Source organism: Anolis sagrei, chromosome 10 (assembly GCF_037176765.1).
Source record: "Anolis sagrei isolate rAnoSag1 chromosome 10, rAnoSag1.mat, whole genome shotgun sequence".
Lineage (NCBI taxonomy): Eukaryota > Metazoa > Chordata > Lepidosauria > Squamata > Dactyloidae > Anolis > Anolis sagrei.
The window spans coordinates 22,626,088-22,770,266 of NC_090030.1; the positions used below are offsets into that span (position 1 = coordinate 22,626,088).

General features: G+C 43.7%; 1 protein-coding gene and 1 pseudogene across 1 annotated transcript; one reads left to right on the forward strand and one right to left on the reverse strand.

Moving 5' to 3' along the window:
- Nucleotides 1–16,888: 16,888 nt before the first annotated feature.
- SLC6A14 (solute carrier family 6 member 14) lies at nt 16,889–69,462 on the forward strand. Its single transcript, XM_060756089.2, has 14 exons — nt 16,889–17,051; nt 24,342–24,504; nt 26,024–26,155; nt 28,975–29,139; nt 35,914–36,052; nt 45,751–45,883; nt 53,959–54,099; nt 55,645–55,873; nt 57,447–57,572; nt 59,495–59,613; nt 61,640–61,739; nt 62,207–62,316; nt 65,295–65,462; nt 68,306–69,462. The coding sequence occupies exons 1-14, from the start codon at nt 17,004–17,006 to the stop codon at nt 68,453–68,455; spliced, it is 1,923 nt and encodes a 640-aa protein (XP_060612072.2). The 5' UTR covers nt 16,889–17,003; the 3' UTR covers nt 68,456–69,462.
- Nucleotides 69,463–97,897: 28,435 nt separating this feature from the next.
- LOC132763200 (selenoprotein W pseudogene) lies at nt 97,898–98,299 on the reverse strand (annotated as a pseudogene).
- Between the last annotated feature and the right edge of the window lie 45,880 nt (nt 98,300–144,179).

Below are 144,179 nucleotides of genomic sequence, written 5' to 3' on the forward strand. Positions count from 1 at the left end.
AAAGAGGAGGAGGAGGAGGGAGGGAACCAGAAGAAAAGAAAGAGAAGGAGGAAAATGAGAAGAGAAGGAGAGGAAGGAGGAGAAGTAAGAGGGTGAGGAAGAGGAGGAGGGGAAGGAGAAAGAGATGTATGAGAAGGAGGACAAGGAAGGCAAGGAGAAGACAACAATGAATACTGATTGCTACAGACCATTTCTACCTTTTCATTATTGAACTCTTCCTCACAACAACCCTGCGAGGTGGGACAGGATGAGAGCAAGAGAGCCTGGGTCTAATGAAGTAGAGGTATCCACAAATATTTATGCTAGGTATTTCTTCCTCCTAGAATCATAGAATCATAGAGTTGGATGAGATCTCATGGGCCATCCAGTCCAACCCCCTGCCAAGAAGCGGGAAAATTGCATTCAAAGCACCCCTGACAGATGGCCATCCAGCCTCTGTTTAAAAGCTTCCAAAGAAGGAATCTCCACCACACTCCGGGGCAGAGAGCTCCACTGCTGAACAGCTCTCACAGTCAGGAAGTTCTTCCTCATGTTCAGATGGAATATCCTTTCTTGTAGTTTGAAGCCATTGTTCCATTGCATCCTAGTCTCCAGGGAAGCAGAAAACAAGCTTGCTCCCTCCTCCCTGTGGCTTCCTCTCACATATTTATACATGGCTATCATATCTCCTCTCAGACTTCTCTTCTTCAGGCTATACATGCCCAGCTCCTTAAGCTGCTCCTCATACGGCTTGTTCTCCAGACCCTCCTGATTAGTCTCAAAGGCTCTACTGAATGCGTTGATGGTTTTCCAAAAGGCTAAAACAGACCGAAATGGCTCTTTTTGAGTATTGCATTTCCCAGGTTCTCTAATCCAGTTCCTTAAGCACTACATCATGAGGCTAGTTTTCACTTGGGCACCCAATCCCACTTTGGTTTTCTGGTGTGACTTGCCCAAAGTTGCCATTCGTCCTTTTGCACAAAAACGATTCACTCAACTGCATCTAAATAGATTTGCATGGAATGTAATTGCTGAGATAAGCATCGGTATCCTTTTGATATGGCAGAGATCTTGTGTTAGCCAATGAGGAGGGACCGTTTGCACGCAAGGTAACAAACGGCAGCCGCAATATGTTGCTACAAGGACGCTCCATAATACAAGTGCAAGCCATCCATTGACAAGTAAGCACATGACTGATGGCATCACCAATTTGAAATGAGCTTCCCATGATGAGTCAACACTTGGATTGTTTCATCTCCACGTTGAGCAGGTTTAAGCTCTCAGCCTGAAGAGAAAGCCAGCTAAGGCTTCCAGAGAGTTGGAAACCAGGAGACATCTCCACTCCATATAAAGTAATGTTTCTCAATCTGGGGGTCGGGACCTCTGGGGGGTCGTGAGGAGTGTCAGAGGGGTTGCCAAAGACCACCAGGAAACACAGTATTTTCTGTTGGTCATGGAGGTTCTGTGTGGGAAGTTTGGCCCAATTCCATCATTGGTGGAGTTCAGAATGCTCTTTGATTGTAGGTGAACTATAAAACCCAGCAACTACAACTCCCACCAAACCCTTCCAGTGTGTTCTGTTGGTCATGGAAGTCCTGTATGCCATGTTTGGTTCAATTCCATCATTGGTGGAGTTCAGAATGCTCTTTGATTGTAGGTGAACTATAAATCCCAGCAACTACAACTCCCAAATGTCAAATCTATTTTCCCCAAACTCCGCCAGTGTCTACATTTGGGCAATAATAATAATAATAATAATAATAATAATAATAATAATAATAATAAATAAACTTTATTTATACTGTATTGTCGAAGTCTTTCATGGCTGGAATCACTAGGTTCTTGTGGGTTTTTTCGGGCTATAGGGCCATGTTCTAGAGACATTTCTCCTGACGTTTCACCTGCATCTATGGCAAGCATCCTCAGAGGTAGTGAGGTCTGTTGGAATTAGGACAATGGGTTTATATACCTGTGGAATGGCTGGGGTGGGGCAAAGAGCTCTTCTCTGCTGGAGCTAGGTGTGAATGTTTCAACTGACCACCTTCATTAGCATTTGAAGGCCTGGCTGAGCCTGGGAAAATCTTTTGTTGAGAGGTGTTAAGATGTGCCTGGTTGTTTCCTCTCTGCTGTTTTGCTGTAGTAATTTTAGAGTTTTTAATACTGGTAGCCAGATTTTGTTCATTTTCATGGTCTCTTCCTTTCTGTTGAAATTGTCCACATGCTTGTGGATTTCAATGGCTTCTCTGTGTAGTCTGACATGGTGGTTGTTGGTGTGGTCCAGCATTTCTGTCTTCTCAAATAATATGCTGTGTCCAGGTTGGTTCATCAGGTGCTCTGCTATGGCTGACTTCTCTGATTGAAGTAGTCTGCCATGCCTTTCATGTTCCTTGATTCGTGTTTGGGCAATGCTGCTGCGTTTGGTGGTCCCTACGTAGACTTGTCCACAGCTGCATGGTTCACGGTAGACTCCTGCAGAGGTGAGAGGATCCCTCTTGTCCTTTGCTGGACGTAGCATTTGTTGGATTTTCTTATTTATACTCCACCACCATCTCCCCAAGGGGACTCGAGGTGGCTTACATGAGGCCATGCCCATCAATACAATATACACAATATAACATAAAAACACAACAGAAAATCAAAAAATAAAATAGCCTAAAATGCAAAACCAATGTATATAAGCTACACAACAATATAAAATCAAAGCATTACGACATTAAAAATGATCACCATAGGCAGGGCCAAATTCAAGGATTAAAATTTTAAAACACTGGGAAATAGGGCAATGTAAAATATCAGAAAGGGGCTCCGGGGGATGAGGCAGGATTTAATTGCACAACAAGAAAATAAAGTGATTCTGAGGGCATTTTATGCAGAGTTTGGTCTGAGATTTTCATTGAAGGCACATTGGAACAGCCAAGTTTTCAGGCTCCTCCCGAAGAATGCCAGAGTGGGGGCTTGCCTAATATCTCTGGGGAGCGAATTCCAGAGCTGAGGGGCCACCACAGAGAAGGCCCTCTCCCTCGTTCCCACCAGTCGTGTTTGCGATGGAGGCGGGAGTGAGAGGAGGGCCTCTTTGGAAGACCGAAGAGATTGTGTGGGTTCATAGAAGGAAATGCGGTCACGCAGGTAGGCAGGTTCCAAACCATTCAGGGCTTTGTAGGTAAGAACCTGCACCTTGAATTGGGACCGGAAAATAAATGGCAGCCAATAAGCTCCTTAAACAGGAGGGTTGACCGCTCTCTGTAATTTGCACCAGTTAGTAATCTGGCTGCCGATCATTGGACCAGTTGGAATTTCTGGGCCGTCTTCAAGGGCAGCCCTACATAGAGAGCATTGCATTAGTCCAATCTAGAGGTAACTAAGGCGTGGACCACCATGACCAAATCTGACTTCATGAGGTACAGTCGCAGCATATTGAGTATTTGTACCAAGTTTGGTCCAGATCAATAATTGTTTGAGTCCACAGTGCTCTCTGGATGTAGGTGAACTACAACTCCAAAACTCAAGGTCAGTGCCCACCGACGCCTCCCAGTATTTTCTGTTGGTCATGGGAGTTCTGTGTGCCAAGTTCGGTTCAGTTCTATCGCTGGTGGAGCTCAAAATGCTGTTTGATTGAAGGTGAACTATAAATCCCAGCAACGACAACTCCCAAATGACAACAACAACAATTTTTATTGATTAGCCAGTTTGCCTTATCAAAAACAGTGCAGACATAACATACAACATACATCTAGTCCTCTTAAAATAAAATACAAATATACAACTATCCTCGAACTCCCAAATGACAAAATCAACCGCTCCCAACCCTACCAGTATTCAAATTTGGGCGTATCGGGTATTTGTGCCAAATTTAGTCCAGTGAATGAAAATACAGTACATCCTGCATATCAGATATTTACATTACGATTCATAACAGTAGCTAAATTACAGTTATGAACAAAAATAATGTTATGGTTGGGAGTTACCATAACAAGAGGAACTGTATTAAGTGGTTGCGGCATTAGGAAGGTTGAGAACCACTGCTTGCTTACCTTTCAAACGCCTAAAGTAGGCCATGCCCACAAAGTCTACATCTGAGTCCAATTATTTCTCCAGAGTCAAACTCCCACCCATAACAGTCTGAAGGCCAAGTCTTGACAGGTTTCAAGCTTTGTTTATCTTCCTAAAATCCTCATTTCCACCAACAAAACTTTGTTCAACTACACTACGTAACACGATTTTTGTTCCTGGGTTAATAAATGTCCTTTCCTAATTGGTTCTATCACAAAAACTGGGAAAAGGTTCGTGAAACTGCAAAAAACTTTGTTTTTGTGGACATCCTGCAATACACTGATTATCTCATAGAGTCTCGCAACCAATCATTTGTGGCAGCCACAAAACAAAGTTTCTGGAGTATAACAACTTATTTTAAAGTAAGGACCACACAATTAAACAAGAAAGAACACTTTCAAACCAAAACAGAAAAACGTCATCAAATTTTGTTACATAGTGTTATTGGGAAACCCTTAGGAAAAGCTACCGAAAGATCTACTACTGGGTCCAAAAGGGCTGGTCTTACAATTTGAGGTTGATGAAACAACGCACACTTAACCTCAACGTGGCTCTCAGTCATGAGGGAGAAAGACAAGATGTATTTAAATCTTGCACTGGATAAGTTGGGCAGCAGAGGAAATTGCTGGAACTCATGGCTCCCCATACTACTGGGGGTCATTTAATGTCTAGATTCCAATGGATTTACTACTCCACACAAATGAGAGCCATTAGATGCTACTAGAATATATGTAGTTGGCTATGGCTACACCTCCAGTGACCCCCTGGCTCCTTCTCTGAGGACCTTCTGGCTTCATATCTGGTGATCCACTGCTTTTGGCTCCATCTCTGGTAACCCTTTGGCTTCATCTCTGGTGACCCATTGGCTCCGTCTCCAGTGATCCTTTGAGTCCATCTCTATTGACACTTTGGTCTTTTATCTAATAACCCTTTGGCTCCATTTCTGATGGCCCTTTCGCTTCTTCTCTGGTGACCCTTTGGTGACACTTTGGTCTTTTCTCTAATAACCCTTTGGCTCCATTTCTGGTGAACCTTTGGCTCCTTCTCTGGTGACCCTTTGGCTTCATATCTGGTGATCCACTGCTCCGTCTCCAGTGACCCTTTGGCTCCATCTCTGATGACCTTTGCCTTCTTCTCTGGTAACCCTTTGGCTTCATCTCTGGTGACCCGTTGGCTCCGTGTCCAGTGATCCTTTGGGTCCATCTCTATTGACGCTTTGGCCTTTTCTGTAATAACCCTTTGGCTCCATTTCTGATGGCCCTTTTGCTTCTTCTCTGGTGACCCTTTGGCTCAATTTCTGGTGAACCTTTGGCTCCTTCTCTTGTGACCCTTTGGCTTCATACGTGGTGATCCACTGCTCCGTCTCCAGTGACACTTTGGCTCCATCTCTGATGGCCTTTGGCTCCTTCTCTGGTAACCCTTTGGCTTCATCTCTGGTGATCCGTTGGCTCCGTCTCCAGTGATCCTTTGGCTCCATCTCTATTGACGCTTTGGCCTTTTCTGTAATAACCCTTTGGCTCCATTTCTGATGGCCCTTTCGCTTCTTCTCTGGTGACCTTTTGGCTCCATTTCTGGTGAACCTTTGGCTCCTTCTCTGATGACCCTTGGCCACTCTGGTGACCCTTTGACTCCATCTCTATTGACATTTTGGCCTTATCTGTAATAACCCTTTGGCTCCATTTCTGATGGCCCTTTCGCTTCTTCTCTAGTGACCTTTTGGCTCCATTTCTGGTGAACCTTCGGCTCCTTCTCTGGTGACCCTTGGCCATTCCGGTGACCCTTTGGGTCCATCTCTATTGGTGCTTTGGCTTTTCTCTAATAACCCTTTGGCTCCATTTCTAGTGAACCTTTGGCTCCTTCTCTGATGATGCTTTGGCCTTTTTTGTAATAACCCCTTGGCTCCATTTCAGATGGCCCTTTTGCTTCTTCTCTGGTGACCTTTTGGCTCCATTTCTGGTGAACTTTTGGCTCCTTCCAGGCCCGTAGTCAGGATTTTGATTTGGAGGGGGGGGGGGGCTGAGTTTGATTCTGAGTGAAAGAAGGTCTACCCTAGCCAACCTTTTGTATCATTACATCAATACCCCCATGCATATGGGATATATTGAGCATGGTGATCAGATCATGATATGAATAAACATAATAGTTTAAATAATGTACCAGTAAGGCCTTCTCGCGGACCACCATGAGAATTTCGGGGGGGGGGGGGGGCTGAAGCCCCTCAACCCCCCCCCCTTCCCGGCTACATACCTGGGTCCTTCTCTGATGACCCTTTGGCTTCATCTCTGTTGACACTTTGGCTTTTTCTGTAATGATCCTTTGACTCCATTTCCAGTGATCATTTGGCTGCTTGATCTTTTTGTTCCTATTCTAGTGACTCTTTCTCTCCACCTGTGATAACCATTTGACTCCATCTGTGGTGATCCATTGGCTTTGCCTCTAGTGATCCTTTAGCTCTTCCTCTAGTAACCCTTTGATTCTATCTCACTGACCCTTTGGTTCCATCTCTGGTGACCCATCTGTGCTGACCTCTTAGCTGCAGGTATGGTGACCCCTTAGATCTTCCTCCGGTGACCCTTGGCTCTCCACTCACCTATCACTGGATCCCAATATACTTTCTACCCACACTCAATGAAAGTATCCAAAACTGAATAACAGAGGCGTTGTTTATACCCAATGCCAAATGTGTGATTTAAATATCCCCTAGTCTTCCCGCAAACAGAGCAGCCGAAAATTGACTTGCCTTTGTTGTGTTTTCAGATTAGTTCTTCCGTCACCATGACTTTGCACCTTAGAATCAAAGGGGGAAAAACAGCGTCACCTCATCATAGCGCAGTACATAATTTAATCCTAATAAACAGTGAGAAATGTCACCGCAAAAGCGTGTATGTTTGGCATCAAGTTGCATGGTATAGTAAATATATATTATCTAGGAGGAGACGTCAACGTCATCCAGCCCAAATGCAGAGGATTACATTTCCTCTTAGCTAGACTGGCACATTTCTTGTTTGTAACACAATCCCAAGGGATGTTTCTTCAGTCAAAGAAGCCTGTAAGACATTGATACACAAAGCTGTACTTAAGATCTGTTTGATTTCTGTTCAATGCAAAGCAAAGCAGACATGGCTGTTGACTCCCATTCTGGTGGGATGGCAAATTCAATCCGGGCTTTTATCCAAAATTTAAAGGCATTATCCAATGTTCTGAACTTCTTCATTATACTGTGGATGAACCTTTAAAAGTTCAGATTAAACAACAACATGGATTCACATCCATAAGAATCCATTGGGGTGCACAATGGGATCATTGTGAGCGCTGAGGATTGGGATCCCTTCATTTGAGAGGAGAAAACTATAAATCCCATGTCGTCTAAGGGCCAGGAAGGCCTGTCCATGGCCCAGGGGTCCCAAGGAGTGACGGCAGCAGGTTCCCCAGGTTGACAGGCTTCTGGACGCCAACAAAACAGCGACAGGAACACCGTTGCAGCATGGAGCCATGGATCACTATCAGTTGGTCTCCACATGAAGTTTTGGAGTGAAAAGGGTTATTCCCAGAGCACAGGGGTCCAGAAAGCAGAAAGCAAGATAGCAATTAGTCTTAGAATTAGTCTAGGAAGAAAATGGCACCGGTTTGGAAGCGATCCATTGACCCGCGGATACGGGGACCCAATGGGTTTCCGTATCCGCAGTTCAGAGGAACGCGTTTCAGCCTCCCCTGGATGCTGAAAAAGCATCCCGGGTGAGCCGGCAGCGAGGGAAAGTTCATGCTAGAGAGTGTTAGAGGCAGTAAATGGACACAATGTATCACTATAGAAAGGAAAAAGTAACAATTAGAAGATACTTTATTGGGGTATTTGTTACAATGTTAGGGTAGGGTAAGGGGAAGAAAGAAAGGCAAAAAAGTGGTTTTTAGTTGAGGCGGCTGCCGTGGTCACATTCCCACTGATGCTGGCACAACTGGATATCCAGGAACTGCGGAACTTCCTGCTGCAGTTCAGATCAGCTTGAAAACAGGAGACCGTGCATTGCCAGGTATCACAACTAATGCAATTTGACACTCCTTGAACTGCCATAACTCACTTGAACTGCTGTGGCATCCTGGGAGTTGTAGTTTTATAAGATTTTTAGCCTTCTCTGGCAAAGAGAAAAGTGACCTCTATCCCCTTTCCTCCGGGGCTTGCATAATTGTGGAAATACTTATAGTGTTTCCTGTGGGATAATTGGAGATTGGCCATAGGAATACATTGGTTCCTTCTGAATGCCCATAGGAATGTGAGGCCTGGGGTTTTCTCAAGGGTCCTTCCAAACACATTGAGGCTTATACTGAGGGACTGTCCACAAAGGACTAAATCAGAAAATGATGCAAGAATTAGGAATAGGGACCCCCAAAGGCCATCCAGTCCAATCCCCTTCCGCCAGGCAGGAAAAGCACAATCAAAGCACCCACGACAGATGGTCATGCAGCCTCTGTTTCAAAGCCTCCAAAGAAGAAGAATAGTATAAGGAATTATTTAAAAGACCTCTGTGCAGTCCTTTATGTAATATATAACAGGGGTTCTATGACTTTTTTAATTCTTTCTCCAGGCAATAAATTACTTCGTACGAGCCATCCTTGCCTCAATGGGTCATATTGATTGGGGATGCTGGGAAACGTCACCCATAAAATAATAACCATTCCTTGGGTTATTGGAAAGGAATAAAAGGCATGGTATTTGCAAAACCCCTTTCCCTGGCCATTTGGGTTTCCCTTTCTTGCCCTTTTCCAAGCTCCAAATGTTCTCTTAATGAGCAAAGACATTGTTTGTAATGTTTGGTGCCAGTTGGACTACAAATCCCAGCATTCCATAGCATGGAGCCTTGGTAGTTAAAGTTGAATCAAACTGTATTAATGCTGCGGTGTAGATGCACCCTGAAATAAAATAGAATCATAGAGCTGGAAGAGACCAACCCCATTCTGCCAAGAAGCAGGAAAATTGCATTCAAAGCACCCCTGACAGATGGCCATCCAGCTTCTATTTAAAAGCTTCCAAAGAAGAAGCCTCCTCCACCCTCTGGGGCAGAGAGTTCCACTGCTGAACAGGTCTCACAGGAAGTTCTTCCTCATGTTCAGATGGAATCTCCTCTCTTGTAGTTTGAAGCCATTGCTCCGTGTCTTAGTCCCCAGGGCAACAGAAAACAAGCTTGCTCCCTCCTCTCTATGACTTCGTCTCACGTAGTTATACATGGCTGTCATGTCTCCTCTCAGCCTTCTCTTCTTCAGGCTAAGCATGCCCAGCTCTTTAAGCCGCTCCTCATAGGGCGTGTTCTCCAGACCCTTGATCATTATATTATATGTATTTTTATTGTGAGTTTTAATATTTACAACAAGTGTCAAAAGTCAGAAAGTCTATCTTTCTATCTATCTTTCTTTTTATTTCATGTTCGCTTTGCCTTCTGACTTTTGACTTTTAATCTCAGACTTTTGACTTCTGACCCTTGATCATGTTAGTCGCCCTCCTCTGGGCACATTCCAGCTTGTCAATATCTCTCTTGAATTGTGGTGCCCAGAATTGGACACAGTATTCCAGGTGTGGTCTAACCAAAGCGGAATAGAGGGGTAGCAGGACTTCCCTAGATCTAGACACTAAACTCCTATTGATGCAGGCCAAAATCCTGTTGGCTTTTTTTGCCGCCGCATCACATTGTTGGCTCATGTTTAACTTATTGTCCAAAAAGACCCCAAGATCTTTTTCACACGTACTACTATTGAGCCATGCGTTCCCCATTCTGTATCTTTGCATTTCGTTTTTTCTGCCTAAGTGGAGTATCTTGCATTTGTCACCATTGAACTTCATTTTGTTAGCTTTGGCCCATCTCTCTAATCTGTCAAGATCGTTTTGAATCTTGCTCCTGTCCTCTGGTGTATTGGCTCCCCCTCTCAATTTGGTGTCGTCTGCAAACTTGATGATCATGCCTTCTAACCCTTCACCTAAGTCTCATTTCCAGAGTGTTGCAGCTGAATGTCCATGCAACCACTCCCTTTCCAAGGAAGACACATCCTAGCCTTTCAGAAACAGTTCTGTTGCTCATAGTGAACAATTTTCTGGATTTTCTGGATTGCAAAGCAGGCTGATGGGGCAACTCCATCTTGCCCGCCCGAGATCTTCCTCTTTCCAGCCTCCAGTCAATCAATCAGCTGATTTTGAAGCAAAGCCCTGCAATCCAAGTTCTAAAACATGACATAACTACCTTTCCTGTCTCCACACTTCCCTCCCACTGCAGGGTTCTGGGTTCAAATTAGCCAAGAATTGTCAGACACCTGCAGGAATCCTATTATGACAAAGAGGGCTCAGTTTGTGCTGCTTTGGTTCTGCAATGCTACTTTCTAATATAATAATAATAATAATAATAATAATAATAATAATAATAATATATTTATTTTATCATGTCAGGAGCAACCAGACAGTTGTATTACATTTTAACAAAACAAACAGACAAACAGACAAAACACAAAGTTTGCAAGCTTGGTAGTTGATTAAATGTCCTTTGACCAGTATCTGGCCACTTGGAGTGTCTCTGGTGTTGCCGCAAGGAGGTCCTCCATTGTGCGTATGGGAGGGTGTTCCAGAGTCGGGGGGCCACCACAGAAAAGGCCCTGTCTTGTGTCCCCACCAAACGCGCTTGCGACACAGGCGAGATCACGAGCAGGGCCTCTCCAGATGACCGAAGTGAACGCGTGGGTTCGTAGACGGAGATGCAGTCACGCAGGTAGGATGGTCCCAAAGGTTGCATTGCAGTAGGAGGTCTGTGGTTTGCTCTTCTCCACACTCGCATGTCGTGGATTCCACTTTGTAGCCCCATTTCTTGAGGTTGGCTCTGCATCTCGTGGTGCCAGAGCGCAGTCTGTTCAGTGCCTTCCAAGTCGCCTAGTTTTCTGTGAGTCTCTCATTTGGTATCAGCCATTGATTGAGGTTCTGGGTTTGAGCCTGCCACTTTTGGACTCTGGCTTGCTGGGGTGTTCCAGTGAGAAGCCTCCTTACAGGATTGCAAGACATCAGGGCGTCCCCTGGGCAACGTCTTCGTAGACGGCTGATTCTCTCACTCCAGAAGAGACCAGAAGCGACTTGCAGCATGCAAGCAAGCAAGCAAAACAACCAACGGACCTTTCCAGGACCAACCATGACAATAATAATAATAATAATAATAATAATAATAATAATAATACCATTGCTCAGATAATTCATTGGAACTTGTGCCACAAATACCATCTTCCTATGACAAAGAACTGGTGGGATCACAAGCCTGAAAAAGTTACAGAAAATGGAACATACCAAACTATCCCGGGACTTCCGAATTCAGACTAACAGAGTTTTGGAGCACAACACTCCTGACCTCACAATCGTGTTAAAAAACCAAGTATGGATCGTTGATGTTGCAATCCCAGGCGACAGTAGGATTGAAGAGAAACAACTGGAAAACCTGACATGATACGAGGATTTAAAGATCGAACTGCAAGGACTTTGGCACAAGCCAGTAATGGTGGTCCTAGTGGTGATGGGAACACTGGGTGCAGTGCCTAAAGGTCTTGGCCTGCACTTAAACACAATCAGCGTTGACAAGATTACCATCTGTCAGCTGCAAAAGGCCACCCTACTGGGATCTGCACGCATTATTCGCCACTACATCACACAGTCTTAGACACGTGTGATCCAATACAACAGCTAGCAGAGTGATCTTGTTTGCTGTGGACTCATCTTGTTGTGTATCTAATAATAATAAAGATGATGATGGTGATGATGATGATGATGGTGATGATGATGGTGATGATGACGGTGATGATGACGATGATTTCAAATCCAGACTGACAAAGTTTTGGAACACAATACACCAGACATCACAATTGTGGAAAAGAAAAAATCTGGGTTATTGATGTTGCCATACCAGGTGACAGTCAAATTGACAAAAAACAACAGGAAAAACTCAAAATCGAACTGCAAAGGTTCTTGTGGGTTTTTTCGGGCTATAGAGCCATGTTCTAGAGGCATTTCTCCTGACATTTCGCCTGCATCTATGGCAAGCATCCTCAGAGGTATTGAGGTCCTCACTACCTCTGAGGATGCTTGCCATAGATGCAGGCAAAACGTCAGGAGAAATGCCTCTAGAACATGGCTCTATAGCCCGAAAAAACCCACAAGAACCTAGTGATTCCAGCCATGAAAGTCTTCGACAATACATCGAACTGCAAAGGCTTTGGCATAAACCAGCACAAGTGGTCCCAGTGGTATTTGGCACACTGAGTGCCAGGCCAAAAGATCTCAGCCAGCATTTGGAAACAATAAACATTGACAAAATCATGATCTGTCAACTGCAAAAGGCCACCTTACTTGGACCTGCTAACATCATTTGAAACATATCACATAGTCCTAAACGCTTGGGAAGTGTTTGACTTGTGATTATGTGATATGCCGCCAAGCATATACATCGCGTTTGCTAAGTCAAACTGTGTTTTTGTGCAGTCATGCCAGCCACATGACCTTGGGGGCGTCTACGGACAATGCCGGCTCTTTGGCTTAGAAATGGAGATGAGCACCAACCCTCAGAATCGGACACGACTGGACTTAATGTCAGGGGACAACCTTTACCTTTACCTTATAATAATAATAATAATAATAATAATAATAATAATAATAATAATAATGTAATTGTATTCAGGGCAGATTCCAGCATACACAAACACAAAGGCAAACATTCAATGCCTAGAGACAACGAAACCCAGATAAAGGTAAAGACTTCCTCCAGCTCTGGTGGATGGCTCTCATCTCCATTTCTAGGCTGAAGAGACTCGGTTGTCCATAGGTTGCCAGCATGACTGCATGGAGCTCCATTTACCTTCCCACCAAGGTGGTACCTATTGATCTACTCGGATTCCACACTTTCGAACTGCTAGGTTGACAGAAGCTAGGACTGACAGTTGAGATCTCACCCCGACTCGTGGCTTCGAACTGTTGACTCTCCGGTCAGCAGCAGTTCCTGCAGCTAGAGCAGTGTTTCTCAACCTGAGGGTCAGCACCCCTGAGGGGGGTCATGAGGGGGTTTGAGTGGGGTTGCCAAAAACCATCAGAAAACATACATTTCTGATGGTCTTAGGAACCCCTTTGGCATAGTCTTTTGCGTTCACAGTGCTCTCCAGATGTATGTTAACTACATCTCCCCTAAATCACTGTCAATTCATCCCAAATCCAGTATTTTCTGTTGGTCATGGGGGTCTCTGTGTGGGAAGTTTGGCACAATTCTATTGTTGGTCAGGTTCAGAATGCTCTTTGTAGGTGAACTATAAATCCCAGTAATTATAACTCCAAAATGTCAAGGTCTATTTCCCTCAAACTCCACCAGTGTTCACATTTGGGCATATTGAGTATTCATGCCAGGTTTGGTCCAGACCTATCGTTGTCCGAGTCCACAGTGCTCTCTGGATGTAGGTGAACTACAACTCCAAAACTCAAGGTCAATGACCACTACACCCACCCAGTATTTTCTGTTGGTCATGGAAGTTCTGTGTGCCAAATTTGGTTCAATTCCATCATTTGTGGTGTTCAGAATGCTCTTTGATTGTTCAGAACACTCTTTGATAGTTCACCCATATGTGAAGAGCACTGTGCACCCCACTAAGCTTGACATACAAACCCATCATGACTAATTTTAACTGCTTGTGGGCTTTGGGAGGGATTGAGCCCCTTTCCAGAGAGCCTTGTGACTCCCACCAACCTCTGATGTTGGGAGTTATAGTTCACCCCTTTCCAGAGAGCCCTGTGACTCCCACCAACCTTGGATGTTGGGAGTTATAGTTCACTCCTTTCCAGAGAGCCCTGTGACTCCCACCAACCTAGATGTTGGGAGTTATAGTTCACCCCTTTCCAGAGAGCCCTGTGACTCCCTCCAACCTCAGATGTTGGGAGTTATAGTTCACCCCTTTCCAGAAAGCCCTGTGACTCCCACCACCTTGGATGTTGGGAGTTATAGTTCACTCCTTTCCAGAGAGCCCTGTGACTCCCACCAACCTTGGGTGTTGGGAGTTATAGTTCACCCCTTTCCAGAGAGCCCTGTGACTCCCACCAACCTTGAATGTTGGGAGTTATAGTTCAACCCTTTCCAGAGAGCCCTGTGACTCCCACCAACCTTGAATGTTGGGAGTTATAGTTCATCCCCTTTCAGAGAGCCCTATGACTCCCATTGACGATGGATCTGGACCAAACTTGACACCAGATATGGCCAACTTCTAATACTGGTGCAGCTTGTGGGGGATCAGCCCACGATGTTGGGAGTTGTAGTTCACCCACCTCCTAATCGGAGCATTCATTTTGAAAAAAAAGAGTAAACAATGACCATTTCTTACACTGTTATTGTTCCTGGGTTAATTGGTTCCATCACATAAACATGGAAGGGGGGAAGGGAGAAGTGCATTAAATTGCAAAACCTTTTTTTGTGTGTGTGTGTGCCATTCTGCTATAGCACACAGTGAACATCTCATGGAGTCTCAACCCATTCAACATAGTTGTTACTACACAAATGAAGTTCCTGGAGTAGAACAACTCTTTCCAAAGTAAGGGCCACACAATTGAAACAGGAAATTGCACTTTCAAACCAGGAACAGAACATTTTTCAAATGTTGTTACTAGGGGTGTGAAATTCAGATGCCTCCCAAGGTCAGTTTAATTTTCAGTATAAGCACTAAGCAACTTTGGTAAAGCCAAAAGAATAAAAAAAAAGTGTTTTAAAAACCAATCCTTTTTCTTTGGCCCAATTGTCACCATAATCCAAGGCACTGGGAGCGGGACTAAAATGTTGTTTATAAAAACTTTGAAAATTTCCCAAAAATCTGTGGATAAGTGAAACGTTCTGAAATTTGGTGGGCTAACAGTGAACAAGGTGTTCTACCATTGTGGTAAGTTTCGTCCCAATAGTTCTAAAAATGAGGGAGATGGGAGCTCCTGAAGATTCCCCAATTATAGTGAAAATTACTGTAACGGAATAGTAACAGAATTTTGTTACTCTCGGTATAGTAACGAATTTTTCCACTATACTTTAGAAACACTTTAGAAACTAAAGGCAGGGGCCCCAGTTTTGTAATGACTTTTAAACCATTTTTAAATAGATAGCACATCCCTAGTTGTTACATAATGCTGCAGAAGATCTGACCCAACGTTTCTCAATCTGGGAGTCAGGACCCCTGGGAGGTGTTAGAGGGGTCCCCAAAGATTATCAGAAAACACAGTATTTTCTGTTGGTCATTGGGAAGTCTGGCCCAATTCTATCATTGGTGGGGTTCCGAATGCTCTTTGATTATAGGTGAACTATAAATCCTAGCAACTACAACTCTCAAATATCAAGGTCTATTTTGCCCAAACTCCACCAGTGTTCACAATTGGACATATTGAGTATTTTTGCCAAGTTTGGTCCAGATCTATCATTGTTTGAGTCCACAGTGCTCTCTGGATGTAGGTGAACTACAACTCCATAACTCAAGGTCAATGCCCACCAAACCCTTCCAGTATTTTCTGTTGGTCATGGGAGTTCTGTGTGCCAAGTTTGGTCCAATTCCATAATTGGTGTTCAGAATGCTCTTTGATTGAAGGTGAACTATAAATCCCAGCAACTACAACTCCCAAATGACAAAATCCCCCCCCCCCAATCCCACCAGTATTCAAATTTGGGCTTATTGGGTATTTGTGCCAAATTTGGTCCAGTGAACGAGGGTTGAATGAAAAGTAATGCCTCCACCTTCGTAACTCCTCAACAGATGGCAGTACTGGTATGCGGCAAGTACTGGCTTTTTCAGTAGACTCTCCTCTACAGTTCCATTTTGGTGGGAAGTTTTAGCATTAAACGGTTGTGTTGTGAAAGTGTGAAGTATGGAATCTTGTGCAGGTGATCAGTCAATGCGACTTAAGCAACACGCAGTCATTGAATTCTTGACTGACCAGGGGGACCTTTGTCTTGCCTGGATTAAGTCTCATTTTGGTGGCCCTCATCCTGAGCATCAAGTGTCAGTGATGAGTCCAGGAGGATCCCCAGACTGCGGACCTGTGTCCTCAGGGGGAGTGTAACTTTCTCTTTGAACTAAGAAGCCTTCAAAGTAGTCTTCAGGGGCACTTAAATGCCATCCGGAGATTCAAAATATGGGCCAAGCTAAGCTCAGTTAGAAGGGGCAGGCTAACACTTTTGAAAAGCTACTACATATTTTCTTTCTTTTTGGTCCCAACTGACAGGAAAGCGTGTCTAAGAATACCTCCAATCACAGCTGCCAGGCACCAGTCCAGGATCTGGAGAACTTGCTTAAGTCGCGTTGACCAATCGTATGCACAGGTTTCCATACTTCACACTTTAACAACACAACCGTTCAATGCTAAGGCTTCCTGCCAAAATGGAACTGTAGAGGAGAGTCTACTGAAGGAGCCAGTATTTGTCGCATATTAGTACTGCCATCTGTTGAGGAGTTACGAAGGTGGAGGCATTACTTTTCATTCAACCCTCGTACATCCTGCATTTTTGATATTTACATTAAGTTTCACAACAGTAGCAGAATCACAATGATAAAATAGCAATGAAAATATTGTTATGGTTGGGGGGTGAACATTAGGAAGGTTGGGAACAACTCATCTCACCTTTCTGCATCAGCAGCAGGTACCTAAGCAAGTGTTAAAGAAAGGGAAAAGACACCTGAGAGAGTTGCAGCTGCCAGTGGGGCCAGGTGAGTGACTGGCAGAAAGAAAGAGAGAGAGAGAGAGAAAGCCAAGGAGAAGCAGGCAGAGGGCTCCTCCTCCTCCTTCTTTTCCACCTCTTCTATTTCTTCTCCTTCCTCCTCCTCCTCTTCTTCTTCCTCCTCCTCTTCTTCTTCCTCCTCCCATAAAGGCTTCTCTTTGGGGAGGAGGGCTGTCAGTCCACAGAGCAACCAAGGGCACCTCTTCACCTGCCTCTCTGCTTCCTTACCTGCCAGGAGCCATGGGTTGGCTCCGACTCCCAGCTTGGATGCGCTGCGGGAAGAAGGAGGTGAGTAGTTGGAGAAACTTTCCTATCATAGGTGTCTCTTTTTCCCTTCCATCGCTGGGCATGGACTCAGTGCCTCTCTCTGCCCTAAGGAGCTTGCCTTACAACAAGCTTGAAAGGGCTTCCAGAGCTCAAATCAAGAGACAAGAGTAGGATATTATTATTATTATTATTATTATTACTATTATTACTATTATTACTACTAGTAGTACTATGATTGATTGGACAACGGCTCCAGAATCCTCCAACCAGACTAGTAGGATATTATTATTATTGTTGTTGTTGTTGTTATTATTGTTATTATTAATTGGACAACCGCTCCAGAATCCTCCAACCAGAGTATTCTAGGGGTTATTGTCCCCAAAAGGAACTTTTCTTTCCCCTCCATCACTGGTCATTATTATTATTATTATTATTATTATTATTATTATTACTGATTGGACAATGCCTCCAAAATCCTCATCCAGAGTATGCCAACCCGGAAATTCTGGGAGTTATTGTCCCCAAAAGGAATTTTTCTTTCCCCTTCATCACTGGGCATGGTTGTTGTTGTTATTATTATTATTATTATTATTACTATTACTATTATTAATTGGGCAATGGCTCCAAAATCCTCCAACCAGAGTATGCCAACTTGGAGATTCTGGGAGTTATTGTCCCCAAAAGGAACTTTTCTTTCCCTTCCATCGCTGGGCATGGTTATTATTATTATTATTATTATTATTACTATTATTATTATTACTACTACTACTATTGATTGGACAACATCTCCAGAATCCTCCAACCAGAGTATGCCAACTAGTAGGATATTATTATTATTATTATTATTATTATTATTATTATTAATTGGACAATGGCTCCAGAATCCTCCAACCAGAGTATGCCAACTCTGAGATTCTGGGAGTTATTGTCCCCAAAAGGAACTTTTCTTTCCCCTCCATCACTGGTCATTATTATTATTATTATTATTGATTGGTCAATGGTTCCAGAATCCTCCATCCAGGGTATACCAAACTGGAAATTCTGGGATTTATTGTCCTCAAAAGAACTTTTCTTTCCCCTCCATCGCTGGGCATGGTTATTATTATTATTATTATTATTATTATTTACATGTACATAACATCACAGCATCACTCAGTGCCTCTCTCTGCCCTAAGGAGCTTGCATTACAACAAGATTGAAAGGGCTTCCAAAACTCAAAATAAAAAGACAAAAGTAGGATATTATTATTATTATTATTATTATTTGGGCAATAACTCCAGAATACTCCAACCAGAGTATGCCAACTAGCGGATTCTGGGAGTTTTTGTTCCCCAAAAGAACTTTTCCCTCCATCGCTGGGCAGGGTCATTATTATTATTATTATTATTATTATTATTATTATTATTGATTGGACAATGGCTCCAGAATACTTCAACCAGAGTATGCCAACTAGTGGACAACAGCTCCAAAATTCTCCAAGCCGAGTATGCCAACTCAGAGATTCTGGGAATTATTATCCCCAAAAGGAACTTTTCTTTCCCCTCCATAGCTGGGCATGGTTATTATTATTATTATTATTATTACTATTATTAATTGTACAATGGCTCCGGAATCCTCATCTAGAGTATGCCAACTCTGAGATTCTGGGAGTTATTGTCCCCAAAGGGAACTTTTCTTTCCTCTCCATCACTGAGCATGGAAATTACCATTATTATTATTATGATTATGATTATTACTATTACTAATTGGGCAATAGCTCCAGAATACTCCAACCAGAGTATGCCAACTTGGAGATTCTGGGAGTTATTGTCCCCAAAAGGAACTTTTCTTTCCCTTCCATCGCTGGGCATGGTTATTATTATTATTATTACTATTATTATTATTACTACTACTACTATTGATTGGACAACATCTCCAGAATCCTCCAACCAGAGTATGCCAACTAGTAGGTTGTTCATTCGTTCAGTCGTCTCCGACTCTTCGTGACCTCATGGACCAGCCCACGCCAGAACTCCCTGTCGGCCGTTACCACCCCCAGCTCCCTCTAGTAGGATATTATTATTATTATTATTATTATTATTATTATTATTATTAATTGGACAATGGCTCCAGAATCCTCCAACCAGAGTATGCCAACTCTGAGATTCTGGGAGTTATTGTCCCCAAAAGGAACTTTTCTTTCCACTCCATCACTGGTCATTATTATTATTATTATTATTGATTGGGCAATGGTTCCAGAATCCTCCATCCAGGGTATACCAAACTGGAAATTCTGGGAGTTATTGTCCCCCAAAAGAACTTTTCTTTCCCATCCATCGCTGGGCATGGTTATTATTATTATTATTATTATTATTTACATGTACATATCAGAGCATCGCTCAGTGACTCTCTCTGCCCCAAGGAGCTTGCATTACAAGATCAAAAGGGCTTCCAAAACTCAAAATAAAAAGACAAAAGTAGAATATTATTATTATTATTATTATTATTATTATTACTATTACTATTATTATTATTATTAATTGGACAACGGCTCCAGAATACTTCAACCAGAGTATGCCAACTAATGGATTCTGGGAGTTATTGTTCCCCAAAATAACTTTTCTTTCCCCTCCATCACTGGACATGGTCATTATTATTATTATTATTATTATTATTAATTGTACAATGGCTCCAGAATTCTCCATCCAGAGTATGCCAATGCGGAAATTCTGGGAGTTTTTGTCCCCAAAAGGAACTTCTCTTTCCACTCCATCGGTGGGCATGGTTATTATTATTATTATTATTATTATTATTATTATTATTGGACAACAACTCCAGAATCCTCCAACCAGAGTATGCAAACTAATAGGATATTATTATTATTATTATTATTATTAATAATAATAATAATAATTGGACAACAGCTCCAGAATCCTCCAACCAGAGTATGCCAACTAGTAGGATATTATTATTATTATTATTATTATTATTATTATTATTAATTGGACAATGGCTCCAGAATCCTCCATCCAGAGTATGCCAACGCGGAAATTCTGGGAGTTATTGTTCCCAAAAGGAACTTTTCTTTCCACTCCATCGCTGGGCATGGTTATTATTATTATTATTATTATTATTATTATTGATTGGACAACAGCTCCAGAATCCTCCTACCAGAGTATGCCAGCTAGGGAATTCTGGGGGTTATTGTCCCCAAAGGGAACTTTTTTTCCCCCTCCATCGCTGGGCATGGTCATTATTATTATCATTATTATTATTATTACTATTATTAATTGTACAATGGCTCTGGAATCCTAACCTAGAGTATGCCAGCTCAGAGATTTTGGGAGTTATTGTCCTCAAAAAGGAACTTTTCTTTCCCCTCCATCGCTAGGAATTATTTTGCATTAGGAAGCAAAGCTGTATGAAAAGATAACAGAAATCGTACTTAGCATTGTACATGCCCCCTCCATCGATGGCATATGGGCAACATTCAACACATTGGGAAGAGGCTTTGAAGCCCCAAAAACCCTCATCCACAGCATACAAATTGGGGATTCTGTGACTTATTGTCTCCCCCATTATTCTATGGGAGTCTTAAAGGACTGGAAGGTGACCGAAACTTTCAGTGGGGAAAAAATAACTTTTATTGCCAGTGTTTGTCACTGCGCGGTGAAGCGTTTGGAGCAATTAAGCACCATAGTTATTGTTTGAGTGCATCATGCGGTGGAAACCAAGCATTGCAAAGGAGTCTCGAGACTACACACCCCAGCATCCCTTGCCAGCAAGGAGGAAGCATGCTTGGAGTTGTAGTCCACCCACAACCATGATCTGATCGCCTGTTGTAGTTTAGAGGGGCACCACCCTCTTTGGCAGAGAAGTCTTGAGACTCTTGCAAAACTACAACTCCCAGAAGTTTGTAGCACTGAGCCAGGGCAGATCAAGTGATGCCAAACTGTGTCAGTTCTACAGTGTAGATGCAGCAGACTTCCCCATTCCGATTAATGATTCAACCAAAGTATGGGGAAACTGGAACTATTTCATTGTCTTGTGCACAGTTTATGTTAATTCTCTGTGGTTGTTCTGTTTGTTTTTGTTTCTGCAAAAACCTGCCTTCACACTGCCTTCCTTGATTTAATGAAAAGGCCATCTTTGTCCATTTCTAAAAGGCCTGAAATGTGTTGTTGGCGAAAGGCGATCAGGGTTGCATCTACACCAGGCATGGGCACACTTTCTAGCTTGGGGGGATGCTAGTGATGGAAGGAAGGGAAGAGAGGAGGAAGGAAGGGAAGGATGGATGGAAGGAGAAAGAGGGAGGTAAGGGAGGGAGGGAGGGAAGAGAGAAGGAAAGAAATACAAAAGGGAAGGAGGAAAGGGTGGAAGAGAAGTGGGAAGGAAAAAGAGAAGAGAGGGATGAAAGGAAGGAAGGAGGAAAGAGAAGGATGGAAGGACACAAGGATGGAAAGGAATGTAGGGAGGGAGAAAGAGGGAGCGAGGGAAGAAAGAGAGGAGGAAGGAAAGACAAAGGGGAGGGAGGGGAGGAAGGAAGGAGAAAGAGGGAGAGAGGGAAGGAGGGGAAAGAGGGAAAGACAAAAGGAAGGAAGGGGAGAGAGGGAAGGAGGGAGGAAAGAGGGAGGGAGGGAGGGAAGGAAGGAAGGAAGGAAGGTAGGTGAGAGGGGGAAGGTGAAAGAGGAAAGGAAGAAAGAGAGAATGAAGATAAAACAAAGAAGAAGGGAGGGAAGGGAGAGAGGTAAGAAGGGAGGAAAGAGGGAAAGAAGGAAGGAATGAAAGACAAAAGGGAAGGAAGGGGAGAGAGGGAAGGTGAAAGAGGGAATGAAGAAAGAGAGAAGGAAGGAAAGACAGGGAGGAAGGGAAGGGAGAGAGGTAACGAGGGAGGAAAGAGGGAAGGAAGGAAAGACAAAAAGGAAAGAAGGAAGGAAGGAAGGGGGGTGAGAGGGAAGGAAGAAGGAACAAGGGAAGGAAGAAGGAAGGAAGGAAGGAAGGAAGGAAGGAAGGAAGGAAGGAAGGAGGAAAGGGTGGAAGGGAAGGAAGGGAGGGAAGGAGGAAGGAAAGAGAGAAGGAAGGAAGGATAGGATGATGAGCGAGAGCAGAGCATGAGAAAAGAGCCCAAGCGGCGACATGTGCCCCCCAGGCCTGGGTTTCCCAATACCTGATCTACATTGTAACATGAATGCAGTTTGACATCACTTTAATTGCCATGGTTCCGTGCGATGGGATCCTGAGAGTTATCATTTGGTGAGGCCGTCTTGGGCAGAGAAGGATAAAAACCTTGCAAAACTACAACTCCCATTATTCTACTGCAAAGAGCCATGGCAGTTCAAGTGGAGCCAAACCACATTAACTCTACGGTGCAGATGCAACCTTGAATATTGGGAAGTGCCAAACGAGGCAGCATTCAGAGTCTCCAAATATTGCAGAGGCGGATGAGCACTGGATCGAGAGGCAGGAAGTTTCTGTCACCTGAACAATGGACAGGTTTCATTTGGCAGAAGCCTTCCCTGGATCCCTTTGCTGACTCACCGCTTCATAATTGATTCAGTGGCTTTCCTGTGGGTGAGACTATTACCCTATTTACTCAAGTCTAATGCTCAGTAATTTACTTTGCCAAAATGAGAGCGCACATTAGATTTGAGTCATACGGTCATCTTAGTGTTGGGCCAAAGCAAAAGGGAAAGCTGCTTCAGGAGGTCCTCTTTGAGGGACATCTTCTCTAACTTAATGGCTACGGCTAAATGCTATGGTTTCTTGGGATTTGTAGTTTGGAGAGGTATCCACGTTCTTTGGCAGAGAAAACTCAAGGCCTTCTGAAACTTCAGCATTGAACCGAGGCAATAAAAGTTGATTCATTCCACAGTATATAACAGGAATAGGCAAACTTGGTCCCTCCAGGTGTTTTGGACTCCAACACCCACAATTCCTAACAGCCTCAGGCCCCTTCCTTTTCCCCCTCAGCCGCTTAAGGAAGGGGCCTGAGTCTGTTAGGAATTGTGGGTGTTGGAGTCCAAAACACCTGGAGGGACCAAGTTTGCCCATGCCTGGTATAGATATACACTGCCATGCAATGGAACCCTGGGAATCATAGTTTGGCGCATCTTTCACAGCAAAGGCTGAGGACCTTGCGAAACTGCAACTCCCAGGACTCCATAGCATTCAAGCTGGGCAGTTCAAGCAATTCCAGGCTGCATTCATTACACTAAGCAGAAGCACCATAAAATGGCATGGACCAACTTAAAGATATATTTTGACCCTTCAGAATCTTGTCTTTGTCATGACTATGAATGCAAAATAGTCATAAGTGTGCAATTCTAACCATTCCAAACATAATTCTGGCCTTTAAAAGTAAAAGTAAAGGTTTTTCCCTGACATTAAGTCTAGTCGTGTTCACTTCTGGGCATTGGTGCTCATCTCCATTTCTAAATCGAAGAGCCAGCATTGTCCGTAGACACCTCTAAGGTCATGTGGCCAGCATGGAGCGCCATTACCTTCCTGCCGAAGCGGTACCTGTTGATCTACTCACAGGAGATTCCATCTGAACATGAGGAAGAACTTCCTGACTGTCAGAGCCGTTCAGCAGTGGAACTCTCAGCCCCGGAGTCTGGTGGAGGCTCCTTCTTTGGAAGCTTTTAAACAGAGGCTGGATGGCCATCTGTCAGGGGTGCTTTGAATGCAATTTTCCTGCTTTTTGGCAGGGGGTTGGACTGGATGGCCCATGAGATCTCATCCAACTCTATGATTCTATGATTTTCGAACTGCTAGGTTGGCAGAAGCTGGGCCTAACAGCAGGAGCTCACCCTGCTCCTTGGGTTTGAACCGTCAACCTCTCAGTCAGCAAGTTCAGCAGATCAGCGATTTATCCTGCTGCACACTGGGGGCTCCGGCCTTTAATACTAATGCAGTCATGCCGGCCACATGACCTTGGAGGTGTCTATGGGCAACGCTGGCTCTTTGGCTTAGAAATGGAGATGAGCACCACACCCCAGAGTCAGACATGACTGGACTTAATGTCAGGGGACTACCTTTTACCTACTAATACATTAACATTACTATTTATATTAATAATATTAATATATTAGGCCTTTAATTTTGCACTGTTGCTTTTGCAATTGCTATACCAAGCTTTTCCTCTTCTATGATGATGATGATGATAATGATGTTTATATGTATTTTTTTCTCTCCCCAAAGGAGGCTTTCAATAAAAACATGTTAATATTAAAAAACATTTCAATATAATGCCTGGACATATTTGTTTGTTGGGTGCCATGGTTTTGTCCTCATGTCGGTCTCTGTTTGTTGTTTCCCTTTTCTCTCCAAAAGGAATTCAGTTTGTCCACCGAGAAGATCGCCGAAAAGGATGATGAGAACTCGGAGCGGGGCAACTGGTCCAGCAAAACGGACTACCTGCTCTCCATGGTGGGCTATGCCGTTGGATTGGGCAACGTGTGGCGCTTTCCGTACCTCACTTACCAGAACGGTGGAGGTGAGATCGGGACCCTTTGCTTCATATTTTGCAATAAGGAGGAATTGCAGGATTGCGAGATTGTTGAATTGCAGAATCAGCGCGTGGGACTGCGAATTCACACCGGGTTTCAGTTGGAACTTTAAAGGTCCAGGTTCTCTAATTAGATTCATGTATCAATTGTCTAGACCAGTGGTTCTCCACCTTTTTTTGCCCCACTTTCAATACAGTTTATGGCTGTGGACCCCCAAGATTTATGATATTAGACTGTATCAAAGGGGAGATAAGTTAACCTATTAATGTACACATTAATACTGGAATTATTCAGGTTCGGTACTGGGGGATACTGGGATTATTCAGGTTTGGTGCTGGGGATACCGGGATTATTTGAGTGTGGTACTGGGGAATACTGTAATTATTTAGTTTTGGTACTGGGATTACTGGGATTATTTGGGTTTGGTACTAGGAAATACTGGGATTATTCAGGTTTGGTACTGGAGATACTTGGATTATTTGGTTTTGGTACTGGGGCATACTGGTATGGTTTAGGTTTGGTGCTGGGGGTACTGGGATTATTCAGGTTTGATACTGGGGATACTAGGATTATTTGGTTTTGGTACTGGGGTATACTGGGATTATTCAGGTTTGGTGCTGGGGATACTAGGATTATTTGGGTTGATACTGGGGAATACTGGAATTATTCAGGTTTGGTGCTGGAGATACTGGCATTGTTTAGGTTTAGTGCTGGAGGTACTGGGATTATTTAGGTTTGGTACTGGGAATACTAGGATTATTTGGTTTCAGTATTGGGGGATACTGGGATTATTCAAGTTTGGTGCTGGGGATACTAGGATTATTTGGTTTCAGTACTGGGGAATACTGGTATTATTCAGGTTTGGTACTGGAGATACTGGGATTATTTCGGTTAGGTGCTGGGGTATACTGGAATTGTTTAGGTTTGGTACTGGGGGATACTAGAATTATTTGGTTTTGTTACTGGGGATACTGGAATTATTCAGGTTTGGTGCTGGAGATATTGGGATTATTCAGGTTTAGTGCTGAGGATACTGGGATTATTCAGGTTTGATGCTTGGGATACTGGGATTATTTAGGTTTGGTGCTGGGAGATACTGGGATTATCCAGGTTCAGTATTGGCGGATACTGGGATTATTCAGGTTTGGTGCTAGGAGATAGCTGAATTACTTGGGTTTGGCACTGGGGGATAGCTGAATTACTTGGGTTCGGCACTGGGGGATACTGGGATTATTGAGGTTCAGCACTGAGGGATTGTGGGGTTGTTTGGATGCCTGGCTTCTGGGATCTCACTCCAAGCTAGCTCTTGTTTAGACTTAATGTTGTGTCGACAAAAGCCAAAGCGATGCCAGTTCCCTGGTGCCCAACGCTCAGCATATCCCATTGTTTTCTTGGGGACAGTCCATTGTCTCCTCGAGCCTTGTGTTTTGTTGCCATTGCATATTGGGAGAACAAAGGGGTTGGCGGCATGGGACCCATTTGTCCTCTCCTTCTCTCTCTCCGCAGGGGCCTTCTTGATACCGTACACCATCATGCTGGCGCTGGCCGGACTGCCGCTGTTCTTTCTGGAGTGCTCCCTGGGCCAGTTTGCCAGCTTGGGACCGGTCTCCATCTGGAGGATCTTGCCCCTCTTACAAGGTGGGCTTTGTTCGCATTGTTCTGTCCTGAATGAATGGGTTTCTGGGACGGAAAGAAAGGAGGAATGAAAAGTGAACTGTGTGAGAAGACTTCTCCCTTCCTGGCTGAGTTTCAAAGGCACGATTGTGTGTGTGTGTGTGTGCATTGTGTGTGAGAACACACCTGCGAACAAGGGAAGTGATGTAGTGGAATGAGTACGGGATGGGAGGTGCTCTGGTTTAAAGAGAACTTGGGGAAAATTCCCTTTTGAGGATGACAACTCCTCGAATCCCTAGAACGGTGTTTCTCAACCTGGGGGTCGGGACCCCTAGGGGGGTCATGAGAGGGTATCAGAGGGGTTGCCAAAGACCATCAGAAAACACAGTATTTTCTGTTGGTCATGGGGGTTCTATGTGGGAAGCTTGGCCCAATTTGGTCATTGGTGTGGTTCAGGATGCTCTTTGATTGTAGGTGAACTATAAATCCCAGCAAGTACAACTCCAAAATGTCAAGGTCTATTTCCCCCAAACTCTACTAGTGTTCACATTTGGGCATATTGAGTATTTGTGCCAAGTTTGGTCCAGATACATCATTGTTTGAGTCCACAGGGCTCTCAGGATGTAGGTGAACTACAACTCCAAAACTCAATGTCAGTGCCCACCAAACCCTTCCAGTATTTTTTCTTGGTCACGAGAGTTCTGTGTGCCATGTTTGGTTCTATTCCATCATTGGTGGACTTCAGAATGCTCCTTAATTTAGGGTGAACTATAGAACCCAGCAACTACAACTCCCAAATGTCAAAATCAATCCCCACCCCACCCCACCAATATTCAAATTTGGGCATATTGGGTATTTGTGCCAAATTTGGTCCACTGAATGACAATACATCCTGCATATCAGATATTAATATGACAATACATAACAGTAGCAAAATTACAGTTATGAAGTAGCAATGGAAATAATGTTATGGTTGGGGGTCAACACAACATGAGGAACTGTATTAAGGGGTTGCGGCATTAGGAAGGTTGAGAACCACTGACTTAGATGAAGGGCTAGAAGGCATGATCATCAAGTTTGCAGACGACACCAAATTGGGAGGGAGAGCCAATACTCCAGAGGACAGGAGCAGGATTCAAAACAATCCTGACAGATTAGAGAGATGGGCCAAAACTAACAAAATGAAGTTCAACAGGGACAAATGCAAGATACTCCACTTTCGCAGGAAAAATGAAATGCAAAGATATAAAATGGGGGACGCCTGGCTCGAGAGCAGTACGTGTGAAAAAGATCTTGGAGTCCTTGTGGACTCAAGTTAAACATGAGCCAACAATGTGATGTGGCGGCAAAAAAGCCAATGGGATTTTGGCCTGCATCAAGAGGAGCAGAGTGTCTAGATCTAGGGAAGTCATGCTACCCCTCTATTCCGCTTTGGTTAGACCACATCTGGAATATTGTGTCCAATTCTGGGCATCACAGTTTAAGAGAGATATTGACAAGCTGGAATGTGTCCAGAGGAGGGTGACTCAAATGATCAAGGGTCTGGAGAACAAGCCCTATGAGGAGTGGCTTAAGGAGCTGGGCATGTTTAGCCTGAAGAAGAGAAGGCTGAGAGGAGACATGATAGCCATGTATAAATATGTGAGAGGAAGCCACGGGGAGGAGGGAGCAAGCTTGTTTTCTGCTTCCCTGGAGACTAGGACGTGGAACAATGGCTTCAAACTACAAGAGAGGAGATTCCATCTGAATACGAACTTCCTGACTGTGAGAGCCGTTCAGCAGTGGAACTCTCTGCCCCAGTGTGGTGGAGGCTCCTTCTTTGGAAGCTTTTAAATAGGAGCTGGATGGCCATCTGTCAGGAGTGATTTGAATGCAATATTCCTGCTTCTTGTCAGGGGGTTGGACTGGATGGCCCATGAGGTCTCTTCCAACTCTTTGATTCTATGATTCAATGATTCTATGACATGAGAGAAGCCTCCCACAAGGATTGTAAAAACATCAAATCATCCAGGTGTCCCCTGTGCAATGTCCTTGCAGACGGCCAATTCTCTCACATCAGAAGCGACTTGCAGTTTCTCAAGTCGCTCCTGACACGACAAAAAAAAATCCTTAAGGAACAGGTCATTCAATAAAGGACATTTCCCCCAATTCTTCCTTTATGGAAGAAATCATTTCCCCAGAACAGCATTTCTCAACCTTTGGGTTGGGACCCTGGGGGGGGGGGGGTCATGAGGGGGTTTCAGAGGCATCACCAAAGACTATCAGGAAACATATATTTCTGATAGTTTTAGGAACCTCTTTGGCAGAGAAGGCTGAAGATCACTCCACCTATCCTTCTCTTCCTTTTTGGAAACAGACGGGGAGTCCTCCCACCAAAACCCCTCCTTCGCTATGATTGGTTGTCCTCTCAGCCAGCCTCTCCGCCAAGGAAGGAGCCTCCACCACACTCCGCGGCAGAGAGTTCCACTGCTGAACAGCTCTCACAGTCAGGAAGTTCTTCCTAATGTTCAGATGGAATCTCCTTCCTTGTAGTTTGAAGCCATTGTTCCATTGCGTCCTAGTCTCCAGGGCAGCAGAAAACCTTTACCTTACCATTTTCCCTTTGTACGGTTTGAGCACTAGGTTTCACCCATGAAACCCAGTGGGTGAGTCACACTCTCTCAACCACAGAAGAAGACAACCCTTTGGCACAAATGTTGCTAGGAAAACCTTGCGATAGGCTTGCCGTGGGGTCGACAAGGTGCACGGCCACAATGTAAAATGCATTTCAAGCAAAGCTACGTCGGTTGGGGAAACTGGTCTTACCTGTGGTTAAAAACCACCTGCCTTCTCTTCCTTTCCAGGCGTCGGGGTGACAATGGTGATCATCTCCACCTTTGTGACCATCTATTACAACGTCATCATCGGCTACAGCCTCTACTACTTGTTTGCCTCCTTCCAAAGCGTTCTCCCTTGGGCCGACTGTAACCCCGAATGGGCCGACGACACCTGCAGCAAGTACCCACTAAGTGAGTCATCCATCGGTAGTCCTTTGGAATAATTCGCTGTGCACCTTGTTGTTGTTGTTCTGCATCTACGTTTGCAGAAGGAATGCAGCTTGAGGCCACTTTAACTCCATGCCCAGTGCTATGGAACCCTGCAACTTTACAATAGTTTTGTCGAAGGCTTTCATGGCTGGAATCACTCTGTTGCTGTGAGTTTTCATAGCCATGTTTCAGAAGCATTCTTTCCTGACGTTTCACCTGCATCTATGGCAGGTATCCTCGGAGGTTATCAGGTTTTTTGGAAACTAGGCAAGTGGGGTTTCTATATCTATGGAATATTCAGGTTGGGAGAAGGAAATCTTGCCTGTTTGTTGCAATTGGCTATCTTTATCAGCACTGAATAGTTTTGCAGCTTCAAAGCCTGGCTTCTTCCTGCCTGGGGGAATCCTTTATTGGGAGGTGTTAGCTGCACCTGATTGTTTCTTGTCTGGAATTCCTCTGTTTTTTGAGTGTTGCTCTTTATTTACTCTATTTACACTCTAATAGTCTTGCAGCTTCAAAGCGTGGCTGCTTCCTGCCTGGGGGAATCCTTTATTGGGAGGTGTTAGCTGCACCTGATTGTTTCCTGTCTGGAATTCCCCTGTTTTTTTAGTGTTGCTCTTTATTTACTCTGTTTACACTCTAACAACCACCATGTCAGACTACACAGAGAAGCCATTGAAATCCACAATTAATCACCTTTATTAGCATTGAATAGCCTTGCAGCTTCAAAGCGTGGCTTCTTCCTGTCTGGGGGAATCCTTTGTTGGAAGGTGTTAGCTGCACCTGATTGTTTCCTGTCTGGAATTCCCCTGTTTTTGAGAGCTGCTCTTTACCCCATTTACACTCTAACAACCATCAGACTATACAGAGAAGAAATTGAAATTCACAATTAATCACCTTGATTAACATTGAATAGCCTTGCAGCTTCAAATCGTGGCTGCTTCCGGCCTGGGGGAATCCTTTGTTGGGAGGTGTTAGCTGCACCTGATTGTTTCCTGTCTGGAATTCCCCTGTTTTTGAATGTTGCTCTTTATTTACTCCATTTACACTCTAACAACCACCATATCAGACTATACAGAGAAGCCATTGAAATCCACAAGCATGTGGACAATTTCAACAGAAAGGAAGAAACCAGGAAAATGAACAAAAGCTGGCTACCAGTATTAAAAAACTCTAAAATTACAACAGCAAAACAACAGAGAGTAAACAATCAGGCACATCAGATCACCTCTCAACAAAAGATTCCCCCAGGAACTTCCAAGCCATTAAATGCTAATCAAGGTGGTCAGTTGAAACATTCACACCTAGCTCCAGCAGACAAGAGTCCTTTGTCCCACCCTGGTCTTTCCACAGATATATAAACCCATTTTCCTACTTCCAACAGACCTCACTTCCTCTGAGGGTGCTTGCCATAGATGCAGGCAAAACGTCAGGAGAAAATGCCTCTAGACCATGGCCATATAGCCCGAAAAAATCTACAACAATCTACAACAACCCGGCCATGAAAGCCTTCGACAATACATTGAGCATTGAATAGCTTTGCAGCTTCAAAGCATGGCTGTTTCCTGCCTGGGGGAATCCTTTATTGGGAGGTGTTAGCTGCACCTGATTGTTTCCTGTCTGGAATTCCTGTTTTTTTAGTGTTGCTCATTATTTACTCTATTTACAAACAACCACCATGTCAGACTATACAGAGAAGAAATTGAAATTCACAATTGATCACCTTGATTAACATTGAATAGCCTTGCAGCTTCAAAGCGTGGCTGCTTCCGGCCTGGGGGAATCCTTTGTTGGGAGATGTTAGCTGCACCTGATTGTTTCCTGTCTGGAATTCCCCTGTTTTTTTGAGTGTTGCTCTTTATTTACTCCATTTACACTCTAACAACCACCATGTCAGACTATACAGAGAAGCCATTGAAATTCACAATTGATCACCTTGATTAACATTGAATAGCCTTGCAGCTTCAAAGCATGGCTGCTTCCTGCCTGGGGGAATACCTTGTTGAACATAATCTGGCTTCCAGTATAAAAAACTCTATAATCAGGACAGTAAATAAAGGGCAACACTCAAAAACAGGGTAATACCAGATAAGAAACAATCAGGGCCAGTTGATGACCTCCCAAAAAAGGATTCCCCCAGACAGGATGCAGCCAAGCTTTGAATCTGCAAGGCTATTCATCTGGGGAGGCCCTGCTCTCGCTCCCGTCAACAGCACAAATGCATCTGGTGGGGATGAGAGACAGGGCCTTCTCGGCTGTGGCCTTGAATTTTGCAATTATTTACGCTTTGAGTCCCTCAAGGGTGAGAAAGGCGGTATATAAATACTGTAAATAAATAATAAATAAATGCTAATTAAGGTGATCATTTCCAACATTTACACTTGCCTCAAATAGATAAGAGTTATTTCTCCCACCTTGGACTTTCCACAAATATATAAACCACCTCTTGCCTAGTTTCCAACAAACCTCACAACCTCTAAGGATGCTCAAAGGGGTTGGTGCTCATCTCCATTTCTAAGCGGAAGCGCCAGCATTGTTCATAGACACCTCTAAGGTCACGTGGCTGGCATGACTGCATGGAACACCGTTACCTTCTCGCTGGAGCAGTACCTATTGCTCTACTCACATTTGCATGTTTTTGAACTGCTCGGTTGGCAGAAGTTGGGGCTAACAGCAGGAGCTCACCTCATTCCCTGGATTCGAATCACTGACCTTTTGGTCAGCAAGTTCAGCAGCTCAGCGGTTTAACCTGCTGTGCCACTGGGGGCTCCTTTGGTTAAGGGTAATTGTTGCTTATTATTTCAGGGCCCTGCTCTGCACGCAGAATATGGGTTTTCACAATATAGACACACAAATACACACCCTTCCTGTCATTAAACCAGAGATTTAGATGTTCATAACATGAAACCACAGCCGTGGAAAACAGAAATTAAAGATATAAATCATCCCCTTTGTTTATGCAGGGCAAATATTTGCAAAAGCTGTCTCTCAAGCGAGCAAAAGTGGCAGAGAGTTCTGTATGTTTGGATGATTTTTTAGTCTTTGGAAACAAACAAAAAAAACCCTGGGTTTTATGCCAAAAAGACACAGAAATGCAGGAAACAGATGGTTTTTATGCACACAAAAAGTATTTTTGCAGGAAAAAAGTTTTTTTATGCAAAGCCCAGATTTCGGTGGAAAGGAGACAAAATATAATAATAATAATAATAATAATAATAATAATACTTTATTTATACCCCGCTACCAACGCTCCAAGGTAAAGGTTTTTCCCTGACATTGTCTAGTAGTTTCCGACTCTGGGGGTTGGTGCTCATCTCCATTTCTAAGCCGAAGAGCCGGCGTTGTCCATAGACACCTCCATGGTCATGTGGCCAGCATGACTGCATGGAATGCCGTTACCTTCCTGTGGGATTTACTCACATTTGCATGTTTTTGAACTGCTAGGTTGGCAGAAGCTGGGCCTAATAATGGGAGCTCACCCCGCTCTTTGGATTTGAACCGCCGACCTCTCAGTCAGCAAGTTCAGCAGATCAGTGGTTTAACCCGCTGCACCACAGAGGGCTCTGGCCTTTAATGCTAATATAATAATAATAATAATAATAATAATAATAATAATAATAACTTTATTTATACCCCGCCATCATCTCCCCAAGAGACTCAGAGCGGCTTACATGAGGCCAAGTCCACAATACATCAATACACAAAAGCAATAACAAAACAATCAATACAATACAATTAATATACATCAAATAACAAACCAAAAAAAGCCCATAATTTAGGGGGGGGGAAGCAATAGACCATGAAAATATTATTTTCTAGGCAGAAAAAAGCTTTCTCCAGTGCCAAAAAAATATTGCAATTGAAGACTTATTCTTTGCAGCATTTTTGTGTGCAAGAAGCAGCTTTTTCTGCACATAAATATTATTTCTGGGTTGCTGTGAGTTTTCCAAGCTGTCTGGCCATGTTCCAGGAGCATTCTCTCCTGATGTTTTGCCCACATATATGGCAGGCATCCTCAGAGGTTGTGAGGCCTGTTGGAAACTAGGCAAGTGGGGCTTATATATCGGTGGAATATCCAGGGTGGGAGAAAGAGCTCTTGTCTGTTTGAGGTAAGTGTGCATGTTGCAATTGGCCACCTTGATTACCCCTAAATATCCTCGCGGCTTCAAAGCCTGGCTACTTCCTGCCTGGTGGAATCCTTTGTTGAGAGATGTTGGCTGGCCCTGATTGTTTCTTGTCTGTTTTCTGTGTGTTCCTCTATATTTACTGTCCTGATTTTAGAGTTTTTTTTAACACTGGCTGCTGGATTTTGTTCATTTTCATGGTTTTCTCCTTTGTGTTGAAATTGTCCACATGTTTGTGGATTTCAGTGGCTTCTCTGTGTTGTCTGACATGGGTGTAAATTTTTATTTATTTATTTACAGTATTTATATTCCACCCTTCTTACCCGGCAGGAGCTCAGGGCGGATGACAATGTACATATACATGACAAACATTTAATGCCATACACACAGAACATATATAGAGAGACACACAGAGGCTATTTAACTTTCCAGCTTTCATGAGGGTATTCTGGCCACCAGGGGAGCTGTCACTTCACCATCCATTTGTGACACTGATGGAGTACTTCCTCATTCTTTGCTTGCTTGCTTGAGATTTTATGGTATCATAAAAACCGCCTTGAGTCGCCTTTTTGGCTGAGAAAGGCGGTATAGAAGTAAAGCAAATAAATAAATAAATAAATAAATAAATTAGTTAATAAGCGGTACCTAAATTTCCTACTTGACAGATGCAACTGTCTTTCGGGCTGCAAAGGTCGATAGCAAGCTACACAATGGTTGGAAGCTCACTCTGATCCGGGCTGGCTTCGAACTCATAACCTTTCAGTCAGTAGTGATCTTAATGCAGCTGGGATACAAAAAAGTAAATACTAGAATACAAAAAAGCAAACAAACTATTCTGCCAATAATTGGTAATTCAGTTCATTGGTGATTGTGATTGTGGTCATTGTCATCATTGTCATCATAAATGGAGTAAATAAAGAGCAACACTAAAAAGCCAGGGGAATTCCAGACAGGAAACAATCAAGGCCAGCTAACACCTCCCAACAAATGATTCCCCCAGGCAGGAAACAGCCAGGCTTTGAAGCTGCAAGGCCATTTAATGTTAATCAAATTGGCCCATTGCAACATTTACACTTGCCTCCAACAGACAAGAGTTCTTTCTCCCACCTTGTACATTATACCACAGGTGTATAAACCCCTCTTGCCTAGCTTCCAACAGACCTCACAATCTCTGGGGATACCTGCCACAGATGTGGGCAAAACATCAGGAGAGAATATTTCTGGAACATGGCCATACAGCCCAGAAAACTCACAGCAACCCAGTGATTCTAGCCATGAAAGCCTTTGACAACACAATGGTGTTTTGCACAGAAGTGTTATTTTCTGCAGAAATAATCCTGGTCTCTGTGCAAATCAACCACATGCAACTTTTGAATGGAATTATCCCTGAATTGCGAATGAGCATTCAACAACAGTGTCATTTCCATTGTACGAGGGAAATAGCTAAAATGATTCACTGCTGTTTTGAAAATAAAATGAGTACTTACTTACTTAGGCGATCCCTCGTTGGCCGAGTAGGATAGTCTTCCAGTATTCCTGTTTCTTGGCAGGGGGTTGGACTGGATGGCCCATGAGGTCTCTTCCAACTCTATGATTCTATGATCAGTGTGCTGGTGGGTCCGTGGGTGACTGTGGAGCCCTATTCTTGATCTGCATCTTCTTCTCAGTGAGGGCATTGGTTTCCAGGTGGAAGGCAGTCTCAGTCGGGGTTGGCTTAACGCGCCTTCCTCTTGGCACATTTCTCTCTTTCACCCTCCATTCGTGCCTCTTCAAATTCTGCAGCACTGCTGGTCACAGCTGACCTCCACCTGGAGCACTCAAGAGCCAGGGCTTCCCAGTTCTCAGTGTCTATGCCAGAGGTTTTAAGGTTGGCTTTGAGCCCATCTTTAAATCTCTTTTCCTGTCCATCATTCCATTTTCCGTTCTTGAGTTCGGAGTAGAGCAACTGCTTTGGGAGACGGTGGTCAGGCATCCGGACAATGTGGCCGTCCAGCGGAGTTGATGGCGGAGGACCATCGCTTCAATGCTGGTGGCCTTTGCTTCTTCCAGCACGCTGACGTTTGTCCGCCTGTTTTCCCAAGAGATTTGCAGGATTTTCCGAAGGCAGCGCTGATGGAATCGTTCCAGGAGTTGCATGTGACATCTGTAGACAGTCCACGTTTCGCAGGCATACAGCAGGGTTGGAGGGACAATAGCTTTATAAGCAAGCACCTTGGTATCCCTACGGATGTCCCAATCCTCAAACACTCTCTGCTTCATTCGGTAAAAATGCTGCACTCGCAGAGCTCAGGCGGTGTTGTATTTCGGTGTCAATGTTGACTTTGGTGGAGAGGTGGCTGCCAAGGTAGCGGAAATGCGTAATTCTTATAAGGATGCACCCACATTGTAAAATGAATCCACTTTACTTGATGTGGCTCAATGCTATGGGATCCTGGGAGTTGTAGTTTGGCGCTGCTTGGCAGAGAAGGCTTTGCAAAACTGCAACTCTCAGGATTCTATAGCGTTAAGCCGTTGGAGTTACGATGGTATCAAACGGTGTCTGTTCTACAATGTAGATGCCTTCTCGGAATGGTTAGTCGCTGTCTTCTCTTCTTTCTGTCGTGTCTCACAATGGCACCTTCTTCCTTTCCAGTCTCTGACTGCAATGCCACGTTGGGAGACGGAACCGTGATCCATGCCAATTACTCCTGGATTATGGACCATAACTTGACTTGCCTCAATGACACCAAGATCTTCGCCAAAACCCAGGTGCCCAGTGAGCAATACTGGAAGTGAGTACCAGGCCAGTTATTTTCCATGCTTTCATGCGTTGCTTCTTAATGTGTCCTGCAGGGTTTTTGGGACGAGGAAAAGGGCTGGAGCTTCAAGATGTCCACAATATAGAAGGTCTCAGGGTGCATCTATATTAGGAATGGTCAACTTGGGCCTCCAGGTGTTTTGGACTCCAACTCCCACCATTCCTAACAGCCTCAGGCCCTTTCCTTTTCCCCCTCAGCCGCTTAAGCGGCTGAGGGGGAAAAGGAAGGGGCCTGAGGCTGTTAGGAATGGTGGGAGTTGGAGTCCAAAACACCTGGAGGGCCCAAGTTGGCCCATGCCTTATCCACACCATTGAATTAATGCAGCTCGACACCACTCTATCCACTATGACTCCATGCAATGAAGTCTTGGGAGCTTGGGTTTCTCACTGCCTTGAGGTTTCCCTGCTCAAAGAGTACTGGTGCCTCACCAAACTACAACTCCCACAAACCCATAGCAGCTTTAGAGGTCTCCAACTGAATTAATTATGCAGCCAGGGGCAGGAAAGTCAAGCTGAAGCAGGAGCATTAAGACGCTGTCCAAGGTGCTGAGGGCCCAATTCATTCATCACCATGGATAGCTCCTTGAAGGCTATCCAAATGCCTGTCTCTGGTAATCCCAAGCTTGGAACAACGCTTCCGGTTCTGCTGAGCATCAAAGTAGGCATCACTAAAACAGCCTGAGGCTGAATCTCCTTGGATTATAATCCATGCTTTAAAAGGGTTTCAGAAAAAGATATCCAGGACCTCAGATAGCTCATAGGAAGGTGGAACTAAAACCAGGAGTGGATTCTCTGCCCCATTGACTTGAAACCATCAGCTACTATCCAGTCCAGCTATCCAGCCAACCCCCTGCCAAGATGCAGGAATATTTCATTCAAAGCACCCCCAACAGATGGCCATCCAGCCATTCAGCAGTGGAACTCTCTGCCCTAGAGTGTTGTGGAGGCTCCTTCTTTGGAAACTTTTAAACAGAGGCTGGATGGCCATCTGTCAGGGGTGCTTTAAATGCAATATTCCTGCTTCTTGGCAGAATGCAGTTGCACTGGATGGCCCACGAGGTCTCTTCCAATTCTATGATTCTGTGATTCTAAGGAACCTCCACCACACTCCGGGGCAGAGAGTTCCACTGCTGAACAGCTCTCACAGTCAGGAAGTTCTTTCTAATGTTCAGATGGAATCTCCTTTTTTGTAGTTTGAAGCCATTATTCCGCATCCTAGTCTCCAGGGCAGCAGAAAACAAGCTTCCTCCCTCCTCCCTATGACTCCTCTCACATATTTATACATGGCTATCAAGTCTCCTCTCAGCCTTTTCTTCTTCAGGCTAAATATGCCCAGCTCTTTAAGCCGCTCCTCATAGGGCTTGTTCTCCAGACCCTTGATCATTGTAGTCGGCCTCCTCTGAACACATTCCAGCTTGTCAATATCTCTCTTCAATTGTGGTGCCCAGAACTGGACGCAATATTCCAGGTGTGGTCTAATCAAGGCAGAATAGAACATGGGTAGCATGACTTCCCTGGATCTAGACACTATGCTCCTATTGATGCAGGCCAAAATCCCATTGGCTTTTTGCCACTCCATCAAATTGTTGGTTCATGTTTAACTTGCTGTCCTCGAGGACCCCAAGATCTTTTTTACACGTACTGCTCTCGTGCCAGGCATCCCCCATTCTGTATCTTTGCATTTCATTTTTTCTGCCTAAGTGGAGTATCTTGCATTTGTCACTGTTGAACTACTGATGGGATGTAGAGGCAGTTAAGCATGTATATCAGCATTTCTCAGTCTGGGGGTTGGGACTTCTGAGGGGGTTGTTAGGGGGTTTCACAGAGGTCACCAAAGACCATGAGAAAACATATTTCTGATGGTCTTGGAAACCCCTTTGACAGAGAAGGCTGAAGATCTCTCCTCCTGTCCTTCTCTTCCTTTTTGGAAACAGACAGCGAATCCTCCTACCAAGACCCCTCTTCCACTATAATTGATCAACCTGTCAGCCAAGGGAAGGGCTGTTTCTGAAACTCTAATAAGGGATGGAAGAGCAGTTGTGCTTACCACATGATAGCATGTTGTGCATGTGCGGAAGAGGGAGAGCATGCAAGGTTGGAGAGAGGTCAACAAGTCCCTTCAAAGCATGGGGATTCTGTGTGAGAAGTTTTGCCCAATTCTCTCATTGGTGGGGTTTAGAATGCTCTTTGATTGTAGGTGAACTATAAATCCCAGCAACTACAGACCTATTTCCCCCAAATTCTACCAGTATTCACATTTGGGCGTATTGAGTATCCGTGCCAAATTTGGTCTAGATCCATCATTGTTGGAGACATTAGGAAAGCGCTTACCCTAGAAACCTTTAAAAAGAACCTTAAAATCTGGCTCTTCCGCTGCACCTTTGGTGAGTAGGTATACAATCTCATACTATTGCTCAGCCTCAACGTTCTTGTCATTGGAGTATACGTCCATCCCCCCTTTGTGGGAAAGCTCAATCTCACAATCCCCGTTTTAATGAGCCCCCCTCCGCAAATAACCTGCTTCTCCTTTTATCTCACCCAAGTTTTTTAGTTTTTAATCATTATCTCGCACATGTAGCTGCCATTGTCACTGTGACTGTGTTTATTGTAATCTTATATTGTTAATGCATTCATATGTTTTATGTAATGATGATGTTGTTGTTTGTTGCATGTGTTTTTGGTTTTATTTTGCTGTAATTTGTTGATTGGGCTTGGCCTCATGTAAGAGGCCCCGAGTTCCCATTGGGGAGATGGTGGCGGGGTATAAATAAAGATTGTTGTTGTTGTTGTTGTTGTTGTTGTTGTTTGAATCCACAGTGCTCTCTGGATGTAGGTGAACTACAACTCCAAAACACAAGGTCAATGTCCACCAAACCCTTCTAGTGTTTTCTGTTGGTCAGGGGAGTTCTGTGTGCCAAGTTTGATTCAATTTCATTGTTGGTGGAGTTCAGAATGCTCTTTGATTGTAGGTGAACTATAAATTCCAGCAACTACAACTCTCAAATGACAAAATCAAGCCCCCTCTCAACCCCACTAGTATTCAAGTTTGGGTGTATCGGGTATTTGTGCCAAATTTGGTGCAGTTAATGAAAATATATCCTGCATATCAGATATTTACATTGTGATTCATAACAGTTGCAAAATTACAGTTATGAAGTAGCAACAAAAATAATGTTATGGTTGGGGGTCACCACAACATGAGGAACTGTATTAAGGGATTGTGGCATTAGGAAGGTTGAGAAACACTGATGTAGATGGTTGCAATCATCATCATCTTGTCTACGATCACAAAATAGACCCATCGCAAAAGGAGTGATTGTTCCAAGGGATCTTCCAGATCTAAATGAACCTCCTTTTTATCAATGACTAGCGGTCCCCTGCCACGCGTTGCTGTGGCCCAGTCTGGTGATCTGGAAAATAAAGTAACGAGAAAGTGTTGGTTTTTAATATATGTAATTCCTTTCTGCTTGTGAGTAAACAGTATTTTTTGTTGTTTCTTTGTCCGTGTTGATGTGGAAATTGTCTGGTTTGCCTACACTGGAGTATGCAACATACCATAGTCCTTCTTCAAGGGTCTCTTTCAAATCTGTGATACTATATCTGTGTGTGTGAGAGAGAATCATATCTATCTATATTTATGACTGGATGGCTTTTTGTCAGGAGGGCTCTGATTACATTTTCTTGCCCTGGTGAAGAGAGTGGGACTGGATGGCCTTAAGTATTTTCTGTTGGTCATGGGGGTTCTGTGTGGGAAGTTTGCCCCATTTCTGTCGTTTGTGGGTTTCAAAATGCTCTTTAATTTTAGTGAACTATAAATCCCAGTAACTACAAATCCCAAATGTCAAGGTCTATTTCCTCTAAACTCCATCTGTGTTCATATTTGGGCATATGGAATATTCATGCCAAGTTTGGTCCAGATCCATCATTGTTTGAGTCCACAGAGCTCTCTGTATGTAGGTGAACTATAAGTCCCAAACTCAAGGTCAATGCCCACCAAACCTTTCCAGTGTGTTCTGTTGGTCATGGAAGTCCTGTATGCCATGTTTGGTTCAATTCCATCATTGGTGGAATTCAGAAGGCTCTTTGATTGTAGGTGAACTATAAATCCCAGCAACTACAACTCCCAAATGTCAAGGTCTATTTCCCTTAAACTCCATCTGTGTTCATATTTGGGCATATGGAATATTTGTGCCAAGTTTGGTCCAGATCCATCATTGGTCATGGGAGCCCTGTGTGCTAAGTTTGGCCCAATTCCATCATTGGTGGAATTCAGGATGCTCTTTGATTGTAGGTAAACTATAGATCCCAGCAACGACAATTCCCAAATGTCAAGGTCTATTTCCCTTAAACTCAATCTGTGTTCATATTTGGGCATATGGAATATTTGTGCCAAGTGTGGTCCAGATCCATCATTGGTCATGGGAGCCCTGTATGCTAAGTTTGGCCCAATTCCATAATTGGTGGAGTTCAGAATGCTCTTTGATTGTAGGTAAACTAAAAAACCCAGCAACGACAATTCCCAAATGTCAAGGTCTATTTCCCTTAAACTCAATCTGTGTTCATATTTGGGCATATGGAATATTTGTGCCAAGTGTGGTCCAGATCCATCATTGGTCATGGGAGCCCTGTATGCTAAGTTTGGCCCAATTCCATAATTGGTGGAGTTCAGAATGCTCTTTGATTGTAGGTAAACTAAAAAACCCAGCAACGACAATTCCCAAATGTCAAGGTCTATTTCCCTTAAACTCCATTTGTGTTCATATTTGGGCATATGGAATATTTGTGCCAAGTTTGGTCCAGATCCATCATTGGTCATGGGAGCCCTGTGTGCTAAGTTTGGCCCAATTCCATCATTGGTGGAGTTCAGAATGCTCTTTGATTGTAGGTAAACTAAAAAACCCAGCAATGACAATTCCCAAATGACAAAATCAATTTTTTTGAATGGAGGACATAAATTGGACTGTTAGGTGTCTTGTGTCCAAATTTGGTGTCAATTCCCCCAGTGGTTTTTGAGTTCTGATGGTAGCACAAACGAACATTACATTTTTATTTATATAGATGTTGGAGATTTCTCATGTGAGCTGGAATCCAGCAGTAATTCTATTTGCATCTGTTATGAATGATAAGAAAGCCTACTGATGGATATTTAATACCACATGGGATTGATCTTCCGAATGTTTGGGGTATTATCTCTTCTCCAAGATTGCATGCGTCTTCTCTGGAGACTCACTTGCTTGGAATTTGAATACAAACGTCTATTGTATATAATGCTTACCGATGCATATTTTGCAGTTGTGTAGGTCAAACCATTACTCCTGTTGCATGTGGGTCACAGTGCCTTAGTTTGGTAATTAATGAAAACAAGCCGAGGTGAAGCAATGAGACGCACCCCATCCTTGTGTGGGTGCCTCTGAGAATGTGCAGAGGCACACTGGGGCTTGTTTATGGGCGGAAACATGCTACACCTTGCAGGACTAAAGGCTAAATGCTGCAAAACCAACAGGAAAAGATCAGTGTTTGAGGACAGGAAGGCAACCCTGGCAAGCGGGTTTGTGGTTGGACGCCGGCATGCAAAGAATGGCACATCTGTTGGGAATGGTTACCTTTTGGAGTGCAGATCCTCCAAGCCATTCCTATATCTGCCACCTACACAGTGGCGACATTCAAAAGATGTTTATTGTGTATTTTATTCATTTACATCTTGGGACTAAAGGCAGATAGCAACCTATTTGACAGCAATATAGATTGAAACTATATTGTTGTGGTGTGCCTTCAGGTTGGTTCTGATCTTTGACAACCCTATCACAGCTTTCCTTGGAAAGATTTGGCCAGAAGAAGTTACCAGCATGGAAGGATAGATGTTTCTCAACCTTCCTAATTCCGCGACCCCTTAATACAGTTCCTCATGTTGTGGTGACCCCCAACCATAATATTATTTTCGTTGCTACTTCATAACTTGGGAGTGACCCTGGACTCATCGCTGAGCCTGGAACCCCAGGTTTCGGCGGTGGTCAGGGGAGCTTTTGCACAATTAAAACTTGTGCGCCAGCTGCGCCCGTACCTTGGGAAGTCTGACTTGACCATGGTGGTCCACGCTCTGGTTACACCCCGTTTAGACTACTGCAACGCTCTCTATGTGGGGTTGCCCTTGAAGACTGCTCGGAAGCTTCAAATGGTCTAGCGCTCGGCAGCCAGGTTACTAACAGGAGCGGCTCTCAGGGAGCATACTACTCCTCTGTTGTGCCAGCTCCACTGGCTGCCAATTTGCTACCGGGCACAATTCAAAGTGCTGGCATTAGCCTATAAAGCCCTAAACGGTTCCGGCCCTACTTACCTCTCCGAACGCATCTCCACCTATGAACCGACCAGGACGTTAAGATCGTCTGGGGAGGCCCTGCTCTCAGTCCCGCCTGCATCGCAGGCGCGCCTGGCGGGGACGAGAGACAGGGCCTTCTCGGTGGTGGCCCCTCGGCTGTGGAATGCCCTACCTGCAGACATCAGACAGGCCCCCTCGCTGTTGGCGTTCCAGAGGAAGGTGAAGACCTGGCTCTTCGAACAAGCATTTGGGTAATCAGTGCAATGGAATATAGGAACACGGTGCAATCGAACATAGGAATATGGAACAAGGATTACGAGAAAGGATTCTGATTTGTTGTTGAGGCAATATGATTATGATAATGATCATCTCTTGATATTGATTGTTATGTAGAATGTATAATGTGTTTTAACCTGCTTTGGATACTGTCTTGTGATTTTATATTATGTAAACCGCTTTGAGTCGCCTAAGGGCTGAGAAAAGCGGTATAGAAGTAAAGTAAAGTAAAGTAAATAAATAAATAAACTGTAATTTTGCTACTTTTATGAATCGTCATTAAATTTAGCTGAGCTGCTAAACTTGCTGACTGAAAGGTTAGCGGTTCGAATCTGGGGAGCGGGGTGAGCTCCCACTGTTAGGACCAGCTTCTGCCAACCTAGCAGCTCGAAAAAATGCAGATGTGAGTAGATCAATAGGTATTGCTTCTGCGGGAAGGTAACGACACTCCATGCAAGTTTAGCCTGAAGAAGAGAAGGCTGAGAGGGGATATGATAGCCATGTATAAATATGTGAGAGGAAGTCACAGGGAGGAGGGAGCAAGCTTGTTTTCTGCTTCCCTGGAGACTAGGATGCGGAACAATGGCTTCAAACTACAAGAGAGGAGATTCCATCTGAACATGAGGAAGAACTTCCTGACTGTGAGACCCGTTCAGCAGTGGAACTCTCTGCCCTGGAGTGTGGTGGAGGCTCCTTCTTTGGAAGCTTTTAAACAGAGGCTGGATGGCCATCTGTCAGGGGTGATTTGAATGCAATATTCCTGCTTCTTGGTAGGGGTTTGGACTGGATGGCCTATGAGGTCTCTTCCAACTCTTTGATTCTATGATTCTATGATTCTATGATTCTATGATCTAATATGCAGGATGTATTTTCATTCACTGGACCAAATTTGGCACAAATACCCAATACACCCAAATGTGAATACTGGTGGGGTTGGGAGGGGGGAATTGATTTTGTCATTTGGGAGTTGTAGTTGCTGGGATTTATAGTTCACCTACAATCAAAGAGCATTCTCAACTCCTCCAATGATGGAATTGAACCAAACTTGGCACACAGAACTCTGACAGAAGGCCATCTAGCCTCTGTTTAAAAGCTTCCAAAGAAGGAGCCTCCACCACACTCCGGGGCAGAGAGTTCCACTGCTGAATGACTCTCACAGTCAGGAAGTTTTTTTAATTGATTTTTTAATGAAGGACTGGGTTAAGGGTACAATTTACGTATTGGTATATCATAAGATTAAGAATGCAATTAAAAGGTGTGAATATGTGAAGAACAGGAAGAGAAAAAAAGGGAAAAAATGGAGAAGGAATAGCGTAAGAAGAAGGAAAAAAAGGGGGGAAAGAGGAAAAAATAGAAAAAGAAAAAAGGGAAGTACGAGAAGGGATTCGTATCTGATTTATTTACTACTTCCCCGCATAGTTGTGTTAGTATTGTTGTATTCCTTCGAAGCTTTCTTCTCACCAGCCTATGTTTGTTTGATGTTGACGTAATTCTTGAATGGGGACCAGTCTGTCTTTTCCACTGTAAGATTCTGTTTGGCTCTAAGTAATTGAGTTACATTGTCCATATTCAAAATATCAAGTATCTTGATTATCCATTCATCTGATGTTGGAGTCTCTTTAGAGCAGTGTTTCTCAACCTTCCTAATGTTGCGACCCCTTAATACAGATCCTCATATTGTGTTGACCCCCAGCCATAACATTATTTTTGTTGTTGCTTCGTAACTGCAGTTTTGCTACTGTTATGAATTGTAATGCAAATATCCAATATGCAGGATGTATTTTCATTCACTGGACCAAATTTGGCACAAATACCCAATAAACCCAAATTTGAATACTAGCGGGGTTGGGCGGGGGGTTGGTTTTATCATTTGGGAGTTGTAGTTGCTGGGATTTATAGTTCACCTACAATCAAAGAGCATTCTGAACTCCACCAATGATGAAATTCAACCAAAATTGGCACACAGAACTCCCATGACCAACAGAAAATACTGGAAGGGTTTGGTGGGCATTGACCTTGAGTTTTGGAGTTGTAGTTCACCTACATCCAGAGAGCACTGTGGACTCAAACAATGATGGATCTGGACCAAACTTAGCATGAATACTCAATATGCCCAGATGTGAACACTGGTGGAGATTGGGGGAAATAGACCTTGACATTTGGGAGTTGTAGTTGCTGGGATTTATCGTTCACCTACCATCAAAGAGCATTCTGAACCCCACCAACGATAAAATTGGCCCAAACCTTTCACACAGAACCTCCATGACCAGCAGAAAATACTGTGGGTTGTTGTAGGTTTTTTCGAGCTATATGGCCATGGTCTAGAGGCATTCTCTCCTGATGTTTCGCCTGACATTTTGCCTGTTATGCCCAAATGTGAACGCTGGTGGCGTTTGGGGGAAATAGACCTTGACAGTTGGGAGTTGTAGTTGCTGGGATTTATAGTTCACCTACAATCAAAGACCATTCTGTCAATCAATGATAGAATTGGGCCAAACTCCCCACAGAGAACCCCCATAACCAACAGAAAATACTGTGTTTTCTTTTTTTTAAGTGTTTTTATTGAGAATAAAAGTGAGCTCCCTAAAGAAAGGAGCAACCATTGAAATGAAGAGGTAGTAATAAAATACTGTGTTTCCTGATGGTCTTTGACGACCCGCCTGATACCCTCTCATGACCCCCCGCCCCCAGGGGTCCCGACCCCCAGGTTGAGAACCACTGCTTTAGAGAGTTCCACTGCTGAACAGCTCTCACAGTCAGGAAGTTCTTCCTAATGTTCAGATGGAATCTCTTTTCTTGTGGTTTGAAGCCATTGTTCCATTGCATCCTAGTCTCCAGGGCAGCAGAAAACAAGCTTGCTCCCTCCTCCCTATGACATATTTATACATATTCTGTGTGATGGGGGTAAGCCTTTAAAGACAGAATGCCACACAAAGAAGATGATTGTCCCGTATTTCCCCCAGCTCCCTCTGATGAAGTCCTAAGTAATATCTCAGCACCTTCTTTCCCATTTCAGTTGCTCCATCTGCCGTGTCCAAAGGTGTCTCCTTACTGACACTTTCACTATCTTGTCCTTCCAGCAAAAAGGTCCTCCAGCGGTCATCAGGATTAGACGAGACCGGAGAGGTTGTCTGGTATCTCGCCCTCTGCCTTCTCCTTTCCTGGCTCATAGTAGGCGTGGCCTTATTCAAGGGGATCAAGTCTTCTGGGAAGGTAAGCGAGTTTGTTGATGAGCCATTCCTTACAGTCCTTTGCCAGATCCATGACATTTCAGGGCACAAACCTAAAGCTGGGAAGGGGGCACTTGAGGTGTCAAGAGGGCCAAAAAGGACAAAATGTTGGGATATTGGAGATTTATCTTTTGGCTTTCTGAAGTTTAACGCCTGTTTAAGGTATTTGATGCCTGTTTAAAGGTGTTCCGCAACGGTTTACGGAGCCCCCTGCGCCGGCAGGACTGAAGACCAACAGGTCGTAGGTTCGAATATGGGGAGAGAGCAGATGAGCTCCCGCTATTAGCTCCAACTCCTCATCTGGGGATATGAGAGAAGCCTCCCATAAGGATTTTTTTTTGTCGTGTCAGGAGCGGCTTGAGAAACTGCAAGTAGCTTCTGGTGTGTGATAATTGGCCATCTGCAAGGATGTTGCCCAGGGGACGCCCGGATGATTTGATGTTTTTATCATTCTTGTGGGAGGCTTCTCTCTTGTCCCCGCATTCAAACCTGCGACCTGTCGGTCTCCAATCCTGCCGGCACAGGGGTTTAACCCACTGCGCCACTGTGCGCTCTTCCACTAGGATGATAAAACATCAAAACATCCGGGTGTCCCTGGGCAACATCCTTGCAGACAGCCAATTCTCTCACACCAGAAGCGACTTGCAGTTTCTCAAGTCACTTCTTGACGCTCCCAGTGGCGCAGTGGGTTAAACCCCTGTGCCGGCAGGACTGAAGACTGACAGGTCACAGGTTCGAATCCGGGGAGAGGTGGATGAGCTCCCTCTATCGACTCCAGCTCCTCATGCGGGGACATGAGAGAAGCCTCCCACAAGGATGATAAAAACATCAAATCATCCGGGCGTCCCCTGGGCAACATCCTTGCACACAGCCAATTTTCTCACACCAGAAGCGACTTGCAGTTTCTCAAGCCGCTCCTGACACGACAAAAAAAAAAGTCATTTCTGACATGACAAAAAAAACCAACTGTTTAGGAGTGCCTGGACTTTATTTAGAGTCTGTAATGTCTGTTCAGGTGCATTTGTTACCTGTTTAGATTTTTTAGTGCCTGTTTAGTGCCTGTTTAGGGGTGTTTGGCATCTGTTTAGGGTTGTTAGTGCCTGTTTACATTTGTTTAGCACCTGTTTAGGGATGTTTGACTCCTGTTTAGGGGTGTTTGGCACCTATTTAAGGGTGTTTTTGCTACCTACTTAAGGTTATTAGTGCCTGTCTAAAATTGTTTAGCACCTGTTTAGGGGTGTTTGGCACTTACTTAAGGGTGTTAGTGCCTGTCTATATTTGTTTAGCACCTGTTTAGGGGTCTCCAGTGCCTGTTTAGGGTGTTTAATGCCTGTTTAGGGGTGTTCAGCACCTGTTTAAGGTTGTTATGACCTGTTTAGAGAAATTTGGCTATGGTTATAGTGAGTTAAAAAAAGAGTTTAAAAAGCCCAAGACCTCTTGCCAGTTTCACAGACATCTTGGCATGTGATGGTGGTGGGTGCAAATGGGATGATCTTGCTTGCAACCGGAGAACCAGCTGAACTGGCTGGGTGAAACCCTGAGAGAGCAGAAATGATTATCCTAAGTGGGGAAGGGCCAAATCCCTTCCTTGGTTGCACTCCTGGGTGGGACCAGTCTTTACCTTGGCCAGCTCAGGGCCAATTTAGCATGAGGACCTTAGGGCCCTCCTACGAGAAGCTGCCGAAGGAATTCTATGGGTATCTTGGGACAGATAAAAGTTTCATCGGAATGGGCCAGCTTGACTGACACACCTCTCTTGGGGGTGATCCTGGGATGCCGACGGAGACGTCAAATTCCTGTGGCACGCTGCCAATGGGAGTGTATACATATATACACACGCACATGGCAGACAATGTTCTCTGATAAGTCACGGTTTCAACAGGAGGCAAATCATGCTACCAGTTTGGGGTTACAGAAAAGAAGAAAGCCCAGTAGCATCTCAGACAGACTACTGTAAGGGGCTTCTTTTGGAAATGGTCCAAAGGCTTCTCAAGTATAGAGGCTGAGAGGAGAGAATGCATTACTGTGCAAAGCCCTAAATAGCTTTAGATGCTGTTGTTGTTTTTGTAGACTGAGCATCCCTTATCCAAAATATCTGGGACCAGAAATTTATTATTATTTATTTAAAAGTTTTGTATACCGGCCTTCTCACCTCTCTTGACCGGTTTCCAACCATAATATCACATACAATCAATGAAACATCATAATACATATTACAATAAAACATTAAAACAGCAATTACAATCAATAACTATAATGGTCAGTTGTCCCACTAAAATCGGTGTTCATCATCCTTCATCCATATCTCAGGGTGTTGGCTCACTCGTCTCCATAACCAAGTCTTCACCTGTTTCCTAAATGTCAGGATAGAGGGGGCAGTTCTGATCTCCTGTGGGAGAGAGTTCCAGAGTTGAGGGGCCACCACCGAGAAGACCCTGTCCCTCGTCCCCACCAGACGCGCTTGCGAGGCCGGTGGAACCGAGAGCAGGGTCTCTCCAGACGATCTTAATCATCTTGATGGTTCATAGGGGAGAATACGTTCGGAGAGGTAAAAATGTTCCATTTTTTTGGGATTTTTGGAGAAGGGACCTAAGTATAAACCTGAAATTCATGTATGTTTAATAGATAAATTATAGTTTAGGTGCATTTAAGAACCAGAATCCAAACATTTCACTCTCTCGGTCTCCCTGGAGACAATTTCAGCGCGTCTCGGACTTCAGAATTACAGATGACAGATACACAACCTGTATCAATGTTGTTGTTATTCTCGTCTTGTATCCCACCTTTCTCTCAATAGTGAGACTCAAGGCATCTGGCAGCATATTTGCAGCATGACAAGGGAGACAAAACTAGTAATGGAGAAATCCCTGTATCTGCTTCCTCCTCCAACCGCAGCATTAAAATGTTTGCTTCTGTCTTATCTTCTGTCAGGGTGGGAGAGAAACAGGAATGATGGATTGCAGTACATCAATTACAGTCATTACTTGTAAATAATGTTTTGGTGTGTGGGAACATTCTTCATGCCAAAATACTGTAACCAGTTATGCATTTGGAAGCAAAGCTATTGGCTGGTTTCCAGTATGGAATCTGGTCACTTTAAGGAGCTAGGTACAAATGTCTATGTTACCAACAGGATTCTAGTTTTGGAAGAATTCTTCTTCCAAATTCATTTATCCTTCAGTGAAAAAACACACACACATCTTTGAAGTACAGAGTACAGATGTCTACGTCACCATGTTCTAGCTTTCAGTAAATTCTTGTGTGTCCAGACCATCCAGTTGTAGTGAAGAATGACAATTTATTTATCCTTTGATGGAGGGCCTTCTGTCCCTCCAATAGACAAACACACACACACACACACACACACACAGCTTTGAAATACAGATGTCTAATTGTCTATGTCACCAACAGGATTCCAGCTCTGGGTGAATTATTGTGAGAAATTGCCCAGACCATTCAGTTATAGTAAGGAATGATGAATTTCTTCCAAATTCATTTATCCTTCAGTGGAGGACTTTGTGGGCCCTCCAATAGACAACATACACACACAACTTTGAAGTACAGATATCACCGACAGGATTTCAGCTTTGGATGAATTCTTGTGTGAAGTCACCCAAGTTGAGTCCATGTTGTAGTGAGACAGGGCCGGCCCTAGGTAATTTTCAATGGTAAGCAAACATTATTTTGGCGCCCCCCCCCCCCCAAATAAAAACCAATCACTGAAAAAAAAGGTAGAGGTGAATAAAGAGTTACCTTAAAACCAGAAGGTTACTTACATTATGTTCATATAGTTACATTACATAGAATTAACACAAATTAATGTTTTTTAAATGCAAATATTTTTGTTGTTATTTTTGATCTACAAGTACGACACAAAGGTTTCACAGAAAATACAAGATCTTTGCATTATGACAATTCCGCTGAGACAATTGAAGACAGAACAGCCCTTAATACATACACATACATATACATACACATACACACATACATGCACACAGACACACACACATATATATTATTTTATTTGGAATTGCAAATTGCAATACATTCCATCACACACACATTTAAATAAATATTGTGTGTTTACGGAACGAACGGCTTCCTTTCTGCAAGGACTTCTTCTAGAATGCATAGCAATTCCAAAGAAAATAAAATATTTTGGACTACAACAAGTAAGTCCACTGAGATGACTAAAGATAGAATAACCTTATCTATATAAATAAAAATATAATGTTCGTTTGTGGGATTAACATAACTCAAAACCCGCTGGACAAATTGGCACCAAATTTGGCAGCAAAACACATACTAATCTAATCTATGTCTGTCAAACAAAAAAAATCTCTGGCTGCTTCTCATTACTTTATTTTGCATACCACCACACTACCCCAGGGTGCTGCTGCTATTATTATTATTATTATTATTATTATTATTATTGAGAGTCTAAATGGCCATCTATCAGGAGTGTTTTAATTGTGGTTTTCGCTTATGCCAGAAGGAAGTTGGATTGGATGGACCTTGGAGGTCTCCCTACTTTATGATTCTATTACTATTATTAATAATAGTATTATTATTAAGCAGAGTCTCTATGGCCATCTGTTAGGAGTGCTTGGATTGTGTTTTTCGCTTATGGCAGAAGGAGGTTGGACTGGATGGCCCTTGGAGGTCTCATGTAACACTAGGAGCCTATTACTGTGAATTCCTCCCAAACCCTCCAGTGTTTTCTGCTGGTCATGGAGGTTCTGTGTGCCAACTTGCCAAGTTTGGTTCAGATCTGTCATTAATGGGAGTTTTAATGGCCTGTGGAAGTCTGAGCTGAATCAGTTGAAGGTACTCCAAATCCCATCAGCTTGATTAGCATTCAATGGCCTTGCAGACAAGAGTCAATCAAGGCCAGCTAATACGTCTCAACAATGGATTCCCCCGGGCAGGAAGCAGCCAGGCTTTGAAGCTGCAAGGTCATTTGCTGCATCAGAAGCAAACCAAGGGTAAATTTGCAATGTATATAGAAAACACAGTTTAAAAACTTGGCATCCAGCTGCAAGGTCATTCAGTGCTAATCAAGGTGGCCAGTGTCAACACTCACACTTGCCTCAAGCAGGCAAGAGTTCTTCCCACTCTGGACATCATTCCACAGGGATATATATAAACCCCACTTGCCTAGTTTCCAACAGAGTTCCCAACCTCTCAAGATGTCTGTCATTTATAACACATAACAATCTAATAAATATAAATAATTCATGATAAAAATAATAACGTAATAATTGTAAATAGAATAATAAATATAATAATAGTAATAATTCCAAAGCTGAGAAGGAAATGGGGGAGAGTCAGTTTCCAACAGACCTCCCAATCTCTGATGTGGGTGAAACGTCAGGAGAGAATGCTGCTGGCACATTTTGAGCCTTCTAGGCGAAGCAGAGGCTTCAAAGGGCAGAGAGAAGAGCACGGAGTGGGGCAACAGCAGCAGCGAGGTCTTCCCCCCTTCTCCTCCAGGGTCTTCCTCCTCCTCCTCTCCATTTGGAGGTGTCTAAACGGAGAGGGGAGCCCCCGGTGGCGCAGTGGGTTAAAGCACTGAGCTGCTGAGCTTGTTGATCGAAAGGTCGCAGGTTCGATTCCGGGGAGCGGCGTGAGCTTCCGCTGTCAGCCCTAGCTTCTGCCAACCTAGCAGTTCGAAAACATGCAAATGTGAGTAGATCAATAGGTACCGCTCCGGCGGGAAGGTAACGGCACTCCATGCAGTCATGCCGGCCACATGACCTTGGAGGTGTCTACGGACAACGCTGGCTCTTCGGCTTAGAAATGGAGATGAGCACCACACCCCAGAGTCAGACATGACTGGACTTAATGTCAGGGGACTACCTTTACCTTTTTTTAAACGGAGAGGAGGAGGAAGAAGAGCCCAGAGGAGAAGGAGATGGCCAAGCCTCACTGCTGCTGCAGCCCGACACTCCTCTTCTCACCCCCTTTGAGGCGAGGCCTCGAAGGGGGCGAGAAGAGAGTGGCACAGAGCAGCAGCAGCAGCAGCGAGGATGCCCCCCTTCTCCTCCAGGGTCTTCCTCCTCCTCCTCTCCATTTGGAGGTGTCTAAACGGAGAGGAGGAGGAAGAAGAGCCCAGAGGAGAAGGAGATGGCCAAGCCTCGCTGCTGCCCCAGACTCCTCTCGCCGCTCTACAAGGTGCACGGGGCATGAGGGGAGGGAAAGGCGTGCACCTTTCTCTTCTCCCTCGCACGCCTTTCCTGCCTCTGCCGCTAGGAAAGGCACATGCAGGGCGAGAGGGGAAGGACAGAGGCGCGCGCCTTTCCCTTCCCCCTTGCCGCATGTGCGGCTTTTCTGCTTCCTCCCGCTGCTGCCCCCACCACCGGCGCTGCTCATGGGACGAGGCCCAATTGGAGGGAGGGGCATTTAAGGAGGCGCGTGAGCGCCCCTGGGACAAACAAAGTATTCCGCGGTCGCTTACTTCGCGTAATGGAAAAGCCGCCCCTGAGTGAGGATGATAAGATCCTTCATATTCAATTATCCTTGGATGGAAGGCCTTGTGGCTCCTCCAGTAGACAACATACACACACAAGAACAGATGTCTTTGTCACCAACGGGATTCCAATTTTGGATGAATTCTTATGTGAGGTCTCTCAGGTCAAGCCTGTAGTGAAACATGTCAAGTTTCTTCCAAATGCATTTATCCTTTGATGGAGGACCTTCTGGTCCCTCCAATAGACAACATACACAAACAACTTTGAAGTAAAGATGTCTATGTCACCAACATGATTCAAGCATTGGATGAACCCATGTGTGGAGTCACTCAGGCTGTCTGTAGTGCGGTAGACCTGTAGGATTTGATAAAATATAAAGCCATATCCAGGTGATAAATTGCTGAGTCAGTAGGACAAAGCAAGTGTTTGATGCAACCAGAAATGTGTGCTTGCATAAGGTAGTGAATGATGAAACCATGACTGTGGCATTGCACCATGTGGATGCCTATAAAAGAAGGATAGACATCATGTATTGAACGTTGGTCATCCTAGATGGTGTTTGACAATGTGTGCTAGAGAGATGAGATCTAAATAAAGAAACATGCTGTGTCTGCATTGCTGAATTTCAATTTAAAGAGCTTTCCTGATTTTGAATGAACCTTGGTTGTCTGTTGTGTTTGCTGTTCCTTCTGGTATCTCCTGAGCACTTGGAGAATTTAGAGACTTCCTTGCACTCTGCAGAGGTCATACAGAGTCCGACATAGACAACAAACATATAGAACTCTGAAGTACAGATGTCTATGTCACCAACAGGATTCCAGCATTGGATGGATATTTGTGTGAAGTCACCCGGGTTGAGTCTGTAGTGCAATAGGCAACACACATATGCAATTCCGAAGTACAGATGTCAATGTCACCAACAGGATTCCAGCATTGGGTGGATTTTTGTGTGAAGTCCCCCGGTTGAGTCTGTAGTACAATAGGCAACACACATATGCAATTCCGAAGTACAGATGTCAGTGTCACCAACAGGATTCCAGCATTGGATGGATTTTTGTGTGAAGTCACCCGGGTTGAGTCTGTAGTGCAATAGGCAACACACATATGCAATTCCGAAATACAGATGTCAATGTCACCAACAGGATTCCAACATTGATTGAATTTTTGAGTGAAGTCACCCAGGTTGAGTCTGTAGTGCAATAGGAAACACACATATGCAATTCCGAAGTACAGATGTCAATGTCACCAACAGGATTCCAGCATTGGATGGATTTTTGTGTGAAGTCACCCGGGTTGAGTCTGTAGTGCAATAGGCAACACACATATGCAATTCCGAAATACAGATGTCAATGTCACCAACAGGATTCCAACATTGATTGAATTCTTGTGTGAAGTCTCCCAGGTTGAGTTATAATGAAAGATGACAGGAATCTTGCAAATAATTTATCCTTAGGTGGAGGACCTTGACCATCTTTGGCTGACACAGACATGCCCCTTCCTTTAAGTATCCACCCCCTCCTTCTCCATGACCCTCCTCTCAGGCTAGTGTCCATCTCAACCTTGGTTTCCGTTCCTCTCCCCATCACAGGTCGTCTACTTCACGGCCATCTTCCCTTACATCGTCCTCATCATATTGTTGGTACGAGGTGTCACTTTGGAAGGGGCCCGGGAAGGCATTGAGTATTACATCGGGAACCAGTCCAACTTCACCAAACTCATGGAGGCAGAGGTGAGTAGAGTACCACATCCGACTACATCAAACATTACTCTGGAAATTGGATATATTCTACATCTTTTTCATTAGGACCACCAGATTTCAGGATCTGGCCTCAGTCCTCAAAGGCAGGAATCTCAGGGAAAGAGCTGTGCCTTGAAAAAAGGGGGTGTGTTTGACGTGTTGGCTTACTTTATTTTTATCTCACCTTTTTTCAATATAGGGACTCAAAGTGGCAAATAATTTGACTCATTTGTTGACTTGCTTTTATTGTAAATGGCATTTTTGTGTTACGTCCAATTTATTTATTTATTTATCGTGTCATCAGCAACCATACCATTGTATTACAATTCTAACAGAACAAAACAAACACACAGATTAAAAAGAAAAAAAACACACACACAGATTTTGCAAACTTGGTAGTTGGTTAAATGTCCTTTGACCAGTATCTGGCCACTTGGAGTGCCTCTGGTGTTGCCGCAAAAAGGTCCTCCATTGTGCATGTAGCAGGGCTCAGGTTGCATTGCAGCAAGTGGTCAGTCGTTTGCTCTTCTCTGCACTCACATGTCATGAATTCCACCCTGTAGCCCCATTTCTTAAGATTGGCTCTGCATCTCGTGGTGCCAGAGCGCAGTCTGTTCAGCGCCTTCCAAGTCGCCCAGTGTTCTGTGTGCCCAGGAGGGAGTCTCTCATCTGGTATCACCCATGGATTGAGGTGCTGGGTTTGGGCCTGCCACTTTTGGACTCTCGCTTGCTGGGGTGTTCCAGCGAGTGTCTCTGTAGATCTAAGAAAACTATTTCTTGATTTAAGTCATTGACATGCTGGCTGATACCCAAAGAGGGGATGAGCTGGAGATGTCTCTGCCTTGGTCCTTTCACTATTGGCTGCAAATTCCCGGCAGATGTCAGGTGGTGCAATACCGACTAAGCAGTGTAATTTCTCCAGTGGTGTAGGGCGCAGACACCCTGTGATAATGCGCCATGTCTCATTAAGAGCCACATCTACTGTTTTAGTGTGGTGAGATGTGTTCCACAATGGGCATGCATACTCAGCAGCAGAATAGCATAGTGCAAGGGCAGATGTCTTCACTGTGTCTGGTTGTGATCCCCAGGTTGTGCCAGTCAGCTTTCGTATGATGTTGTTTCTAGCGCCCACTTTTTGCTTGATGTTCAGGCAATTGATCATGGCATAGTATGCTTATTAGATTCCTTTTGATATCATCCTCTGACATCAGCAAGTCCTCTTACTTTTGGTGCTATTATAAGAACAACTCTTCCTGAGGTCTCAGATTGTAGCCTGGAAACCTAAGATCTTTAGATAGTTTTGGATTGGGAAGCTTGATTTTCAGGAACTAGGGACTATTCCCCACCATATTGTATCAGTTCTTTTTTGGCAGAAAGGGTTTTGGGACCACTCAAGTGACAGCCAGCTACCAGGAAGCATGCATTTTCCAAATTTACCTGACATTTTTGTGCAACTTTTGTTACCAAAACGCTCTCGCACACACATACAAATATATAAATTGCAACAACTCACTTTGCTTCTCTCTTCTTCACAAGGTCTGGAAAGATGCAGCGACACAGATTTTCTTTTCATTGTCGGTGGCCTGGGGTGGGCTGGTGGCCCTCTCTTCATACAACAAGTTCCACAACAACTGCTATTCAGATGCCATCTTTGTCTGCGTGATCAACTGCCTCACGAGTGTCTTTGCCGGCTTTGCCATCTTCTCCATCTTGGGACACATGGCCTTCATGGCAGACAAGAAAGTCTCGGAGGTTGTCGATTCAGGTGAGGCCAGAGTTCGAATGTCTGCTTGGCCATGGAAACCCACTGAGAAAGTCACATTCTCCCTTGCAGCATCCATTCTATTGTGATTTGTGTCTGGATATCATTAACAACATACTTCAGAAATAGGCAGATTTCCAGGCCTGCATTCTCAGATATATTTTTTTTTAGAATTTTTTTGAGAAACTACAAGTCACTTCTGGTGTGAGAGAATTGGCCGTCTGCAAGGACGTTGCCCAGGGGACAGCCAGATGTTTGATGTTTCTACCATCCTTGTGGGAGGCTTCTCTCATGCCCCTGCATGGGGAGCTGGAGCTGACAGAGGGAGCTCAACCCACTCTCCCCAGATTCAAACCACTGACCTATTGGTCAGCAATCCTGCTGGCACAAGAATTTAACCCATAGTGCCACCAGGGACTCCATTATGTACAAAGAGAGACAATTTTATTTTTAGGAATGTGTTTGCAAACAGCTAATATTTAATATATTGGGCTCTTTGCTTTAAATAATATGAGGCTGAGGCAGTGTGGGACAGTGAGAGAGTTAGAATATTAACTGGTTGCCATTCATTTTCCGGACCCAATTCAAGGTGCAGGTTCTTACCTACAAAGCCCTGAACGGTTTGGGACCCGCCTACCTGCATGACCGCATCTCTGTTTACGAACCCACACGATCTCTTCGATTTGGAGAGGCCCTGCTCGCGATCCCACCTGCATCGCAGCCGCGATTGGTGGGGACGAGAGAGAGGGCCTTTTAGGTGGTGGCCCCTCAACTCTGGAACTCACTTCCTAAGGACATCAGGCAGGCCCCAACTCTGGCAGTCTTTAGGAGGAGCTTGAAAACGTAGTTGTTCCAATGTGCCTTCCCAGAATAATGCCTCCATAGCACTTTGTCCTACAAAGCACTTTATATTTTTAGGTCTGCTTGTTTGTTTTCCACAATGCCCCATCACTTTTTCGCCCATGTTCCAGCATTACTTTTAATTTTACATTTGGCCTTCCCATAGTTTTAATCGTGTGGTCTTATTGTTAATGCTGTATGTTTTATTTTAATTGCTTGTATTGTTGTTTATTGCATGTATTGTTGTATTTGGGCTCGGCCTCATGTAAGCCATACTAAGTCCCTTGGAGAGATGGTAGCGGGGTACAAATAAAGTGTTATTATTATTATTATTATTATTATTATTATTATTTGTCCTTTTGTCTAGAATTATTTCTTATTGGGTTGTTGTAGGTTTTTTCGGGCTATATGGCCATGTTATAGAGGCATTTTCTCCTGACATTTCACCTGCATCTATGGCAAGCATCCTCAGAGTATGCTTGCCATAGATGCAGGCGAAACGTCAGGAGAGAATGCCTCTAGAACATGGCCTTATAGCCTGAAAAAAACCTAGAACAACGTGATTCCACCGATGAAAGCCTTCAACAATTATTTCTTATTGTATCTTGTTTCCTGAAAAATAATGCTGGTCTTTGACCGTAATATATCTTCAGTTTCCATGGTTTGAGTTGTGGTCTGTGTTGACCATGTCCAAAAGATGCCTTCTAACATTGCAACTATTTCTGCTCCTCTTCAGGCTTTGACCTGGCATTTGTTGCCTATCCAGAAGCTCTCTCCAAGTTACCAGTTGCTCCTCTCTGGTCCTTTCTGTTCTTCTTCATGCTGCTGCTGTTGGGCCTGGATTCCCAGTTTGCAACCATTGGTGAGTACTGGTTAAAGACATTTAATGGGTCTCACAGTCTTTCTACAGTTTTCTGTGGTGGCTTCATGAACCATATCCAAAGACAAAAGCTTAATGCATCCCAAAGAAGTGGTTGCCTATTCCATAGACTTCACTTGTACTTTTCAGAAACTGAATTTAGGCATCAGAATGAATGTTGATTTTCCCTTTCCTTGCTGTAACTGTTGCCCGTTGGGTCCTTTCCACCTACAGTGCTCATCAGCCCTGGCCTGCATAGATAATGGTGATGGAGAATGGGAATTGCAGTCCAAACACAGCTGGAGGGCCACTGCTGTCCAGCACATGTGGTTCTGGTGACTTTAGTCATAGATACTTGAAAATGGCTCCAGCCTAGCGTACCTGTCTGGACGTATCTCCTTCTACATCTCACCTAGGAATTTAAGATCTTCTGGAGAGGCCCTGCTCTTGGCCCCGCCCTTGTCACAAATGAGACGAGGGACAGGGCCTTCTCGGTGGTGGCCCCCCGCATGTGGAATTCACTCCCCAGGGAAATTAGATCATTGTCATCTCGGGACAGGGCCTTCTCGGTGGTGGTCCCCCGCCTATGGAATTCACTCCCCGGGGAATTTAGATCATCGTCATCCCTCCTCTCTTTTAGAAGGAAATTAAAAACATGAATATGGGACCAGGCCTTTGGGTAATCTGGTAGACTGACAAGGACAATGACAATTAGAGCTTTGGAACGGATTATGATAAGCTGAATGAACTCACTAATTACAGATCTCGGCGAAACAATGGCCACCAGACTGGCTTTTTTTCTATTAGATTTTATTGTATTAACTTAATGTTTTAATTATTTATAATTACTGTTGTTGTATATTTTACTATTTTGAATTGTAAGCATCGAACATGTGCCGGTTGGAAGCCACCCTGAGTCCCCTCTAAGGGTTGAGAAGGGCAGGGTAAAAATACCCTAAATAAATAAATAAAACTGATTGAAATGTATTGCTAGAATGCACAAACTTCAGTCCTCCAAGGGTGATTGGGCTAAATGATTCCATATTGTACGTTATTTTATTTGTGTGTCAGGAGCGACTTGAGAAACAGCAAGTCACTTCTGGTGTGAGAGAATTGGCTGTCTGCAAGGATGTTGCCCAGGGGACACCCTGATGTTTTACCATCTTGCGGGAGGCTTCTCTCATGTCCCTGCATGAGAAGCTGGAGCTGACAGAAGGGAGCTCACCCCACTCCCTGGATTCGAATCACTGACACTAGGGTTTAATCCAGTGGTTCTCAACCTGTGGGTCCCAAGATGTTTTGGCCTTCAACTCCCAGAAATCCTAACATCTGGTAAACTGGCTGGGATTTCTGGCAGTTGTAGGCCAAAACACCTGGGGACCCACAGGTTTAGAACCACTGGTTTAATTCATTGCACCACTAGGGGCTCCTTATTGGATGTTATACTATCCTATTGGATGTTATAACAGCTATGGACCTTGACTCTGGAGACCAGGGTGGAAATCCTGAGTCATGAAACCCATTGGGTGATCTGGGGAATGCTACATTCTCTCACGCTTCTTCTGAACCAATCTTGTGGGGGAAAATACCCTTGACTTTGGGTCACCATCGATTGGAAGCAACTTGAAAGCACACCACAATTCCAGCTCAGTAGGAGCTCTCCATGGTTTCAAAACTTGCTCCCAGAATGAGTTCAGGACATTGGACAGCTCCTATAGAAGGAGGAGGAGCTCCTGCATAATCCAGTATGGAGTCACTACACAATCGTTGGGGCTTCCAGCTGCCTCCATCTACTACTTTCAAAAGTGAAGTTGTGTTTGGCTGGACATCTTTTGGGAGGCTGTGAGAACTACACAGGGCTTGCATTTATTGAAAAACTGGGTTCTGAGGAGGGATATTCACCATCCTCTCACTTCCTCCTGCAGAGACGATCACCACCACCATCCAAGACAGCTTCCCTAAAGTGATGAAGAAAATGCGGGTGCCGGTGACCCTTGGGTTGTGCATGCTGCTCTTTTTCCTGGGGCTCGTTTGTGTCACCCAGGTAGGATTTTAACCAGGGACAAATGAACTGAGGCCCATAAACCATGTTAGGTTTCCAAGGTCCAATCAGGGGTGGTTGATCGCCTCCATGTCATTGAAGAAACTGACATCTGCTTTGGACTTCAATCTCATCTTCCAAAGACTTAGTCAAGGTGTTAGAAACCGATCCACTAAATCCCTTACTTGGGTAGCTCTTTTAAGGTTCAGACTAAGACCCAAGTTGCTCCTGACATGACAAAAAAAAAGTGGCACAATTTGCCCCCCAAGGCAATGAGCAAGACCATGTTATAATATATGTATTTCATATTTTGGTCGTGTCAGGAGCGACCGCTCCTGTGGTGAGAGAATTGGCCATCTGCAAGGACATTGCCCAGGGGACGCCCAGATGATTTGATGTTTTATCATCCTTGTGGGAGGCTTCTGTCATGTCCCCGCATGAGGAGCTGGAGCTGATAGAGGAGCTCATCCGCCTTTCCCCGGATTCGAACCTGCGACCTGTCGGTCTTCAGTCCTGTCGGCACAGGGGTTTAACCCACTGCGCCACCGGGGGCTCCATGTATTTCATATAAATAAATGTTAATATATATATTTTACATAATGTTTTATTAAGTGTTTTAACTGTGTTGTGCCCCACTTCGAGCCACAAAGAGAGGCAGTTAAGAAATAAAATTATTATTATTATTATTATTATTATTATTATTATTATTATTGGGGTTCCACTTTTTCTTCATTGAGATAGAATCATAAAATCATAGAGTTGGAAGACACCGCATGGTCCATTTAGTCCAGCATTTCTCAACCTTGGAGTCAGGACTCCTGAGGGGCTGTGAGGGGGTGTCAGAGGGGTCACCAAAGATCATCAGAAAACACAGTATTTCCTATTGGTCATGGGGGTTCTTTGTGGGAAGTTTGGCCCAGTTCTATCGTTAGTGGGGTTCAGAATGCTCTTTAATTGTAGGTGAACTATAAATCCTAGCAACTACAACTCCCAAATGCCAAGGTCTATTTTCCCTAAACACCAGTATTGTTCACATTTGGGCATATTGAGTATTCGTGCCAAGTTTGATCCAGATCTATCATTGTTTGAGTTCACAGTGCTGTTTGGATGTAGGTGAACTATAACTCCAAAACTCAAGGTCAATGCCCACCACATCCACCCAGTAGTTTCTATTGGTCATGGGAGTCCTGTGTGCCAAATTTGGTTCCATTCCATCATTGGTGGAGTTCAGAATGGTCTTTGATTATAGGTCAACTATAAATCCCAGAAACTACAACTCCTAAATGACAAAATTGCCAAATTTGGTCCAGTGAATAAAAATACATCTTGCATCTCAGATATTTACATTACAATTTATAACAGTAGCAAAATTACAGGTATGAAGTAGCAATGAAAATAATTTGATGGTTGGGGGTCACCACGACACGAGGAACTGTGGTAAAGGCGTTGCAGCATTAGGAAGGTGTCATGCAGGAAATTCTGCATTGAGGCTGAGTAAGAAAAATCTCTATATGCAGAATTACACATTAATTGTCCTGTGCAAACCCTAATACAGAATATCAACCTTGTGAAACTGAACCAAGACACCAAAACTAAATCCACAACCAAATGGACCTCACTACCTCTGAGGATGCTTGCCATAGATGCAGGCGAAACGTCAGGAGAGAATGCCTCTAGACCATGGCCATATAGCCCGAAAAAACCTACAACAACCCAGTGATTCCGGCCATGAAAGCCTTCGACAATACCACAACCAAATGTTCATGCGCATGAATGTACAATGCATGAGCACATCCACAAGGATGTGTGGTTTTCCTTCTGCAATGCAGGAGGTGATTAATCCATTTCACACCAGGACAACAAAACGGTTATCAATGGCTTCCATTGGGACATTACTGCATGCATATGGTGCTAACGAGATCCTAGCCTATTTCTTATGGAAGCCCCTGAGACTGAAGCAATCCCTCATTTGAAGGATAATCTGGCGAACATTTTGTGCATGAGATGAACTTGTTTCCTGTATTTGTAGGCAGGAATCTACTGGGTCAACTTGGTGGACCATTTCTGTGCCGGATGGGGAATCCTTTTTGCAGCCGTCCTTGAGTTGGCAGGAATTTGCTGGATTTATGGTAAGTGTATCCCTGTCTTCCCCACTGCCCCAACAATAAGCACAATTGAATTTTAGGAATGTTTGATAAGTTTAGCCCCTAGGATTTAACAGAATGGCACATTTCTCAAATATGTGCTGAGTATGAATGCTCTACCAAATAACATTTCTAAGTTCAAGCCCTAGCAGCCCACCTTACGAATCAACTGCTTCTAGGGTCAACACAATAAGCACATCCAGTTGGGATTAACAATAGGATTCCAGACATTGTGCTGTAAGCAAAAAAATAAAAAAAATAAATTATATAATTGGGGGGGGGGATAGGGACATGGTTCAGAAGTTCTTTATCCAATGAAAAGAAGAAAAACTTTGAACTTTTCTATTCCTCTGAGCAAAAGTTTCAATTCCCTAGTTTTGGAGGATATGCAATTGCAGGATTTAGGCATCCGGCTTTATTCACAAGCAGCGACCTCTCTTTCTCCTGTACAGGAGGAAACCGATTTATTGAAGACATCGAAATGATGATTGGCAAGAAAAGCTTCCTCTTCTGGCTCTGGTGGAGAGTCTGCTGGTTTGTCGTCACCCCTTGCCTTCTGCTTGTAAGTCTTCCGGAGCACTAAAAGAGATCAGTTGGTGGTGGAAACATGGATGGAAATGCAAATCTGGGTTGTCAATGGTGCAGATTGGCGCACATGTTCTGGGGCTTTCAATGGAAGAGGCCTAGGTTGGCCATGTGCCCCATATTACAAGATATCTCCTCAGTTTGGGAATCAGAAACCTTGCCCTTCATAGGTCTACTAGGTGCCCTTTAGGATAAAGGACATCCCCAATTTAAGGGTCAGAAAGCTTTTCCTTTTATGTATGCTTAACAAGATGCCCCTCGAGATCCCATAATTTTGGGTGTGGGTCCTTCATTACGACCAAAATCCCATAGTTTTGAGTGTGGAAGCTTCATAAAGATCAAAATCAATAGATTGGAGAGTGGATCCTTCATAAAGACCATCCTTTGGGGTATGGGTCTTTCATAAAGACCAAAATCTCATAGTTTTGGGTGAAGACCCTTCATAAACATCAAAACCCATAGTTTTGAATATATGTCCTCCATAAAGACCATATTTTTGGGTTGGGTTCTTCATAAAGATCAAAATCTCATAGTTTTGGATGCAGAACCTTTATGAAGACCCAAATGCATAGTTTTAATGTGGGTCCTTCATAAAGACCAAAATCCCATAGGTTTGGTTGTGTGTCCTCCTTAAATAACACAATCCCATAGTTTTGGTCATGGGTCCTTCATAAATACCAAAATCCCATAGTTTTGGGTGTGGGTTCTCTATTAATAACAAAATCCCATACTTTTTGAGTGGGTCTTTCATAAAAACCATAGTTTTGAATGTGGGTTCTCCATAAAGACTGAAATCCCTTAATTTGGGTGCAGACACTTCATAAATACCAAAATCCCATAGCTTTTTTATGTGGGTCCTCCGTAAAGATCAATATTCCATAGTTTTGGGCATGAGCCCTTCATCAAGCCCCAAATCCCATAGTTTTGGGCGTGGGCCCTTCATAAAGATCTTCACAAAGACCCAAATGGAATATCTCCATGCATAACCTCAGGCTATATGTACACTTGTGACCAACTGGATTCAAAACAAGATCTCTCAAGGGGGTTTATGACCATTTGCAACATTGTCCTGTCATGCAAAGTCACCCAGATTGTCAAACATCATTGAAAGCAACAAAATGCATTCAAATCTATTAGCTATGCTTAGTAATTTGAAACCCAATGCATAAAGGAGGTGGTTGACACAGGACAAATAGCAGAGATGGGATGTCTTAAGGACTAAAACATTCATCCAATAGTCCACTTTCACCTCCAACTCACCTGATGTCAAATTCGTCTCTTTTAACTGGACCCCATTTGATGTCCAAGTAGTTCTTATCTGCCTTAGAGGAAACAATGGACATCAATATTTGAGTTGGACTGGAATGTACCAATGAGGGTGGTGCAACATTATCTCTTTGGTTCACTGCAAAAGTTGGCAAAGGACACTGTGTTTCAGAGATTTCTCTGCAAAACCGAGCCCAGTCCTTTGACTTTCTGGGCACCTTTTAGTTTACTTCCTGAAAAGCAGAATCCAAGCCTATGTTGATTTCAACAGACGCACACTGTGGCTCTCCTGTCTTGTAAATGCATGTTTTAGGGTAGACTGAAGGAGTTACCCAAGTTCTGGAACAGATTTGAGGACACGGAGGTGAGCAATTTCAATAGGATCTGTTCCATCTTCCAGGAGCATAGTTTGCATTACCTTTTAGTTGCATGGGATAGCATTCTTTTGCATTTACCCAGTTGCTACAATCTTAGCTGCACTCTGAAAGTTAACATTTTCAGAGGCTGGAAAGCCAGTCTGCTGGCCTCCTTTGCAGCTATTGGTTCAGAAAGGTATCTCTTTGGGTCTGGGGACCGCCCTTTTTCCTGGTTTGAGATCTCCATTTTAGAATCTCCCCTGCCTCTTTCAGTTGAGAAAGAAAGCTTCAGATGTGCTGTTGGTCAGCAGGTAATTCAGAAGAAACCATTATTAGAACCATTGAGCTATATAGAAGCATATTGAGATTTAGATAAAGAAGCTATTGAGTACTATAGAGGTAGATAGATAGATAGATGGATGGATGGATGGATGGATGGATGGATAGGATAGGATAGGATAGGTATTAAGTTATATATTGAGCATTACTTCATCTCCAAAGCTAACCTTGAGCTATAGATAGGGAAAATACTGCTTTTTTCTAACCATAGCAGCTCAGGGTTAGGGTGAAAAGGTCCCAGGAACTTCTTCTGCCATTTTCGGGAAAGGTTGCCCGCAGTAACTCAAGGAAAGGAAAGGAAGATCATTTCTATTGCTTCATCAATTGACTGTTTTGTTTGTAACTTTAACAAGCTGTGCCAAGTCTGCAAGGACTTTGAGAAATAAATATTCTGTTTTGATGTTCAAAGCCTGTAGTAGCCTCAGTTGCTGGGAATCTCAAGCTTCTAAAGAAAGACCCCCGTGGTCCGCCCAGACAAAGAGAGAAGCATACCTTAATGTATTGTCGAAGGCTTTCATGGCTGGAATCACTAGGTTCTTGTGGGTTTTTTCGGGCTATAGAGCCATGTTCTAGAGGCATTTCTCCTGACGTTTCGCCTGCATCTATGGCATCTGAGGAAGCTTGCCATAGATGCAGGCGAAACGTCAGGAGAAATGCCTCTAGAACATGGCTCTATAGCCCGAAAAAACTCACAAGAACCTAAGCATATCTTAGTTTATTTTTATAGGGTCTGGGTGTGACGGCACAGGATACATTAAAATTTGAAGACATACCATCCCACTGACATGAACATCTCCATTGTGAAGTCTTCCACATTGTCAAGCATGAGAGACATGTTATGCACATGTAGATCAACTATTGAGGGTTTATAGGCACCAAAACAGAAATGAGTCTACCCAAAACTGCATTCCCTTCCCAAAGTTACTCCATGTTTCAGAGCCCAGTTTTAGAGCTCATCTCTTAAGTCTCCTTCCTTCTCTTCCCTCTGCAACAGGCAATCTTGGTTTGGTCTCTGGTCACCTTTGCACCGCCTAAATACGGCAGCGTGGAATATCCCGAATGGGGATCGGCGGTCGGATGGTGCATGATCATGTTCTGCCTCGTTTGGATCCCTGTCATTGCAATCTACAAAATAGCGAAAGCCCAAGGCAACCTGTGGCAGGTGAGTCTCCGAAAGGCATCTGCATAGCAAGGAGGCCTGGTAAAAATATGTTACTCCCATTGCAGCCTCTATGTCAGTGGGGTGGTGAATATGCACCAGATTGCAAAATGACTCTCCAAGGTAGAAAGAATGCATGAGAAATCAATCAGTTTCTCTTAAGGTCCAAAAATACATTCCAATGTTATTTCAGGCTTTTACATTCTGCTGTCTCCTTGCTTGCTGTTTACATTATTTTCTAATAATATATTTATCCATTCAACCATACAATTAACTTATAAAATTTCTTTGTTTCAGCATAAATAAACTATTTTTTAAAAGATTGAACACGAACTTGGCTGTGGCAGGGCTAATGGGTCAAAATTTGGCACAGCTTTTCAAGGGTTTCTTTCTAACCGGAATGACTACACTGTAGAATGAAGGACATTTGAAACCACACTTTAATTGCTGTAGGATCTTGGGAGTTGCAGTTTTGTACGGTCCTTAGCCTTCTCCAGTGAGAAGTGCCTCAGCAAACTGCAACTCCCAAGATCCCAAGGCATTAAAGTGGTGTCAAATTGCATTAATTCTATTGATATACCCATAATTTATTTTTAAATCAGTGGTTCCCAACCTTTTTTTGACCAGGGACCACTTTGACCAGGGACCGCTCTCCAACATCAGTACCAAAAGTGTTACAAATCAGTTTTGGTCAACTTTAGATTCAATTTGGTTATTTGGGGTGCTGATTCAGAAAATTGGATTGGATAGACCACAACAGATCTAGTTTCTGATACAGAACATATGCCATCCAGTCATCGGCATCTGCTCACCCACAGAAAACCATCTTTAATAATCTAGAGCTGATGTGGTCATAGTAACCTTTCATGGGTAGTGAGCCTCTCCCCTGCTGACATCCCTGTTGCCTTGGCACTATAAGAGGGTTTCACGAGACCACTCGTTCTCGTTGCCCTGTGGTTTCAAGGCAATGGAGTAGTAATAGGTGAGACCATGGACCATATTTTTGTTCCTGCAAACTACTGGTGGTTCACGGACCACAGGTTGGGAACCATGGTTTTAAATGAAATCATCAAGAGTAGTGTTCTTCAATTGGCTAACCCTCTCCTAAAGCCATTTTAGCCTATGGTTGTGGGCCTTGTGGCAGGGAATTCTGCCGGACTTTCTGTGCCTACTACTATGATACCTCTGACCTGAGTCCTATTGTTGTTTTATAGGTTTTTAACTGTAATTTTGAAAAATACCTTTGATACTTAATACTGTTTTAATGTTTGTATATTTGTGGGTTTTTAATTGTATTGAAATGTTTTTAATGTAAGCCGTTTTGAGTCTCCTTGTAGAAAGAAAAAGTGGGGTATAAATAAACATAATAATAATAATAATAATAATAATAATAATAATAATAATAATACCGTAAAAACACAATGCAGAGCAGAAGAGGAAACTGGTGAAAAAAGACTCTCCATGGACGGTTCCTGGGAAAAATTGAGAGCCAAATTGACAAAGAAAAACATGGCTGTGGCTCACAAGTGGAACTTTGAAAAAGGAGACAAAGGAGGGCCTGATTCTGGCAGCCCAAGAACAAGCCATTCGAACCAATGCCATCAAAGCCAAAATTGAAAAGTTGACAACAGATGCCAAATGTAGACTCTGCAAGGAAGCGGGTGAAACAATCGATCACATCCCCAGCTGCTGCAAGAAGATCGCGCAGACAGACTACAAGCAGAGGCACAACATAGCTGCTCAGATGATCCATTGGAACTTGTGCCACAAATACCATCTGCCTGCAACAAAGAACTGGTGGGATCACAAGCCGATTGTGTTTAAGTGCAGGCCAAGGTCTTTAGGCACTGCACCACGGGACCACCTTGACTGGCTTGTGCCAGAGTCTTTGCAGTTCGATCTTTAAATCCTCATATCGTGTCAGCTTTTCCAGTTGTTTCTCTGCAATCCTGCTGTCACCTGGGATTGCAACATCGACGATCCATACTTTCTTTTTTAACACGATTGTAAGGTCAGAAGTATTATGCTCCAAAACTCTGTCTAAATCTGGAAGTCCCAGAGGAGTTTGGCGTGTTCATTCTCTGTAACTCTTTCCAGCTTGTGATCCCACCAGTTCTTTGTCGCAGGCAGATGGTATTTGTGGCAGGAGTTCCAATGAATCATCTGAGCAACAGTGTTATGCCTCTGCTTGTAGTCTGCCTGTGCGATCTTCTTGCAGCAGTTGAGGATGTGATCGATTGTTTCGTATGCTTCCTTGCAGAGTCTACATTTGGAATCTGTTGTCGACTTTTCAATTCTGGCTTTGATGGCCTTGGTTCGAATGGCTTGTTCTTGGGCTGCCAGAATCAGGCCCTCCTTTGTCTCCTTTTTCAGAGTTCCATTTGTGAGCCACAACCATGTTTTTTCTTTGTCAACTTGGCTCTCAGTTTTTGCCAGAAACTGTCCATGGAGTGCCTTCTTTTGATTATTATTATTATTATTATTAATAATAATAATAATAATAATAATAATAATAATATGTAACATTTTTTGTTCCTGGGTTATCAAGTTTATTGAACTGCAAAAATTATGTGTTTTGCGGGAGGGACATCCTTCAGCACATTTTGCTCTAGTTTTTGAGTGAATGAATATTTCATGGAGACTCAACCAATTCCACCTAGTTTGTGGCAGCCACTAAAATGAATTTTCTGAAATATAACAACTACTTTCAAACTAAGTACCACACAATTAAACAGGAAATAGCACTTTCAAACAAAAAACAAAAAAATTCCAAATGTTGTTACATAGTGTAATAATAATAACATCATTTTTAAAAAATAATATATTTTAATTTTTTTCCTCTGTAGCGTATTGTCAGCTGTTGCAAGCCCCAGCCGAATTGGGGCCCTTACTTGGAGTGCCACCGTGGAGAGCGATACAGAGGCATGGTGGACCCAGTCAAGGAGCGGGACCTTGAGATCCCCACCGTGGACAGCTATGTGCCCAAGTCTGACTAAAGAGGAATCTTGGGGGGACGGGGGGAGATATGGTTTTGTAATGGACACCACACTATTTATTCCAAGGACCTTTGTGCAATGGATCATCTTTGGTTCGCAGAGCCTGGAGACAGGAGGGCACCACAAGCCAAAGTCTCCTGCCCTGCAGGATGATGCTTCAACAAGGTCCATGCTGTGCATGGAGAAGGTGTCCCTTGAGGGGAGATGGTCTTGGGTTCAAATGGAGCTCTCTAGAGGCCCAACCCAAGGGACACTTTGCTAGGATTGGGCCAAGACCTCCTTCCAGTCCACACTTGGAAAACAAGGACTCAAGAGTCATTGAAAACCATGGACAGCTGTGATTCCATCAAATTCGGTTGGATCTCGCCTTGAGCCGAATCGTTCTGCCTGGAGGGACTTATTGTATTCAGTGTAATTTATTTCTCTTCCTTCTTTGGAAATGATTTCGCCTAATTTATTTTTTATTTCCTCTCTCGGACATCCTGTTGAAGTCAGCAGGCATTCTTTGGGCACTTTGATAGTTATAAGGACTAGGAACTTGGATCCCCCCCTTGAGTTTCAATGCTATTCTGAAGAATGAAAGCAGTGGGGATATAAATATAACTGAATAGGGATTAAATTCCTTGGAGGTGCTGGGTGGCTGGCTGGCCAGCCAAGCAAAGTAACTTTTGCTGAGCTTTGGTCTTGCATTCATTGTTTTGTCTGTTTGCACATCTCAACAAGAATTGCCTAAGAAAGAGAACCAACTTTCTTGCCGTTTCTGCAGGTTTCCCAATTTCTGGACATGTGTTGGTTATGCGTCTAGGATTTTGCACAGAAGGATGTGTAGTTTTCTCCTTCCAACCCTCAGATGATGCTACCTAGATCACAGGTCTTTGGGATTGTTGTTTCGTAGGGTTGTCGGACATGATTCATCTTCCACAGTCAGAAAAGGGCACATTTTGAACCAGACTCACTGTTCCAGGAGGAGGAACGTCCTTTCCGCAGATTTATCCCACTGACAGAAGTTTGAAGTTGTGTCTTTCACTCTGGTGGAACCCATATGAGCTTCTCGGCAATACAGTCAACCCTCCACATTCATCAGGTGCAGGACCCCCATGAAAAATCTGTGGTCAACTTCGGCTGGATGTTGACTACAGAATCTCATTGGAGAACCTAGAGATAAGGACATCTTTCCAGGAATATCTAGATCCACCAGCAGAACTCCATGAACCTCCAAGAAACATTCACTATAGAGTTATTCTAGAGAACAGTGCTTCTCAACTTGTGGGTCCCCAGATGTTTTGGTCTTCAACTCCCAGAAATCCTACCAGTTGGTAAATTAGCTGGGATTTCTAGGACTTGTAGACCAAACGCCTGGGCACCCACGGGTTGAGAACCACTAGTCTAGGTCACCCATCAGAATTCCATGAACCTCTGCTGAATGCTCACCAAAGAGTCACACCAGAGGACAGAGATATAAGGAATTTTCTCTATGTCTGACTATGTCTATCTAGGTCAGGGGTCCTCAAAGTAAGGCCCGGGGGCCGGATACGGCCCTCCAAGGTCATTTGCCCAGCCCTCGCTCAGGGTCAACCTAAGTCTGAAACGACTTGAATGCACACAACAACAACAACAACAACAAACCTGTCTCATCAGCCAAAAGCAGGTCCACACATCCCATTTAAGTGTATTTTGCACTACAAATAAGATATGTGCAGTGTGCACAGGAATTCATTCATGGTTTTTTTCAAATTATATCCGACCCTCCAACAGTTTGAGGGACTATGACCTGACCCTCTGTTTAAAAAGTTTGAGGACCCCTGATCTACGTCCTCCAGTATAACTCCATGGTCAACATCTGCTAGATGTTGATCATAGTGTCACACTGGGGGACCTCAAGATAAGGAATGTGATGCCTCCCTGAATGAGAATGAGAACTGCCTTCCTCCCCTCAGAGCCCATGACGGTGACCCTTTGGTTGTCTTGCATGGGAGATGACTACCCTAGCAAAGAGGGAGGAAGTCTTAAGCACTGGGATCATGGGTGGGAGACCCCGGCTTGCCTGTGTATCTTTTTTACATTGAATGATTCGTTTGGGTTGTTGTAAGTTTTTCAGGCTGTATGGCCATGTTCCAGAAGCGTTCTCTGCTGATGTTTCACCTGCATCTATGGCAGGCATCCTCAGATAATAATTTGTTTATTGGTTGTATTAACTCTTCTAAATCAATAAAATTTGATTTTTTTTTTAAAGAAAAATGTGTCTGTATTTTTTTGTTCTGAGTGGTAAACTCAAACCCTGGGCCTATTGTTGTTTGAGTCCACAGTGCTCTCTGGATGTAGGTGAACTACAACTCCAAAACTCAAGGTCAATGCCCACCAAACCCTTCCAGTATTTTCTGTTGGTCATGGGAGTCCTGTGTGCCAAGTTTAGTTCAAGTCCATCTTTGGTGGAGTCCAGAATGCTCTTTGATTGTAGGAGAACTATAAATCCCAGTAACTACAAATGACAAAATCAATCCCTTCCCCCAACCGCACCAGTATCCAGATTTGGCCGTATCGGGTATTCGTGCCAAATTTGGCCCAGTGAATGAAAATACTAGGCTTGTTTGATCGTGTTCGTTAGTTTCTAAAGTCGTTATTAATTCGTATTTAAATTAGCTTACAATCCAATATCGAGCCATGCAGGAATAGTGTGAAGAGTAATTAAAAATCGAAACAATTTTTCCAAATTTTCGTAATTATTTCATAATTATTTTGTAATTATTAAGACAGGAAAGAAGGAGAGAAAAGGTGCCAGTGTAGCCTTTCCTCCCCATCCTCCTCCTCCTCCTCCTCCTGGAGATATTTTATTATCTTATTACTTATTATTTTATTTTATTATTTATTTTATTATTTTATTATTTAATTAATTTTCAAGTGATTTTAATTTGTATTTTTACTAACTTAATGTATTTTAATTTCATCCTGAATTTCAGAAGTTCCCCCTGTCCCGTTTGGAGGTGTTTTTAGGGCATTGCGCAATCGCGTCCGTCATTAACGAATCGATTCGTAATTAACGAAATTTCGTAAATTTCAAAATTTTGAAATCTTAAATTTCGGAAGTCCTCAGAAATTCGAAATGCTGGCGCTCCCTGGAAACGAAGCGAGTTTAGAACCAAATTTTTTCTTGATCAAACAAGCCTAGAAAATACATTGTGCTTATCAGATAGTTATATAACGATTCATCACAGTAGCAAAATTACGGTTATGAAGTAGCAACCAACATAATTTTAGGGTTGGCAGTCACCACAACATGAGAAACTGTACGAAGGAGTCACGGCATTAGAGAGGTTGAGAAACACTGATCTAAATGCAGTTGTGGTCATGGACATATTATCTGCCTTGTGGGGAGATTACTAATGCAATAAAAGGAAGCTATGTCACTTCAAACTCAGAGGTGATTGTCTTATGTTTTAATTCCTGCATTTGACGGGTAAGATTTTCCATCAAAACTATTACCGTCAAATGGAGAGTTGACACATAGATAAACCCAACCAATGCAAAGGCCCCACCCAAAGCAGGACTAACAACAGGTTTAAGGCCTGTAATTTCCCCCCACATTAGATCCCAGCCTGAGCCTGTAATAAACTTTAATAATAGTTTCTGCTAGGATTGCCCTTGCGGTGGGATAGAGAGACTAACAAGGAAGGGATAGGCCAAACTTTCCTCCCGCATTCCAATCCCTTTATTTTGAGAATCTATGAATCAGGGATAGTCTTCTCAATCAGCAACTAGCTTAGGTACCCAATGTTAGCCATGTAGGTAGTGTGTCAAGTTTGGTTCAGATCCACTGTGGGCTGGGTTCAGAATGCTCTTTGATTGTAGGTGAACTATAAATCCCAGCAACTACAACTCCCAAATGACAAAATCAATCCCCCCCTCTCAACCCCACCAGTATCCAAATTTTTGTGTATCAGGTATTTGTGCCAAATTTGGTCCAGATCCATTGTTGTTTGAGTTCAAAGTGCTCTCCAGAGGTAGGTGAACTACATCTCCCCTAAATCACTGTCAATTCCTTCCAAATCCCTCTGGTATTTTCGTTCGTCATGTGGGTTCTGTGTGGGAAGTTTGGCCCACACAGAGATGCTCGGGTTAAGTATTTGGTAAGAATGAAACTTGGTGCACAGACCCATCATGACCAACTTTGATGGGGTTTGGGAGACACTGATCCATGATGTTGGGCATGTTAATGAAGGCAAAAGGAAGAGGGGCCGACCAAGGGCAAGATGGATGGATGGCATCCTTGAAGTGACTGGACTGACCTTGAGGGAGCTGGGGGTGGTAACGGCCGACAGGGAGCTCTGGCGTGGGCTGATCCATGAGGTCACGAAGAGTCGGAGACGACTGAACGAATGAACAACAACAAAGAATGAAGATTTAAATAAGCCATTGTTTGTTTTTGGATTTTACAAAAGGTCCTGCTAGAAAACGAATAAGGATGTGTTTGAACTACAACTCCCAGCATTTTCTGTCATTGCCCCCAAACTGCTCTCGTAGTTAAAGCTAGTCATGATGGGTCAGTGTGCCAAATTTGGATCAGATCCATCATTGGTGAAGTTCACAATGCTCTTATTTATTAATTTGCAGTATTTATACCCTGTCCTTTATTACCTCTTCAATTGTGGGTGAACTACAACTCCCAACATCATGGATCGGTGTCTCCCAAACTCCATCAAAGTTGGTCATGATGGGTCTGTGCACCAAGTTTCGTGATTGTGTCTATTGCAATTTTTATTTTATTTTATTATTACTATTATTATTTTAATGTCATTTTGATAATGTTGTTGTTGTCTGATGTATATGCTTTGATTTTATTGCTGTATTATGTTGTCTGGGCTTGGCCCCATGTAAGCCACTCCGAGTCCCCATTGGGGAGATGGTGGCGGGGTAGAAATAAAGATTATTATTATTATTATTATTATTATTATTATTATTATTATCATTATTATCATTATTATTATTATTATTATTATTATAAGTTTGTTTCAGATCCATTGTCACTTGGGTTCATAGTGCTCTCTGGGTGCAGGTGAACTATAACTCCCAAAATTGAATGTCAATTCCCTCTAAACCCTGCAAGTACTTAGAGTTGGTCATGTTGGGTCTGTGCACCAAGTTTGTTGTCAGTGGGATTCACATTGCCCTCTGGAAGTGGGAGCCATCTTGGAAATTGCCCTCAAACATACATAAACCGCTGTGTGTGTGTGTGTGTGTATACACACATGCTTGTATACATATTTTCACTTTTATTATAGACTAGTTCAGGGAACCGGTGATGTCCAGGTTATTTGAAAAAGGCATTGTTTGTCTGTGCTCCTAGTTTTGTCTAGATCCAATGTCAGCTGGGTTCAGTGGGTGTGGGAGAACTACAACTCCCACGCAAATGGGTCAGTCCCCCAACCCCAACCCCCTCTAGTATGTTCTGTTCGTCCTGGGGGTTCTGTGTGCCAAGTTTGGTGCAGGTCCATTGCTGATGGGGGTCACAGTGCTCTATCTTGATACAGGGTGAACTACAATTTCCATCATGTTGAGTCAGTCCCCCAAACTCTTCCAGTATGATCAGTTGCTGATCAAGTCCTCTCTGTTTGGTTTTGTTTGTTTGTTTGCTTGCTTGTTTGCTTTTTGTCGTGTCAGGAGTGACTTGAGAAACTGCAAGTCACTTCTGGTGTGAGAGAATTGGCCGTCTGCAAGGACGTTCCCCAGAGGACGCCCGGATGTTTTGATGATTTATCATCCTTGTGGGAGGCTTCTCTCATGTCCCCGCATGAGGAGCTGGAGCTGATAGAAGGAGCTCATCCGCGCTCTCCCCAGATTTGAACCTGCGACCTGTTGGTCTTTAGTCCTGCCGGCACAGGGGTTTAACCCACTGTGCCACCGGGGGCTCCTCTGTTTGCTGTACACCATAGAAAAGAGTAGGAAAGGGTTATGGGGAGGCAGTGGGCGGGGTCATGCAAATTCCACACCAATGGAAAGACTGAGAAACACTGGGATGTCTGTGGTGGAGGAAACACATACAATTTAGATTGAAATTGTCCCCGTATGAAAGCCTACACTTGGGTGGTGGGCAGTATGGTGTTGGTGGAGGATATTGGCAGGGCTCTTGTACGTGTTTACGGCACTCTTTATGACCTGCAGTGTCATTGGCGGGAGGGCCATTGGTCTCTCCTGAGCTGTGGGAGCTAGACTCTATCATACCACTTTAACTGCCATGGCTCAATTACTCATAGGGATTTGTAGTTTGACCATGTCATAGAATCATAGAATCAAAGAGTTGGAAGAGACCTCCTGGGCCATCCAGTCCAACCCCCTGCCAAGAAGCAGGAATATTGCATTCAAATCACCCCTGACAGATGGCCATCCAGCCTCTGTTTAAAAGCTTCCAAAGAAGGAGCCTCCACCACACTCCAGGGCAGAGAGAGTTCCACTGCTGAACGGCTCTCACAGTCAGGAAGTTCTTCCTCATGTTCAAATGGAATCTCCTCTCTTGTAGTTTGAACCTTCTCTGTCAAAGAGGGCTGGTGCTTCACCAAACTACAATTCCCAGGATTCCATAGCATTGAGCCACGGCAGTGAAAGCGGGACCAAACTGGGTTAATTCTCCAGTGTGGATGCACCCAAAGAATTAGCAGGGTTAACTCAGTACTGAGTGCACACAAAGGATTTGATCACTAGAGGGCAGCACCAACTTGCTGTTTTCTTGCATTGCTTTGTGATCACAGGTTTAACCCAGAAGAACCTTTGCATTCAGTTTAGGTAGAATCTTCCCTTGTTTCATTCCTACAGCCAAGAAAAAAATTAGAAATTTTTTCTCAATTGGATAGGATTGTGAGAAGGATTTTTCAATCATAGAATCATTGAGTTGGAAGAGACCTCGTGGGCCATCCAGTCCAACCCCATTCTGCCAAGAAGCAGGAAAATCACATTCAAAGCATCCCTGACAGATGGCCATCCAGCCTCTGCTTAAAAGCCTTCAAAGAAGGAGTCTCCACCACATTCCCCCAGAGAGTTCCACTGCTGAACAGCTCTCACAGTCAGGACGTTTTTCCTGATATTTTCACTGCTCTATCTCCCAGTGTTTTAAATTTTAATCCTTGAATTTGCCCTGCCCACTGTGATCACTCTTAGTGTTTAATGTTTTGATTTTTTACTGTTGTATTGATTACTAGCCATGCCCTGCCATGCGTTGCTGTGGCCCAGTCTGGTGATCTGGAAAATAAAGTAATGAGAAAGTGTTGGTTTCTAATATAAGTAATTTCTTTATGCTTGTGGGTAAACAGTATTTCTTGTTGTTCCTTTGACAGTGTCGATGTGGAGATTGTCTGGTTTGCCTACTCTGGAATAAACAACATATAATTGTCCTTCTTTAGGGGTCCCTTTCAAATCTATGATACTATATCTCTCTGTGTGTGAATCATATCTATCTATCTGTATCTATGGCTGGATGGCTCTTTGTCAGGAAAGCTTTGATTACATTTTCTTGCCCTGGTGAAGAGAGTTGAACTCGATGGCCTTAAGTATTTCCTGATGGTCATGAGGGTTCTGTGTGGGAAGTTTGCCCCAATTCTGTCGTTTGTGGGGTTCAGAATGCTCTTTGATTGTAGGTGAACTATAAATTCCAGTAATTACAAATCCCAAATGTCAATATCTATTTCCCCCAAACTCCATCTGTGTTCATATTTGGGCATATGGAATATTTGTGACAAATTTGGTCCAGATCCATCATTGTTTGAGTCCACAGTGCTCTCTGGATGTAGGTGAACTACAACTCCCAAACTCAAGGTCAATGCCCACCAAACCCTTCCAGTGTGTTCTGTTGGTCATGGAAGTCCTGTATGCCACGTTTGGTTCAATTCCATAATTGGTGGAGTTCAGAATGCTCTTTGATTGTAGGTGAACTATAAATCCCAGCAACTACAACTCCCAAATGACAAAATCAAAACCTTTGAGTGAAGGACATACATTGGGTTGTTAGGTGTATGCCGTCCAAATTTGGTGTCAATTGGCCCACTGGTTTTTGAGTTCTGTTAATCCCACAAACGAACATTACATTTTATTTATATAAATTATTATTATTATTATTATTATTATTATTATTATTATTATTATGTTCAGGTGGAATCTCCTTTCCTTTAGTTTGAAGTCCATTGCGTCCTAGTCTCCAGGACAACAGAAAACAAGCCTGCTCCCTCCTCCCTATGACTTCCACATATTTATACATGGCCCTCATCATGTCTCCTCTAAGCTTTCTCTTCTTCAGGCTAAATATGCCCAGCTCTTTAAGCCGCTCCTCATAGGGTTTGTTTTCCAGACTCTTGATCCTTTAGTTGCCTTCTTCTGGACACATTCCAGCTTGTCAACATCCTCCTTCAATTTTGGTGCCCAGAATTGGACACAATATGATTCCAGGTAAAGTCTGATCAAGGCAGAAGGCAGGGGTAGCAGGACTTGTTTAGCCTGGACATGTTTAGACTGGATCTAGGCACTAGACTCCTATTGATGCAGGCCAAAATCCCATTTTTTTTTAGCCACTGCATGTCATTGTTGGCTCATGTTTAACTTGTGATATTTTATCGATATGGATATTTTGGACACTTTTTGGTGAAACATCCATTCGTGGAGAAAAATCTGCATGAGATGACATTTTGTTGTATTTTTCTTCCAATTTTCACTCTACTACTTGCCCAAGGAACTATATACTGTATATACTGGAGTATAAGCCTAGTTTTTCAGTCCTTTTTTTAGGCTGAAAAAGTCTCCCCTGTTTTATACTCGAGTCAATGTTATTTATTATTTTACGTTGTTGTTGTTTTTGTTGTTATTATTATTATTATTACATTTATTATTTTATTATTGTTGTTATTATTACATGTATTGTTTTACTCCATTTATTATTGTTATTGTTACATTTATTATTTTACTTTATTATTATATTATTATTATTATTATTATTATTATTATTATTATTATTATTATTATTGGAGGACATGTAAGCATATTTACTAGGCCTGGGTAACAACGGAAAAATTTGCTTCTAAACTTGTTTCGTTTTTAGGGGGTCCGAATTTTTCTTTAAAAAAGTTTCGTTATTTACGAAATTTCGTAAATTTCGAATTGATTCGTTAATGGCGGACGCGATCGCGCAATACACTAAAAAACCCTCCAAATGGGACAGGGGGGACTTCTGAAGCTTCCCTCTCCCTCTGTTGTTGACTGTTGGTGTGATAATTTATTTTTTTATCACTGATAAAACAAACAACAACTATAAAACTTGCACCAGACATACGGAAATAATAACGAAACAATTTCGAAACGATTTCGAAACGATTTCGAAACGATTTCGAACCAATTACGAAATAAATTGAAAAATTCGTTTCGATTTTTAGTTGCTCCTGCATGGCTCAATATCGGATCGTAAGCTAATTTAAATACGAATCAATAACGAATTACGAAATTAATGAACGAAACCGCCCAGCCCTAATATTTACATTGAAGAAGGTTAAAATAATGGCTTAATCAGAGTTGGACATTACAGTTTATCTTGAATTACAGTTTTATGTCAATATTCAAAAACATTTAACCTACTGATGCCTAAATTAATATAATTTTATTGGTATCTATTTTTATTTTGAAATTTACCAGTAGCTGCTGCATTTCCCACCCTCCGCTTATATTGGAGTCAATCCATTTTCCCAGTTTTTTGAGGCAAAATTAGGTGCATCGGCTTATATTCGGGTCGGCTTATACTCGAGTATATATGGTAAATTTGACTTCTAAACTAAGTGCATTTACATAGAATTGACACAGTTTAATACCATGGGGAACTGTATTAAGGGGTCACGGCATTGGGAAGGTTGAGATATGCAGTACTACAATGCAGTCTGAGCCTTACCACATGCACAATGGAGGACCTTCTTACAGCGACACCAGAGGCACTCCAAGTGGCCATCTAGGGAAGTAATGCTACCCCTCTATTCCGCTTTGGTTAGACCACACCTGGAATATTGTGTCCAATTCTGGGCACCACAATTCAAGAGAGATGTTGACAAGCTGGAATGTGTCCAGAGGAGGGCGACTAAAATGATCAAGGGTCTGGAGAACAAGCCCTATGAGGAGCGGCTTAAGGAGCTGGGCATGTTTAGCCTGAAGAAGAGAAGGCTGAGAGGAGATATGATAGCCATGTATAAATATGTGAGAGGAAGCTACAGGGAGGAGGGAGCAAGCTTGTTTTTCTGCTTCCCTGGAGACTAGGACGCAATGGAACAATGGCTTCAAACTACAAGAGAGGAGATTCCATCTGAACATGAGGAAGAACTTCCTGACTGTGAGAGCCGTTCAGAAGTGGAACTCTCTGCCCCGGAGTGTGGTAGAGGCTCCTTCTTTGGAAGCTTTTAAACGGGCTGGATGGCCATCTGTCAGGGGTGATTTGAATGCAATATTCCTGCTTCTGGGGAAAGTGCTGGGAAAATGCTGGGGAAAGTGGAAGGCAAAAGGAAGAGGGGCCGACCAAGGGCAAGATGGATGGATGGCATCCTTGAAGTGACTGGACTGACCTTGAAGGAGCTGGGGGTGGTGACGGCCGACAGGGAGCTCTGGCGTGGGCTGGTCCATGAGGTCACGAAGAGTCGGAGACGGAGACGAATGAACAACAACAACATTCCTGCTTCTTGGCAGGGGGTTGGACTGGATGGCCCATGAGGTCTCTTCCAACTCTTTGATTCTATGATTCTATGATTCTATGGTTGTGACTCATTGCAATGGAGTCCTTGGAGTTGTAGTTTGGAGAGGCCACAGCAGCAGCAGCTTCTCTTTGATGGAGCATATCTGTCGGGAAACCTTTGCGTGTCAAGTTAGCTCTGCTTTGATTAAAATGCAGACTAATGGATGTCTACCAAGCTAACCTTTCACTTCCAAATGTTTAATTAGTTTGATTCCAAACGAGCAGCTCATATTAATTAATCAAGAGACAAAGATTGGCTTCTGTTAAACTGGCAAGTCGCTGAAGTTTGTAGGGCACAGCGAAAGCGGGTTCAAAGCAGAGCGAGTGCTATAAACGGAGGAGTTTTGCTCAAAATCCTGTTGATTAGAAAGGAATTGTATCGATTCCCAGCTTTGTCTGGATCAATGCAGGGATTGTTGAGGATCATATCCATTTCTCTATGCTAAAAATGGCAAATGCTTGTTAGGAATTCAATGTTTCAGCTTAACCTACTGACATCAGTGGGAAGGAAAGGATAGTGGCTTCTGTTCAGTATTTTGAGCTTGTCACCTGGAGTTACCAATCTATAATTGATCTTCATTCAATAGGATGACATTGTCATTTCCCTTAACTCAGCCTGGGGGGATGTGGTGAGGGGGCATCAGAAGGGTTGCCAAGGACCATCGGAAAAAAACAGTATTTTCTGTTAGTCATGGGGGAAGTTTGGGAAGTTTGGCCCAATTCTATCGCTGGTGAGGTTCGGAATACTCTTTGATTATAGGTGAACTATACATCCCAGCAATTACAACTCTCAAATGTCAAGGTCTATTTTCCCCAAACTCCACCAGTGTTCACATATGGGCATATTGAGTATTCATGCCAGATTTGGTCCAGATACATCGTTGTTTGAGTCCACAGTGCTCTCTGGATGTAGATGAACTACAACTCCAAAACTCAAGATCAATGCCCACCAAACCCTTCCAGTATTTTCTGTTGGTCATGGGAGTTCTGTGTGCCAGGTTTGGTTCAATTCCATCATTGGTGGAGTTCAGAATGCTCTTTGATTGTAGGTGAACTATAAATCCCAGCAACTGCAACTCCCAAATGTCAAGGTCTGTTTTTCTCAAACTCCACCATTGTTCACATTTGGATGTATTGAAATATTCATGCCAAGTTTGGTCCAGATCCATCCTTGTTTGAGTCCACAGTGCTCTCTGGATGTAGGTGAACTACAACTCCCAAACTCAAGGTCAATGCCCACCAAACCCTTCCAGTATTTTCTGTTGGTCATGGGAGTTCTGTATGCCAAGTTTGGTTCAATTCCATCATTGTTGGAGTTCAGAATGCTCTTTGATTGTAGGTGAACTATAACTCCCAGCAACTACAACTCCCAAATGACAAAATCAAGCCCCCCTCTCCCAAATCCCACCAGTATTCAAACTTGGGCATATTGGGTATTTGTGCCCATTTGGGTGAAGTGAATACAAATACATCTTGCATATCAAATATTTACATTATGATTCATAAAAGTAGCAAAATTTCAGTTATGAAGTAGCAATGAAAATAATGTTATGGTTGGGCATCACCACAACATGAGGAACTGTGTTAAGGGGTCGTGGCATTAGGAAGGTTATTTCATTTATTTATTCATTTGTTTGTTTGTTTGTTTATCATGTCAGGGGCAACCAGACAGTTGTATTACATTTTTAACAAAACAAACAAACAAACAGGCAAAACACAAAGTTTGCAAGCTTGGTAGTTGATTAAATGTCCTTTGACCAGTATCTGGCCAGTTGGAGTGCCTCTGGTGTTGCCGCAAGAAGGTCCTCCATTGTGCATGTGGCAGGGTTCGGGTTGCATTGCAGCGGGTGGTCCGTGGTTTGCTCTTCTCCACACTCGCATGTCATGGATTCCACTTTGTGGCCCCATTTCTGAAGGTTGGCTCTGCATCTCGTGGTGCCAGAGCGCAGTCTGTTCAGCGCCTTCCAAGTCTCCCAGTTTTCTGTGTGCCCAGGGGGGAGTCTCTCATTTGGTCTCAGCCATTGGTTGAGGTTCTGGGTTTGAGCCTGCCACTTTTGGACTCTCGCTTGCTGAGGTGTCCCAGCGAGTGTCTCTGTAGATCTTAGAAAACTATTTCTCGATTTAAGTCATTGACGTGCTGGCTAATATCCAAACAAGGGATGAGCTGGAGATGTCACTGCCTTGGTCCTTTCACTATTGGCTGCTACTTCCCGGTGGATGTCAGATGCTGCAATACCGGCTAAACAGTGTAATTTCTCCAGTGGTGTAGGGCGCAGACACCCCGTGATGATGCGGCATGTCTCTTTAAGAGTCACATCCACATCTACTGTTTTAGCGTGGTGAGATGTGTTCCACACCAGGCATGTGATTGTGATGATGACGATGTTGTCTTGTAATATGTTTTTAATTGTGTAATGATGATGCATTGTGTGGTTTGTATTTTTGTATATGAACACATGTTGTGAACCGGATCTGAGTCCCTCCTGTAGGTGAGAAGATCGGTATAGAATATTTTTAAATAAATAAATGAATGCATACTCAGCAGCAGAGGAGCAAAGCGCAAGGGCAGATGTCTTCACTGTGTCTGCTTGTGATCCCCAGGTTGTGCCAGTCAGTGTTCATATGATATTGTTTCTAGCACCCACTTTTTGCTTGATATTCAGGCAGTGCTTCTTGTAGGTCAGAGCACGGTCCAGAGTGACTCCCAGATATTTAGTTGTGCTGTAATGCTCCAATGGGATTCCTTCCCAGGTGATCCTCAGAGCTCGGGATACTTGTCTGTCCTTAAGGTGAAAAGCACATGTCTGTGTTTCAGATGGATTAGGGATCAGCTGGTTTTCCCTGTAATAGGCAGCAAGAGCACCTAGAGCTTCGGAGAGCTTCTGTTCCACCATCTCAAAGCTCCCTGCTTGAGCGGTGTTGGCACGATCGTCAGCATAGATGAGAACTACTGATTTACACTGTAGAATTAATCCAGTTTATTCAGAGGGAGTGTTTATTTGGCTTCCTCTGAGGCTGAGAGAGTGTGACTCAGTCAATGTCACCCAACAGATTTCTAGGTCCAAGTGGGGATTCGAACCCTGATCAGTGCAGTCATAGGGTGCATTTACATTGTGCCATTAGTGTCACTTGACAGCCCTTGAATTACTCTGGCTCAGTGCTATGGGATCCTGGGAGTTGTAGTTCTGTGAGGCACCAGCATGCTTTGGCGGAGACAACTCAAAATCTTATAAAACACAAGTGTTCTTTGTTCCACCTCATTGTCTAACTGAGTCTTTTCTTTAAAGCCAGGGACGTGTCTCTCGGCTTTTATGGCTTGGAAAACAAATCGCACCCAGGGAAAAGTTCATGAGGCTAAAAGCTATAAACGATGGAGGGAAGAAGCCCATCAAAGGCAGGCTTCTTCATTGCCGCTGCTTATTGAGCTCTCCATCTTTCAACATGGAATCACAGGTCAATCTCAGCTGGTGTAGCACAAAGGGAAGATGTTGGAATTCCCGGAGAAAGAGCGGAAAGGGGGAAGGATGGCAAAGAAAAGAAGAGATTACAGAAATGAAAGAAGGAAGTATTTTTATTGGTGTTTGGTTTATGACGTATAGTGGAGAGTGTTTCAGCAGGAAATTGGCCCATTTTATGGGTGCTTGGGAGGAGTGGTTGACTTCACACCAGTCTCCTTGAGACATCAGAGACAGGACTTGCTTTTGGACATCCAAATGAGTGCCATGTTGGCCACTTACATCAGACCCCTGGCTGAAAGGGGGGTCCTTTTTGCCAGCCGTAGGAGGCCCCACATTGAGTCCATCCCAACTTTGACCAAGGCCGTGGGCTCTCAGTGGAAACCAAACTTTGGCCTTGGAAGAGCTTTCTCAGGTGGGTCAAAGCATGCGCTTCCTCCTTTGGGTTCAGGAAGGTTTTGCAAAGGCTGGAGGTCCAAAGTCAGCTTGAGGGTCAAATATTTGGAGAAATTCTTGGAGGCCGCTTCCAACGTGTGAGTGGGGCCAAAGCCACCAATGTGTTTTAGCTTTGAGGTCTTCCTGCCCAAATTTCCATTATAGGATGGAAGGAAACCATATTCTGTTGTGTCTCTTTATAGCAGTGTTTCTCAACCTTCCTAATGCTGCGACCCCTTAATACATTTCCTCATGTTGTGGTGACCCCCAACCATACAATTATCTTGCTACTTCATAACAGTAATTTTGCTCCTGTTATTAATTGTAATGTATTATCTGTTAAGCAGGATGTATTTCCATTGACTGGACCAAATTTGGCACAAATACCCGATATGCCCAAATTTGAATAGCGGTGGGGTTGGGGGGGGGGATTGATTGATTGATTGATTGATTGATTTTGTCATTTGGGAGTTATAGTTGCTGGAATTTATAGTTCACCTATAATCAAAGAGCATTCTGAACTCCAGCAACGATGGAATTGAACCAAACTTGGCACACAAAACTACCATGGCCAACAGAAAACACTGGACGTGTTTGGTGGGCATTGACCTTGAGTTTGGAGTTGTAGTTCACCTACATGCAGAGAACACTGTGGACTCAAACAATGATGGATCTGGACCAAACTTGAAATGAATACTCAATATGCCCAAATGTGAACACTGGTGGAGTTTGGGAAAAATAAACCTTGACATTTGGGAGTTGTAGTTGCTGGGATTTATAGTTCACCTACACTCAAAGAGCATTCTGAACCCCACCAACAATTGAATTGGACCAAACTTCCCACACAGAACCCCCATGACCAACAGAAAATACTGTGTTTTCTGATGGTCTTTGGCGACCCCTCTGATACTCCCTGGCGACCCTCGCAGGGGTCCCAATCCCCAGGTTGAGAACCACTGCTTTATAGGATAAGGAGATACCTTCTTGCTTTGTGTCTGTTTATTGAGCAGGAAGTTACAGGCAGCCCCAAGTTATGAACAAGATGGATTCTGTAGGTGTGTTCTTAAGTTGAATTTGTTTGTAAGGTGTGTGTGTGTGTGTGTGTGTGTGTGTGTGTGTGTGTGTCAGGAGGGACTTGAGAAACTCCAAGTCACTTCTGGTGTGAGAGAATTGGCCGTCTGTAAGGACGTTGCCCAGAGGACGCCCGGATGTTTTGATGTTTTACCATCCTTGTGGGAGGGTTCTCTAATGTCCCCACATGGGGAGATGGAGCTGACAGAGGGAGCTCAACCTGCTTTCCCCAGATTCAAACTGTTGCCAGCACAAGGGTTTAACCCATTGTGCTACCATGTTTGTAAGCTGAAACAGGTACATTTTTGAAGTGTAACTCCATCTGTCTGTCTGTCTGTCTGGATCGATAGATAGATAGATCTATCTATTAGGCTTGGTTGATCCAAAAAAATAGTTCAAAACTCATTTTGGATGTAGGGGGCACTGGTCGTTCGATTCTAAAGTCACTTCCAAATTTTTAAAAACATCAAAAGTTTCCAAAATTTCCAAATCACTTTCTTAATGCAGACATGCATGCGCAGTATGGAAAAACAGCACTGGCACTGGGGAAACTTCAGGGGATTCTCCCTCCCTCATTTTTAGATCAATCCTAATGAAACTTGTTACAGTGGTAGAACAGATGGACAAATGTTAGCTCACCAAATTTCATAACCTTTGACTTATCCATGGATTTTTGGCGAATTTTCAAAAAAAATTATAAAAAAACTTTTTTAATAATAGAGAAAATCTGTTCCTGGTTTGAAAGTGTTATTTCCTGTTTCATTGGGTGGTCTTTACATTGGAAAAATTTCAGATGTATGTGATTTCTTACTTTTGTCCTTGCATCTGAAACTAACCAAAGCTTCTGTCACTTCAGACTTAAGTGCATTTATTTATTTATTTATTAAAAACTCCAGAAACTCCAGAAACTTTGTTTGTGTGGCACAAACCGTGTTAAACTGGTGGATAACAGAAATCATAGTACATACCCCATCAAAGGACATCTAGACTGACCCCCTTCTTCTGGGAAGAAAGGCACCATCCAAACTCTCCTGACATCCATTTGCTTCCTCTTCTCAGTTGGAGGGGACTCTCAAGACATATCAATCCGTTTATTCCTTTTTGCAGATGCAATCAATCATTTCATTTTGTCATTACTTACTGACTGTAAAGGGCTGGTTGTGGCTGGCTACCCAAGTACCTTGTTCATGGCAATCAGGCCAAAGTAAAATGATTTTTAAAGCAGTTTATGTTCTCTTGTTTTTGCAAAAGTTGCTTATTGCTTTGCTGCTTTCTTTAGACACCTTTGTAGAGTCAATCGGTTTATTTTATATTTAGACAAAGACTGCTTACAGCCATGTTGGCTAATGAGTAGGCATGTATTATGGGAAATGTAGTTTAGCAGCAGGACCTTTTGCAATCTCTACTATTGGGAGTTGTAGCTGCTGGGAAGTATAGTTAACCTACAATCAAAGAGCATTCTGAATTCCACCAACAATGGAATTGAACCAAACTTGGCAAACAGAACTCCCATGACCAACAGCAAATACTGGAAGGGTTTGGTGGGCATTGATCTTGAGTTTTGGAGTTGTAGTTCACCTACATCCAGAGAGCACTGTGAACTCAAACAATGGTAAATCTGGACCACACTTGGCATGAATATTTCAATACATCCAAATATGAACAATGGTGGAGTTTGAGGAAAACAGACTTTGACATTTCGGAGTTGTAGTTGCTGGGATTTATAGTTCACCTACAATCAAAGAGCATTCTGAACTCCACCAAAGATGGAATTGAACCAAACCTAGCACACAGAACTCCCATGACCAACAGAAAATGCTGGAAGGGTTTGATGGGCATTGACCTTGAGTTTGGGCGTTGTAGTTCACCTACATCCAGAGAGCACTGTGAACTCAAACAATGGTAGATCTGGACCAAACTTGACATGAATACTTCCATACGTCCAAATGTGAACACTGGTGGAGTTTGGGGAAAACAGACCTTGACATTTGGGAGTTGTAATTGCTGGGATTTATAGTTCACCTAAACTCAAAGAGCATTCTGAACCTAACCAACAATAGAATTGGGCCAAACTTCCCACACAGAACCCCCACAGCCAACAGAAAATACTGGTGGAGTTAGAGGAAAATAGACCTTGACATTTGGGAGTCATAGTTGCTGAGATTCATGGTTCACCTACAATTAAAGAGCATTCTGAACTCCACCAATGATACAAATGGGCCAAACATCCCACACAGAACCCCCATGCATTGAAGGGACTTGTTGGCACGAGCCCCCCTCCAACCTTGCATGCTCTCCCTCACCCACACATGCACACCACACTGCCATGCGCCGAGGACTCCTGCTCTTCTCTCCCCACTTGGAGTCTCAGAAACAGCCCTCCCCTTGGATGAGATGCCGGCTTACAGGCCAGACAATCACAGCAGAAGAGGACTTTTGGTAGGAAGATTTGTTGTCTCTTTCCAAAAAGGAAGAGAAGGACAGGCAGAGAGATCTTCAGCCTTTTCTGCCAAAGGAGTTCCTAAGACCATCTGAAATATGTTTTCTGATGGTCTTTGGTGACCCCTTTGAAACGCTTTTGTGACCCTCTCCAGGGGTCCTGAATCCCAGGTTGAGAAACGTGCTTTATAGGGTAGGAAAACACCTTTTTGCTGCTGAGGCTAAACAATGTGTAGTAAAAACATCCCCCCTGGTTTCTGGTAAAGTAGCCAGAGATGTACTTGAATCTGTTTTCTGTCTTCTGCTGAAGCTTATTATTATTCCATCCCTTTTAAACATCTATATATATATAAATGCTCTGTGCGTAATGAGTTCCTTAAAAACAAAAGAACCAATGAACAAAACGTCTCACAACACAAGGAGTGATCATCACTCAAAAAATTATGATTTTGTGATTTGGGAGTTGTAGTTGCTGGGATTTTATAGTTCACCTACAATCAAAGAGCATTCTGAACTCGATCAACGATGGAATTGAAGCAAACTTGGCACACAGAACTCCCATGACCAACAGAAAATACTGGAAGGGTTTGGTGGGCATTGACCTTGAGTTTGGGAGTTGTAGTTCACCTACATCCAGAGAGCACTGTGGAATCAAACCATGATGGATCTGGACCAAACTTGGCACAAGCACTCAATACGCCCAAATATGAACACAGATGGAGTTTGGGGGAAATAGACCTTGACATTTGGGAGTTGTAGTCACTGGGATTCACAGTTCACCTACAATCAAAGGGCATTCTGAACCCCACGAACAACAGAATGGGGGGAAACTTCCCACACAGAACCCCCATGACCAACAGAAAATACTCAAGGCCATCCAATCCAACTCCCTTCATCAGGGCAAGAAAATGTAAACAAAGTCCTCCTGACAAAGAGCCATCCAGCCATAGATATAGATGATAGATAGATAGATAGATAGATAGATAGATATGATTCACACACAGACAGATATAATATCATAGATTTGAAAGGGACCCTTAAAGAAGGACAATAATATGTTGCATGTTCCAGGGTGGGCAAACCAGACACTCTCCACATCAACACTGACAAAGAAGCAGCAAGAAATACAGTTTACCCACAAGCAGAAAGAAATTACATATATTAGAAACCAACACTTTCTCAGTACTTTATTTTCCAGATCAACAGACTGGGCCACAGCAACGCATGGCAGGGAACAGCTAGTTATTTATAATCATGTTGTAGTTGTGTGCCTTGAAGTTGTACCTGACATAAACTGACCTAAAGTGAATCTATAATTCCTCTGGGGCTGAGAAAGTGTAACTTACCCAAGGGTCACTCAGTGGGTTTCTATGGCCAAACAGGGATTTGAACCCAGGTCTCCAGAGTCCTAATACAACATTCAGTGCAGTGTGCCACACTGGTTTCTGCCATTATTAACCCATTAAAAAGTGATCCTCTTGATAGGTTTTCACCCCTTTTCCTATCTGTTTTCTCCTCCTTCAAAAATGTAATCTAGGACAAAAAGAAAGTGCATATATTTATGTGTGCATTTTCGTTCAAATCCTCTATTTCCTGAAGTGGTGACACTGAAACATTGCTGTAACTTGAAGGCAGGGCAATTTATTCAAGGAGTTTTCTGCCCAGGAACGATAAATCATTTAGAGGCCATTTTCCTTGCAAAGTTTGCTCTGAAACGCAGGGCGCTTTATTGATTTCAGGAAAGGGAATTACTATGGAGAGATGAGGCATTTGCCATTTCCATAGAAGGGAGATGGATATTTGCTGCATTCCTTTTTCTACAGAAAAAAAATCAGAGGACCTTCAAGCAAACGTTTAGAGAAGAAGGAGAAACACACTCTTTCACCTTGAAATAAATTTGATATTTTCTATTCTCTTTGGAATATATGTCAAAGGTGGCTTTCTCATGCCATCTTTGGTCAGAAGGCCAAATCGGAGATTGAGAAATATACCTTTTTGGAACTACAAAACCCAGAATCCCTCCAGTCAATTTCTGGAGAAAGTTGTTCATTATTACTTAGGTGATCCCTCGTTGTCGGAGTAGGGTGGTCGTCCAGGGTCAGTGTGCAGTGTGCGGTGGATCCGTAGGTGGCTGTGAAGCCCTATTCTTGATCTGCATCTTCTCCCACAGTGAGGGCATTGGTTTCCAGGTGGAAGGCGGTCCCGATCGGGGTTGGCTTGACACGCCTTCCTCTTGGCATGTTTCTCTCTTTCATCCTCCATTCGTGCCTCTTCAAATTCTACAGCACTGCTGGTCACAGCTGACCTCCACCTGGAGCGCTCAAGGGCCAGAGTTTCCCAGATCTCAGTGTCTATGCCAGAGATTTTGAGCCCATCTTTCAATCTCTTTTCCTGCCCACCAACATTCCGTTTTCCCTTCTTGACTTCGGAGTAGAGCAACTGCTTTGGGAAACGATGATCGGGCATCCAGACAACGTGTCCAGTCCAACGGAGTTGATGGCGGAGGACCATCGCTTCAAGGCTGACATTTCTCCGCTTATCTTCCCAGGAGATTTGTAGAATTTTCTGGAGGCAAGCGCTGATGGAATCGTTTCAGGAGTTGCATGTGACATCTGTAGACAGTCCACGTTTCACAGGCGTATAGCAGTGTTGGGAGGACAATAGCTTTATAAACAAGCACCTTGGTATCCCTACGGATGTCCCGGTCCTCAAACGTTCTCTGCTTCATTCGGAAAAATGCTGCACTCGCAGAGCTCAGGCGGTGTTGTATTTCGGTGTTGATGTTGACTTTGGTGGAGAAGTGGCTGCCAAGGTAGCAGAAATGGTCAACATTTTCTAATGTTACACCATTAAGCTGTATCTCTGGCATTGGAAAGGGATTGGCTGGTGACTGCTTGAAGAGTTTTTAACATTGTTTGTGTTTTCTTAAATACAAAATCAAACTGTACCCTCAATTTGCTTCTGGCATGATAAATAAACTACACTGAACCCTGCCTCAAGCTATGAGGAAAGGTAGGTAACTATTATTATTATTATTATTAGGTTCTTGTGGGTTTTTCGACAATACATTATTATTATTATTATTATTATTATTATTATTATTATTGGGGTCGCACTCCCCTTGAAGGCGCAGGTTCGCAGTCTGGGTGTGACCCTGGACTCATCGTTGAGCCTGGATCCCCAGGTTTCAGCGGTGACCAGGGGAGCATTTGCACAGCTCAGGCTTGTGCGCCAGCTGCGCCCGTACCTCGGGAAGTCTGACTTGGCCACGGTAGTACACGCTCTGGTCACATCCCGCCTTGACTACTGCAACGCTCTCTACGTGGGGCTGCCCTTGAAGACGGCCCAGAAGCTCCAGCTAGTCCAGCCATGTTACTAACAGGAGCGGGACGCAGGGAGCACACAACGCCCTTGTTGTTCCAGCTCCACTGGCTGCCGATCTGCTACCGGGCCCAATTTAAGGTGCTGGTCTTGGCCTACAAAGCCCTAAACGGTTCCGGCCCAAAATACCTGTCTGACCGCATCTCGGCCTATGAGCCCACGAGGACTTTGAGATCGTCTGGGGAGGCCCTTCTCTCGATCCCGCCTGCCTCACAGGCACGCCTGGCGGGGACGAGGGATAGGGCCTTCTCAGTGGTGGCCCCCCGGCTGTGGAACGCCCTCCCTGTAGACATCAGACAGGCCCTTATGACATTCCGCAAGAGACTAAAGACGTGGTTGTTTGAGAAGGCGTTTGACTAAGTGCTACAACAATTGGCAATGATGATTGGAACGGAATATGGATAACGAGATTGGATTGCGATTCTATGATGAGACGTCGTGAATGATTTAGTGTAATTGTATTATTGATAGTGATGTTGTTATTGTTGTTTGTGATATTGCCTTTATTGTAAATTGTTTTTATATGTTGTACACCGCCGTGAGTCGCCCTAGGGCTGAGAACGACGGTCTACAAGTGCAGTAAATAAATAAATAAATAAATAAAATTATTATTGTTGTTGTTGTTGTTATTATTATTATTATTATTATTAAAACGTGACCTCTGCTGGTGTTTTAAAGGCCGCAGCCCATTTCGAAATGAGAAAAGGCCAACAGAGTTTGACAAAAAGATCCTGCTGTGGACCAAACGGTTTCGAAGAGAAGAGGACATTCCTCCACTTTTGTCGTAAGTTCTGGTTTGATGCTCATTCCGTTTCATCTCTTTGGAATCAAAAAATCAAACGATCAGGACGAGTATTTGCTTTGTTGAAAGTTGACAAAACAATGTTTTGCTGTGGGTTTTCTGGGCTGTGTGGCCATGTTCCAGAAGCATTCTCTCCTGACATTTCACCCACATCTATGACAGGCATCCTCAGAAATTCTGAGACCCATTGGAAACATATAAAACTCACTTGCCTAGTTTCCAGCAGACTTCACAACTTCTGAGGCGAAATGTCAGGAGAGAATGCTTCTGGAACACAGTCATACAGCCCGGAATACTTACAGCAACTGGTTATATATCATCTGTGGAATGTCCAGAGTGGGAGAAAGAACTCTTGTCTGTTTGAGGCAGGTGTGAATGTTGCAATGGGCCAGCTTGAATGGTCTTGCAGCTTCTAAGCCTGGCTGCTTCCTGATGGGGGAATCCTTGTTGGTGTTGAATAGCCTTGCAGCTTCTAAGCCTGGCTGCTTCCTGATGGGGGAATCCTTGTTGGGAGGTGTTAGCTAGCCCTGATTGTGAAAACGAACAAACACAAACTCTAAAATCAGGACAGTAAATAAAGAACAACATTCAGAAAACAGGTGAATCCCAGACATGAAACAATCAGGATCAGCTAATGCCTCCCAACAAAGGAGTCCCCCTAACAAGAAGCAGCCAGGCTTTGAAGCTGCAAGGCTATTCAATGCTAATCAAGGTGATTTATTGCAACATTAACACTTGCCTCCAACACAGAAGACTTCATTCTCAGCACCTTGGACATTATTCCACAGATATATAAACTTCTCTTGCTTAGTTTCAAATATACCTCACAAACTCTTAGGATGCCTGCCACAGATGTGGGTGAAATGTCAGGAGAGAATGCTTCTGAAGTATGGCCATACAGCCTGGAAAACTCACAGCAACCCAGTGATTCCAGCTATGAAAGCCTTCAACAACACAATGTTTTACCTCTTTATTGGGCATATATATGTGTTGTTGTTGGTGGTGTTGTTGTTGTTGTTGTTGTTATTTTTATTATTATTATTATTTTCTCGTGTCAGGAGCAACCGCTCCTGTTGTGAGAGAATTGGCCGTCTGCAAGGACGTTGCCCAGGGGACGCCTGGATGATTTCTGATGTTTTATCATCCTTGTGGGAGGCTTCTCTCATGTCCCCGCATGAGGAGCTGGAGCTAATAGAGGGAGCTCATCCGCCTCTCCCCGGATTCAAACCTGCGACCTGTCGGTCTTTAGTCCTGCCGGCATAGTGCTTTAACCCACTACAGCGCCAATTATTATTATTATTATTATTATTATTATATAACTCTTGAACTATAAAGATTTTTGTCTGTTCCACGGTTTTTCTTGGGCGCATCTGCATTGTGGAATGCATGCAGATTGACATACTTTAACCATCATGGGAATTGTAGTTCAACAAGGTCTATGGTCTTCTCTGTCTAAAAGTGACAGCGACACATCAAACCACAAATCCCAGGAATGCAGGGTATGGAGCCATGGAATGACGGTGGCATCAAATTGCATTCATTCAGCAAGGCTGATGCACACCTTTGTTCGGGCTTTCTCAACAGCCGATAGAGCCATTTCCTTTGAACAATTCTGCAAAATCCAGAGAGAGCAAACTAGGAGATTCCATCTGAACATTAGGAAGAACTTCCTGACTGTGAGAGCCGTTCAGCAGTGGAACTCTCTGCCCCGGAGTGTGGTGGAGGCTCCTTCTTTGGAAGCTTTTAAGCAGAGGCTGGATGGCCATCTGTCAGGGGTGATTTGAATGCAATATTCCTGCTTCTTGGCAGGGGGTTGGACTGGATGGCCCATGAGGTCTCTTCCAACTCTTTGATTCTATGATTCTATGATTCTATGATTCTATCTCCTTCCTAGGTTCTTGTGGGTTTTTTCGGGCTATGGAGCCATGTTCTAGAGGCATTTCTCCTGATGTTTCGCCTGCATCTATGGCAAGCATTCTCAGAGGTTGTGAGGTCTGTTGGAAGTAGGAAAAATGGGTTTATATATCTGTGGAATGGCTGGGGTGGGGCAAGGAGCTCTTCCCTGCTGCAGTTAGGTGTGAATGTTTAGCTGATCACCTTCATTAGCATTTGAAGGCCTGCCTGAGCCTGGGAAAATCTGTTGCTGGGAGGTGTTAATCTGTGCCTGGTTTTTTCCTCTCTGTTGTTTAGCTGTTATAATTTTAGAGTTTTTTAATACTGGTAGCCAGATTTTGTTCATTTTCATGGTCTCTTCCTTTCTGTTGAAATTGTCCACATGCTTGTGGATTTCAGTGGCTTCTCTGTGTAGTCTGACATGATGGTTGTTGGAGTGGTCCAGCATTTCTGTGTTCTCAAATCATATGCTGTGTCCAGGCTGGTTCATCAGGTGCTCTGCTATGGCTGACTTCTCCGGTTGAAGTAGTCTGCAGTGCCTTTCATGTTCCTTGATGCGTGTCTGGGCGCTATCTCCTTCCTTCCCCTCTTCCCCTCTTTCCCTCTGTCTCTTCTTCCTCTTCCCGCCTACACAACCCTTATTCCCCATATCACCCAAAATACATTTCAATGGCAAACATGTTTCCGCCGGAGGAAATCCATCCGCCACGGCTGTGAGATATCAGAAGTGAAGTGTGTGGGTGTCGAACATGGTTTTCCACCCCCTGATTAAACCAAACTAATCTGGGAAGATCAATTCTCTTCTTTTCCCTCCTACTTTGGAGAAGAACATTGCAAACCCTTTGGGTCATCAGTTGCCGAGTGCTGGACAGCGATTGGTTCTTGGGACCCTTTCTAGGAACTTATCACATTAGGAAATACTCCATTTCTGAGACTGAGGACATTTCAAATGGGTTGGCATTTGTCCCATTCCATTAGAATCCACTTGCAAAGCATCACAGAAATGGATTATTTGCACAAGAGGTTCTAACTGCGCTCTTAAAAATACTATGGGTTCTCCCGTTCATTTTTGTTTCACCAAAATCTGTGCCATTTCTTCCCTCTGTTGCATTTCAATCATCTTTCCATATCAAAGATTTCATTCCTTATCCTTTCCTGAATTATCTAAACCTCTCCTAAATTCCTTCTTCCGCTTGCATTCCCTTGACTTTGGTCTCATCTCATGTAAGAGTGCTGTCCACTCCAGCAACACAATCAGTGAAGATTTCAAAGGGATATCAGTCATAGAATCATAGAATTCTAGAGTTGGAAGAGACCTCATGGGCCATCCAGTCCAACCCCATTCTGCCAAGAAGCAGGAATATTGCATTCAAATCACCCCTGACAGATGGCCATCCAGCCTCTGTTTAAAATCTTCCAAAGAAGGAGTCTCCACCACACTTCCACTGCTGAATGGCTCTGACAGTCAGGAAGTTCTTCCTCATGTTCAGATGGAATCTCCTTTCTTGTCGTTTGAAGCCATTGTTCCGCATCCTAGTCTACAAGGAAGAAGAAAACAAGCTTGCTCCCTCCTCCCTGTGGCTTCCTCTCACATATTTATACACAGCTATCATATCTCCTCCCAGCCTTCTCTTCTTCAGGCTAAACATGCCCTGCTCTTTAAGCCGCTCCTCATATGGCATATTCTCCAGACCCTTGATCACTTTAGTCATCCTCCTCTGGACACATTCCAGCTTGTCAATATCTCTCTTGAATTGTGGTGCCCAGAATTGGACACAATATTCCAGGTGTGGTCTAACCAAAGCTGAATAAAGCATGGGGAGCATAACTTCCCTAGATCTAGACACTAGACTCCTATTGATGCAGGCCAAAATCCTATTGGCTTTTTTTGCCACCACATGACATTGTTGGCTCATGTTTAACTTGTTGTCCACGAGGACTCCAAGGTCTTTTTCACACGTACTGCTCTTGAGCCAGGCATCGTCCCCTATTTTGTATCTTTGCATTTCGTTTTTCCTGCCAAAGTGGAGTATCTTGCATTTGTCACTGTTGAACTTCATTTTGTTAGTTTTGGTCAATCATCTCTCTAAACTGTCAAGATCGTTTTGAATCCTGCTCCTGTCCTCTGGAGTATTGGCTCTCCCTCCCAATTTGGTGTCATCTGCAACTTGATGATCGTGTCTTCTAACCCTTCGTCTAAGTCATTAATAAAGTAGTTGAACAGGACCGGGCCCAGGACGGAACCCTGCTTGTGGCACTCCACTCGTCACTTCTTTCCAGGATGAAAAGGAAACCTTGGGGAGAATCAGCTTCTGGGTTTGTCCACCTAACCAATTACAGATCCACCTAACCGTAGTCTTGCCTAGCCCACATTGGACTAGTTTGTTTGCCAGAAGGTTATGGGGGATCTTGTTGAAGGCCTTCTCATGCCTTCTCAAAGGAAGATACAGTGCGGACAGAAGACTTATTCGCCTCTGCATTGCCTCTCATTCCGCTTCCCAGAACTGAATATTACTAACTGAAGCAACATCAGCAACATTTGCAGCAATAGAGACATGTCTACTGTAATAACTCGCTTCAGGAGCCACCGATGGTGCAATGGGTTAAAGCAGTGGTTCTCAACCTTCCTCATGCCATGATCTCTAATAACAGCTAAATAGTGTAATTTCTACACCACTGGAGAAATTACACTATTTAGCCGGTATTGCACCGCCTGACATCCGCCGGGAAGTAGCAGCCAACAGTGAAAGGACCAAGGCAGAGACATCATAGAATCATAGAATCATAGAATCATAGAATCAAAGAGTTGGAAGAGACCTCATGGGCCATCCAGTCCAACCCCCTGCCAAGAAGCAGGAATATTGCATTCAAATCACCCCTGACAAATGGCCATCCAGCCTCTGCTTAAAAGCTTCCAAAGAAGGAGCCTCCACCACACTCCGGGGCAGAGAGTTCCACTGCTGAACGGCTCTCACAGTCAGGAAGTTCTTCCTCATGTTCAGATAGAATCTCCTCTCTTGTAGTTTGAAGGCATTGTTCCGCGTCCTAGTCTCCAAGGAAGCAGAAAACAAGCTTGCTCCCTCCTCCCTGTGGCTTCCTCTCACATATTTATACATGGCTATCATATCTCCTCTCAGCCTTCTCTTCTTCAGGCTAAACATGCCCAGTTCCCTAAGCTGCTCCTCATAGGGCTTGTTCTCCAGACCCTTGATCATTTTAGTCGCCCTCCTCTGGACACATTCCAGCTTGTCAATATCTCTCTTGAATTGTGGTGCCCAGAACTGGACACAGTATTCCAGATGTGGTCTGGAATCTCCAGCTCATCCCCTGTTTGGGTATCAGCCAGCATGTCAATGACTTAAATCAAAAAAATAGTTTTCTAAGATCTACAGAGACACTCGCTGGAACACCTCAGCAAGCAAGAGTCCAAAAGTGGAATCCACGACATGCAAGTGTGGAGAAGAGCAAACCACTGACCACCTGCTGCAATGCAACCTGAGCCCTGCTACATGCACCATGGAGGACCTTCTTGCGGCAACACCAGAGGCACTCCAAGTAGCCAGGTACTGGTCAAAGGACATTTAATCAACTACCAAGCTTGCAAACTTTGTGTTTTGTTTGTTTGTTTGTTTTAAAAAAAACACAGTACAACTCTTTGGTCTGCTCCTGACACGATAAATAAATAAATCCTCAACCTCACACCATCAGACTTCCACCTCATTCCAACAAGGAAGTTATTCTTGAAGGGCTAGCATTTTTCAGATGACGGGACTCTGATTTCTGAAGTCACAACATGGCTTTTGGAGCAACCTCTCGAACTCTACAAATGAGGTGTTTACAGTTGCTTAAAAAGATGGGAGAAGTGTGTCTCCGTAGGTAGCAACTACGGAGAGAAGGGCTCAAAACTGAGCCAAGTTCCATTGTTCTCAGTCCACAGGAAGTGGGCCAGGGGAAATCTTTAATGAATACCCCTTGCATTCATTCCTTATTTTTAATTGAAGATATCTGAGAATATTAAATATCCAAAATATTGTGACGCACCAGGATTGTTGCGCAGCTGGCTGAGTGTCAACTGCATTAAGATCACTCTGACCAAAAGGTCATGAGTTCGAAGCCAGCCTGGGTTGGAGTGGGTTTCCAACCAATTGTGTGTAGCCTGTTGTTGACCTTTGCAACCCGAACGACAGTTGCATCTGTCAAGTAGGAAAATTAGGTACCACGTGGCACAGTGGGTTAAAGCACTGAGCTGCTGAGCTTGTTGATCGAAAGGTCGCAGGTTCGATTCCGGGGAGTGGCGCGAGCTTCCGCTGTCAGCCCTAGCTTCTGCCAACCTAGCAGTTCGAAAACATGCAAATGTGAGTAGATAAATAGGTACCGCTCCGGCGGGAAGGTAACGGCGCTCCATGCAGTCATGCCAGCCACATGACCTTGGAGGTGTCTACGGACAACGCTGGCTCTTCGGCTTAGAAATGGAGATAAGCACCACACCCCAGAGTCAGACATGACTGGACTTAATGTCAGGGGACTACCTTTACCTTTAAAGTGTGGGGAGGCTAAATTAACTGATTTATGAGGCCATAAAAAAGACTCCAGCAAAGCATTCCAGAGGGGAAGCATGCGGGGAATGCGGAAGTGCTTCATCAGCGTCGCAGATGGACGATGAAAGCGACAGCTCCCCTGGTGGCCAGAAAAAGTTAAATAGCCTCTGTGTATGTCTGTATAAGTTTGTATGTCAAAAATTGGCATTGAATGTTTGCCATATATGTGTACACTGTAATCCGCCCTGAGTCCTCTGCGGGGTGAGAAGGGCGGAATATAAAAGCTGTAAATAAATAAATAATAAATAAATATTAAATATCCAAAGAGCCCAGAAGCAAAAGATTGAGAGTGGGGCCTTCGTTATTGCCATCCCTCGTAATATTCAAAGGCCAGAATTATTCAAATATTAACCCGGCACCACAAAGAAAGACCACATACTAAACACACAGAACACCAAAGTGTTAGTTGTTGCGTCAAGCCCAGTTCTGTATTCAGGTGTTAAATGAACTCAAGGTCTTCATCAGGCTTTGCTCAAAATGGCATCCTACACAAAGGGATTTCGGGGAACTGCCATGCGTCTGACACATTTCGGCAGCTGCCGTCATCAAGCGCTCGGCCACAATGAACAAAACAGAGGGTTCCTTGAGCTTTTCTTCCAGTAAGCTATTGCTGTATCCTCAGAGCCATCTTTATTTTGAAGCTTTTTTTGGTGGAGTTGAAGCTTCTTTTGTTGGTGACGTTGAAGGCTCTTCTTTTTTTGGTGAGGTTACAGCTTCTTTTTTTGGTGACGTTGGAGGCTCTTCTTTTTTTGGTGAGGTTAAAGCTTCTTTGATGGCCGTTGTTATTTTGCTGCGTTTGGTGTCATTATCCACAAACTCATCTCCATTCTTTTTGGAGTGCACCAGCTTTCCTGCCACTGTCACTTCGAACCATCCTGTGACATTAGGCGTCCCTTCTCCAGTAATTTCCAGCTGGTCCGGAAACTCTTTTTCGAGGTCCATCTTCAGCTGCTGAAACCTGGAACTGTATCCTCAGGAACGACAATAAACCACCTTGATCTTGACCTTGATCTTGGCTTCATTGGCAGCCATGGCGGCGATTCACCTGTAACGCAGCCGTTTCTCCAAACAAAGGCACCGACGGAACGGCCAACGTTCTGATTCTGGTTGGTGAGGCCGCCAACGTTCTGATTCTAGGAATGGTGTTATTCTTGTCTGAATGCACTATGCAGTCAGTCATAGAAAATTATGAGATGTATCCTGATCGAAATGGAGATTTCCTAATGTGATATGACTTAGATGAAGGGTTAGAAGGCAGGATCATCAAGTTTGCAGACGACACCAAATTGGGAGGGATAGCCAATACTCCAGAGGACAGGAGCAGGATTCAAAACGATCCTGACAGATTAGAGAGATGATGGGCCAAAATTAACAAAATGAAGTTCAACAGGGACAAATGCAAGATACTCCACTTTGGCAGGAAAAACGAAATGCAAAGATACAGAATGGGGGACGATGTGTGGCTCAAGAGCAGTACGTGTGAAAAAGATCTTGGAGTCCTCATGGACAACAAGTTAAACATGAGCCAACAATGTGATGTGGCGGCAGAAAAAGCCAATGGGATTTTGTCCTGCATCAATAGGAGCATAGTGTCTAGATCTAAGGAAGTAATACTACCCCTCTATTCTGCTTTGGTTAGACCACACCTGGAATATTGTGTCCAATTCTGGGCACCACAATTCAAGAGAGATATTGACAAGCTGGAATGTGTCCAGAGGAGAGCGACTAAAATGATAAAAGGTCTGGAGAACAAGCCCTATGAGGAGTGGCTTAAGGAGCTGGGCATGTTTAGCCTGAAGAAGAGAAGGCTGAGAGGGGATATGATAGCCATGTATAAATATGTGAGAGGAAGCCACAGGGAGGAGGGAGCAAGCTTGTTTTCTGCTTCCCTGGAGACTAGGGCACGGAACAATGGCTTCAAACTACAAGAGAGGAGATTCCATCTGAACATGAGGAAGAACTTCCTGACTGTGAGAGCCGTTCAGCAGTGGAACTCTCTGCCCCGGAGTGTGGTGGAGGCTCCTTCTTTGGAAGCTTTTAAACAGAGGCTGGATGGCCATCTGTCAGGGGTGCTTTGAATGCAATATTCCTGCTTCTCGGCAGAATGGGGTTGGACTGGATGGCCCATGAGGTCTCTTCCAACTCTTTGATTGTATGATTCTATGATATAGTCCTATATCACTTTCCTTCTGCTTTTTGATGCAATGCCCATCCTTGCAGAGTCTGGGACAATGTTTCTCAACCTTCCACATGCCGAGACCCCTTCATACAGTTCCTCCTGTTGTTCTGACCCACACTATAAAATTATTTTGTTGCTACTTTATAACTGTAATTTTGCTACTCTTATGAATTAGAATCATAGAATCACAGAATCATGGAATCAAAGAGTTGGAAGAGACCTCATGGGTCATCCAGTCCAACCCCATTCTGCCAAGAAGCAGGAATATTGAATTCAAAGCACCCCTGACAGATGGCCATCCAGCCTCTGTTTAAAATCTTCCAAAGAAGGAGCTCCACCACACTCCAGGGCAGAGAGTTCCACTGCTGAATGGCTCTCACTGTCAGGAAGTTCTTCCTCATGTTCAGATGGAAACTCCTTTCTTGTAGTTTGAAGCCATTGTTCCATCGCGTCCTAGTCTCCAGGGCAGCGGATAACAAGCTTGCTCCCTCCTCCCTGTGACTTCCTCTCACATATTTACACATGGCCATCATGTCTCCCCTCAGCCTTCTCTTCTTCACCACACTCTGGGGCAGAGAGTTCCACTGCTGAACGGCTCTCACAGTCAGGAAGTTCTTCCTCATGTACATCAAACTACAACTTTCTTGTAGTTTGATGTAAATATCAGATATGAAGGATGTATTTTCATTCACTGGACCAAATTTAGCAAAAATACCCAATACGCCCAAATTTGAATACTGGTGGTGTCAAGGTCAGACGCCAGCCAATTAAAGGAGTATAGTTTATTGTTCACACAAACACGAAATTAGTCCAAAACAAAATCACAGGGCAAAAAACACTTCGTTTACAGTGTGAAAAAGCCCAAACAAGGAAAAAGACCCAAAAAATCCCCAACAGAATATAATCTGGATTCACCAGAGATAAAACTTGAAGTAAACTCAAAAAAAATGCTTAAATGCAGCCTTTCAAGGGTTGTAAAAAGAAACTCAAGCTTCAAACACAGCAGGAACTGAAATGCAGGAATGCGGTCGACGCCAGCTCCAGACGCTCAGCCGTAGATATCTATCCGAACGTATCTCGGCCTATCAGCCCACCAGGACCCTAAGATCTTCGGGAGAGGCCCTTCTCTCCATCCCGCCTGCTTCACAGGTGCGGCTCGCGGGAACGAGAGACAGGGCCTTTTCTGTGGTGGCCCCGCGGCTTTGGAATGCCCTCCCTATAGAGATAAGATCAGCCACCTCGCTGATGGCATTTCGGAAAAAACTGAAAACATGGATGTTTGAGCAAGCATTCGGCTAATCCGATGCGATGAAGTTTTTGATCAAGGACTGGCAATCATAGACAACGAAATTGGATTATGATTTTAATTAAGAGATGCATTGGTCTGTATTGGTGGCCCAATACTGTGTATTGTATATGTATGTGTTTTATATTTTTAATCGGAATTATTGTTGTTTTTAAATGTTGTAAACCGCAATGAGTCGCCGTTTTAGGCTGAGATATTAGCGGTATACAAGTGTACTAAATAAATAAATAAAATAAATAAATAGATGTGGAGGAGAGAGAGTAACAATAAGGAACGAAGTCCAGTCCGGTCCGATCCAAAGAGAGACGAAACAGCTGCCAGGTCAGGTCCCGATACGATGAGTAAACACTAAGCCTGGGTTTGTTTCTAATATCGTTTCGTTTTTAGGGTGCCTCAGCGTTTTGTATTTAAAAATATATCCGAAATTTTCCATTAAAAAAAAGTTTGGTATTTACGAAATTTCGTTAATATTTACAAAACGTTTTGTAAAGATGGCGCCCGCGGTTGCGCATGCGCAAAGCATAAAGCATCAACAAACTTTTTTTTCAATATGTTTTCAATATTTTTTTAATTTAATTATTAATTTTTTTTAATAATAATAAAAAAATATTTGGCAGAAAATGCTTGCCAAAAAGAGCCACAGGGCAAACAGACTGAGCCTCCCCGCTGCTCCCAGCTCCGTCCCACCCTCCTGAGTCCTGCGGGCTCTCTCTCTCTCTCTCTCTTTCTCCACCAAGAGGAGGGAAAGGAGAAGAAAGAAAAGAGAAGGGAAAGGAGGGATGGCAGGCACTCACTCTGGCGGGCCCTCAAGCGCTGCCGCCGAGTCGGGCCCGGCTCCTCCGAAGCTAAGGTTTCAGTGCAGAATTGGGAGAAGGGGGTCCCCAAAGGCCATCTAGTCCAGCCCTCTGCTAAGGTTTGAATGTGGAATTGGAGGAAGGGGCTCCCCAAAGGCCATCTAATCCAGCCCCCTCCTAAGGTTTCAATGCGGAATTGGGAAAAGGGGCTCCCCAAAGGCCATCCATTCCAGCCCTCTGCTAAAGTTTCAATGTGGAATTGGGAGAAGGGGCTCCCCAAAGGCCATCTAGTTCCGCCCTGTGCTATGGTCTCAATGCGAAATTGGGAGAAGGGCTCCCCAAAGGCCATCTAGCCCAGCCCTCCGCTAAGGTTTCAGTGCGGATTGGGAGAACGAAGCACACCCACTGCAAAGGTGAGGAAGGAGGGACGGGGCCGCCTTCCCGCTGAGGGTCGCTCGCCCTCTCGCTCGCTTGCTCAGCCGGCGCCTTCCCCGCCCTCTCCTCTTCTTCCTCCTCCTCTTTCAGGCTCTGACTGGCTAAGGAGAGGAGAGAGAGGAGCGCTCCCAGCAAGCATCTAGCCATCTTACGTATTTCCGAAATGGACGGAAATACAAAAATATTTGGTGCATGCTGTTTCGATTTTGAAAATACACTTCCGGGTTTGGAAAAAAAGTTTGATATTGTTTCGTATATGGGAAATTAACGGGGGAAAAACGATATACAAAATTAACGAACGAAACCGCCCAGCCCTAGTAAACACAGGGAGCCAAAGCAGCGGGGCAATGCGGCAGCTAATGCAAAACATCAAAACAGTGCAGTCCAGCAAAAACCCACACAGTTCCAGCCCCCTTTACTGCTAAAGCCCAGAGCATAACTTACATCCCAAAGTCTTCTTTCAAACCCATCTTCTGTAGCAAAGATCCATAAAGCGCCCAACAAGACTGCTTGCCGCTTGCAAGGTTACAATAGCAAACACTCCCCTTTTTATTACAAGTCCTCATAAGAGCTTGATTCAGCCAACACCCGTGTCCCAGCTGTATCTTGTTGCAGCTCCTCATCCGAACTGGAGTCGCCCCTAGTTCGGTCCAACCCATTCCCAGCTGTGCCTCTTCCACCACTCCTCCAAGTAGTCCATCTCTGGTCTAATCCTGAAGGTCCCCAAGTCCCATCCAAGTCTTCACTATTCCAACTCTCAAATGTGTCACTGCTTGTGGGTTCAGCACAAATATCTTGAATCTCTCGAACCCTTGTCCAATCAGTCCCATCAGACCCAGAATCTGATATCCCATCATCCAGTTCATTTGTCTCAAAACCCTCAAAAGAATCCTCATCGGTTGGCTCACTAAGTATCTCCCGGATTCTTTTCCTTTGTGGCTCTTCATCATAGTCTTGCTCACGAGTAGTTTTCCTGCCTCTCCTACTACAACTAGTGTTACTATCACTGCCAGCAGACTATCACAACAGGTGGGATTGGGGGAAATCAATTATGTCATTTAAGAGTTGTAGTTGCTGGGATGTATAGTTCACCTACAATCACAGAGCATTCTGAACCATACCAACAATAGAATTCAGCCAAATTTCCCAAATAGAACCCCCATGACCAACAGAAAATACTGTTTTCTGATGGTCTTTGACAACCTCTCTAACACCTCCCTCGTGACCCCCGCCCCAGGGGTCCCAACCCCCAGGTTGAGAAACTCTGTGCTTTGGAAGCCTAGCAGGTCTGTTTTCCCCAAACTCCACCAGTGTTCACATTTGGACGTATTGAGTATCCATGCCAAGTTTGGTCCAGATCTACCATTGTTTGAGTTCACAGTACTCTCTGGATGTAGGTGAACTACAACTCCCAAACTCAAGGTCAATGCCCACCAGACCCTTCCCTGGTGGGGTTGGGGAGATGGATTATGACATTTGGGAGTTGTAGTTGCTGGGATTTATAGTTCAGCTACAATCAAAGAGCATTCTGACCCCCACCAATGATAGAATTGGTCAAATTTCCCACACAGAACCCCCCAGAAATATATGTTTTCTGATGGTCTTTGGTGACTGCTCTTAAACCTCCTTGTGACCCCTCCTACTTTCCTTCCTCCTACTTTCCTGACCCCCAGGTTGAGAAATGCTGGCCTAGGAAAGTCCAGCCTCTCTTGTGGATCACAGCTCCCAGCATCCTCAGCACACTAGCATCTGTGCTCATAAAAAGCAGGGATTTATCCAAACATTGAGTCTGTTGCTTACAACCTTTGTAAGTTGTTTCTGGTTTTGTTTTGTTTTTTTGCAGAGTGGAGGTGCTCAAAACGGCTCACAATCAGCTACGCATTCAGATTTGCTACCTCATGATTGCATTGACCCTCCTGGGATGTGTGGCCATGGTCATTTCTGGAAAACTGGCAAGTGAACGTCTTTCTTAATGTTCCAACTTCAAGTGATCTTGTATGAATGGACACACCTGGGTTTGCAGGGATCCGAAGCATTTCTTCTTTCCTCCTACTTTCCTGCTGGAATTCTTAGCAGGACAAGGGAGGATGTCACCATCCACATCATAGAATCATAGGGTTGGAAAAGATCCCCAAAGCCATCCAGTTGAACCATATTCTGCGAGGCAGAAAAATGCAATCCAAACCCTCCCAACAGATGGCCATCTAACCTCCAAAAATGGAGAGGTGTCATACTCCATTAAAGTTGGAAGGGGGACCCCAAAGGTCATCCAGTCCAACCCTCTTTTGTCAGACAGGAAGACATTATCAAGCCCTTCCAGCAGGTCATCTAACCTCCAAAGATGGAGCAATATCCTACTCCATTAAAGTTGGAAGGGTAGCCCAAAGGTCATCCAGTCCAACCCCCTTTTGCCAGACAGGAAGATATTATTCAAGCTCTTCCAGCAGGTCATCTAAGCTCCAAAGGTTGAGGGATATCCTACTCCATTAGAGTTGGAAGGGCATCCCAGAGGTCATCCAGTCCAACCCCCTTTTGCCAGACAGGAAGACATTACTCAGCCCCTTCCAGCAAGTCATCTAACTTCCAAAGGTTGAGAGACATCCTACTCCATTAGAGTTGGAAGGGCACCCCAAAGGTCATCTAATCCCACCCCCTTTTGTCAGACAGGAAGACATTATTCAAGCCCTTCCAGCAGGTCATCTAAACTCCAAAGATGGAGGGATATTCTACTGCCCTTCCATTAGAGTTGGAAAGGCATCCTTCCAGGGATATCCTAATGCCCTTCCATTAGAGCTGGAAGGGCATCCCAAAGGCAATCCAGTCCAACCCCCTTTTGCCAGACAGGAAGACATTACTCAGGCCCTTCCAGAAGGTCATCTAAACTCCAAAGATGGAGGGATATCCTACTGCCCTTCCATTAGAGTTGGAAGGGCATCCTTCCAGGGATATCCTAATGCCCTTCCATTAGAGTTGGAAGGGCACCCCAAAGGTCATCCAGTCCAACCCTCTTTTGCCAGACAGGAAGACATTACTCAAGCCCTTCCAGCAGACCATCTAACCTCCAAAGACTGAGAGACATCCTACTCCATTAGAGTTGGAAGGGCACCCCAAAGGTCATCCAGTCCAACTCCCTTTTGCCAGACAGGAAGACATTACTCAAGCCCTTCCAGGAGGTCATCTAACCTCCAAATATTGAGAGACATCCTACTCCATTAGATTTGGAAGGGCATCCCAAAGGTCATCCAGTCCAACCTCCTTTTGCCAGACAGGAAGACATTACTCAAGCCCTTCCAGCAGGTCATCTAACCTCCAAAGATGGAGGGGTATCCTACTGCCCTTCCATTAGAGTTGGAAGGACATCCCAAAGGTCATCCAGTCCACTTCTAGTCCTGCCTCTTTTCCCCCTTTCCTCCCTCCTCCTCCTCCTCCTCCTCCTTCTTGTCTTGACTTTTTCACTTATTGGGAACTAGCTGTCCCCTGCCCCGTGTTGTTGTGGCCCAGTCTGGTGACCTGGCTTGCGCCCTCCCAAGTTGGTTTCTAATATATGTAATGTCTTGATTCTTGTGGGTAAACAGTATTTCTTCCTGTTTGTCAGCGTTGACGTGGAGGTTGTCTGGTTTGCCTACTCTGGAACATGCCACATATCATTGTCCTTCTTTAGGGGTCCCTTTCAAATCAATGCTACTATATCTGCGTGTGTGTGAATCTATCTATATGGCTGGGTGGGTGGCTCTTTATCAGGAGGGCTTTGATTACGTTTTCTTGCCCTGGTGAAGGGAGTTGGACTGGATGGCCTTAAGTATTTTCTGTTGGTCATGGGGGTCCTGTGTGGGGAGTTTGGCCCAATTCTGTCATTGGTGGGGGTCAGAATGCTCTTTGGTTGTAGGCGAACTATAAATCCCAGTAACTACAACTCCCAAATGCCAAGGTCTATTTCCCCCAAACTCCATCTCTGTTCACATTTGGGCATATGGAGTATTTGTTCAAAGTTTGGTCCAGATCCATCATTGTTTGAGTCCACAATGTTCTCTGGATGTAGGTGAACTACAACTCCCAAACTCAAGGTCAATGCCCTTGAGTTTTCTGTTGGTCATGGGAGTCCTGTATGCCATGTTTGGTTCAATTCCATCATTGGTGGAATTCAGAATGCTCTTTGATTGCAGGTGAACTATAAATCCCAGCAACTACAACTCCCAAATGACAAAATCAAAAAAAATTGAGTGAAGGACATGCATTGGGTTGTTAGGTATATGCTGTCCATATTTGGTGTCAACTCGTCCAGTGGTTTTAGAGTTATGTTAATCCCACAAACAAACATTACATTTTTATTTATATAGATGGAGAGAGTGTTGGGGAGCGCTCCTTTAATTGAAGGGGAAATGATGGAGGAAAAGGGGAGTATCGGATAAGAGCATTGGATAAGACAGGATGTCGGATAAGTGAAGGTCGGATAAGCGAGACTCTGCTGTACTACTGCTATCCAGGTCTCCCTTCTCTTGGACAGAGTATAGAAATATTCCTCTTTTAGGAGACAAGTCTCAAAATTCTTCAGCTGGAATAGACATAGTTTGTGTTGAGAAGGGGATTCTGGAACTTGTAGTGTTAAAAAAAAAAAGAACTGAATGTTTCCAAGATCTTGTTGGAGACTGTTGCTGGACATAGGTCTTTCTTTTCTTCCCACTAAAGGCTGCAAAAAGAGAGGACAACTTACTGAAGATAAATACGGAGAAGAAGACGATGTGGAGAATGGAAAGGCAGAAAGAAGAAGAGCGAATGGGGGGAAGCAAAGAATGACCCCAATGAGGAGAATCCCAGCCAACAACTATGGATGATATAAAAAAACGTATTAGACAATTTCTTTCTTAGACTCAAGTGTCTACTTTGCAGAATCGCTTCTTCTTGAAATTCATATTTCAGAATCCATTTTGGGTTTCAGGCCAAAGAGTGAACCAGATAGAGAAGTGGAAGTGACCTTTTCTAATTATTGATATATTGGGCTGCTAAATCCAACATAATAATAATAATAATAATAATAATAATAATAATAATAATAATGTATTGTCGAAGACTTTCATGGCCGGAATCCACGGGTTGTTGTAGGTTTTTCCGGGCTATATGGCCATATATATAAACCCATATTTCCTAGTTCCAACAGACCTCATTACCTCTGAGGATGCTTGCCATAGATGCAGGCGAAACGTCAGGAGAAAAATTGCCTCCAGAACATGGCCATATAGGCCGGAAAAACCTACAACAACCCAATAATAATAATAATAATAATATAGGTAAAGATAAAGGTTTTCCCCTGACATTAAGTCCAGTTGTGTCCGACTCTGGGGTGTGGTGCTCCTCTCCATTTCTAAGCCGAAGAACCAGTGTTGTCCATAGACACCTCCAAGGTCATGTGGCTGACATGACTGCATGGAGCGCCGTGACCTTCCTGCTGGAGCGGTATCTCCCTCCGTGAACCATCCTGGGCCCTCCGTTCTTCTGGGGAGGCCCTTCTTTCACCCCTGCCTGTGTCACAAGCTTGCCTTGTAAGCACAAGGGAGAGAGCTTTTTCCTCTGAGGCCCCCTGACTCTGGAACTACCTGGAGAGATTAGGAAAGCCTCTACCCTAGAAACCTTTAAAAAGAACCTTAAAACCTGGCTCTTCCGCTGCGCCTTTGGTGAGTAGGTATACAACCTCACACTATTGCTTAGCCTCAACATTCTGTCATTGGAGTATACGTCCTCTCTTCCTTTTGTGGGAAAGCTTGATTCCACAAACCCTGTTTTAATGAGCCCTCTTCCACAAATAACCCGCTTCTCCTTATCTCACTCGAGTTTTTAATCAGTTTTAATTAGTTTTCTTTTAATCATTACATGTAACCCGCCCACTGTCATTGTGATGTGTTTATTGTAATTTTATATTGTTATGTATTTGTATGTTTTATGTAATTATGATGTTGTTGTTTATTGTTTGCGTTTTCGGTTTTATTCTGTTGTAATTTGTTGTCTGGGCTTGGCCTCATGTAAGCCACCCTGAGTCCCCAGCGGGGAGATGGTGGCGGGGTATAAATAAAGATTATTATTATTATTATTATTATTATTATTATTATTATTATTGATCTACTCACATTTGCATGTTTTCGAACTGCTAGGCTGGCAGAAGCTGGGGCTAACAGCGGAAGTTCACACCACTCCCTGGATTCGAACCTGCGACCTTTCGGTCAACAAGCTCAGCACTGCGCCACCAGGGGCTCCTTAATAATAATATACTTTATTTATAATAATAATATACTGTCTGGATGGGGAGGAACAAGCTGAGGATTAATCCCGACAAGACAGAGGTCCTCCTGGTCAATCGTAAGCCAGATCGGGGTATAGGGTGGCAACCTGTGCTGGATGGGGTTGCACTCCCCCTGAAGTCACAGGTCCGCAGTCTGGGTGTCCTCCTGGACTCATCACTTATGCTTGAAGCTCATGCGTCGGTGGTGGCTGGGAGTTCCTTCGCACAATTAAGACTCAGGCGCCAGCTGCGACTGTACCTCGTGAAGGAGGAACTGGCCAGGGTGGTCCATGCCTTAGTCACCTCCAGATTGGACTACTGTAATGCACTCTATGTAGGGCTGCCCTTGAAAACAGCCCAGAAATTTCAACTGGTTCAGCGGACGGCGGCTAAGCTACTAACCAGTGCTTCTTACAGGGATCAGTCAACCCTCCTGTTTAAGGAGCTCCACTAGTTGCTGTTCATTTTCCGGTCCCAATTCAAGGTGCAGGTTCTGACCTACATAGCCCAGAATGGTTTGGGACCCGCCTACCTATGTGACCGCATTTCTGTGTACGAACCCACACAATCTCTTCGATCATTTGGAGAGGCCCTGCTTGCACTCCCACCTCCCTCGCAGGCTCGATTAGTGGGCACGAGGGAGAGGGCCTTCTCGGTAGTGGCCCCCCGACTCTGGAACTCACTCCCCAGGGACATTAGACATGCTCCAATGTTGGCAGTCTTTAGGAGGAGCTTGAAAACGTGGTTGTTCCAGTGTGCCTTCCCAGAATAGGAACTCTCAGCAATATGCCCTCATAATTCACTTTAATACTGACTTAGGATGGATTGTTGTTCGCTCGTTTCTCTCTGAAAAATCCTGTCCAGTTATATTTTTACCTGTTCGCATTAGCATATTTTCAATTTTAATCTATTACATTTGGCCCAGCCATTTTAAAAGTGTGTATATGACACTATTGATAGTTGTTTTGTTATGTGATTTATATGATTTGTATTTTATTGCCTCCAGAACATGGCCATACAGCCCGGAAAAACCTACAACAACCCATTATTATTATTATTATTATTATTATTATTATTATTATTATTAATATTTCTCTCTATCTCCCCAAGGGGACTCAGAGTGGATTACAGGTACATATATGGCAAACATTCAATGCTATTACACAATTAACAAAGACAGACAATGTATAGACAGAGGCAAGGCTTCCCTCTTTTTCATTTCCGGCATCTGGAGGCTGTGCTCGACTTGGTCATGGGGAGGTGCTGTTGTTCCATTTTTCCATGCTGTTGTCCATGGATGCCTTCCTGATCAAATTGTCGGTATATCTTTAGGGGCATCTTTTACCTCCCCGCTGAGTTTCCCGGGCTGTATGGCCATGTTCCAGAAGCATTCTCTCCTAACATTTCGCCCACATCTATGGCAGGTATCCTCAAAGGTTGTGAGATCTGTTGGAAACTAGGCAAGAAGGGTTTATATCCCTGTGAATTAATGTCCAGGGTGGGGGAAAGAACTCTTAAACAGAGGCTGGATGGCCATCTGTCAGGGGTGATTTGAATGCAATATTCCTGCTTCTTGGCAAAGGGTTGGACTGGATGGCTCATGAGGTCTCTTCCAACTCTTTGATTCTATGATTCTTGTCTGTTGGAGGCACATGTAAATGTTGCAATTGGCCACCTTGATTAGCATTGAATGGCCTTGCAGCTTCAAAGCCTGGTTGCTTCCTGCCTGGGGGAATCCTTTGTTGGGAGGTGTTAGCTGGCTCTAATTGTTTTCTGTCTATTTTCTGAGCATTGTTCTTTATTTACTGTCATAATTTTAGAGGTTTTTTTAAATACTGGTAGCCAGATTTTTTTTCATTTTCAGAAAACAGAGCCAAAAACAAATGAGCCGCTGTTGGGTTGAAAGTTGTGGAGGAGGGTGACATTTTGCCTTCCGTTATGCCTTTGATTCCCAAAGTGCTGTGTCTAAGTGGATGTTATTTGGGGCCGAAATGTTCAGTGTTCAGTCATTATCTGAGCTGTTTAATTTGATGTCATTCCATCAATGAATTGCCGTTTATTTGCACGCATATTCCAGCAAGATTTTTTTTTTGAACCAACATTCCTAGCAACTATATAAGAATGTTATGATGGCAATGCATTGAGAGAGAGAAACCCGCAGCTGCCATTCAACTACTCAATGATTTGCTCATTAAAAGAAAAATTAAACGCTTTATTACCCAGTAAACGAAAGATGACAAAATGTATATAGTCCGCCGAGACACATTGATGTGTCTCAAAGGATAGTCTTTGGAAAAGTTGTCTTTGGATTGCAACTCTCATAGTCCTGCTCACCCTTGGGGATTATGGGAGATGGAACTACCACAATTAATTTTCCCAAGCTCTTTCATGAAGTAATGGCAAAGCTGAATTAAATTCCTTATTTATTTATGTATAGTATTTATATTCCACCCTTCTCACCCTGCAGGAGACTCAGGGCGGATTACAATGCACATATATATGGCAAACATTCAATGCCATATAGATATACAACATATATAGACAGTCACAGAGGCAATTTAACATTGCAGCTTTTTCCAGCTTCATGAGGGTATGCTCAGTTCCGGCCACAGGGGGAGCTGTCGCTTCACCGTCCACTCATAACACTGGGTCGTTTGATGGAGTACTTCCTCATTCTTCTGCACGCTGCTGGAAGGTTTTATGGTGTTGTAAATTAGTTAAATTGGCCTCCAAGCATAAAGTGCTACCTAAATTTCCAACTTGACAGATGCAACTGTCTTTCAGGCTGCATAGGTCAACTGCAAGCTAGACTAGACTATTAGTGGTCGGGAGCTCACTCCAACCCAGGCTGGCTTTGAACTCATGATTAGAGAGATGGGCTAAAACTAACAAAATGAAGTTCAACATGGACCAATGCAAGATACTCCACTTAGGCAGAAAAAACGAAATGCAAAGATACAGAACGGGGGACGAGGCCTGGCTCGAGAGCAGTACGTGTGAAAAAGATCTCAGAGTCCGCGTGGACAACAAGGTAAACATGAGTCAACAATGTGATGTGACCGCAAAAAAAAAGCCAATGGGATTTTGGCCTGCATCAATAAGAGCCTAGTGTCTAGATCTAGGGAAGTCATGCTCCCCATGCTCTATTCCGCCTTGGTTAGACCACACCTGGAATATTGTGTCCAATTCTGGGCAGCACAATTGAAGAGAGATATTGACAAGCTGGAATGTGTCCAGAGGAGGGCGACTAAAATGATCAAGGGTCTGGAGAACAAGCCCTATGAGGAGCGGCTTAAGGAGCTGGGCATGTTTAGCCTGAAGAAGAGAAGGCTGAGAGGAGATATGATAGCCATGTATCAATATGTGAGAGGAAGCCACAGGGAGGAGGGAGCAAGCTTGTTTTCTGCTGCCCTGGAGACTAGGACGTGGAGCAATGGCTTCAAACTACAAGAGAGGAGATTCCTTCTGAACATGAGGAAGAACTTCCTGGCTGTGAGAGCTGTTCAGCAGTGGAACTCCCTGCCCTCCGGGTGTGGTGGAGGCTCCTTCTTTGGAAGCTTTTAAACAGAAGCTGGATGGCCTTCTGTCAGGGGTGATTTGAATGCAATATTCCTGCTTCTTGGCAGGGGGTTGGACTGGATGGTCCATGAGGTCTCTTCCAACTCTTGGATTCTATGATTCTAGGATTCATCCCTTAGGATGGCATCTCTAGACTATATAGACTATATAGACCCCAACCATGCATCTTTCATTAGCAGGTTTTAATTACAATTCATCAGCAGGTAGTCATTGTAGACCTTAATCTTCAGAATGGTGTCTCCAGAATTATTAGCTCTCATTCATTCATTCCTTTCATTCAGTTCATTGATACCCACATATTAAATCCACATTTATCAAATTCGCACATTATAGTTCTTCACACATTTGTGTTAATCCTTGCAAAGGCAAGCAATTGTGCATTGCAAAAAATACAGCTTAAGCGGCTGAGGGGGGGAAAGAAAAGGGCCTGAGGCTATTAGACGTTGTGGGAGTTGGAGATCAAAACATCTGGAGGCCCCAGTTTGCCCATACCTGATCTAGCCCCTGTCACTGCATAGGCAAACAACGGTGTATTTTTTGCTCTCCAACCTTGAGCATTTCTGGTTTTGGAAATATGTATGTTTGGGTCACTGCGCAGGAAAACCATTGTTCTTGGCACTGGCTTGCTGTTTGCTCCCATTTTTGCAGAAAGGCTGCTGACCCACAATGGCAGAGAGGTGTTTTGGGCAAGAGGAAAGCAACGGATCAAGGGAGCCATTGCTTTCCCAGTTGGCTGGCTCGGCAAGAGAACCTGGAACGAGACTCCGCTGTTGCCGGCTGCGAGCGATCCCCCTTTCTGTTGCCTTGGTAGCATTTTCAGGTCATGCAAAAGAGACATAAAAACAGCCAAAGCAGAGCCAGCCAAGCAAAGGAAAGGAGGGTTTTTATGGCTCCCCATGACATGGCTAATCTGCCCCTATCTCTCCAGGGCTCGGCTTGGGAAATGATGCTTAAAACTGGCAAAACAATGTGACCCGATTGAATGTGACATGCTGGATGTTGTGCCAAGCCGAATGGAAAACCACAGGTATACTGCATGCAATACAAGGGCAAACATAAGGCAATACTAGAAAATACTAGAAAATAAGTGACTTTCCTTCCCCAAACTGGACAATTGGGATATGTATAAATGTAATAAATTTATACATATCCCAATTGTCCAGTTTGGGGAGGGAGAGTCACTTTTCTCACTGTGTTTAAAATGTCCTGGTTTCTCTCTCCCATTTTCCGCCTTCATCTTCAGCTTACTTCCTTTGCTGTAAACGCAGTTCAAAACATAAAAGGGGCTATGAACCTCATTAACTCCGCAGGAAAGAAAGGAAAAGAGGAGGGAGAAATGTGCCCTTCTGTTAGGCACGGGCATAGGCAAAAAGTGGATCCCTTTGAGGCTGAGATAGTGTGACTAGTCCAAAGATATCAAATGGATTTCCGTAGCAAAGCAGGATTCGAATCCTGGTCTCCCAGCATCAACACTTAAAACACTGTACCAGATGGTTTCTGCAATGAATATAAGTGTCGTACACCAGGGAAGGAACATCTCTGACCTTAAATAACACACCAGCAAGCACTTTGTTGAAGAATATATGTAGGCAAAGCAGTAAAATGCGCAAAAACAGTAAAGTTTCCAAAACAAAGGACATGTTGCAACCCAGAGCAGGAAACTGGACCCTCAGACAACAATCCACCACACTTGGCTTCAGGAAAAGCAATCCTTTTTTTATTGATGAAAGATGAATACAAAATAGAGGAAGAATGCAAAGGTAACAAGTCACAGAAAAAAATCAGCTACAAGAAATGTCCATAAACAAGATCATAAAACCCACAGCAAAACTGCTGAATCCTGGAACCTGTTAGCAATCCACTAACCGTACTTAGCACAACTAGAAAGCCTGCGAGGAACAAGGCCACTTGAATCAGGAGACCTGCAAACGCTGGCACATGAATCTGGAACGATGCCTGGTCTGAAGCTGTATTCAGACCAGGCATATTTAAGGCCAAGAAATCTATTGCGAGACACGCCTGAAGATTTTGTTTGGATTTCTTTCAATCTGGCTGACCTGCATAAACATTGTGCTTCTCCCCGACTCTGCCAAATCTGCACCCGCCTATCCTCATTAGGCAGGACAGGTGTCTGATTCTCCGGAGAGCTAAGACTGGGAGAAAAAGGAAGTGAACTGTCTCCACTCGGCTCGGAATGTACGTTCTCATGGGAATCTTGACCTCCGCTTTCCAAGGCTGTAGGATTTTCACTACTCAAACCATCATCATCTAAATTGGCCTCAGAATTCACATTGACATCTACATGGGCATCAGGAAATACAATCAGAGAGTCAGGTTCAAGTTCACACACAGGCTGAGCCCCAACAGGACAATCCATGAGCTTCAAGGCAAAATAAGATCCATTGAAACAATAATTCATGAAATAAGGCAGCATGAAAAACCCAATACACAAATCAGGAGCTTGGCAAAAACTTGGTACATGAAACTAAGAACACTTGAAAGCAAGACCATCATGGAATTCCAACATTGACCCAACTGAGGCAACTCTTTTCCATGAATCAATATAAGGCTTTTTCAGATTCCAAGCATTTCTCTTGACCTTACCATCAGATAAAGTTTCTTATCTCTCTTTTCCTGTAAACGAACTGATCTTCTTTGTGCCTGAGCACTCTGACTTTGTTTACAAAAAGTTGCCTTCTACCTACACTCTCATTAACTTGACCCTCATTAACACCTGACAGTAGAAACACCTGACAAATCATCTTCAGACAGTTGCTCTGAGAAAGACTGTGAAGGGCCTCTCCCAGGAATGTGACTTTGTGAATCTTTCAGAGACAGCTCAGGCCTCTCGTCTGAGCTTAATTCAGGCCCAGGCAAACCCTCATCCCCATTGCCAACAGACCCAGGCCCACCATGAGGAACATCATCCCCATTCCCATCATGAACATCAGACACAATCACAGGTTGAACAGGCTGACATACAACAATAAGCCCCTGGTCATTCCAATAATTATTGTCACCCCACAATGCTAATTGTAATTGATTTTATTTCCCAGCTCCATCATAACTTCTAGGCTTGGGCGAACAAAAAAAAATGGTTCTAAACTCGTTTCGTTTCTAGGGTGCGCTAGCGTTTCTAAATTCTGAGAACTTCTGAAATTTAAGATTTCAAAATTTCGAAATTTCCGAAATTTCGTAAATTACAAATCGATTCGTTAATGGCGGATGCGATTGCGCAATATGCTAAAAAAACCTCCAAATGGGACAGGGGGAACTCCTGAAGCTTCCCTCTCCCTCTGTTGTTGACTGTTGGTGTGATAAAACAAACAACAACTATATTATATTATATTATATTATATTATATTATTATTATATTATATTATATTATTATTATATTATATTATATTATTATTATATTATGTTTAATAATAATAATAATAATATATTATTATATTATATTATAAATATTATAATATATTATAATAATATAATATAATATATATTATATTATATTATTATAAAATTATAATATTATATATTATATTATAGTATTGTATATTAGAGTGAGGCAAGAAGAAGCATGAGGAAAGAGGAGGGAAGCAGCAGAGCAAAGGGACCGGAAGTGGGGTAAATGCGAGATTGTAAAACTTGCACCAGACATAAGAAAATAATTACAAAATAATTACGAAATAATTATGAAAATTGGAAAAATTGTTTCGATTCTTAATTACTCCTCACACTATTCCTGCATGGTTCGATATTGGATCGTAAGCTAATTTAAATACGAATTAATAACGAATTACGAAATTAACGAACTGGATCGCCCAAGCCTAATAACTTGATCTGCACTTTGAGCACCCATTTCTAGGAATGGGAAAGTGTGAAGCTCCATGGGTTTGTAAAATTATTGCCATTGCAATAGGAAGTAATGGACTCTCCTTCACTTGAGGTTTTGAAACAGAGGTTGGGTTCCATCTCTAGGCTTTTATTTATTTATTTATTTACTTTACTTTACTTGTATACCGCAGTTTCTCAGCCCAACAGGTGACTCAACGCGGTTTACAACAAGGATAAGAATCAAACAACGATATACAATTTAAAACCATAAAAGCATAATATACAATATTAACACAACAATAGACAACACAATGCATCTCATAACTAGAGTCGTGATCCAATCCGTCATCCAAATTTCCATTCCTGTAATCATCACATTCATTGCACTGTTTAACCGAATGCCCGTTCAAACATCCAAGTTTTTAATCTTCTTCGGAACACCATTAGCGAGGGGGCTGATCTCACCTCCATAGGAAGGGCGTTCCTTTTGCTTTGGATTGCCTTCTTGGTAGGGAGTTGCACTAAATGGCCTTTGGGGATCCCTTCCAGCTCTATCATTGTCCTTGAAACATGACACTTCCAACACTTGCTTTTGCAACAATGGCTTTATATTGGTTTTGGTGTTGGGCGCCAGCTCTGGAGACCAAGGTTCGAATTCCGACTCAGGTGTGAAAACCCAGTGGGTGACTTGCACTCTCTCAGCCCCAGAGAATCCCGTGTCAGGGTCACCATTAATTGGAAACAATAACAGCAACAATTGCCAACAAAACATGCAAAAGAAATCCTGTATGTTGTTGCAACCTCAGCAGAAAGGGATGCCTCTCTCAGGCGCCATATAGCTCTCAAATGCAATTATCTGTCTCCAAGCGGAAAGGAAAAAGGAAAACAGATTCCCATATACAAGCTTGAGAAGCTCGACACAATTAAACCCACAGCTGTTTGGGGGTCTCTAAGTGCTACTTGACGAGCAAATTCAGACGGCTCAAGAGAATCATTTCCGCCTTTGTGCCTGCGGATGGATGGGTTTTTAATGGAAGCAATTTGGCTCAGTTTCTTCGGCCTTCATTTGCTCTTCGATGGATGCACCTAAAAGTCTCAAGTCTGTTGTGCTCAGAGAAGAAAGCAGAGATGGTGTGGGAGGTCCACCGTTGGTACATCATGAATGATGATGGATTATGATAAGGGTTTTGAGGAAGGGTCCTCAAAATCTCTCCTTCTTGGCACCTCAGTCCCTTGTACCTTGTTGGGTTCCCCACATGGCCTAACTTCACCACCATAACTTTATCATTTGGTGTCTTCCAACTTTCAAATGAGGATAGAAATGAGTCTTTGGAAGTTTTGTTCTCAGAGTAAGAGCCTTTCAATGGATCAGCCCTTTTAGTCTTATTTGGGCTACACCATGGCCCTCAAGAACATCTCTGAAGTTCAACCCAACCGTTGGGTCAATGAGGTCTTCTCATTAGTCAGAGAGCAATAGTCCAACATGCCATATAGTCAATCCAGCAAGTGGCCCCAACTCTGATCCACCCATTGATCCCATAATAAGAAAATAATAATAATAATAATAATAATAATAATAAATCTATTTTGGATTGGAATGTCACCCTCAAGAACATTTCTGAAGTTAACTCAACTGTTGTGTGAATGAGGTCTCCAGGATGGGAGAGAAAAGGCCTACCCTTGGCACCAATTCCATAAAGCCAATTCAGTGAGTGGTCCAGGCTGAATGACCCATTGACCACATAATAAGAAACATGACGGCAATTATAGCCCCTCTTTGGACTATAATATGGCCCTAAAGAATATTTCTGAAGTCAACCCAACTGTTGGGTGAATTAGGTCTCCAGGATGGGAGAGCAAATGCTTATCCTTGGTCCCAAATGACATATAGCCAATCCAGTGAATGGCCCTGACTCTGGTCCCACACACTGAATGTCCCATTGACCCCATAGTAAGAAAAAGAGCACCATAATGCTGGACTGGACTGTGACCCTCAAAAACATATCTGAAGTTCAACCCAACCATTGAGTGAATTAGGTCACCTTGTTGGCCAGGACGGGGAACAAAGGCCTTGGACCAATGTGCCATATGGCCAGTCAAATGAATGGTCCAGACTGAATGACCCATTGACCACATAATAAGAAAAAGATAACAATGATAGCCCCTCTTTGGACTGTAATATGGCCTTCGAGAACACCTCTTAAGTCCGTTGGGCAGAATTAGATATCCCCATTGACCAGTATGGGGAATAAAGGGCTATCCTTGGTTCAACATGCCATATAGCCAGTCTACTGAGTGGTCCGGACTCTGGCCCACCCACTGATGACCCATTGACCTCACAGTTGGAAAATAAGGATCGTGATGGGACCCTTGAGATCTTCTTCTATCTTGCCTCCTGGTTCGCTTTCCCTCTTCCCTTCCCCAGGGTCTCTGCAAATTAATCATTTCTGCTAAACTGTGCAGCCTCTAAAACTTTAATGGGGTTATCTCTACAAATGGGGCTTCTGGCATTGGTTCGCTCTACATGGGAATTAGCTTGCATTAAAACTAAGCTCTGCTTCGATTATATTCACGGTGTGGAGATGGTTTCAATCATCAGCCGTCTTCTGTGGGTTACTCAGCTCCACACAGTTTCCTCCCTCCATTCACTATTTCCTCGGGCGATGGGAGATGTAGGACAAGGGGTCAAGGGTCAGATGTGACTCCCTTGTGACCATCCCTGGCTCTTTAGCACCGACTTCTCTTGACCCTGTTAAAACATAATTGCCAGCCTCTGAGGATTCCTGGGCTGAAATGGACTTTTCTGTTGATGCTTTGACACATTTCCTGAATGAAGAGGTAATGGAACGAAGGAAGAAGAGTGTCCCAATGTCTATAGCAGGATTGGGATTCAAACCCAAGTCTCCAACCATAGTCTCCACGGTGGCTTGCAAAAGTTTAATGCAATGTTAACAGTACAATTAAGCTAAACCTAAAATTAAAATCTGTTTTAAAAAATCTATTTTCAAATGAGCAAAGCAAAGATGACTCATTGGGTTGTTGTAGGTTTTTTCGGACTATATAAGGCATTTTCTCCTGACGTTTCGCCTGCATTTCAGTGGCTTCTCTGTGTAGTCTGACATGGTGGTTGTTGGAGTGGTCCAGCATTTCTGTGTTCTCAAATAATATGTCAGACTACACAGAGAAGCCACTGAAATACACAAGCAGGTGGACAATTTCAACAGAAAGGAGGAAACCATGAAATTGAACAAAATCTGGCTACCAGTATTAAAAAAACTCTAAAATTAGAACAGCACAACAACAGAGAGGAAACAAACAAGGACATCTAATTACCTCTCAACAAAAGATTGCTTCAGGCACTGCCAGGCAATCAAATGCTAATCAAGGTGATCAGTTGAAACATTCACACCTAGCTCCAGAAGACAAGAGTCCTTTGTCCCACCCTGGTCATTCCACAGATATATAAACCCATTTTCCTACTTCCAACAGACCTCACTACCTCTGAGGATGCTTGCCATAGATGCAGGCGAAACGTCAGGAGAAAATGCCTTTAGAACATGGCCATATAGCCTGAAAAAACCTACAACAGCCCAATGATTCCGGCTATGAAAGCCTTCAACAATATAAAGATGACTCAATTTATTAATAGTTTTAACTTGCTTGCAAAGCAAAAACAAAGCTAATTTAAATATTTAGATAGCTTTGTTGTTGTTGTTTATTCAGTCAGTCGCTTCCGACTCTTTGTGACCTCCTGGACCAGCCCACCCCAATGCTTCCTGTCGGCCATGGCTATCCCCAGCTCCTTCAAGGTCAAGCCAGTCCCTTCAAGGATACCATCCATCCACCTTGCAGTTGGTCGGTCCCTCTTCCTTTTTCCTTCCATTTTCCCCAGCATCATTGTCTTCTCTGAGCTTTCCCATCGTCTCATTATGTGTCCAGAATACTTCTTCTTTGCCTTTAATATCCTTCCGTCCAGTAAGCTTTATTTCCTGGAGGATGGACTGGTTGGATCTTCTCACGGTCCAAGGCATTCTCAGAGGTTTCCTCCAGCACCACAGTTCAAAAGTGTCTATCTTCCTTCGCTCAGCCTTCCTTATGGTCCAGCTCTTGCACCCATAGTTACTACGGGGAATACCATTGTTTTAACTATGCGGATCTTTGTTACTAGTGTGATGTCTCTACTCTATACTATTTTATCAAGATTGGACATTGCTCTCCTCCCAAGAAGGAAACATCTGATTTCCTGGCTGCAGTCTGCGTAATCTTTGCACCTAGAAATACAATGTCTGTCCCTGCCTCCACGTCCTCTCCTTCTATTTGCCAGTTATCAATCAATCTGGTTCCCATAATCTTGGATTTTTGATGTTTCACTGCAACCCAGCTTTGGTCCTTTCTTCTTTCATAGAATCATAGAGCTGGAAATTGTGGGAGTTGACGTCCAAAACCCTGGAGGACCCAAGTTTGCCCATGCCTGTCTTAGACCCTTATGCCCAAAGCATCCATGTCAGTGGGGTGGAGAATCCAGCCTGGCTTTTAACGACCGGAACTAGAATAAAATTGGAAGCAGACCAACCAACTCATTCAGGCAGAAACCTCATGCGCTGGGCAAATTGTGAAAAGGGATTTGAGAAATCGAAAAAGGATGCCAAATCCCTTACAAGGAGCTGAGCGAGATGAAAAGTATGAAGGACTGCAGGGATGGCAAAACCATCAAATGTGTTTGCTCAGGAAATTGAAACCTGGCCGGCTTGTTTGGAAACAATTTGTCCTCGTTGAACTCGAGTGTCAGGAGGGAAGCCAGTGTCCCTTATCGGCATCCTTGTGCTTATCTTGCCGGCATCGCAAGGCCTGAGCCGACACATCCCTTCTCTCTCCCTCCAGAGGGCCATTCATCACATGGTACCCGGCTAGGGTTGCCTAGCAACCGCATCCACTTCCGTAGCACCAGAGCAAGGATGCTAACCAACTGCTCTTGCTGCGTCCAGAGAGAAAGGGAAGGAATGATGGAAAGAAGGAATAAAAGCTGACAAACGAATATTTGAATCCTTGATTTAGGGCTCTCTGTATCTCCCATTGTCATGGCTTTGATGGGAGTTATAGTTCAACCCCTTTTAAGGCAAGCCTTACTCAAAGCCAAAATTTTGCGACTCCTTTTTAGGACCAGGAAGGAATAACTGAGGGAAAGAAACAATTTTCATCTCCTTTTGTCACTTCCTTCCTCACTTTACTTAGGCCAGTGGTTCTCAACTTTCCTAATGTCACGACCCCTTAAAATTATTTTTGTTGTGACCTTAAAATTATTTTTGTTGTGACTTCACAACTGTAATTTTGCTACTGTTATGAATCATAATGTAAATATCTCATACACAGGATGTATTTTCATTCATTGGACCAAATTTGGCAAAAATACCCGAATACTGGTAGGGTTGGGGGAGATTGATTTTGTCATTTGGGAGTTGTAGTTGCTGGTATTGATAGTTCACCTACAAACAAAGAGCATTATGAACTCCACCAACAATGGAATTGGCACACAGAACTCTCATGACCAACAGAAAATACTGGAAGGGTTTGATGGGCCTTCACCTTGAGTTTTGGAGTTGTAGTTCACCTACATCCAGAGAACATTGTGGACTCACACAATGATGGATCTGGACCAAATTTGGCACGGACACTCAATATGCCCAAATGTGAACACTGGTGGAGTTTGGGGAAAATAGACCTTGACATTTGGGAGTTGTTGTTGCTGGGATGTATAGTTCACCTACAATCAAAGAGCATTCTGAACTCCACCAATGATGGAATTGGCACACAGATCTCCCATGACCAACAGAAAATACTGGAAGGGTTTGATGGGCCTTGACCTTGAGTTTTGGAGTTGTAGTTCACCTACATCCAGAGAGTATTGTGGACTCACACAATGATGGATCTCGACCAAATTTGGTACGAACATTCAATATGACCTTGAAATTTGGGAGTTGTAGTTGCTGGAATTTATAGTTCACCTACAATCAAATAGCATTCTGAGCCTCACCAATGATAGAATTGGGCCAAACCTCTCACACAGAACCCCTATGACCAACAGAAAATACTGTGTTTTTTTATGGTCTTTGGTGACCCCTCTGACACCTTCTCGCAACCCTCCCAGTGGTCCTGACCCCCAGGTTGAGAAACACTGATTTAGGCAATCCCTCATAGTCTGAGGATGGTGGTCCTCCACGTGGTGTCCTGGTGGTGGGTCTGTAGGTGGCTGCCCTTATCTTGACCCGCATGTTCTCCCGCAGTGAGGATATCGGTTTCCAGGTGGAAGGCCAAGAGGAAGGCGTGTCAAGAGGATTGGCTTGACACGCCTTCCTCTTGGCACGTTTCTCCCTTTTGTCCTACATTCATGCCTCTTTGAATTCTGCAGCACTGTTGGTCACAGCTGACTTCCAGTTAGAGCGCTCAAAAGCCAGTGCTTCTCAGTTCTCAGTGTCTATGCCACAGTTTTTAGGGTTGGCTTTAAGCCCACTTTTAAATCTCTTTTCCTGTCCACCAACATTCTGTTTCCCATTTTTGAGTTGGGAATATACTATCTGTTTTGGGAGACAGTGATTGGGCATTCGGACAACATGGCCAGTCCTGCAAAGTTGACAGTAGGAGCATCGCTTCAATGCTGGTGGTCTTTGCTTCTTCCAACATGCTGATATTTGTCCGCCTGTCTTCCCAAGAGATTTGCAGGAGTTTTCGGAGGCAATGCTGATAGAATAATTCCACATTTTGACAGGCATATAGCACATGTAGACAGTCCACATTTTGCAGGCATATAGCAGGGTTGGGAGGACAATAGCTTTATAAACAAGCACCTTGGTCTCTCTATGGAAGTCCCGGTTCTCAAACACTCTCTGCTTCATTTGGAAAAATGCTGCACTTGCAGAGCTCAGGTGGTGTTGTATTTCATTGTCAATGTTGACTTTCATGGAGAGGTGGCTGCCAAGGTCGTGGAAAGGGTCTTCATTTTCTAACTTTACACCATTAAGCTATATTTCCGGCATTGCAGAGGGATTGGCTGGTGACTGCTGGAAGAGCATGTTGAGATTAACTTCACAATTCAGCAGCAGATCAGTTACACAACTTCAGCGCTTTCCAGTAGCTTCTTCCTGCACAGTATTTTCAGTCAACTGCTCCCACAGCCTGCAGTCAGTCTGGAACCTTTTACAGACACTTGAGCACATGCCCAGCCATTGTCAGTTTTACCATTGTCTTTCCCCCAGTCAAGATGATATTACAAACTTACCACAGCATACAGTTATATCTTGTCTTAGCAGACAGGTTCTTTTAATTACATATAGCCTTCGACGAACAACATCACAGCACAAGGAGAGATATACACTGTACATGACTTCCTTATATACAATTCTATACAATTACACATAGCAATCACTGATTGGTTCCCAACTCATTGACTCAGCTCAGACCCAGGATTGCATCATTCACAATCACCTGGACTAGGCCAGAACACATTCCCCAAATGAAGTTCTATATATAGTTAATGCATGACTCAGCATTTCCAATAGAAGCCCATTAGCAGTGCATGACTCAGCTATATTACATTACAATACATTGTAAAACCTGACAGAGCACTTTGGTTTTCTCGATGTTGAACGAGAGGCCGAGCTTCTCATATGCTTCTGCAAAGCTGGCTTGTAGGTCTTCTTCTATGTTATCATCGGCATATTGGAATTCTATAACAGATGTTGTTGTGACCTTGGTTCTGACATTCAGTCTGCTGAGGTTAAATAGCTTGCAAACTGTCTGATAGATGATTTCCACTCTTGTCGGAAACTTCCCATCAACAAGATGAAGTATCATAGCGATGAAGAATCACGACCCCCAATGCAAACGTCGGGAGCTAATTAACTTCTGCACCGTTTTCATTTCGAGGCAGAGCAAACCCTTGGATCGTATCTTCCTTTCAGAAACCGGCTGCTTTATTCTATGCGCGCATTTGAGCATTTCGTTTCATTTTAAAGGCGAGAGGGAACTCTGAAAGGATCCTTATTCATGAAAGTAATACAAAGGGGGGGAATTATTCTTCTTTAGCGGGGTCAGAAAGCACCTTGAGCGCTTGGCCTTTTCAAAGCAAATTCATAGATATTCAAGCTAAAAGGGACGTTTCTGCAAGCAAAGAAAACCGAAAGGAATTGCACCTGAAAAAGCAAGGAAGAGAGGAATTAACTTTGCTATGGTTAAGACGATTATTGTGTTTCCCATCCAATGCTTTGCTTCGTTCCCAACAAACAGATTCAATACTTTTCAAGAGATAAAGCAAACAAGAGCAACAAAAGGCCAACCGACTCCAAAATAAGTTGCTTCTCATTCCCAACAACAGCCCTTTGGATGCAAATAGGGAAGGAGGCAGGGTTTTTCCACCCAAAGGGTGAAATTCAGGGCTTTACAAAGGGACCGGATGCACGAAGAGGCCTTATCTCTGGTTGCCAGTGAGTTGAGGGAGCCATAAGCCTCCGACATTCCCCCAATGGGATTTACCTCCTGGCCAAAGATTAGCATACAGAAGGCATTGCTTTCTCTCAAAAAAAGGAAATACAGATACAACATTATGAGGGAAACAACAGAAAGGGACATTACACGGCACTGGACAGATAGTCATGAAAACCCAAAGCTGATAGCAAAAAGAAAGTACCGGTTTCTCTCTTTCCTCCTTTGATGGGATCATTCTGCAGCAGTGTTTCTCAACCCCTGAGCGGGTCGCAAGGGGGTGTCAGAGGGGTCACCAAAGACCATAACAAAACACAGTATTTTCTGATGGTCATGGGGATTCCATGTGGGAAATTTGAGCCAATTCTATTGTTGGTGGGGTTCAGAATGGTCTTTGATTGTAATGAACTATAAATCCCAGCAACTACAACTCCCAAATGTCAAGATCTATTTTCCCCAGACTCCACCAGTGTTCACATTTGGGCATATTGAGTATTCATGCCAAGTTTGGTCCTGATCCACCATTGCATGAGTCCACAGTGCTCTCTGGATATAGGTGAACTACAACTCCCAAACTCAATGTCAGTGACCATCAAACCCTTCCAGTGTTTTCCATCGCTGGTGCAATTCAGAATGTTCTTTGATTATAGGTGAACTATAAATCCCAGCAACTACAACTCCCAAATTACAAAATCAATCTTCCCCCAACCCCACTAGAATTCACATTTGGGTGTATTGGGTATTTGTGCCCAGTTTGGTCCAGTGAATGAAAATGCATCCTGCATATCAGATATTTACAATATGATTTATAACAGTAGTAAAATGACTTATGAAGTAGCAACAAAACAATATTATGGTTGGGGGTCACCAATGTATTAAGGGGCTGCGGCATTAGGAAGGTTGAGAACCACTGTTCTGCAGTAAAGAGTATTAAAGAGTATTAAATTCTAGCGCCCATATCTCCAGTGAAATAACCTGAATGATATTGCTGAAGGATGAACAATGTAGAAAGGAGCAACAAGAGGCGCTTTGGTGTTGGTAGAGACATGGATCCACTCTTGGTATTCGTTTGAGTTCTCTAAGGGTCCTCTCCAAGGCGTTGAGTGTATTCTGGTGCCAAAATTCAGCGCCTTGGGTCCCTCAAAAGCCAAAGGAATTTATCATCCCCTGGAGATGGAGCCTCCAGTGGCGCAGTGGGTTAAATCCCTGTGCCGGCAGGACTGAAGACCGACAGGTCGCAGGTTCGAATCCAGGAAGAGGCAGGTGAGCTCCCTCTATCAGCTCCAGCTTCTCATGTGGGGACATGAGAGAAGCCTCCCACAAGGATGATAAAACATCAAATCATCCAGGCCTCCCCTGGGCAACGTCCTTGCAGATGGTCAATTCTCTCACACCAGGAGTGACTTGCAGTTTCTCAAGTCACTCCTGACACGACAAAAAAAAAAAAATCCCCTGGAGATGGAAGCCACCAGGAACTAAGGCATCTTCCCTATTATTGGAAAATAGGCCTGGGTAACAACGGAAAAATTTGTTTCTAAAATCGATTTGTTTTTTGGGGTTTTTTGCGTTTCAATATTTAAAAGAATTCCGATTTTTTTTTTAAAAAAGTTCGATATTTACGAAATTTCGTAAATGGTAAAAAAATTACAAAACAATAACGAAACAATAACGAAACAATAACGAATCGATTCGTTAATGGCGGACGCGACCGTGCAATACGCTAAAAAACCTCCAAATGGGACAGGGGGAACTTCTGAAGCTTTCCTCTCCCTCTGTTGTTGACTGTTGGTGTGATATTATAATTTTTTTTCACTAATTAAACAAGAAAACAACTATAAAAGTTGCTCCAGACATGCGGAAATAATAACAAAACGACCTCAAACCAATAACGAAACGAATACATAACAAAATACGAAGCATTTACGAAACAAATTGAAAAATTCGTTTCGTTTTTAAGCTGCTCCAGAATGGTTCGTTATCGCTTCGTTAACAAAAAAAATAACGAATTTTTAACGAATTACGAATTAACGAAACGAAACCATCCAGCCCTAGAAAATATATATATACCCACACTATATGAATACAAACACATTCACAGGAAGAGGGCATAAGAAGAAATATGATGGATCAGACCAAAGAAGACACAAAGGTATGACATTAAGGTTGGAGAAGAGAAAGTGAATAAAAAACTCTTTCTTCCTTCCTTCCTTCCTTCCTTCCTTCCTTCCTTCCTCCCTCCCTCCCTCCCTCCCTCCCTCCTTCCCTCTCTTCTCTCCATTTCCCTTCTTTCTTTTCCTTTCCTTTCCTCTCCTCTCCCTCTTTACCTTCTCTTCCTTTCCCTTCTTTTTTCCTTCCTTTCTTTTTCTTTCCTCTCCTCTGCTTTTCCTTCCTCCTTCCCTCCTTCCCTTCCCTCACCTCCATTTTCCTCTTCTTCTTCCTCTTCCCTTCTTCCCTCCCCCTTCACTTCTTTCTTTTCCTTCTTTCCTTTCTTCCCCTTTCCTCTCCCCTCCCTTCCTTTCTTTCTTTTGCTTTCTTCCTACCTTTCCTTTCTTTTCCTTTCCTTCTCCCTTTCCTTTCCTTTCCTTTCCTCTCCTCTCCTTTTCTTTTCCCCTTCCCCTTCCTTCCTTCTTTCCTTTCCCTTTTTTCTTCTCTCCTCTCCTCTCCTCCCCTCTTCCCTTCCCGTCTCCTCTCCTTTCACTTCCCCTTCCCCTTCTCCTTCCTTCCTTCCTTCCTTCCTTCCTTCCTTCCTTCCTTCCTTCCTTCCTTGTGATAGGGTCATTATAAATTTAAAAAATGAAATTTTATATAATGATATGTATATTGTTGGAAATATATGCACACACTATATGAATATAAACATACCCACAGACAGAGACAGAGCTTGTGAAAGTTACTTTTCTGGACTACGGCTTCCCATCTTACCTAATCTTTTAGTTGCATCCTAAAAAAAAGGCCACTTTCTGCTCAAGACAATTTTTAATCTGACAGATTAATTGCTTGTCAGTTTTCTGCCATCATCCTTGGTTTCCTTTCCTTGAAACCATCCTCCTTCCTTCTTTCCTCGTCTCCAAATGATGATTCACTCTTTGTTTGCTTTGTGTTGCTTGGCACCGTCCCCTGCTAATTCCCTTTTCTCCGACTCTCTGAAAATCCTTAATGGATTCCTGTAGTTTTGGGGGCTCGAGTTGCCTGATGAGTCCGTCCATATTCCCCGACTGATTTCCATAAGCCCTTCTTCCTTGACATGATTAATGTGCCGTGAAAAGTTGCATTTGGGGCAATAAACCTGCTTTCTCTTTGCAAACTCTTCCCCCGTTTCAAATTGGACACCGAGCATGTATTTGGATCAGACTAACCTTGATCTTGCAGACATGAATATGAATGAGTGGGATTAGCATAAGGAACATTTGCAATATCTACAAACTCAGGAACTTTGGGGCTAAAAGTTTACCTTGAATCACTCAGCCTTGAAATGTTTCTTGAGCAAGAATCAAAATGGTTTAAAATTAAATGGGCAGCTTTTAAACAAGAAAACTTGTAATTGTCCTCCCCGAGCAGGCTCGTCTAATGCAGTGTTTCTCCACCTTCCTAATGCCATGACCCCTTAATATAGTTCCTCATGTTGTGGTGACCCCCAACCATAACATTATTTTTGCTGCCACTTCATAACTGTAATTTTGGTCCTGTTCTGAATCATAATGTAACTGTCTGATATGCAGGATATATTTTCATTCACTGGACCAAATTTGGCACAAATACCCAATATGCCCAAATTTGGGAGTTGTAGTGAAATTTGCAAATGCTAAGCAAAGGGCTTTGAATGAAATTAACAGCAAAATTAACATACCCTTTCTCTATAGAAAAAGAGCAACACGGAAGAAAATGTTTTTAAGAAACAAGATGTGACATGTAGAGGTCGGAAGTTGTCTTGTGGTTAAGTTCAAAGGTTGTGGTTAAGCGCAGAGTCTGCAGGTACAAGAAGGTACTTTCCATCAAAAGGTCAAGGGAGGGGGCTGGAAAGAGAGTACTTCCCATGACAAAAAATGTTCTTGTTTACTTGAGGTTATATATTGGTGGTCAAAAGCCAAGGGGATGCGGCAGTCACTTGGAGGGCAGCATCTGCATATTATTATTAATTATTATTATTAAACTTTATTTGTATCCCGCTAGCATCTCCCAAAGGACTCGATGCGGCTTACAAAGGCCAAGGCCTCAACAAAACAACAGCATAAGGAATACAACTCAAAGCAAAATCAAAAACATAAAGCAATAACAACAAACATTATACCATAACACAATAAAAACTAGGGCCGGGCCAAGTAATGGGTACAGATTAAAAAGTGCTGGGTGTGACAGGTGGTATGTTGGATTTCAGGGTAAGTGCAATGTGCAGAGAATCTTAAAACTCTAATAAAGTGCTTCTGGAACATAATGCTGGAGTTTTCCTATTCCGGAAAGGCACATCGGAATAGCCAGGTCTTCAAGCTCTTCCTAAAGGCTGCCAACGTGGGTGCTAGTCTGATGTGTTTGGGGAGGGTGTTCCAAAGTTGGGGGGCAACCACAGAAAAGGCCCTGTCCCTCGTCCCCACCAAATGCGTCTGCGATGCAGGTGGGATCGCGAGCAGGGCCTCTCCGGATGAACGAAGAGAACGCATGGTTTCATAAACTGAGATGCGGTCACGCAGGTAGGCTGCATATGCTGTCAGGCTGTCCGTCTTCTTCATGAAGAAACTAAAATAAACCTCATTTTTTGATCTTTTTTGGGACTGTCTCCTTCCTTTCGTGCTCCCGTGATGTGGACCTAAGAAGACCCAATTTAGGGTCTCTAACAGTAGTTGCTGGGATCTAACAGTAGTTGCTGGGATTTAAAGTTCACCTACAATTGAAGAGTATTCTGAACCTATAACAATTATAGTTATGAAGTAGGAACGAAAATAATGTTATGTTTGGAGGTCACCACATGAGGAACTGTATTAAGGGGTCACCATGGCATTGGGAAGGTTGAGAAACACTGATTTACTCCAATGGCAACCATCAGCCTTCCAGCTTAAGGTTTGGACATCGTACCAAATACTTTGTTATGTAACATCAGCTCATTATCTGCTCAAATAAAAAGCACAGTGCCAAAGTATTTTGGAAAAGAAAGCAGGGCAAGAGACCCAGGAAAGGGCCTGCATTTGCCCTGATAAGCCCTTTGTGCTTCATGAAAGACACCAGTGTTTGGTGCTAAAGCTTTTTAATGCCAGGCGGCTCTCCTGACCTTCAGGCGGCTATTTGGCCTGCAGCAATGCAACAAAGGCCATGACCTTGGTCGTTGGGTAATAGCATCCTTCACATTTTCCGCATCAAGTTTTGGGCTTCCTTGGAAAAGGGGACACAGGCAGAGCTCAACTTTGTCTATTATTATTATTATTATTATTATTATTATTATTATTATTACCTCGCCACCATCTCCCCAAGGGACTCGGAGCGGCTTACATGAGGCCAAGCCCAACAACACATCAATTAAACAAAAACAATAAATACAATACAATTAATATAAATCACATATAAACAATAACCAATAAACAATAACACACAAGGATTTAAAAACCTATGGCCGGGCCAAATGTAATAGTTTAAAATTTAAAAAAATAAATGCTGGGCATGAACAAGGTAAGATATATCTGGTAGGAGGGTTTTAAAAGAGAGATGAGGGAACGCAGTCAATCCTAAATCAATAGTAAAGTGCATTCTGAGGACATATTGCTGGGAATTTTCCTTAATCTGGGAATACCTAAACAGTTAAGCAGAATAAACAATGACAATAACAATACAAAATACACAATACAAAATGCGGGTCACCAACACCCCAGGGAGAAGCGCAACAGAGTTCTTGCAACCCTGGAGAAAGTAGGAAGTGGTAGGCTCCATGGTAGTCCCCCCGGTCTTAAGGTCCTGCTGATTAATGCTAGATCCATCAATGGTAAGACCGCTGCCATTCAGGACTTGATTCTGGATGAGAGGGCGGATCTGGCGTGCATCACTGAGACCTGGTTGGATAAGCTGGGGGGAGTAAATCTCACTCAGTTGTGTCCATCGGGTTTCGGAGTGCATCAGCAGGCCGGGGGGGGGGGGCGGGGAGGAGGGGTCACAGTAGTCTTTCGGCAATCCATCGCCATGGTCAGATGCGCTGTTCCGCAGGCACCTGGGTTTGAGTGTGTCCACCTGAAGGTGGGGAACCGTGACAGTGTGGGATTTCTGCTGATGTACCGCCCACCCCGCGACCCAGCAGTTTCCCTGTCTGAGCTAGCAGAGGTGGTCTCCAATTCGGCCTTGACTTCCCAGCACTTGGTGGTGCTGGGAGATTTTAACATCAATTATACCAGCCACGGGACTGAATAATGTCATCCTTAATTAATTTGGAGACAGTAAATTAATAATGGGATGCAACAGGCATAACTATTGGGTCATGCTTGGCACTGGGGGATTGCAGGCCAGTCTTAATGTAACCTCGAGGGAAAAAACTTGGAGTGCATCTACACTGCAAAATGAATGCAGTTTGAGACCACATTAACTTCCATGGCCCAATGCTATAGAATACTGGGATTTGTAGTTTGGTGAGGCACCAGTCCTCTTTTGCAAAGAAGACTGAATTCCTTGGGAAACTACAACTCCCAAAATCCCATAGCATTGAGCCACAACTAAAAGGGTGTAAAACTGCATTCATTCTACAGTGTAGATGCACCCATCATTCCCAGCTCTTGTTCATCAATGCACCAAATGATATTTTGCAAAGGATGCTATGAACTTCATTTTGTTATCACAATTCTCAATTAATGTATTGGGACGCGAGCAATGATAAAGATACATTTTGACCATCCTTTATGTAGAAGTCCAAAATACTCCAAAATTGTCCACCTGGGAGGCTGAGAGAGTGACACCTTTGCATTCCAGTGCTCCAATATCCACAAACTTTGGGTGAATTAATGCAACTTGACAAAAGCTGGCCGATCTCTCACAACGTTGATTCCTCCTCCCAACTCCATGGATACAATCCTTCTCCAGAAAAGGGGGAATCAGGCTTGCAGTTGCATTCAAGGGAAACAAATTGAATTATCAACACCTCACAGGGTCCAGACTCTCTCCCCATTTAGAATTCAGGGACGCTCACACTGGAGATTTGCAGCCAGGAGAGACTCAATCAAACTTTGATGCGAGCAGAACAATCTCACCCTGGATTTGTGTGCCATGGAAGTGCACAAGAGGTCAGACTGGAGAGAAAAGGAGCATTGTTTTCTGAAGAAAGCTACTTAGGTCTTTACCGCAGAACGAGCTGAGATGTCAAGACCATTCCAGGGCTTACACTTGAGTCTTGAACTCACTTATGATGGAGGAGGGAGAATCAAAAGTCACTGAGGATGGAGGAGCGATTTCCAAGCATTTGTCTTATCTGGGAGGCCAAGTAACTTTTGGCTTCCATCTCAGTGTGGCCAATCCACTCTGGGATTTAGTCCAAACTTCAATTATGGTCATTTCCAGCATCTCACCTATCCATTGGTGGCCCCCATTTCACCAATATGGATAGTCTACTCCAAGTATTCAGCCATACCTTGGAAAGAGCTCTCCAAGGTGCTGAAGCTGAGACTCAAAACAATGCAGCACCTTGGAGAGCTCCTTAACCTTCTGGAATGTAACCTAAACATCAATGATAGTTATGTTGCTAGGTATGGATGCTGAAGTTTCCAGTGTCTCATCTTAAATAGGAGCCCTATCGGCTGACCCAGTTCATCAATATGATACATCCACTCCAAGTATTTAGTTACCCATATATTAGAAGGAGCTCTCCAAGATAGGGGCCGGGCTTTAGCACAGCTGGTTAATCACCAGCAGCAATAGATCACAACCAATTGAAAGGTTAGCAGTTCGAAGCCTGAGTTGGGGTGAGCAACCAACCTTCAGCTCAGCTCCCTGTTCACTTTAGCAGTTCAAAACCAGCTGTGAGCGGTGAGTAGAGAAATTAGGCACCACTTAAGTGGTATTTTATGGCACCATAAAAAGGAAATACCAGAAAATGCCAGTGATCAAAGGAAGGAGGAAGTCGGTGATCAAGGGTTCTTCATCATAGAAGATGGAGCGACAGCACCCTCCTGTGGCCGGAATCAAGCACAACCTCCAGGACATCGAAGTTGGGTAAAATGCCCACGTATATTTCTATCTGTTGTCTGTACTGTCTGTTTAATGCCATTGAATGTTTGCTGTGTATGTGTTCTGTGATCTGCCCCCAGGTGGCTTGGACGGAGCTCCCCAAGGTGTTGAAGCCAAGACTCAATGTAAATACAGCACTTTGGAGAGCCCCTTAAAAGCTAGCCAAAACGTTCCATGATTTAATCCAAACTTCAATGACAATCATGTCCTATGAACTGTCCCATTTTACCAATGTGATAAGTCAACCCCAAGTATTGATGCATATCTTGAAAAGAGCTCTTCAAAATGCTGAAACCAAGGCTTAAAAACATGCCGCACCTTAAAGAGCTCCTTATCCTTCTGGAATTTAGTCCACACGGCAATGATGGGCCTGTGATCAAGGGCTCTTAATCATAGAAGATGAACAACAGCACCCCCTTATGGCCAGAATCGAGCACAACCTCCAGGATGCCAAAGTTGGGAAAACTGCCGATGTATATTTGTCTGTCCTGTCTGTTTAATGCCATTGAATGTTTGCTGTGTATGTGTTCTGTGATCTGCCCCCAGGTGGCTTGGACGGAGCTCCCCAAGGTGTTGAAGCCAAGTCTCAATGTAAATACAGCACTTTGGAGAGCCCCTTAAAAGCTAGCCAAAACTTTCTATGATTTCGTCCAAACTTCTATGATAATCATGCTGCTAAGCATGGATGCTGTGATTTCCAGTATCTCACCTTAGCTGGGAGCCCTATCAACTGTCCCATTTCAGCAATGTGATAAGTCAGCCCAAAGTATTGAAAAGAGCTCTTCAAAAGCTGAAACCAAGGCTTAAAAACATGCCGCACCTTAAAGAGCTCCTTATCCTTCTGGAATTTAGTCCAAACTTTCTATGATTTTGTCCAAACTTCAATGACAATCATGCTGCTAAGCATGGATGCTGTGATTTCCAGTATCTCACCGTAGCTGGGAGCCCTATCAACTGTCCCATTTCAGCAATGTGATAAGTCAACCCGAAGTATTGAAAAGAACTCTTCAAAAGCTGAAACCAAGGCTTAAAAACATGCCGCACCTTAAAGAGCTCCTTATCCTTCTGGAATTTAGTCCAAACGGCAATGATGTGCATGCTGCTAGGTATGGCTGCCAAAAGTTCCTTATATGGTAAATTCAAATATTTTCTCATGGCTTAAAAGGAGCTCTCCAAGGTGCTGCCGAGGGTCAAACTGCCTGCAGCACCTTGGAGAGCTCCGTGAAAAATACCCAAAATCTTCCAGGATTTAGTCCAAATGTCAATGATGGTCATGCTGTTAGGTAAGAATGCTGTGATTTCCAGCAGCTTACATTTACTGGGAGCCCTGCCCTCATCCATATCACCAATGTAATGAGTCCACAGCAAGTATTCATCTATGTCTTGGAAGGAGCTCTCCAAGGTGCTGAAATGAAGTTTCAACATGCATGCAGCACTTTGGAGAGTGTTGTGACTCAGCTGCAACCACAGACTGATAGTGTTGTGACTCAGATGGGTTCTCAGAGTGACTCTGATGAGGATAATGGGATTTAGGTTCACAATCAGGTACAAAATGTTCCTGTTGTCGACAATGAGGAACAGGGTGTGCAAGTTCAGTTTCCCACAGCAGGGAATGGTGTTTTTGATACTAGCCAAGCCTAGCTGATACTAGCCAAGTGCAAATTGACTCAGAAAAGGAGGACAGTTCCCAGGTTGATAGTAGGCAGGAAGGCAACCAGGCTGACACTAACGAGCAGCCTGACCTTGAGGAAACGGGAACCTTAGATCGGGCTGACTGTTTGGAATTCAGAGTTCGAAGGAGTGTGAGAATAGCTAACATGAAGGAGGTCAGAGGACAAAGAAATGCTTTCATGTGTTGCAAAGGGTATTAAGCAGTGTGTTTGAAAACAAGGAGCCCCCGGTGGTGCAGTGGGTTAAAGCACTAAGCTGCTGAGCTTGTTGATCGAAAGGTCGCAGGTTCGATTCCGGGGAGCGGCGTGAGCTTCCGCTGTCAGCCCTAGCTTCTGCCAACCTAGCAGTTTGAAAACATGCAAATGTGAGTAGATCAATAGGTACCGCTCCAGCGGGAAGGTAACGGCGCTCCATGCAGTCATGCCAGCCACATGACCTTGGAGGTGTCTACGGACAATGCTGGCTCTTCGGCTTAGAAATGGAGATGAGCACCACACCCCAGAGTCAGACATGACTGGACTTAATGTCAGGGGACTACCTATCTACCTTGAAAACAAACCTTTGTCACAGCAACATTTCGCTCCATCAAGCAGCTTGTGCTCATTTGCCTGGATTATCTTGTAGTTCTTGTGTCCGTGGTCTTGGGACTTGTCATCTTCTCATGGGATTTTGTTTTGTTGGTGCCTCTTGGAATCATGCTTCATAGTGCTATGTTATAGTGATCTTTTGGAACATTATTTGCTTTTAAGAACTTTTTATCTTTTACTTTCCAATAAACTACAAAGACATCAGTCCGTGTGCAGTTTGGTGATTTCAGCAAGGTGAATCTATTCTGAGGTGCAACAGAGAGCTCATTAAAAACCATTCAAACCCCAGGCATGAAAACCACCAACCACCAGACCAAAAGAAGCCATGCCAATGATGGACTCAGGGATCAAAGCCATTACAGAGTTCTACCATTTAGAAAGCGGATGTCAAAAAGAAAAAAGCCAATGGGATTTTGGCCTGCATCAATAGGAGCATAGTGTCTAGATCTAGGGAAGTCATGCTACCCCTCTATTCCGCTTTGGTTAGACCACACCTGGAATATTGTGTCCAATTCTGGGCACCACAATTCAAGAGAGATATTGACAAGCTGGAATGTGTCCAGAGGAGGGCGACTAAAATGATCAAGGGTCTGGAGAACAAGCCCTATGAGGAGCGGCTTAAAGAGTTGGGCAAGTTTAGCCTGAAGAAGAGAAGGCTGAGAGGAGATATGACAGCCATGTACAAATATGTGAGAGGAAGCCACAGGGAGGAGGGAGCAAGCTTGTTTTCTGCTTCCTTGGAGACTAGGACGCGGAACAATGGCTTCAAACTACAAGAGAGGAGATTCCATCTGAACATGAGGAAGAACTTCCTGACTGTGAGAGCTGTTCAGCAGTGGAGTGTGGTGGAGGCTCCTTCTTTGGAAGCTTTTAAACAGAGGCTGAGTGGTCATCTGTCAGGGGTGATTTGAATGCTATATTCCTGCTTCTTGGCAGAATGGGGTTGGACTGGATGGCCCATGAGGTCTCTTCCAACTCTATGATTCTATGATTCTATGATTCTAAGAATACAGCTGAATACAATGTTTGCATATGAGCAAATTAACAGACCTTCAGAAGCCCCTGGTGATGGTGGTGTTGAGTGCACAAACACAATGGAGGAAAATCTGTACTGGGTTTTAGTGAGAACCATAAAGGTTATCTCCAAAAGGCTCAACATATTGGACCAGCTCCTTTGAGTGCATGATTAAAACCTGGAGTGGATTCACTGTTTCGTCAACATGGGGCCATCCAAGAGAAGAAGAAGAGAACCCACATCCTTGCAACCAATATTGGGCAGAAGCTTTGTAGCATCATGTCAGGGAAAGACCCACCTTCCAGGCCTTATCCAACAAATAACTGTTTGTTCCACAACTCCTTTGAGCAGTGGAACTCTCTGCCCCGGAGTGTGGGGGAGGCTCCTTCTTTGGAAGCTTTTAAACAGAGGCTGGATGGCCATCTGTCAGGGGTGCTTTGAATGCAATATTCCTGCTTCTTGGCAGAATGGGGTTGGACTGGATGGTCCATGAGGTCTCTTCCAACTCTTTGATTCTATGATTCTATGATTTGTCCTCGTTCTTTCCATCTCTCTCTCTGCAATTATCCCCAATCCCTGCCCTGACCCCAAGGGCCAGCCATGTTTCCCGTTGAAGGGAAGGAGAGCTTGTTTCGTAAGGTTCCGTGTTGCCGCTTTCTCTTTTTTAATGAGATTAATGTGACTTGATATGATGTGACAGAGCAAACCTGAAATAACCCAGCATCATGGCGAGCAGCAGGGACGGGAAAGGAGGTCGAGAAACCAGTCAGAGACATCCAACTCGGATGAACTCACACAAAACAAAGGCATCCAAGGGCTTCCTCCCTCTTTACATCCCAGGGGTTTGGGATACGTAGTTCTCCAAATGTTATCATATTGTAGCTGCCATCAGCACTAGCAAACATTTCATAAGGGTGCATTTATACCACAAACTGGAAATTTGCCCCATTTGTGTTCTTTAATATACATACATACATACACATATACAGCCAGACCCCTATATTTGCAAATTCAACCTACTGAATTATAATCATTGTACTATGTATGTATGTATGCGCCCCTGGTGGCGCAGTGGGTTAAAGCACTGAGGTGATGAGCTTGTTGATCGAAAGGTCGCAGGTTCGATTCCGGGGAGCGGCATGAGCTTCCGCTGTCAGCCGTAGCTTCTGCCAACCTAGCAGTTCGAAAACATGCAAATGTGAGTAGATCAATAGGCACCGCTCCGGCGGGAAGGTAACGGCGCTCCATGCAGTCATCCCGGCCACATGACCTTGGAGGTGTCTACGGACAATGCCGGCTCTTCAGCTTAGAAATGGAGATGAGCACCACACCCCAGAGTCAGACATGACTGGACTTAATGTCAGGGGACTACCTTTATCTTTACCTATGTATTTTAATATTGATATTAAAATGGTAATGTGTTTTAATATATGTACTTTATGGTAATATGTTTTGACTGTGGTATACCTAGCCTCAACCTGCGAGGAGTGGTGGGTAAATAATAATAATAATTATTATTATTATTATTATTATTATTATTATTACTAGCCATCCCCTGTATATATGTGTATATGTGTGTGTGTATATTTGTGTATATGTGTATTTGTGTAAATATGTATGTGGCTTTGCACATTCATTGTAATATTTATTTTTTTGGCTTTTTAAGTCTCTTCTGCTGTGTTTTTCAGTGTTTTTAGTCACTTGTTGGGAATTCTGCCCCAGTTCCTTCGTTGGTGGGATTCAGAATGCTCTTGAATTGTAGGTGAACTATAAATCCCAGTAACTACAACTCGCAAATGTCAAGGTCTATTTCCCCCAAACACCATCTGTGTTCACATCTGGGCATATTGAGTATTCATGCCAAGTTTGGTCCAGATCCATCATTGTTTGAGTCCACAGTGCTCTCTGGATGTAGGTGAACTACAACTCCCAAACTCAATGTCAATGCCCACCAAACCCTTCTAGTGTTTTCTGTTGATCATGGGAGTCCTGTGTGCCACGTTTGGTTCAATGCCATAATTGGTGGAGTTCAGAATGGTCTTTGATTGTAGGTGAACTATAAATCCCAGCAACTACAACTCCCAAATGACAAAATCCATTTTTTTGAGTGAAGGACATACATTGGGTTGTTAGGAGTATGCTGCCCAAGTTTGGTGTCAATTGGCCCACTGGTTTTTGAGTTCTGTTAATCCCACAAATGAACATTACATTTTTATTTATATAGATTATTATTATTATTATTATTATTATTATTATTATTATTATTATTATATTTTGTCTCCTTTAGCAGAGAGAAAGTGGGGTATAAATATTAACACTAACAGTCCAGCTTACCTGTACGAACACATCTTCCTTTATGAGCCAGCTAGCACCCTAAGATCTGCCGGAGAGGTCCCGCTCTCGGTCCCACCACCATCAAAAGTGTGATTGGTGGGGACAAGAGATAGGGCCTTCTCGGTGGTGGCCCCTCAGCTGTGGAACTACCTCCCTGGTCCACTCCCCCCAGCACTTAGGAAACAACTTAAGACTTGGATATTCAAGCAGGCATTTGGTGAATGACAGAAATATGGAAATATGGAAGTAGTTAAGGCCTAAATGCTTTATGTTGTGTCTGTGATTGATGTTATAGTTTTATAGTTTAAATGGATTTACTCAATTGTCATTTGTTGTCGATGTGATATGTGATGTTTATACATGAGGCATTGAATTTTTGCCATTGATTATGTTGTGGACCACTTTGAGTCCCCTCAGGGGTGAGAAAAGCAGCATATAAATGCAATAAATAAACAAACAAACAAACAAACAAACAAACAAACAAATAAATAAATAAATATTTTGTTGAGTTCCAGGGTCAGAGAAGCAGGTGGCAAAAACAGAAAAATGGCCTACCACAGGTGAATGTGCTTGCTCCATCGATATTTAACATTTACACAAATGATCAGCCACTGCTAGAAGGGACAGAGAGTTTCATCTATGCTGATGATTGTGCCACCATCGCTCAAGCAAGGAGCTTTGACATGGTTGAACGGAAGCCCTCCGAAGCTTTAGGGGCTCTTACTGCCTATTACAGGGGAAACCAGCTGATCCCTAATCCATCTAAAATGCAGATGTGTACTTTTCACCTTAAGAACAGACAAGCATCTCGAGCTCTGAGGATTACCTGGGAAGGAATCCCACTGGAGAACTGCAGCACACCCAAATATCTCAGAGTTACTCTGGACCATGTTCTGAATTACAAGAATCACTGCTTGACTATCAAGCCAAAAGTGGGTACTAGAAATAATATCATATGAAAGCTGACTGGCACAACTTGAGGATTACAACCAGACACAGTGAAGACATCTGCCCTTGCGCTTTGCTACTCTGCTGCTGAATACACATGCCCAGTGTGGAATATATCTCACCACATTAAGACAGTGGATGTGGCTCTTAATGAGACATGCTGTATTGTCACAGGATGTCCACGCACTATACTACTGTTTAGGCGGTATTGAACTGCCTGACATCCGCCGGGAAGTAGCAGCCAGCAATGAAAGGACCAAGGCATTGACATATCCAGCCCATTCTCTGTTCAGATATCAGCCAGCAAGCATCTTAAATCAATAACTCTTAAGATCTACAGAGATACTCGCAAGCAAAAATCCAAAAGTGGCAGGCAAAAACCCAGAACCTCAATCAGTGGCTGAGACCGGATGAGAGACTTCCTCCTGAGCTTACTTACTTATGCGATCCCTTGTAGTCCAAGGATGATGGTCCTCCAAGGTCGCTGTTCTGGCAGCGAGTCCATAGGTGACTGTGGAGCCCTATTTTTGATCTACATCTTCTCCCGCAGTGAGGGCATCGGTTTCCGAAGTTCATTTTTCTTTTTTGGCCGCAGGGTGGTGACCCCACTGGACGCGGCAGTCCAGTCAGGGATAAGAGAGGCAGACTATGTTTAGGGCACCTTTTCTAGACCCTTCCCCATGTGGGGTGAGCAGAGTGGGTCCTCAAAAGGGCTGCTCAGTCATGGTTACAGCTGCTGAACTACTCAACTGCCTCGGACCTTGAGATAGAACAACTGAGTCCGTATCCACCGCCCATGTGCCAGTCTGTGACTAGGGGCTTCCAGATTTCACAGTCCTGCCCCCGTCGCCACTCGCTGATCGCCATGGGACTTTGGTTGGCTTGTTTTTATTTTCCTTGGAAGACGCCTGTGAGTGGATTTTTTTAATGTGTGGAAATCAGTGCACAACTGATCAACACACAGTGTTCTGTCATGCGCTGGGCCTGTAATAATTGACTTTTGGAATAGGACGTGCACCTTGTGCCCATCGGGAAGCCAGGGGCGCCTGAAAAGAGGCCTTTAAGGATTTTCCTGCAGAGATAGTCTTTAGAGTCTTTAATGATGTAACAAAGTCCTTTATTATTGAACAAATCCAACAGATATTTCTCAAATCTTCAATAGGTCAAACAAATGCTTCAAGGCTTTGAATTAACTGGTGGCCTCCTTAATCTTGTCCACGAGGGACAGGCAACTGTCTTCATTAACTGTTCCTTTACTTTAGAGGAAAACCCTTTTTTAACCTCTTCCAGACTGACTATAATCTACTCCTTACTGGTGTGGGTCCTACTACCGGATTCAAACTGCTTTTTGAGAACCGAGTAGACCTACCAGTAAAGGCTTGCAGATTCTCCAGCTGGAGTTCTCTGAGTCTGTAAAGCTGTTTTCCCTCTGGAATTTCTTAGAGACTTCAGTTTCCCTGGATGGTCTTAAGAAATGAAGCTTTTGTGCAGGTGAAGCTTGTCCACGTCCTCTAACTTAGCTTTCCTCACTAAGACTAACTAAAAATGGCTCCCTCTTCCCATCTCCCTGGGAGAAGGAGCAGATCCAAAAAGGTGGCTTCCTTTGGTTTGCAGTCATAGGGCAAGCCACAATGATAGACAAGTGGCTTGCCCTATGACTGCAAACCAAAGGAAGCCACCTTTTTGCAGAATCCCTGAAACTTTGGAATGCATCCAAACACTTAATAGAAAGAAAATAAAGTTGGAGCTCCTGGTACAGACGTACCAGCATACAGTCTTCACAGAGTGAGATTCCTCGGGTGGCATAGTTTAACAAGACGGAGGTGGCTTCTCATTCTGTTGCAGACTTCTTCCACCTTCATAGCCATTGTAACATGTACGATGTTATCCTCCGCATGCTCCCCCATTGAGGTCTTTGGGTCTTTGGACTGTGCTTGGTCTGGAACCTCCCCCGTGGCCACTCTTGGGAGTGCATGACTCCAGTCGTTGTGCCTGCAGGTTCATTGGAACACGCAAGTCCCCTCACCACGACAAGGTGACAGTCCATCGAGGGGTCCCTCCTGAGCACATAGAAGACAGGACCACTTGTAAGGCTTTGAACAGACTGCGCTCTGGCACCACGAGATGCAGAACCAACCTTAAGAAATGGGGCCACAAAGTAGAGTCCACAGCATGGAAGTGTGGAGAAGAGCAAACCACAGACCATCTATTACAGTGGTTCTCAACCTTCCTAATGCCGCGACCCCTTAGTACAGGTCCTCATGTTGTGGTGACCCCCAACCATAACATTCTTTACATTGCTACTTCATTACTGTCATTTTGCTACTGTTATGAATGTATTTTCAGTCACTGGACTAAATTTGGCACAAATACCTGATACGCCCAAATTTGAATACTGGTGGGGTTAGGGGTGATTGATTTTGTCATTTGGTAGTGCTGGAGTTGCTGGGATTTATAGTTCACCTACAATCAAAAAGCCTTTTGAACTCCACCAATGATGGAATTGAATCAAACTTGGCACACAGAATTCCCATGACCAAGAGAAAATACTGGGAAGGTCTGGTGGACATTGACCTTGAGTTTTTGGAGTTGTAGTTCACCTACATCCAGAGAACACTGTGGACTTGAGCAATGATGGATCTGGATCAAACTTGGCACAAATACTCAATATGCTCAAATGTGAACACTGGTAGAGTTTGGAGAAAATAGACCTTGACATTTGGGAGTTGTAATTGCTGGGATTTATAGTTCACCCACAATGAAATTGCATTCTGAACCCCACTGATAGAATTGGACCAAACTTTCCACACAGAACTCCCATGACCAACAGAAAATACTATGTTTTCTGATGGTCTTTGGTGACCCCTCTGACACCCCCTTGCGACCCCCACAGGGGTCCCGACCCCCAGGTTGAGAAACACTGATCTATTACAATGCAGTCTGACCCCTGACACATGCACAATGGAGGACCTTCTTACAGCAACACCAGAGACATGGTGTTGCTGACATATATGTTTCATGTCTATTGTATGAAACTCTTCTAAGAGATTGGTCTAACCTCTGGTTTGCTAGTAAAACTGAATGACTGTGTCCCAAAAGGGAGCATGTCCCAAAAGCATGTCACCAACATGGAAAGTTTGCAAAGCTCTGATAAAGATGGTTGTCACGGTTCCTTCTTCTGTTCGGCTCCAGATTTTCTGAAAAGGGAAAGAGACACTTGGGCAAATCTTTGGAGCCGGGATGCCTTTCACCATATGGAGCCCTGTTTTTATTATTCTTTTTACCGGTGATAAAAGGTCCAATGCGAACCTTACCCGGCCTGCGTTAGCAGGTGTTCAAAGGCAGCCGAGGGGAAACACTGCCCGTCTTTCTTCATTTTGCATCTCGCTGGGGTCTTTCCTGCAACGAAATTAATTAGCTCTATGGAGAGATGGGGCAAAGTGAACTTTTGGCTTCTGGAGAGTTTGCTCTTCAGGGGAAAGAGCTGCCTTTCCACTGATGATATCTTCCTTCCTCCTGAAATATTGCCAACTAACTGCAACAGTTCTGCAGATGGGTATTGCTTTTGGGGACCTTGCCAAGCTTTGGCTGAACATTTGGTGGATCCAACGTAAACTTCCTGGGAGGGTTATAATTGGGGATGCATATCTGGTTGCAATTACGTAGAAGTGAGACATTTTAGCAATGGATCTCTAACGGAGGAGAGCCAGATTGTACTTCTTGCCTTCAAGTCATTTCTGATTTATGGCAACCTTAAGATGAACCTATGATTATGAGTTTCCTTAGTGAGTTTGGCTCAAAGGAGGTTTTCTCTTTGCCTTCCCAAGATGGGTTTCCATGGCTGAGCGGGGATTCAAACCTTGTACAACATGAAGAGAGTACATTGTATTGGTTTTAAGGTTGTGAGCCATTTGAGTATCAGTCCTGAGAGAAAAGAGGGATACAATTAATAATAACAACAAGAATAAAAATACTCTTTTCCAACTGAGCAAGGATTCAAACCCCGTACAGCATGAAGAGGGTACATTACATTACTTTTAAGGTTATGAGCCACCTTGGGTATCAGTCCTAAGAGAAAAGAGGGGTAAAAATAATAATAATAATAATAATAATAATAATAATAATAATAATAATAAGATGGAGGACCTGATTCTGGCAGCCCAAGAACAAGCCATTAGAACCAATGCCATCAAAGCCAGAATTGAAAAGTCGACAACAGATTCCGAATGTAGACTCCACAAGGAAGCAGATGAAACAATAGATCCCATCCTCAGCTGCTGCAAGAAGATCTCACAGACAGACTACAAGCAGAGGCATAACACCATTGCTCAGATGATACATTGGAACTTGTGCCACAAACACCATCCGCCTGCGACAAAGAACTGGTGGGATCTGTAATTGAACTGGTGGGATCGGTGAGGTGGATCTGTAATTGGTTAAATGGACGAACCCAGAGGGTGCTCACCAATGCTTCCTCTTCATTCTGGAAAGAAGTGACAAGCGGAGTGCCACAAGCAGGGTTCCGTCCTGGGCCCGGTCCTGTTCAACATCTTTATTAATGACTTAGATGAAGGGTTAGAAGGCAGAATCATCAAGTTTGCAGACGACACCAAATTGGGAGGGAGAGCCAATACTCCAGAGGACAGGAGCAGGATTCAAAACGATCTTGACAGATTAGAGAGATGGGCCAAAACTAACAAAATGAAGTTCAGCAGTGACAAATGCAAGATACTCCACTTAGGCAGGAAAAAAGAAATGCAAAGCTACAGAATGGGGGACAATGCCTGGCTCGAGAGCAGTACGTGTGAAAAAGATCTTGGAGTCCTCGTGGACAACAAGTTAAACATGAGCCAACAATGTGATGTGGTGGCAAAAAAAAGCCAATGGGATTTTGGCCTGCATCAATAGGAGCATAGTGTCTAGATCTAGGGAAGTCATGCTCCCCCTCTATTCTGCTCTGGTTAGACCACACCTGGAATATTGTGTCCAATTCTGGGCACCACAATTCAAGAGAGATATTGACAAGCTGGAATGTGTCCAGAGGAGGGTGACTAAAATGATCAAGCCCTATGAGGAGCAGCTTAAGGAGCTGGGCATGTTTAGCCTGAAGAAGAGAAGGCTGAGAGGAGACATGATAGCCATGTATAAATATGTGAGAGGAATTCATAGGGAGGAGGGAGCAAGCTTGTTTTCTGGTGTCCTGGAAACGAGGACGCAATGGAACAATGGCTTCAAACTACAAGAGAGGAGATTCCATCTGAACATGAGGAAGAACTTCCTGACTGTGAGAGCCG

Excerpts from the sequence above, each read along its gene's own strand:
- SLC6A14 (XM_060756089.2), top strand. The coding sequence starts at position 17,004 with ATGGGTTGGCTCCGACTCCCAGCTTGGATGCGCTGCGGGAAGAAGGAG. Across the intron at positions 36,053-45,750 it reads CCCAGTGAGCAATACTGGAA|CAAAAAGGTCCTCCAGCGGT; the intron begins GTGAGTACCAGG and ends TTGTCCTTCCAG. Across the intron at positions 45,884-53,958 it reads GGATCAAGTCTTCTGGGAAG|GTCGTCTACTTCACGGCCAT; the intron begins GTAAGCGAGTTT and ends TCCCCATCACAG.